The 112,633-nt window shown below is 39.9% G+C and overlaps 5 protein-coding genes and 2 long non-coding RNA genes across 12 annotated transcripts; 4 read left to right on the plus strand and 3 right to left on the minus strand.

Annotated features, from left to right (window-relative positions):
* Positions 1-4,292: 4,292 nt before the first annotated feature.
* On the minus strand, positions 4,293-43,106 carry LOC114146704 (potassium/sodium hyperpolarization-activated cyclic nucleotide-gated channel 2). The gene is made up of 8 exons (XM_028020993.1): positions 41,888-43,106; positions 38,194-38,617; positions 34,415-34,576; positions 23,015-23,233; positions 12,856-13,002; positions 12,376-12,616; positions 12,122-12,286; positions 4,293-11,622 (listed from the first exon to the last, which is right to left on the minus strand). Exons 1-8 carry the CDS (start codon positions 43,054-43,056, stop codon positions 10,670-10,672), a joined length of 3,480 nt encoding a protein of 1,159 aa, XP_027876794.1. The 5' UTR covers positions 43,057-43,106; the 3' UTR covers positions 4,293-10,669.
* A 3,901-nt stretch (positions 43,107-47,007) lies between these two features.
* On the minus strand, positions 47,008-57,008 carry rnf126 (ring finger protein 126). Of its 2 annotated transcripts, none has more exons than XM_028020995.1 (9): positions 56,853-57,008; positions 51,216-51,274; positions 51,074-51,134; positions 50,756-50,994; positions 49,578-49,646; positions 49,407-49,476; positions 49,061-49,154; positions 48,746-48,861; positions 47,008-48,144 (listed from the first exon to the last, which is right to left on the minus strand). In XM_028020995.1, the coding sequence occupies exons 1-9, from the start codon at positions 56,925-56,927 to the stop codon at positions 47,989-47,991; spliced, it is 939 nt and encodes a 312-aa protein (XP_027876796.1). In that variant the 5' UTR covers positions 56,928-57,008; the 3' UTR covers positions 47,008-47,988. The 2 variants fall into 2 exon arrangements, with proteins under 2 accessions (XP_027876796.1, XP_027876795.1); XM_028020994.1 differs by having other exon boundaries at positions 51,074-51,137.
* Positions 51,763-52,245, plus strand: LOC114146707 (uncharacterized). Its single transcript, XR_003595947.1, has 2 exons — positions 51,763-51,939; positions 52,184-52,245. It is a non-coding gene; the product is annotated as an uncharacterized LOC114146707 (long non-coding RNA).
* LOC114146706 (uncharacterized) lies at positions 54,277-55,399 on the plus strand. The gene is made up of 2 exons (XR_003595946.1): positions 54,277-55,093; positions 55,338-55,399. It is a non-coding gene; the product is annotated as an uncharacterized LOC114146706 (long non-coding RNA).
* A 446-nt stretch (positions 57,009-57,454) lies between the features above and the next one.
* Positions 57,455-66,311, plus strand: sugp1 (SURP and G patch domain containing 1). 2 transcript variants are annotated; one of them, XM_028021301.1, is made up of 14 exons: positions 57,455-57,591; positions 58,772-58,940; positions 59,071-59,174; positions 59,389-59,637; positions 59,796-59,919; positions 60,018-60,118; positions 60,844-60,967; positions 61,081-61,406; positions 61,497-61,603; positions 62,389-62,566; positions 62,684-62,790; positions 64,421-64,566; positions 64,971-65,100; positions 65,797-66,311. In XM_028021301.1, the coding sequence occupies exons 1-14, from the start codon at positions 57,573-57,575 to the stop codon at positions 65,821-65,823; spliced, it is 1,911 nt and encodes a 636-aa protein (XP_027877102.1). In that variant the 5' UTR covers positions 57,455-57,572; the 3' UTR covers positions 65,824-66,311. The 2 variants fall into 2 exon arrangements, with proteins under 2 accessions (XP_027877102.1, XP_027877101.1); XM_028021300.1 differs by lacking the exon at positions 57,455-57,591 and having other exon boundaries at positions 58,723-58,940.
* A 1,470-nt stretch (positions 66,312-67,781) lies between these two features.
* stk11 (serine/threonine kinase 11) lies at positions 67,782-85,810 on the plus strand. The gene is made up of 11 exons (XM_028021391.1): positions 67,782-67,936; positions 69,531-70,481; positions 76,022-76,105; positions 76,278-76,367; positions 77,146-77,278; positions 78,176-78,312; positions 78,393-78,520; positions 80,508-80,565; positions 81,250-81,443; positions 84,224-84,470; positions 85,118-85,810. Exons 2-10 carry the CDS (start codon positions 70,198-70,200, stop codon positions 84,430-84,432), a joined length of 1,317 nt encoding a protein of 438 aa, XP_027877192.1. The 5' UTR covers positions 67,782-67,936; positions 69,531-70,197; the 3' UTR covers positions 84,433-84,470; positions 85,118-85,810.
* A 3,391-nt stretch (positions 85,811-89,201) lies between these two features.
* On the minus strand, positions 89,202-110,635 carry cbarpa (CACN subunit beta associated regulatory protein a). 4 transcript variants are annotated; one of them, XM_028021071.1, is made up of 11 exons: positions 110,119-110,635; positions 109,706-109,892; positions 103,923-103,994; positions 96,908-97,059; positions 96,726-96,787; positions 96,457-96,619; positions 96,198-96,378; positions 95,986-96,123; positions 94,013-94,211; positions 92,553-92,757; positions 89,202-92,481 (listed from the first exon to the last, which is right to left on the minus strand). In XM_028021071.1, exons 3-11 carry the CDS (start codon positions 103,968-103,970, stop codon positions 90,633-90,635), a joined length of 2,997 nt encoding a protein of 998 aa, XP_027876872.1. In that variant the 5' UTR covers positions 103,971-103,994; positions 109,706-109,892; positions 110,119-110,635; the 3' UTR covers positions 89,202-90,632. The 4 variants fall into 4 exon arrangements, with proteins under 4 accessions (XP_027876872.1, XP_027876873.1, XP_027876874.1 ...); XM_028021072.1 differs by having other exon boundaries at positions 109,647-109,892; XM_028021073.1 differs by lacking the exon at positions 109,706-109,892.
* Positions 110,636-112,633: the final 1,998 nt, after the last annotated feature.

Genomic DNA, 112,633 nt, shown 5'->3' on the forward strand with positions numbered 1-112,633 from the left:
CCAATCAGCTGGAGCTCATCTGTATGATTTTCAGCAACGGGTCCAGAGGAAACTGGTAACTCAAAAGAAAGAAATTAATTTGTTATATTTAACAAAATATACAAAGAACTGGCACATAAAGTTAACTAAATGGGTGCACAACAAATAGTTAACTAAAGAGTCAGACTAATGAAAACAAATTTAAAGATAAAAATCTAAACTACTCACTAATCAATATATAAAGTAATATTAAGGGAAAACAGAAAACCATTACCAATACTGTCTGTGTGTGACAGTTGGGACAGCTGTCACAGGCCACAACCCACATACAGTACCTATGTCTGCTGCTCAACTCCTACATGAATTTTTCTTACTAATGTGGCCCCCAATTAGATAGAAATAAAGTAGCTTTCCACCAATATGGCATCATTGAACAAATACAAATCACCTTACTTTTTCTGCTACTGTGGCTGACATAAAAGTTTAGTTAGTGAGTTTCAAACCAAATTTTTGAAAAGTTTTGGATAGGAATCCTTGATCAGAACACTTGCAATTTTGTTGGTGCAATATTTGATTCTTATTTGATTGTCATTTTCCGGAGTAATCAGCAATGTTTATATTCCAAACACTGCAATACAATGAAACCATGGTATTTTTGCTCAAGGACATCATAATTTTATACGGGCCCATACCTATTCAACAAAGAAAGATTCTACAGAGAATAGATTTGCACCAAAAATGTTCTTGCTGGTACTAGCAACTAAGCCGCATTGCTGTCCCTCCACCTTCCCTATGGACCTTATGTCAGCCTGAATATCCATGAATTACAGACGTAAAAAAAACTCAAACGTTTTACCCTGGCAAATGGATATTAATCTGCACCTGGTAGAGACTCACTAAAGCTGAAACAGCAGATTTTGCTACTTGGGACCAGAATAGAAGGCTGAGAGGCTGATGAAGAGTAAATGTGTCGGACAGCACGGGTAAAGCGTAAGGAGATGGATGCAAAGGGACGAGGATACTGGTAAGGAGCTAAATAAGCAAATTGCCCTCTGGAGGAACCCAGACTGGGAGGTAGCGCACTTGATGCTGATATGATTAATTGAAGTAGGACAGCCAGGGACAAAGTAGAGGACCAGCACTGCAGAGAAATTGAGGTAGAGGACAATCCTTGGCCCTATATAAAGGATGAAACTATATGCTCAGACTCGTATAGCTACACAACACAACCTGATGTAGTATCCGCCTGCAGCCACTATCAGTACATTGCTCGCTTCCTCATAGAATTACAATAAAAGAGAAAGAGAGAGAGTGTGTGTGTGGGCGCATGTGTGTGGCAATAGAGCTGTGGAAAGAGGACATTATGTCACATCAAGGTAAAACTACGGACACGCACTGCGGATGGCCTCACCCACATTTGTACAAACTGCGTGTAGACCTGAGGAGGCAACACAAATGGTGTAAAAGCTCAGTGTCAAAACCTCACCTTGCATGTAATTTTAATCTTTCTATCTCAGTGCACCATACATAATCAGTGAGGATCCAGACAGCTGTGTGTGTGTTTGTGTGGAGGGGTGTGTGTGTGTTTTAGTATTTCTCACCTTGTGGGCAGGCGTGTAGGGGTGTGTGTGTGTGCACGTTTAGAGGAACGGATGCAGACAGAGAGCAAATGGGTGGGTGTTGCTCCCAGGCTGCTACGGACTTTGTCCTTGGGCTGCCCTCATCTCTGATGCGTGCACAAACACACCAGTTCATGTACCCTCTCTGTTTCAGACTAATAGCAAAACTAGGACTTTCCATGTGCATGCAAACCCACTTAGGGACAAACAAGAAATGTTGCTTGCGTACTCCTGGGCGGTACTGTGAGTTGACGTGCACATGAACACAAAACGGGAAGCTGTTAGTCTGTGCTCAGACATCTCATCAGGGATGCAGCGGAGCCCCTGTCTGCAGAGCAACAGAGAAAAAGATCTCATCTGATGTGGGGTACAACGAGGGTGTAGCGGCTGGCCAGCTAGGAAGTGTGTGTGTGTGTTCACATGTTTGCAGTTATTACCTCCAGGAAGTATGTTGCCTTGCAAAAGTATTCAAATCCCTTTAACCATGTACAAAATGTTAAAAGTTAATTTGATTGGATGTATAAACCAACAGGGCTGCACAGTGGCGCAGTTGGTAGCACTGTTGCCTTGCAGCAAGAAGGTCCTGGGTTCGATTCCCGGCCGGGGTCTTTCTGCATGGAGTTTGCATGTTCTCCCTGTGCATGCGTGGGTTCTCTCCGGGTACTCCGGCTTCCTCCCACAGTCCAAAAACATGACTGTTAGGTTAATTGGTCTATCTAAATTCTCCCTAGGTGTGTGTTTGTGTGTGAATGGTTGTTTGTCCTGTATGTCTTTGTGTTGCCCTGCGACAGACTGGCGACCTGTCCAGGGTGTACCCCGCCTCCCGCCTGGAACGTAGCTGGAGATAGGCACCAGCAACCCTCCCGACCCCATTAGGGACAAGGGTGCACAGAAAATGGATGGATGGATGGTATAAACCAACACAACAAAGGGTAATTGTGAAGTGGGAGGAAATAATTCATGTTCTTTCAAAATAAATTTGTGAAATGTGTTGCATCGTACTCGCTCCTCCACTAGCTAATACTTTGCACAATAACATCTTACTCCAGTTACACCAGTAAGTTTTGAGGGTTGTAAAACACCTCAAGCTCATTTAAGCTGCATGTCAAGCTTCACCAGACAAGTTGGTAGCAGTGTTGCCTGGCAGCAAGAGGATCCTGGGTTCAAATCCCAACGTGGGTCTTTCTGCATGGAGTTTGCAGGTTCTACCCATGAATGTGGGGGTTCTCCATGTACTCTGACTTCCTCCTACTCTCCAGAAACATGACTGTTTGGTTTGGTATGAGAGTGTACATGACTGTTTGTCCTGCATGTCTCTGTGTTGCCTAGTGATGAAGTGTCGACCGGTCCAGGGTTTACGCTGTACAAGTCACTAGTTGACCCCCGAAGATAAACACCAGCCTGTCCGCAACCCAGCAAGAACAAGCTGGTAAAGACAGTGGAAGGACAAATGGACTGTGGATCCTCAGCTGTATTTAGGTCTGGACATTGATTACCTCACATCAATACTCCAGCTGTTCAATAGCACCTGGCTGAATGTCAAAATGATGTGAAGTGTTTTCTGGCACACATAGTATTTTGCAGTCAGGCCGGGAAATTCCGCTTAAGTGACCAGATCTGACCAGAGCTACACTTTTAATATTTGGACAGTATTGTCCAGTATTTGTGCCCTTACTGTACAGTACATACTGCAGTTCTGCTTTTGTATAGTTTCTATTTTTATCTTTGTGTGAATCTTCATGGTTACCAGTCACTTCGCTGCCGTCGCACTGGAATTTCCTTGCTGTGTGAGACAACACAGTAAAGGTTTTTGCTGTGTTGTCTAAATAGCTTATGGCAAACTGCAGACACAACTTCATTTGGCTTCCTTTCAACAAAGGCATTCATTTAGCTAATTCTCCTTAATGGCCTGGTTTTGAGAGCAAACAACTAATTGACGTACTTTCCACAGTTTCTACCACATCGCCTGTGAATTTCTGCAGCTCTACCAGAGGTACTATGGTACTCTTGGCAGCGCCCCTAATTAAGGCTTTCTCTTTAACTTCTCTTTATCCCTGACCTGTCCGCTGTATTCCTTTCTCTTAATGTTGCTATTTGTTTACTAAGGTTATCCAAGAAACCTCTGAGACCTACAGAGAACAACTGTATTTATATTCAGATTAAATTATACACAGGTGGACTTTATTAATTTAGATGATCTCTTAAATTAAACTAGATTATACATATACATATATGTAGGGATATCATGGGCTGAGTAAAAATGCATTCCAAACATTTCAGGTTTTGATTGGTTTCATTTTCCTTCCATTTCACAGCTTTATCCTGGGTGTTGAGCCATCATATAAAACAGAAATAAACAGTGCATTTGGTGGTTCTGCTGCAAGAAAATGTGGAAATGGTGCATTAATACTTTGGCAAGGTTCTCAATTACCCCGTTTCCACTGAGAGGCACGGGTCAGTGCAGTTCAGGCTCATCGTCCAGAGTATCCAGGAATGAGGCGGTGCGAGTCTGTTGTATGGGCCGCTTTAACAATAGAAACAGACATAATAGCATACCAAACGGCACTAACCCATGCCATACCGCTCAATGAAAATGAGGCATTAGTTAAATGTTCAACACTCACATGCTCAAACTACTGATTACTCAAAATACCAACAAATACAGGCTGACAAAAAAAGGTCAACACACAGGGATAAGTATGCCAATGCGCTCATTTTTTTATTGCACAACAAGGTATTTTATGTCTGTTTATGGATGCTGAAACAACATTGCCACTGACTGACAGACCAGCTTATTGAGATAAACCAGAGTGTGGTTCTGTGTTGTTGAACAACAAAGGTGGTGGACAAGACAGCCTTTTGGACACAGGAGCAAATCAGCCCCTCACCCCAGCCACCAGCTGTGTATCGCAGTCTGGAGAGACAAGACGACTCCAAAGATCACCCAAACCAGCCCCGTTTACCCACCACCATCATTTTAGACCAATTTGGTAAGAACTGCGTCTGGGGCTGGGAGCTGAGTTGTCACTGGAATATAAACATCAACTTAAGACAGAGTTGAAGTTGAGTAATACCTAAGCCTGTTTTTGTACGAGCAGAAGCCGAGCATAGCCTGAGATGTTTGCAGACTGGTTTTCATCGAGAGAAGAGACGTGTTTCAGAGATCTGTGCTGTCATCTTCATGGTGCTGGTAAAGTGTGTCTGGATGCCCACACTGAGCCGTTCGTGCAGGCTGTGGAATGCTACTAAGTCTAGGATGTGCTAGAGTCAATTCTAGAAAGCATTTCAATATTGTTTAGAAGTTTCAAAACAGCTGTGGTTGTGACCTTTTATAGGTGTTTTTTTATTATTATTTTATTTGTGCTGGCATCTCTCAGCTATGTGTGGGTTTCAACCCCCTAAATGGCATCATATTCTCAAGTGGGACCAACATTATAGAAGGAAAGGCACAGGAACACACACACACACACACAAACTCAAGCACACAGAGTCCTGAAGCAGAGAGAAGGCTTAGGTAAGTTAAGCAGGCTACAGTAGCTACGACACAAAAGTTAAACTGTAAGACTAAATAAAATCATTGTACAGTAGTTGGTACACAACAGTTTCTAGATTTGAAGGTCCCACAACAATCATACACAGAACTCTGCTTAAATGAGAAAAATACAAGCATGCACTCCTGCTTTATCTGTCAGCTAACTCATCTGGGAGTCATGTTTAAGACTTGCTGTGACTCAAGATTTGGATTCAGTCTTGGACAGAATTATTTTTCCCTTTAGTGGCCAACACCAGATCAGTGTGAAAAGCTGTGCAATAGCACAGACTGACGAAAATCCAGCATATGAACAGCCTTTTATTTATTTACTCTTTTTTTTATCATTTTGTATATGTATTTTGATTTTGTGCAAGCATTTCCACAGTTTTGCTAGTTAACTTCTGCTGTTTTTGGCTCAAGCAGCTTTCCTAAGCTAATGTCTAGACTGCTGATATCCACCAGGAGCTAGCCAGAGCTCACCCTCTCTTTGTAAAAATTATGCTTAAACACCCAGCTGTGGTGAAAACCCGAGAAGGTGCCCCACATCTCTGTGTATACCATATGTACAGAACATGAACGAACCGAGTACAGCGCGCATGGTGTTGGAAGGTTCAACCCAACATAAAATGTGCAATTTTGTGTTTCCCCTATCAGGGAAAATTGTATATACTGACATTGTCATTGTAATTTAGCAATACTAGTCATCTAATGGTTTGTACATATATTGCAAGTTGGAAATAAAAACACATATTTGCATTTTTACAGGCACATACATACCACAAAGGAGACTATGTGGAAACTAGATGTACTAGGCACAAGGTATATACAGTCCAAGTGCAGAGGGCACATTGTAAATATAAATCATAAATCTACAACCAAATAAAACTGACTGATAACTTAGAAAGAACAGACATACATAAGACCCTGATTTGCTAATAAATCAACACCAAGGCATTCAGTACCCTCAACATCTGGTACAGCAAGAGTGAGAGGCTTGAAACTTTGAGATTCTCAATCACTGTCAGTCAGTGCCAAACACATTTGAAGGAATTCGTTCCCACTTTACAGCAAAGTCCAGAAGAATAATTATTAAACAATCCCACTTTGAACCGGCCCACCATCAGGCCAATACAGCACACACGTCTCAATGGCAGCTAGAAGCCGACACACTGAGCAACCCGTGAGACAAACACAAAAACAGATAAACTGGCAGTGTGCGCTTGGCCGGGGCTGTATCGGGCCTGTGGCTGACGGTTCAAACGGAGCGGTGCCGATCAAAGTGCCTCAAATGCCATCCTTTGAATAGGAGGGAATCACACACTACATGTAGATGCAATGAAACAGAGACGGTGCCTGATATTGCCTGAAACATTAGCTCTTTAATTCTCCATTCATCTTGCTCTTGCCGACTGTGGACTCATTCAGAGACCTGCACAGTCTTGATAGCAGCTTAACAGGGCAAACTCTGGTATTAGCAAAAAGAACTCAGGAGAAGGACCAATTAATCAGACAGAACAGTACTGAAGCGCACAGAAAAACACAACTCAGACAAATTTCATTCAGAATGGTGTTGGTGTTTTGGTGTTCACTTTTCCCACAGGAAAAAAAAGAAAACAATTTATGATTCATGTATCACTGAAAGGTTGGGGAGGCGGTACTGTGACTCAGGAAAGACTAAAATAAGTTTTTTTACTCTTTTGTGAAACAGAAAATTGAATTTTGTTTCCTTCATTGTAGGAGTGTCTCAGTTAGTTAGAAATGTTTTGAAACGTAGATTTACTTCAGTAATTCAGCTTAAAAAGTAAAACTCGTATTATAGATTAATTACACAATTCAAACTTTTATTTCCATTAATTTTGTTGATTGTGGCATACAACTAATCAAAACCTATTTTCTCAGAAAATAATTTGACATGAGACCCATAAGTCAGAAAGCACTAAAACCCTCCACAAGGAGAACAAACCACAAAAAGCCGCTGCTAAAAAAGCTGGCTGTTTATAGCATAATATCCAAGCATATTAATTCATATTAATAAGAATCTGAATGGAAGAAAAAACTGTTGTAAAGAAAGGTGCACAGCAACAAAGATGAGAATTAAATTATTCAGAAAAAAAACTAAATTCAAGATTCTGGGGAGTTTCAACAAGTTGTGGACTGGGGCTGGACACAGTGATGATCAAAATGATGACGATAGATACTTCCCCAAAGGATCCATTTATGCATCCATTTCAGTGCTTTAAGAGCCACCACACAGAGATCTATCTAGGACAGACGTTGCATTATTTGTTTAAAGCCAGTCCTGAACCAGCGAGGTCAAAGAGGTCTTATTATGACTAAGGAGAAAAAGGACTGGACAATTGCCAAGTGGCCCAAAGTACTTTTTTTCAAGATGGAAGGAAATAAAAATAAAGATCCTAGGGTATGGAAGAAAAGTGGAGAGGCACATAATCCAAACTAATTGCCTTCCAGGCGGAGGTTTCCACAGTAAGTGGTGATTTGGGGAACAATTTCCACTGTGACTAAAATCACATACCAGGAAACTTCACGTGACAAGCTTTACAAAATTAATACTGATTTAATTTTCTAACATAAAACCTACACTAACAATGTCCATGTTGTCAATGAGTTATACAGAACAAAAAGCTAATTTGACCTGGCAGTGTTTTCAAGGGGCAGATGAAAGACACAAGACTCAACAATGAAGACAAGCTGAAGGCCACAGTTAAACTAATCTTGGGCTTCCTTGACATCTCAGCAGAACCTCGTGCCGAATACTTCCTTCTCGTGTTGCATTGATGCAGTAATTCATGCAAAAGGAGCCCAGTCAAATATTGAGTGCTTATAAAGTGCAGTACATGGACAGCCATAATCATCAAAACAAACAGAAATACATACGTGCTTAAAATATTAAACTGCATAAAAATTTCAGTTTTTAATTTGAATCACTAAAATAAATAAACATTTTAATCACCTTTGAATTTTAGTTCCAACTGTACAAAAATGACCAAAGGTTCACAAGCCATACAGTGAAGCCCTTGGATAAAGACTGTCACCTGTTTTTAAGATCTCACGAGAGATCAAGCACTAAAGCTGGCAACAATCTTAGGATTATTACTTCATGGGTTTTTTTTCTGTGCCAATTAGAATTACTCAAGACGATTAAGTAAACGAGCTCAAAATATGGGAATTAACATATCTACATAAATCAATGGAAAGCCACATTGTGGCAATCAATACATAGCTGTGAGAAGGTAGCAAACCTGAGTGAAATGTCCAGTGATTTTACAGTTTGGCTCCAAATCAATGTTCAGAGCTGAAAAAGTTGGCCACCATGTTTGTTTAACACAATGAACCAGCTGCCCCAGTTGACTTCCCTTTTACTCGTCTTTACAGTTTAACCATATATTGGGTCCAGAAGAAGTGTGACGACAGTTTTGAGAGAACAGAACATTGAAATTTTTTTTTCTTCCTTTTTTTCTTTTTGATTACAAGGTTGTAGTGCAACACAAGGTGCTTAAGTGGACGTCCTCACTTCTCACTTTGGACAGAGAGGTTCAAAGTAGTTCCAGCACGCTCTCATTCATGCCCTTTTCGGTACATTTTTTTAGACTTTCGTTAATATTCAGATCTGGGGTTATTGGGTTGTAGTATAAATGGTAAATACAGCAACCTTCAACCCAAATAAGCATCAACAGATTATAAAAAAAGATCACACAGACACTCAGCAACTCATACAGCAATGCTCAGTCCCCCCTTGCATCATAAAATCCTCTGTCCCTTTATTTACATGGCAGTTTAAAACTGATTAGCTGTCGTCCTCCTCGTATGGCATACATTCAGCAGGAGAAGGAGTTTTTAGATTCAACAGGATCAGAATGTTTCGAATAAAAATAATCAAAGCCTCGACCCACTCTCGCACTTCGAACCAAGGGATTTCTGTGCACCTAAAAGTGGAGACATTCACCAAAGTTCCAGGTGATTTTTTTTCCAACTGAGGCGTCTGTACCCCATATTGGCCACCCTATAAATTTAAACACTTGAAAATGCCTTTCGGGTGACATTTTTGAGGATCTGACTTGCTGAGCTCAAACGTGGATTCATCCTGTGTCTTTAAACCAGTTGTAAGCAGTTAGTCTAGTGTTTTGTTTTCTTCTTTTAACACAAAAATAACACAGCAACATACCCTTTCATTCCCTCACACATTTTTGGTTAAGGTAACAACATGGTCACTGGATTACAATACCTCAAGTGAAGCCACAATAGCTGCTGGATTCTTTAAAATTTCACATAATAAAAAACAAACCAAAAAAAATACATAAAGAAACAAGTCCACTTTCCTGTACAGCATAAGTATAGATATTCATATTTATATATATATATTTATATATATAGGCGGGGTAGAGTATTGCAGAATTATATTGCATGTGTTAATCGATGAACCTAGACAGAAACAAGCAAGTATACAGTATGGGTTGTTCACAAATGTTTCCTTTCAGTAAAGCTCAGATTATTAAACCATCTTTGCCTTTAGGGTTACAATCAGTATGTTGAGCAAACAGCTGACCTCTTTCCAGATGATTCATGAAAACAGGGCAGTGCCACCGTCAGCATTTCCAACCAGTCATACTTGACGATGCGTCGTAGAGTGCACGAGTCCCTTCTCTGAAAATGGAACCAAAACGTATAAACAAAAACTCTCTGACGCACGCGTACTCACACGCACGCACACACACAGCAACACTCACATATATGCATACACGCAAACCAAATATATGGCTTCTAACGTTGAATCAAGGCAGTTAAATAAATGGCATTTTCTTCTATGTTTCTTTTTTAGTTGATACAGACACAACCAGACTTGGTGTTCAAGCTCAACTTTGGTTTTGGGTAGATACAATGAATATAACGTCCTTCCTTACTTTTTTCATCGACTATTTACACATTGATGTAAGATCGACCAGCGGTCTAAAACACTAACTCCACTACTAGTTTGAACGGTATGAAGATGTGTGTTCTTTTGCTACGACAGCTTATACGGAGAGAAAAAAATTACATTTAAAACACTTTTGAACGCTTAAAATGTCATTGTCGTTTGACCTCAAGTCCCTGATTTTCATTTTTAAGTCCAGCTCCTGCTAGATTGCATTGCATGGATTCTACACAGTATGTAATTGGTACATTAATCATACTTTTCATCATATCTTTACAGTAAAGTCAGCGATATGCAGTAGGTGTTTGGAAGCAGAGTGAAAGGGGTGATACTAAGACTAAAGGTGCTGGCACAGTAGACCAGACCAGTTCAACCTTAATTTTATATACTAATATAATCGTATTGACTCCCTGTAGTCAAAGTACTTCAATACTTCGAGCAGCTCCTTTCTTCCTGCTGACACCAGCACACAGTGCACCAAAGTTGAAAGACTGGTGGCGCTGGCAGTAGCTGATTGGTCATTTAGCAAGCTGAATGATCAGCTGGACTGACCTTTACCGCACTGATTCTCCTACAAAAAAAAGGCCTCTCTACTGAGCTCCACTAGGGTCACAAGTTGGAAGACAGCCGGGATCTGGCAGAGTCTAGCTCCGGAAGGCTGACAATCGAATCTTTCTTGGGAACTCCAGAGTCTGGAGGTCCCGGTCCAGCATCTGCTGCTACTGCCCCCATTCCAGTAGGTCCACCTGGAGGAGGAGTGGAGGCAAAGGCCACCCTCTGCTGGGCTCCAGCCGGTCTCCCCACACCCGAGGGTCCCGGTAAGTTGTGGTGGGAAGGTTGTTGGGGGCCAATGGAGGAGTTGGAAGTGCGGGTGGAGGGTGGGGGGCTGGGGACTGCAGAGGAAGCCTGTGGTGTTCCTTCCTGGGGGAGTGAAGGCTGAGATGCAGACAAGGCCCGGGTGTCCTGGCTCAAACTACCCATATGGAGAGAGTGGGTGCTTTTGTGTGAGGCAGGCCTCTGCTGGGTGGTCTGTGTGGGGCTGGGTGCATGGTGCTGGACAAGGGACAACTGGGACCCCGACGGTCCCACACTCGCCATGTACTGAAAAGTCCGTCCTGTAGCTGTGAGCGGGCTTTGGACCGGGGGGCTAGAAATAGCAGATCCAAATGCCCCTCCAAGTGTTTGGGGAGGTTGAGACTGAAGGGGAGACATTGAGATCGGACTGGACAAGTTCTGCATCACCTGAAACCGTCGCACCATGCGCGGGGACTGCAAAGTCCCCGGACCCACCAAAGGGCTGGCCATTTGAGGGCAAAAGCTCATGGCCACAGCTTGCTGGAGGGTGGCAATTGCAGAGCCAGACTGAGGCTGACCCGGAGGGGCAAAGATCCCACCTATAGAGGGAGTCATAGACATGGCCCTCGGCCGCTGCAGATCCACTAGTTTCACCATCTCACGGTCATATTTGACGATCTCCTGGATCATTTCGTTCTCCCTGTTGTTGAAAACACCGGAGTTGAGATCATGCTGAACCTTGTGCATCAGGATAGAGTTCTTTTTACCTACAGGAAGGAGCAAAGAAAAAAAAGAGGCGACATTAGAGAATATAAAAAGCAAGGACAGTACAGAAGGAATAAAACAGCTGAACAATGCATAAAAAGAAGCAAATTAGAATTTGCACAAATAAAGCAACAGTAGCTTGATACAGGATGTGATGTCCTTCACACCAGGTACATCCTCTGTTCAAATAAGCCCTAGGGAAAGTAATGGAGTCACTTTGTACCTTCATATATTGTTACAGTGTCCTGTGTCATTTTCAGAGAATAAAGCATATAATTTTACTGCCCCATCTACATTTACTGCCTGAAAACATTAGATTTTTGTAAATCACGATGCAAGAATTCATTAATGGTGACAATATTAGACTTAGGACAACATATTTCATGCCTTGAATTTACCCTTAGCCTAGCCTAGAAAACCTTTACCAGATCTTTGTATAATCATCAAAATGATGCTGTGATGTGAATCTAGTTTCTTTGGATATTTTCTCATTTGTTGTACCTATACGATCTAGGCGATCAATGGCGACGGTTTCGAAGGCTCTTCTCATCATTGGATACTCTTCTAAAACCTCATTGAAGTTGTCGACAGACAAAGAGTAGAGCCGACAGTACGTCTCTGCTCGCACGCTGGCTGTTCGTCGACCCCTCGTCAATAAGCAAATCTCTGAAACAGCAAGGCAAAGCTTGAAAATAAATGTAAGAGCCACAGCACCTAGGAAAAGCATCATATCCAGGACAAAGACAATATCCCACCTCCAAAATAAGAGCCATCAGACAGTTTCATAGCAAGTGTGCCTTTGGTGATGACACTGCATACGCCGTGCTGGATGAAGTACATTTTTTTGCCAATGGTGCCCTCTCTTATAATATAGTCTTGAGGTTGGAACACCTCAAAACGTAGCTTAGTCAGCATTGCTGTAACAAAGTTTGGTTCTGCGTTGGCAAACAGCGGCATGGATGCCACCAGTTTTCGGCAGTTGAAGTTCACTATTTCCTAAAGAGAAATTAAGCACAATCAAGCACAAATATACATATAGATAGACTATGCGCTCTTTCTGCATAAAACCTGTCACAGGAGGAGTGTGTAAACACACCTTGTAAGCTAGACAAACACACATTAGCTAAGCAAAGTCTGCACTAAGAATGAAACCATCCATTTCAGTTTAACTAACAGATGAAAAATCAAAACTCTAACCTTATTTATGGAAAATAGGCCAAGTTGATAGATCTTACCTCTCTGAGAGGTTCACTGAGTTCCCCCAGGATGCTTTCCTCGTCAAACATCTTGCCCTGGTACCTGTGCTCATAATAGTCATGGATTTTCTGTCGGAAGTCGGCAGGCAGCTTGTGGAAGGACATATACTGCTCCACTTGTTTGTACTAAGAGAGAGTGGGAAACACAGACATGATGTGCTGTTAATGCACTGCGTAAAAACTGCTTTTATTGCTACCCTTTCAGCTACAGTATTAAAGAACATAATACGCAATAGAGGCTGCACATTAGCGAGGACAGAGACGTTGCATGCACACGGCCTCTCTCTCATTGTTTTTCAGTGCACCATGGTTTAATTTACTTATTTCTGTCCAAGGGTAAATGGAATGATAAAGTACACCGTCCTAGAAAAAGACCAAAGGAAGCGACAAATTGATTTGCACACAGTTAGAGAAGCAAAGAGTATTCACCCACAAAGAACAACCTTGGTTTAAGGACAACCCAAACTTGGACAAATGCCTTCCGACTCACCTTAAACCCAACTACATAAACTGAGAGATTATGCTCTAATCTTTGAAGTGTAGTAATTGTGCTGACTTGTGTTTGGAAGCCCAGTTCTGTTGCCATCCTGAGGGAGCCTGCCCCAAGCAGGCAGCTGGTCCAAGTAAAGATATGCAGACATAGCAGCGAAAAGCAAAGTAACAAAAATGAAGCACAAGGAAAAATATTAAGTTGATTCTGTCTCTGAATAATGTAGAGACGAATAGATTCTAACAAAGAAAAGCCACATTAATTAAAAAGATAGATGTGTTTGTTGAAATCTCTAGGTCTTAATAAGAAAAGTCAAGTATTGTTAATCAGAAAAACAAGATTGTATTTTATAGTTCAACTTATTTCAGAGGCTTACAGAGTGGACCAAAATATAAAAAAGTTAAACAAACACAATGCAAACAGAAACACCGGTACTTCTAGCCAAATTTTACTATTATTGAGCCTCAAACCTGATGAAAGTTTAAACATTAAGCTTACAAAGAAAACAGAACTACATGTATCAGTGATGAATCATTTGGGCCATCATGATATTCAGCGTCCAATTGGACCATAATAAAAAAGTGAAAAAACATAATCTGCTTATTTTTGTTTTTCATTTAATCATGCCCTCAGTCACAAGAACGTAGAAGGTCCAGACATGCATGGCAAGAACTAGAGAAGTTATTATTAATACAACAATGACCACATTCTCTAAATGTATCAAGAAAGGTCCTCTGATGTTTGCTTCAATAGGTTTACCTCACTGTAACAACACAAACCAAAAATGCACAGTTCCTTTCTGCAGCAGAATACACTATACATCCTGCCAGATGCCCGAAGCAAAACAAGTCCAACTGCTCAGACAGTTTTACAAGCTCAGAGTCCTCAAGAGCAACATATAAACTCCTCCAAGGCAAATTGTTTATTGTCAGAAACAGACAGCCTATCCCTTTGCTCCTAAAACCAAGAACATTTGGCAAACAAACATTTCTGTTGAAACAATGTGGACACAGAATAACGGCTTCAAAACTTTGCTGCTCAGGGCAACGAAATCTTCACCTTTCACGTTCCCTGGTTTTATGATAGAAACTCAGTGATCTGTAATACTGAATAGAAAATAATCCAAGCCACTCTATACATGATTGTGCATATATATTACATTTAAATGAAAAAAAAATAGTGATGAAAACCTTATCCCTTATAAGATGTCGAATGTCAAATTATTTTTTAAAAAGACTGGTTTTCAGCTTGCAATTTGTGTTAATTGTGTATTTCATGAGGTTTAAATGAGTCTTACTGTTAAAAGATTTTAAATGAGATTTGACGTGAACCAAAGAAGCTTAACGTTGTTTGGTTTTGCTCTGCATTGGGAGCTATCAGTATGAACATTCATGTGTGAGGCTTTCCTGCTTGTTTACTGAGAGGCCACTGCAAACTGCTGCCAAACCCAGCAGACTACAGGTGGTGCTTTAGGTGGAGCGTAAAAAAAAACCCTCCCCTGCTACTGAAATTGATCTTGTTAGTGTTTGTACTCTAGTGGTGAGGTGGATTGGTAGAACAGGCCTAATTGTTACTAGGAGACTTTGTCAGTGCAATACATTTCGCAGTCCTTGTAGTGCCTTTTTGTCTCTAATCATTACTCTTAGGGACAAGTATATCATGTGTGTTTTTAGGACTATCCTTGCCTGGAGACTTACAATATCTTATCATAACACTTTGCAGAGACATGCAATGTCTTCACTGAGACACCTCATGAGTCAAATCACTGGATCTAGCTTTTGTATGAACACATGCCTCACTCCCACTGTCAATAAAGCCCTTTACAAACTTCTAGTGCATTAATGTACACAGTGAAGAAAAATACACTGCTAACCTTTAAGAAGAGCCACCTTCGCTGCTAGATCAACACAAGGCGTTCAGCATGGCAGGAACACAAACAGTCAGCTTCTATTGTTGAAATATGCTAATAACAATCCAAGAGAAGCGGCTGACAAATTAAGAAAAAAAACAAACTAGGAGCCAAAACTGCAGAGGGGAGAGTGGCAGAACAGTTAGGTGCTGCTGGAGATTTCTCCTTGTACTTTGCTGTCAGACTGTGTACACTTCAGCCCAGCTCAAATGTAAAGCCTCACAAGACCACAGCTCAACCCAGAAGCTATAAAGCTGTCCAAAAATTTAGAGACGTTAACAGCCTGGGAGACACTGGGAGTACTCACAACTTTCAGGGACAAAGGAAAACACCATTAATACGCCGCCTATCACAGATGCACAACCTGAAGGTTTCAGCATCCTCTGACGTCACCTTGGGTAGGTTCAACTCACTACTGAAAAACAGACCAATAAATGCAAGGGCTTAGGTTCATTTCTTCTGCAGACAACTCTTATGTCCTGCCAGAGGCCCCAAGCAAAACAACGAGCTCTGAGTCCTCGAGAGCAACGTCTAAACTCCTGCAGAGGAAATTGTTTATTATCAGAAACAGGCGGCCTTGCCTCTCCGCTTCTAAAAGAAAGAACAATTGACAAACAAACATTTGAGCAGTGCTCTGCTGAATATAAGTGTACACAGACTGAATGTTTCAACTCCTCTCTGCTCAGGATAATAAAAACCTTCACCTTCCATATTCCCTTAGATCATGACAGGAACACAATAGAGCAGGCAACCATCCAAGTTGCTCTGTTTCAATATTTACTTGATATTTTCTACAGTGCTTTGTAATGGCTGAGCCACACTTTTCAGATATTTGCATGTAAATATTATTAAAATTCACAATTCCTTTTCCTTTCAGTTCACAATTATGGACTACTTTTTTCTTTGTCTGTTGCATAAAATCAACAAGTTGATGTAACACAAAAACATGACAAAAATCAAGAAACTTGATTAAAGAAAATGCTATTTTATCAAGCAGCAGTTAATACTTGCATAGAGAAAAAATGTATTCATAGTTCTTATTTCCATTCAGATGGTTTAAAAAGACCAATAATAAAACATTTCATTTGCAGAATAGCACAAAACATACTGATTTCACATATATAAAACCGGGAAAACCATGTTATACAGATTGGTTTGCATGATATGAGGGAAAATATGTCACCATGTTATAAAAAACAAATGTTTTTTTTACTGATACGTAAAAGATTGATTCCTCAATAAGCATTAAACATCCAGCTGTGGTTCACAGCCTTAAACTAAGCCCCTGTGTGAGGGAAACGTCTTCTTCACACAGCAGAGCGTGTTTGAGTTGCCCGACACAAACTCTCACCTGCATGAGTGACTCTGCATCCTGATATCTGCAGATGGATATCAGCCTGCAGAAACGACCCTGCGTCACAACTACCAGACATGCTGACACGGACTCTGAAGCCGGTGTTGCCCTGCAGTAAATACAAGCGCTGATTGTAAGGAAAAGTGTGTCTCTGGGTGAGCCTGTCATTGCGGGGAAATATCAAACAGGTAGAGCGACCGACCGCACAGCTGATTCTGCAGCTTCTGACTCAGCTAATTCTGGACTAATGAGGCAGATTAAAAACGAACCGCGGTAGATAGCGACACGCCGATGACTTGACTTTTCTTTTAGCCCAAAGTTTCGATCAGCATTAATGAAACAATCTGCATTTGCTGCTTCATTTTACCACAGTTTTTCTCAGTCTAATTTACTATTTAGGAATTTGTTGACATTCACAGGAAGCATTTATGGACAAATTTTACTGAATTGCACATTTTCTTCCTCTCAAGTATTATCCCCATTAACCCAATTAAGCCATCTGTTTTTACTCTCCTCTCTTTCGTTACGCAAATTCTACTATTCTGATTTAGGTTTACCCCGAACAGTCATTTGGGGCGCATAATTCATTCACTTAATTTGTTCCCAGCTAAATCGGCTCATTACAATATGAAGCTCATTCACCGAAAGACAGGAGGATCAGATAGCGGTAAGTCAGAGCTCGTCTTGTCTGCCTTTAGTTCGGAGATGCGCGCAGAGGCAGCGACAGCACACTGTGAGGCCTCACACATAACAAAGTCTCATTAAATGAAATGGAGCTTCTTAGAAAATGCTCAAAATCCCGACGTGCATTCAAAGGGACCAGAAGATTCCGCCTGATAAGGGACGGTTCATGAGCCGCTTTTATTTATTTATTTTTTTGTGTCTTCTTCTTCCTTTTAGCAACGATGTGAATATGATCCAATGCAACGGAAAAGGCCGTTTTTGTGGGCCGCTATCTGCAATGTCAGCCTGCTTCTGGGTAACTAGAGGGATCAATGACGAGCATACAGAGGGGAAAAGGCTTGTTGTTTAAGGTGCTGAGAGAACAAAAGCATCCTGCAGATCCTTACAGAGCGCTCCGACTTCCGTCTGTTCCTCTGCTTTGCTGACTGAGCTCGGTCTCCAACACCTGATCTTTAGAGAGCTGATTCAGTGTTAAACCTTTTAGAGGAGGTTATCGATGCAACAGATGGATCTGTGGGGTTACAACACGAATCCGTTTTGATCAGAGAAAGAAACGATCAAACTGTTACTGGGACGTCTCTCAGAAGGATTTGTCACCGGCGAAGGTTTCGGTGCTGAACCACACTGGTGCTCCAATCACTCCAGTTTGCAGGAAACCAGTGCTGTGGAGGTTGGACTCTTGTTTCCAATCATGTGAACCAGTTTCCTCTGACCTGATGGTGAGCTTCAGTCTCTTTCCAGACCCAGATAAAATGGCCACACTTGTAAAAAGTTGTTTTCATGTGCAGTTTTTTTTGTGTTTTGTTTTTTTTAACTGGCCATCTTTGAGTTTTTGGTTGCTTTAGACTCCAGAAAAGACATTTCTGTCTGAAGTCACTCTACCATCTGCTTTCTCACATCAGCACTGATCTCCCTGGACTTTTCTGCCAGCCTGCAGCCAATCCTAACACTGCTTTAAAGAAATAAGCAAGAGAAGAATCAGGTTGGCACACATATGATCCGAGGTGTAAGTCAATCAGCAACAGAAGTCTGAGAGGGAAATGGAACATGGACAAGTTTTAGGAGCGTTCCTTCAGGACCGAATTAAATTTTAATCCTTTTGTGTGATTTGTGTGTTGATTAAGTCAAATATCACAGCATTTTTAAAGCTTTCTAAATAAAATGATTATATCCCAGAAGAAGAGCAGAATACCTCATGTCTTCACAGATACAATGTTTTTGTTTTTTTCAGTTTCGAGTTTTTGTGGGTTTCTCTGATAGTACATTTTGACTCAGTAAATGAGTATCAACAACTGAAAAATACTGAAGTCATAATTAATTATTCCTACTTAATTACACAGTACTTTAAAATTACTATGTAATTAATTAATTATTTAATAATTTTTTCATTAATATGCATTTGCTCTTTGTAGAGGCTTCACATGGTTGTTTGGTTTAGTGTGACACCTTTTTGTAGGGAATTTGAATTACAAAAAACCTAAACCTTCTCCTCATAGGTAATGAACATAATCCTTTCTTTTAACCTTGTCTCTCTCTGTGAAGCTACTGGCTGATCATTTGCTGCGACTGACTGGATGTGATCTCTTTCCTCCTACAGACTTGTAATCTGGTTCAGAGTTTGGCTGCTCATCTGTTCACACTGAGTCAGGTTCTGCTGGAGGAATCATCCTGTCGACGGAGAGGTTTTTTTTCCACTGTCACCTCATGCTTGCTCGGTATGAGGGATTACTGCAAAGTCAACAACGCAAACAATTTCCTTCTGATGCTATGTTTTCACTCAGGAGAAGTGAATGCTGCAAGTTAGAGACTCAATGCAATCAGCCAGATTTCCTTAGAGGTAGCACAAACCTTTCTTTGCCTTTCTTCCCAGGTCTCAGATTCATTCATGTTTAAACAACTAATTAAGATACAGATTTATCTTTTTCAGATATTATGAGATATTTCCCTAAGTATAAAATACTTCTGCAGTATTATGATTATTCTATATCTTCATAACACTGTGCAGCCTTGTTTGGGCTGTCCCCACTTTGTTACGCTGCAATGTTCAAATAAGACATAATATCTTCACCAGAGCAACTGTAGCTAAATTCTCTATTAATACAGCCTGACATAACCTCTGGGTTGAAACTGAAACCTTCACACTATGGGATGTTACACACTGCCAGCAGTCTTATTTTGCTAACACCCTCAAAATGATTATAATGTCACTTTTAGTCCTGTCTGTCGGCACGGCAAATCCCCCCAGCAGCGTCAGAATCAGCCGCAGTGGCACAGCCTGCACTTCTCTGCATTTTTTATTTATTTATTTATTTATTTTCTGTAATACAAACATCTTCAGCTAAAATACTAATCCTCCCCAAAAGAAGAAAATCTGACAACTGGTCAGGGGAAAGAGCTCTAAGAAATGCACTTTTTTGCCCTCAGAAGGAGAAAAAAAAACAAATCTGTGATGGGAGGAAGCTATACAAGAAAAGGTTTAAAAGCATATGGATACATTTAAAAAGCACCTCTATGAGCCCAGTTCTGACTTAATTGCATGTGCAGAACAATGTGAAAGTTTCAAACCACCTTTTGTGTCTTTAAATAGAACTTTTCCAAAGAATCAAGAGTTTCTTGGCCTTTTAGAAAAGGTCTTCATCAGTAGTTTCAAAGCTGTCTGAAAGATTTTTTTTTTTTTTTTGGCATTTTCAGTCCAGTCTTTGTCGCTGACCATGACGGCATTTTGTTCAGGCTCTCTAAAGCCGAAGGGAAAGAAGAGGTGTCAACAGATAAACAGTTTCTGAGAGTAGTGTCTTAAAAAACGAGAAAAAAAAAACAAACCAGCCAAGACCTGAAATGAAATCTGAGAACCGTATTCTCAATTAGTTATAGAATGATAAGGGAAAAACTCTGTGGTTATAATCATGTTGATGCTAGCAATTATGCTCTGTTTCTTTATCTTTTGTATTTTTATAGAATCAGTGTGAAAATAAAGATAAACTATCTTTATGGCTTTAGACTGTTCTTAACAAAATGCCTGAAAATGCAGTTCAAACTTGGTTCTTTGCTAAACTGAAATTCAAGAGCCTTTTTATGGTTGAATGACTAATAGGTCATATCTGTGGGAATTAACTTATAGCAGCTAAAAAAAAACCAAAAGAAGTCATTAACAAGGTCATTACAGAATATCACACGAAGGCTTAGTGGTTTAAAAGCAAAATGGGAAGAAATGAGGGTTGATTCAGCAGTCTATCCTTTAAAAATTAATACAAATTCATGATATAAAGCTGATCCTCTATGTTGTGTCCCTGATCAGGCTTTAAAATCTCACAAATATTTTTACTAAAAGCTTAAAGTGTCGGACTAGCTGCAGGGAATTTAAAAGCAGGCCAAATAATAAAAGAAAATTTCAAGCTTTAAACATGTCAGGAAGCTCTGTTCCATCCATCACCTAAAATTCAGGGAGTTTAGCATAAGTACAAACCTACCAAGAAGGGACAGTCCACCTAATCTGACAGAGTTGACTCAAAGAGGGACGGACAGCAGCCCTGGAAGGAAACCTGGTACAGACTGCAAGATGGAGGCTCGTCTTCCAGCAGGACACTGATGCTAAACAATGAAATCGTTTTTAGAAAAATGCTGAATATTGTTGTGTTGGAGTGGCCTAGTCCAAGTCCAGATGGAGATACAATTGAGAATCTGTCAACCTGAAAGCTGCTGTTAACAGACATTTTACATCCAGCTTGAGAAGCCAAACCTTCCTAAACCTGGTAGAGACGTGCAAGAGCTGCAACTGCAATTGCAACAAAAGTTGGTTTTCAAAAGTAGTGACTCAGACGAGCCTCGCTACAAATACTTACTACATTTTACAGATTTATAATTGCAAAAAAATTAAAACAGTGTTTTATTTTCCTTCCACTTCACAATTACTCACCATCCTGAGTTGGTTTATTTCGTAATTTCTCTCTACAAACTAATTTATTGACCATTTTATTGTACCACAGTTGTCTCTAACAACAATAGCTGTATATAAAACAACCCCTCGACTAAAATGTAAAAGACACAGCCCTCAAATATCCAGTACTCCTTCTCCCACAGGTTTCCCCTCCCCCTTGCTTCACTCCCTGTAGCAGCCGTACAGCAGCAGCTCCGCACCTTTCAAGGACACCACCAGCAGAGAGGACAGAGGATGCAGAAGACGAGAAAACAGAGAGAAATTCAGATCAGGAGGTGAGGAGGGAGCGCGATGGAGGAAAGCGATAAAGCAGAAAACCAGGTGGAGACACCGAGGTGACGGAGATACGGACAGGAGGCGGATGATATCACATGAAGTAGAAAAGCTTAAGACAGTGTGTGGTGTGGGTTGGGAGTTATCAGGAAGAGACTAAAAGGAAGGCAGCCATGCTTGCTTACGTCACCTTCAGGATGACATTGGCAGGACACAAGGGCCTGCTGCCTCATCAGTTCTACAGCTGCCCAAGGGGACATCATAGAGTGGGCGCACCACACACACACACACCCATACTCACGCGCACGCACGCACACACTCACACGGCTTTTATATGCTCAGCCCCCTGGCAGCATGGCTCTACCTGGTCAAACACACCCGCAGCCTCTGATTGGCTGCTGACAGCCAGCAGCGTGGCCCCTGCTCACCAGCGAGCCAGACTCTGCTTGGAAACAGAGAGGCTGAGCTGCGAGCACCACAGGCCACTGCTGCAGCACCCAGCAGCATGGCTTGGTTTCAAAAGACAGAAACAGCTGTGCATGATAAATACTACCTCACAGCTAGAATGAGATAAATGTGGGGTTGGGGTCATAGCCTAACAAATTCCTCTGGTTAATCGGTGTTGCATTTTTCTGTTGAATTTAGAGTCTGGAATAACTATGGTGGGTTTCGCCTGTATTAGTGTTACTAATTATTCATTTGTAAAACTTAGACAACTTATATAACTTCGATCACCAATCAGAGAGAAGAGAATTAAATAAATGAAAGTAAATAACATAAAATTAAAACCTGTAATTTCATTCCTTCTCTCCAACATCAGAAAAGTTACATATTAAACTGGTAACGCAGCGATTGGACTGTGTTTTAGATAAATATTCAATTTGTATTATTCATGTTAAATTTAGTGACATTTTCATTTGTGAAATATCAAAACTTTTCTCTGTGCAACACAAAACCATAAAACCTGACACTGAAGCATAAAAATCAAACATTACCAGGCCACAGTGTTTCCTTCCTGAGAAATTATTGTTATTATACTTAACTTTCTGTGCACATCAAGCAAAAAAAAGATATCTGGTGTACATATAGGAACTGGTTATGTGTTTCAAACAACTGTTCACTTCCCTCTCTTCCCAGAGTTTCTCTTATCGGAAAACTAATAACTTACTAAGCCAAAGGCAATAAATCCATGAAAAATCTGAGTAATACTGATGACTGCTGTCCATTTGACAAAAAGGAAAATAAAACAACTTTTTTTCTGTTATTCTGTGGAAAGGTGAGAGGTTTTCAGGTAGTCTGATGTTCATCATATTTAATCAATTTCATTTGTCCTTTGATGCTTGGCAAAGTGTGCGAATTTCGCAAATCTCATCTTCTTTTTTTGAGAAAATAGAAGCGATGTAAACAGGTTTTGAAGTGGTTTTTTTTATACATTAATAAAAAAAAAAAAAGTAAATGTAGTGTTGAGGACATGGGGCGCGGTTGCTCCCTCACCTTTTCTTGATACTGTCGTCTGGATGAGTCCAGGGACTGGATCAAAGCTGTTGCATGGCCAATAAAGACGGCATAGCAGGTCGCTCCCACAATCATACTCAGCATCGTCAGCCAGATATCTGACAGGCTCTCCGGGGCCTGCCGGCCGTAACCGATGCACAGCATGTGGCTCATTGCCTTGAAAACTGCAAAGGAGTAGAGTTCTGACCAAGTGTCATTCTGTGGAAAGAGAAGAAAAATAGGACAAACAAGTAGTTCAATAAAGTGAAATGACATGCTTGAAGAGAAAGTGGCTGAGGAGAGAGGACGGCTTAACTAACTCTTTGGGGACAGTCGGGTCGTGGAAGAGCATTCACACAAATGAGAACTTGCGGGACTGTGTTGCAATAGAAGGGAAGACGGAGGAAGTGGAAACAACATCAACGAAATCCTCCGAGGCCTAATCAGTGAAGTAGAGGCGGTTTGGAAACGATTTCCTCAGAGAGATGATAATGAGAGGTCATTAAATATGCCCTTTCATAGCTTTGTGAGAAGCAATCTACTGCAGGCACAGACAGGCGTGCGGCGGCCACCGGGCCGCGCTGCACGGAGAGTCGGGGCTCGGAAAGCAAACTTCCGATTGTGATTTACAAAGAGGCGTTAACAAGGTTGTTCGGTGAGAACAATGATGAACACAACATCTATTACAACAACACAAATAAAACTTCTTCTGCCTTGTTTTTCCCAACAACACTATTGCTTTAACACAACGCTAAACACATTCAACGTAAATCAGATTGCATTTTATTTATTACTGTTTTTTTCGTTGTTTTTGTTTTGTTCACTTATCTTCACAAAAAACAGTTTATGTGACAAATGCTGGCACACATGAAAACCAAACCAAATACAAAGCTGTGAAAAAGCTTTCATTTGGCTTTATGTTCTTTCTGATCAGCAGTTTTAAGAAGTACACAGAAACTGACCTTTGACCTTGTCAATATGCACTTGAAAGTCATTTTAGTCGGTTCCCTACCCCTGGGAACGCTGACCATTTTCACTGGAGCCATGATGTTTGTTTTTCAAGATCCACTACTTTGTGTCAGACATGTTTCATTTAGGGGATGTTTTTAATTGAAGAGGTCTGGCTGTAATTAGGCCTTGGTGGGTGTTAAGATTAAAGACGGGATGAATAATTACAAAGGGGGGATTTATCATTAATATATACATTTTAGTGAATTTTGAGGTAATTAAACCTGAAATAAAAACCCAACTGTGTGTGTCAGTCGTGCTGCTCCTGAGACAGGTATTAATCTTCCCCGTAACTTTTCCCAGTCTACCAGTAATAGATGAATTAAAAATTTCAACTTTTCCCAGAGATCAGTGAAGAAAAAAAAACCTCACAAGTTTTAAGTGAGGATCATGTTCCACATAAAGGTTTCAGTCAAAGCAACGCCAAAGGCCCACCGAGTGATAAGGGGCCACTACATACCAGTAAAGGAGACTGGGAACTCCAACAATACGTACAGCTCCACCAAGTGGGCTGGGAGTAAATGGTGAGTTTGAGAACAGTAAGAGAAACAGTGGAGTGAACCATGTTGAATAATATATGAATGGTGAGCACTTTGATTCTGAAATAGCACAGCATTGAGAGCAGGAGAGACTCCATATCCACCTAAGTCTCAACAGTTCTCCTCTGGGATCTCAGTTTGGGAGCTATCCTTTGCTTTGCCGGTAACCAACATCTCCATTAGCGGCACAGAGGCTGTTTGAACCTGCCAGATAACAGAGAGGGCTTTGCATTCATCTCGCCGAGCTCTAAAGAGTGTCTTTGTGTGGGCTGCAACATCACTGTAGTGCATGCGGCCTCGCAAAAATGCTTTCATTTTTGAGACTTCATTTGTAACATCAGTGTTTGTTTTGGACTCGATATGCTGAATATTATAGAAGTATAGAGGAGAAGGATTTGGATTCAACTCCTAAAAGTTTATCTATTGCCAATAAAATATTGTTTTGTGGATTTCAGTCTGTAGAAAGTATTTTCATCAAGTTTTAACCTTGTTGAAATGTGTTGCTCTATGCCTTTAAATTTTATATGCATGACTCAATTAATATGCACATTTAACTTAGACTCTGCACGAGCTGCTCATCTTCAATTTCACTGTGATATTGTAAAATTCACCATTACCCATATCCCGTCAAATCAGATAATAACCGGATTTTATACAACATGCTGCCAATGCTAATATTTTTCCAGATTTTATTTTGTTTTGGATATTTAAGAATGTCCAGCATGCTTCTTGCAACAATATAGCAACAGCAGAAAAAGCAAAATTTTACAAATCGACAAATTTAAAAGCCTTTAGCCTGCTAGACATTTAGGGACAATCAGTAAAATAGACTGACGTGGTAAACAGTCAAGATTGTTTTGTTTCTGGTCTCATCAGCTCTCACTCTAAGACTCTTGGTGGACATGGACGTAAGATAAATCAGAAAGAAACTGGAGCAACAGAGAAACTTTAAATCTCAAAGTGGACAGTCTGGTTTTACACATCCATAAATCATTTTAAAAAGTTGTATTTTAACAGTAAATGTCTGCAGAGGATTTTTATTGCCCTCAATAATTTTCACAATTAATTGCACCGCAGAAACAGTATTAATCTAATCTACAGTAATTTCAGTACTTATAGAAAAGCAAGCAATACACAAAGATTGTCTATTTATGGCTTTATTCACTGCAGAAAAAAAAAAGTATTCAAGCTTTTTTCCACAAAGATTTTAAAAAGTCATGGTTGGTTGGCCTATTTGCTGACTCAACAATCTTTAACCTCAGTTAGATGCTTTTAAATTTACATCTTCTAACATTTCTACTAGGAAAGTAGGTACTGCCATCTTTTCTATGGCTTCTCAGCAGGGAACCTTTCACATCTTGACAATGTTGTTCTCTGTGCAGAAACCAAAAATTGACTTTTGTTGTTAAAGATGAAAAGAAATGAAACATTCTGATGCTATTTTGTTTCACTTATCTTTTAAATTGAATACAGGGTTGTTGCTTAAAATTGTCCAAGCATTACCTGCTTGTGATAAGTCAGCACCTGTAATGTATGCAGGAGACAGCGCTCATTGTCTAGTCAAAAATCAATAGACATCTCTGGAAAAGATGCTTGTTGTGCTAAAACTTTGTTCTGAGCTGCATAAATTCAAAGAGGAGTTAGTTACTTTTATCAAGGTCATTGATACAACATCGCAGCATCTCTGAGGATATCTTCTGAACTTGATGACCTCTTCAACTTTGGTCTCAGTCTGATCAAATGAAGGGTTTAAACCCTGAGATCCCACCTAAAGATGGAATTAACATGACATTTGTGTTTTTTAAATCCAGCATGTTGCTCTGTTATCTATTGATTAGAAAACCTTTATTGAATTAATCGTTGTTCTCTGCAGGTTCAGAATGACATCAGGTGAGTCCAACTTCAGCTTGCAGCTTTAGTATTTAGACATTAATGTTTTAACGGTGATTTTAAATGTGAAAGGAAAAAAATGCAAATAGAATCTCAAACACTTAGATTTTTCTCACAATGTTTTTTAAACTGGAGTTTTTCTGCATCTTTTTGAGATGTGGACTTCTTGGCACCTGCTCTGATAAAGACGACTTGAATAGTTCTAAAACTTTTTGTGTGAAACTATGCCCTCTCTGTTTCCTCTTCAAATCAAACTTGGATGGATACTGCTTTTACCAAATCCATCATCCACTATTTTTACCTCCTTGCCACAAATCTCCTTTACCCTAAACTGTTGCAAGCCCACAATGCTTAACTATATTTTCATATTCTTTTCTATGTCAAAAAACAGATGAAATTATGCATAATTATGCCAGAGCTTGGAGGCTGATAAGCTGAACAGATACCTACACATGTAACAAAGCCTCTCATGAGGCCATAAGCCAATAATTTAGTTTACTAAATTATTGGCTTATCTGAGTTTATTATCTGAGTTTATTGAAAAGTTATCTGAGTTTATTGAAAAGTCAGCGCTGTCTCCAGACTCTTTTTCACTCGCCTGTCTCGGTGTGTGTGGGATCTTTATAGTGTGGGCTGAGAAATGTTCTTATATTAAATCTGGAAGGAAGAGCATCCTTGTGGTGAAAGTTCAGTATTTGTGCATCCTCTGCAGCAGTTTATTCTGAAACAGGTATTTTCCTATGATTGATGGGAAACACAAACACATCAGGAGAGGATAGAGAGGACACACTGTGTTATCTGTAAAAGGAAACAGCAGGTTGACACCACAGTAATGCCCAATGTTTAAAAACTTAACACTTACTAAATCGTCTGGTCCTGATGTGTTTTTAAAAAACAGGATAATTTTAATGTTATATAAAAAATTCCAGCAATACCACCATGCTCAAAGTTTTGAGAAAATGTCAAACTTCAGAAAAAAAGACTGAAAACAAAGTATGGCCCTGCAGTTTCCATACAAAGTGGCAGCAAAGCTGTCAGCAGCCACTTGACCTACTGTTCTAGTAAGAAGTTGGCAAACAGTAATCTTGGGCAGGAATGTCAGGTCAGTTTGGGGCTTTTAATAATTTATTAGAATCATTCCTTTCCCAGGGTGGAATGGTTTTAGAGCAATAAAGGTAACTGTATTTTCTTTTTTTAAAGGTTCAAATATAGACACTACATACAAACTTCAGAATAATACTGAGAAGGAAAGAAACTCCCACTAATGTTTGACAAGTTGTAACTTAGACCACACACTTCTTGTAGCTAATGTAGTCCCTGCATAATTCAGACTGAATATTTAACCACTCTTCTTAGCAGAAATGGTAGAGATAATTTAAACTGGCAGGTTTCCAGTTTTAAGCATTGTCTATAAATGCTCAATAAAGTTCAGTAAGGTCAGCGACACCCAACAGTGTCCAGTTCACTATGTGTTTGGCTGTCTAGTTATCCTTCATCCCAGTTTCAACCTTCTTTGATTAATGCTTGTAGAAACATAGAAGAACCTCAGCATAATGCAGCCACTACCAGGCTTTTGGCAGCTCAATCATGTGTCCTCCAACCATAACGCGCTCCAGTAGCACGCATTAGATAAGTCAGAGCCACTTTGAGCCATGCTTGAAGGCACTGGTGCCCAGTATCTCCCAGTTTATTTTGGCCTTGATCCATTTGTGGCTGCTGGGTTGTTACTAAGTATCATGAACAATTTCCCACTCACCTGAGACAAACAATCGTGTCAGATGAAGGAAACTTAATTTGCCCACAACTACAAGATTGGATATTTTTTCAAAGGCACATTTGTGACAAGAGACAAACCAAACTGAATCTGAAATCTATCATTTCTTATAAGACAATCAGTCAAATGTCCACCGATAATCCTTCAAGAAGCTTGTTGATTTCTACAAAAGAACGTGGCTGGGGTTTAACTTGCTACGGATATACACTTTGTTGACATTCATTTTTAACACTTTGCAGTGCACACACGAGCAAGATTAGATTTAAGTGGCTTCAAAAAATTAGAAGCACTGCAGTAAATATAAAACATTGGATGTAAAAGTGTTAAAACAAGAAAATATTTTAGAGGCATAAAAATCTGTACAAATGAACGAAATAGCACAAGAAAAACAAGAAAAAGAGTCACTGACAGTTAAGCAGCATGAAGCTTGATGGCTGAGGAATAAGCTGTTTAAAAGTCTAAATCTTGTGATCTGTGTTTATCCTTTTAGAAATAAACCCACAATAAATTCAAATTTCTGCACCTAATTCTGTTTTTTAAAATGAATTGAAGTGGTGCTCGGTACAATCACTGAATCACTTACCAGGAAGTGCATCATTAAAAGCCCCTGACTGATGGCTTTTATGCTAATTCTTGTGCTAACTTCTGACCTGTGCTGCAAACGATGGCGTGGCAACGCTTCTTTTAGACATGAAGAGCTTCTTCAGAGAAATAACTAATATTATCATTTTTAAAAATCCCAGAGGGAAGAAACCAGGGTTCTTTGTTTATCGGTTTTTATACAAGCAAACAGCTGAGATTCGACAATTAAAATCCTAGCTAACAGGTTTTTTTTTCCTCCAACCAGGAAGCAAATAGGCTCCCTTGCCTCTTGTTTGTTTGTTTAGGTCAAACACCAACTTGCATTTCTCATGTCTACACTTTGTTACTGACACCAGTGAGTGTGTTAAATCAGATCTGCAATGCACAGCAGAACTGTAGTGCTGCTGTCTAGTCCAAAATATTAGCTGCACATAAATAAAGTGATTTACCGACATACGTAGTGATTGTTTCTTGATCTGGAGACCACCCTGTGTTGAAGCCCCTCCTGCTGATGGCAGAGAGAATAATGGGGACGAGATGTCTCTGTGATGAAGATACATCGGAGGATGGGTGCACATAGAGTTGTAATTACACAGCTGAAACTCGACGCTCTGTCAGTGTCTGTCAGTTAGCGCTGCTGTCAAAATTATTTCTGTGTTGTCTCTGTGGGGAAGTAAAACTCACTACCTCACTTTATCATGGCAATGATATTTAAGGATAGTACAATCTTAGATATGCTGTGGAAAAGTATTTCAAATTTATAGATTTCTTCTGTTTTTGCCGTAACCCTGTAATGTTTCAAATCCATCCTTTCATCGTTTATACTCACTTATTTTTGCAGGGCTTGAAGGTGAGTTGTTTATTTCCTGTTGCCATTGAACCCTGAACAGGTTGGGTAACAGAAACACAAGACCAGCAACCATGCACTCAACCCCACAGGCAATTTGGAGAGACCAATTAACCTAGTATTCTTGTTTCTACTCTATGAAAGAAATGTTCATATCATAAGAAAATCTGAGTATATGCAAAATTTTATTCTCAAATGATAATTTTAGTAAAATATATCCAAACTACTTTTATCTTATGTGAGAATGTATTGTCTGAGCTCGCTAAATCATGAATTAACTATAACTCCCCAAGAAATAATTTAAACATAACATGTCTGACAAAAAAAAACAGGTACCTCACAAGAGCAACACCAGGCTCCAATTTAAACCAATTCAAGAACAGAAGAAGAACAAAGTTACTGGCATGTTTTCAATTTTAAGGACATTTTTTAAAGATTTTGGGCGTGCAGCAAATTACAGTGAGAGCCATTAACTAAAAAAAAGGAGAAAATCTGGAATATTGGTGAACTGTTCAAAAACTGGCTTTCCAACCAATTTTACCCCAAAGGTGCATTGATGAATCATCCAGGAGTTCACAAAGGAACCCAGAACAACATCTAACATACTGCAGGTTGCACTTTCCTCACTCAAAATCACTGTTTATGATTCAACAATAAGAAAGAAACTACAAGGTTCCTAGTAGTTTTAAATGTTATCAGTGGACATTGCTGTAATGCAGTGCTGAAGGGGGAGTATCAGAAAAGGTAGGATGTTCTTAAAGAGACAGGGGCCAATTTCAACATGTTACACAACTATGCTGTGAAGTCCAATGTTTTTTAAGTTGTTTTTGATATATACCGTATTTTCTTTAAAACTGATGGCAGCTGTAGTTACCTGTCTATGGTATAAAATGGTACCAGGAGTCTTGAAAATACATAATAGCCTCCTCTTTAAAGTAATAAAGAAGAGTGAGTCTAAGTTCCTGGTGTAAAAGATTTCTTGCCAGTTATGCTTGAAGTTTTGCACAACACCAAGAGTTACACGACAAATTATTAAGTTTAGGGGCAATTACTTTTTCACATAGTGCCAAGCTGGTTAGGAAAGATTTGTTCCTCAATAACTAAAATCAGAATTTGAAAATTGCGTGTTGTATTTATTCAGGTTATCTTTGCATGCTGAGGCAGCCACTCTTTCATGGCACTGCTTTTAGGGTGCAGGTTGGAAACAACCTTTACTGCCTGAGCCAGGAGAAGCTTGACAGATTTCATTAACTGGTTGGTGGACGTCACTTGAGGACAGGTTGTTCTAAAAGTCCTCCATGGCTCCTGCGTCTGAGCTTGACACTTCCCTAGTCGCTGGGGGCAGTGGGGCTGGATGGAGGGCCGGCTCCAGCACAATAGCGACTGTCACAAGTTGTCAGGCACTCAATAGGAGGGTGGTCTCTGGTGGCTCTATGCAGCCTGCACCGTGCCATGGCGTCTCTTTCGTTTGAGAGCGATGGCTCTCTGGAGACTCTCTCTGATTATGAAGCGAAGAGAGCACTAAAGGAGTCAGTGACCTGTCCACCTCAAACTTCAGCATCCACTTCTTTAAACTCTCACAGCACAAGGTTATATCCAGAACGATGGCAAATAGACTCAGATGTACAAGTCAAGCATGAGAAATTAGTACAGGGGACGCTTTGATTTGATGTGTAATTGAAGTAAAATAAAAATGGTATGAAGGTGTGACACAGCTGCTCTTCACCTGATCAGTTTCTCTTTCAAATTACAAATTGTTTACAGTTAGATTCTATATATTTTTTCATATGTGAGAAGTGAAAAAATATGTTCAAAGAAACTGTGTGCAAAGAAAAATGTCCAAATAATACAAGCCTGGAAAAAATTAAGAGACCACTCCATTGAAACTCCACTGAAAACCTTGTGGTTATTCCACCAAGAATTTATCTCTGAACTCTTCCCAAGTTAAAACATTTGTATTTTTTCTAGATGCATATGAACTTGTTTTCTTTGCATTATTTGAGGTCTGAAAGCATTGTATCTTCTTTGTTATTTTGAAGATTTCTCGTTTTCTGCAAATAGATACTAAAGTTTTGCTTGGCAATTCAGACATGTTGTCAGTAGTTCATAGAACAAAAGTTTCATTTTACTCAAACATGTACCTTTAAAATGTTAAATCAGAGAAACTGATCATTTTAAGTGGTCTCTTATTTTTTTCCAAAGCTGCATATAAGAAAAATATAAACAGTGTGGCGTGCATTTCCATGTAGAATCCTTTATTACTGATACCCATGCAAAAGAAAAACAAGGTTCATCAACTTGCCTTCAGAAATCCCTTATTTAGTAAATGTTTTAATTTCAGTATAAATCCAGGTGTTCTGCAAAAGCCTTTGAGCTGCAGGAATGTTTTTTGTTGTTTGTCAGTAGATGAGATGAGACGATGAAAGGAGCTAAATACGGGGCAATCCTACAAGAAAGCCTGTTAGAGGTTGGAAAAAAACTTCAAACAGTGTGATAAAGGACCACAACCCTAAACATGCAGTCAAAACTGCAACTGGAGGCCTTAAATCAAAGCCTGTATCAAAATGGACCAGTCAAAGTCCAGATGTATTTCCATTTGAGAAATTTCAGCATTGATCCTTTATGTATAGATGTGCTCTCTATCCAGTCTAACTGAGCTTCCACTATTGCTCTAATTACAGTCAAAGGCTGTTCCTGAAAGTATTAACTAGGTGTAGGATTGAATTCAAATGTGAGACACATGTTTAAGACATGTTTTGCAAATAAAAAAGAAAACAAATATGTATTTTTTTGATCCACTTGACAATTATGTCAAGGTTTGTGGATGTGAAGAGATGAAGTGTGCAAAAGGCACCAGCTGGGATTTGCACCGAGGAACTCCTTATTGTAACCTCTCAATTTATAATCTTATTCACTAAAAATGACCCTACATTTCAATTCTCCTAAATAATCAAAGAAAAACTACAAATCATGACATCTTTCCACCGTCTGAGTCCTTTGTCAGTGCAGTTTTTGTGCAGATCAAACAAGACAAATCAAACAACTCATGAATGAAAACATCATACTAAATCAATTTCAGTGAAAATATAATATCTACATATCAGTATTGCATACATTACAAACAGTTATGCAGGATCTGCTATCAGATTACGTCTCCTCCAGGAGTTACATCTGTAGACCCTAAAACAGAGAGTCAGAAGTCTCAGCCAGAAAAACCTCAACACGGAAATTTACGAGGAGTCTTGCCCGACTCAGAGTGGTCTTGAAGCGGGACTCAATCTGTTTACAAAACAATTTGGACAACCGCCTCGTGTCCGGGTCGGTGTGGTCTTTCCTTGCACAGTAAAAGGCAGCCATGACAGACAGGCCTATAAACAACCGGCTTTTATCTCCAAGAGAGAGACATGGCAACAAAGAGCCCAGCTGCCGGGCCATATTCCCCACATCCCTCTGTTCCCCCCTTTTATCTTTCCTGTCATCACCCCACGGCACTGAAGTGGAGGCGCAGGGGGGACCGAGAGGTGCGCTTAAATCTCTAGCTTCCTTTTCTGTGCTTCTTCACTGGCAAACTTTGACTGTTCTCTGTCACACGGGCTAAACGGCACCGCAAAACATGGTGTTATGAGGGATTTTCTCCGTTAGAGAAGTGGGAGCATATGAGCAGCAAACATCAGCCAGACTAATAATGTATGCTACCAAGCAATGTAATGCTAAGCAGGTGCATATGGCAGAGATTTCTGTCTCTTTTAATGATGTTCATTATACTATTCATTTTTAATAATTAAGATCCTGAATTTTCAGGCAGTGAAACCAGGTTAAATGTACATCAGGGGTCGTACTGAATGCATCATATTGCTCTCTGTATAAGAAATTTGTACTGAAAAATGCAGAGTACTCCTACTTCCAGTTTCAAGCAGACACAGTTTAATCTGTAATCTGAGGTCGTACATCCAGTTCTGCACTTTTTGTCTCAATTTGAAGAAATTGAATATCAGTCTTTATTACATAGAGGTCCATTAAGCTGATTTTTAAATTGACAAGGCTCTACCTTTAAAGTTTTACTATCATTGACATGAATGTCATATTAATTCTGGGCTTTTATTGATGCATTTGAACCCATATTTCTCCAGGATGTGCAAATAGAAAAATGTACTTCAATTAAATATGAATTTATTGTGAGTTTTCTCTCATCTATGCAGGTTCAGAAATACATGTAGGCTTAAATATGTACATAATGTTTCTCTCACGCCTTCGCAGAAGTGAGACACCTTTTTTAAACATCTGAAAAAAATTATGTTGTTTGTACACTAATGTTTAATAAGAATAATGAAATGACAAGTTGCATAAATGTAAATTATTTGATAATATTTTGACTTCTACAGGTCATTGGTTTTTGTAATTAAGGTTTTATTTGGGGGCGACTCTGTCATACTAAAGTAAAAACAAGCCACGTCTTCTACATTTTTTGTGTAAAAGGTTTTGAAAACCATCTAATTCCCCTCACTGCCCAATGACAAACTGCTTTATGTTGGTTCATCACAAAAATAAAACTTCAATAAAACCTTGAAAGAGTTCAAGAGGTGTGGCCCCTTTTGCATAATAGAAGATGTTTTTTCACCCTTCAGCAGATGTAGAAAAATCAGACATCCTGGTTTTGTGCAGTTTTCCCCTCTCATCGTTTAAATGAGTTATTCCGCTTATTGTTAGGAAAATAACTTTGACACTTTTCACACAGACCTGATTCTCTCTCTCACACATACCTCCATCTTGTTAAGGGAAACCCAGCAGTCTGAAGGGAAGTCCTGCAGCATGGGGACCAGGAACTGTAGGCAGCCGTCCCAGTGGCACAACAGCAGCATCATGCCGATCAGGTTGATGATCCGCATCACCGCGCTGGCCAGGTCGTAGGTCATATGGAAGATCTGGAGTGTGACCATAAAACGCGAATAGGAGTGAAAGCATATTTGAAGTATAAGGAAAAGAAAGGCAGAGTAAATCAAACCGAGAGCCTTCAATCGCTGTTTTGCAAACTGGCATCACATTCAACTATTCTGGATCAAGCCAGGTTTGATTAATGATCAGAGGGAGTGATGGACCATCAGTCCTAGCTCAAACGCAGCAGGAGCGGGCAAGACACTTTTCACACAGAGATACATTACATCAGTCAGAGTCTCCATCACGCACAGGCTCCAGTCACAGCCATGCTGCACTCACGCAAGCCTGCCAGCACAACGATCCAACTAACGGCAGAGACAGATATGTCAGCACATAGACTTGCACTCATCCACAGAGTGATGGACAGGGACCATCGTGATCCTGAAGAACTGATAGTCTGGGTCGTCTCAAGCATCAATCACCCTCAGCCTCTGAGCAGCCCGTTAGGTCAATCATCCCCCAAATGACCCGGAGAAACCTCGCCGTGACGCTGCTTAGTTTGCCTGGATGCAAAAATAATTTAGCGAGAGGTGTAAACGTGTGATGCTGACGGCCCCCGTTCGCAGGAAAACACGTGTGACTGTCTGACGGAGTCGACTCCGAAGGAAGTGGGTCACTTCTTACTCAGTGCCGCACAGAGAAGTGATACTTGGTGATAGGAGTGAAGGAGAACAAAACTGGACATGAATCACATGCACTGATCTTTCTAAATGCAGCTTTAACCTTTATGAGGTTTTCACTGTCAGCTTCTATCTGTCAGGAACTGAAAAAATGGAGAGCGTGGTCGTGTTTCATCAGGACACACGAGGTGACACTGTGCTGCACGCAGCTGTGTTGTCTTACTTGCTGAAGACGTTCAGTGCCATGGACAGCTCTAAAATGCTTGAAAGACTAAAAATTGCTTCAAGCCCAATTTCCCAAATCCTCCATATAGCACAGAAAAGATGAGTTCAAAAACCAGAAATATGAACTGACCGTTTCCTGCACCATCTCAGCAACTGACTCGACATCCAATCTTCCCTCATTTCCCATGCATGCCTTGTATCAGTTCCCGTCATGCAACACTATGTGTGTATCAGTGTGCGTGCTATCACATCACATCTTCAGAAATCCAATTATCCAAAGGTCAAGTGAGCAGCCGAGCCCCACTGTGCCGTTCACTGCTGCAAAATGCCAACGCCGGCCTGCCGACGGTGCCACAGACGAAGAGTGGAGTGATCTCATGACTCCACCGGACCGCTTGTGTCCCAGACTGAGGCTCTCCTTCAAAGAAGGATGTACTCCAAGGAGGAACACCATTCTGCCCATAACTCGTAGTACAACATAAAATTTAATGACTTTTCATGTCTTCTTTTGAAATATCTGCCTGTGGAGCTTCCTGATGAAGACAATTTCCTTAATGTAAGGTCAAGAAAGAAAATAAATCAGCTGTGTTGACAATTTTAGAAGTTGCACTACTTTGTGTTCTTGCAGTATTAAAACTTGAGATTCTGAATTCATGAGGAAATACAGTCGAACCTCTCCTTCATGGAAGAATGCCTTTTTAAAATCTCATTTGAGAGACAAGGGAATAAGCTACCGACCTGCAAGTTTACTGAGCTTTATGCACTGTTTGATGAGTAGGATCAATTAGAATGTTTGTGTGACTAAATTGAAATAACTTGTGCCTTGAAAGGACATTTGCTTCTTTAAAAAAATAAACTGAATTGTATTGAAATGAATTAAATTGATATTTTAATTGGTTTGCATCCACCAGACCTGCTGACAGTGCTGGAGAATATGTTTAAGAGCAATTACCAGTGGGAACACATTGCTATTTATATTTTATAAAGTTTGATTTTTATCATTGCCACTCAGCAGAATTTGCCTCATGTTTTTTACTAGAACTAACAAATATTCATTTGCTAATGCAATATTACAGGTAAAACACTAAATCTAAATATCCTCATCTCAAAACTCAAAATGTAATCTGTGTGAGAAGTCATTATTGCTTGAATCCTCCCTAAGCAATTCTTAACAGTCTGTTGTAGTCATTAATGCTTATCTATATTAAACAGGAATCTCACAAGTAATAGTTTAAAGCCGCCTCTTTCTTTAGTTTGTTCTTTATTAATCTTCCAGGTGTGTGTCATGATCCTGGCCCTCCTCTGTACGTTGATTATCTATGAAGTGGATAAAATCTGTGACGCAACTACTAATGAACTAAACTTAGCAAGTTTAATAAATTAGATTTATCTCTAAACAGTAGGACAACAGTCATAATTTCCTTTTTTTTTTGTCTCTTAAAAAGTGTAATAATAATAATAAGCTCATAATTTAGACTGAAGTTATTGAATGAATACAAAAATAAATATTTTTGGAATATTAGATTCTTCCATAAGTTGTAAAAGTGTTTTAAATGTGTTTTTTTTTATAAAGATAATAGATAAATGCATTATGATGCTAAAAAAAAATGACATTTGAAATATTAATTTTAAATTTAATGTCATTTTTCATATTTGATCTGAGTAACCATCCAGCCACCCAATAATCTATGTTTAGGGCCTATTAATATAAATAATATAAATATAAATCTGTGGAGTCTCTTTATATTCGAACATTCTAGACCCTTGTAGGTGAGGGTCCATTACAAATACACAGTGAGAGTTTGTAAAAGACCACCACCTCCCTGAAATCATGTCAGGACAAAAACAAAACAGTTTTTGTAGAAAACTCCTTTGAGCACTTTGTGTATTCCTAGAAGTAGAAATTCTTCTAATTGTGATTTTTAAATTCTGTTCAGTAAAATCTTCCAAACAGCTTTCTTTGTTAAGCACTTTTCAGAAATCTACATCAGGTTACAGAAAGATTTTTTTAAAGAAAATAATTTCTAAGTGTATAGATGAGTCATATTTTTAGTTGTGTTGCTTTTGTATTGTAAGCACGTTACAAATATTTAACAGAAAACTCCAACAAGGAATTTGTTCTGCAAAACAACTGCTAGCTAGAGTAGCCCTGTGTATGTCACACTCGTTCCCTTACAGCATTTGTTTTTTTATTTACATATGGTCCCATAATGTAGTTTTCCGTATTTGGGTCTATAAATTGCCCGGTCATTTGATCGGTGGTGCAGTTTGTAATTAATTTGTGACATGTCTAATCACAGCCAATGGCCCCTGCAGTGCTGAATATTATCATTATCCTCCACCTCTGCTGCTCCACCTGTGGTGCCTTAATTGATTAACTATGTTTGCCCTGATAATAGGCTGCTTATTAGACTGCCTGTTGCCACGGGCAGGACTGCAAGGTCACCGAGGCAGATGTGCCATGGACCCTGTTTTTTGTTTTTTTTGTCAGTGCTCCAAATTCGTTTTATTCTTGTATTTGTCAGGAACCTGTTTTTCTCAAGTTGGCAAGTGACAGCATCAATAAAGCCGCCTTCAGGTGAAGGAGAGCAGGCTACTTGGAGCAGATTAAGAGGCAGATTGTCCACTTGGTCGTGAGCCAGGACCAGCATATTGGAGACAAATCAGAGCCCTCTTATCCTAAACTACAAGGGACACGCTGTCCTCTGTGTCTGTCAGCATTATAATCAATAAGTGCAACTCTACAAACATGTTCTTACCTCTTCCCACTGGTGAATGTAGCGTATTAATCTGGAGAGCCTCAGCAGCCTCAGAAGACTTAGGATCTTGGTAAAGCGGACAATCCTCAGGGCCCGAGCCGTCTTGTACACCTCCGAGTCAATCCCTTTCTCCACTATGAGGAATATGTAATCCACCGGGATGGAGGAGATAAAGTCTACAATAAACCAAGTTTTTAGGTACTTCTTCTTTATAGTTTCAGGGTCCAAAATGATGTCTGAGTTGTCCTCGATGATGATTCCAGTGCGAAAGTTGAGCACCAGGTCCATGAGGAAGAAGGTGTCGGAGACAACGTTGAAGATGATCCAGGGCGTTGTGGTTTCATCTTTGAAAAAAGTGATGCCCACGGGGATGATGATCAGGTTGCCCACCATGAACAGCAACATTGTAAAATCCCAATAGAACCTGAGTCGTTTGGAGTGGTGAGCAACGCCGGGCGTGCCGCAGTGAGGGGAAGAAGAGCGAGACAAACACAGAGTCAGATCAGGCAAGAAAAGAAAAGTTATAAACTCAGGATGGAAAACCAGGAGCAAAGTGCAATATTTAATCATTCCCTGCCTAGAAATGCAAATATTTATGATTAGTAAAGCTAACTTAGTAGCTACTCTCACCAAGCATAACATTATGACCACTTAAATGGACCAAATAACAATGATTTTCTACTTGTCGTCGCACTTGTGAGTGGTAGGATAAATTATTTAGGATGTTATCCTCAAAGATGTTGAAAAGTATAATCATTTGAGCAGGATCCATAATGACCAAACTGTGACGGCTACACAGCTGGGTCAGTGAGAACATCTACAAAACTGCAGCTCCTGCACAGTGTTCCCAATCTACTGCTATCAATATCTAATAACTTTGGTCAACGTAAGGAAGAGTGGTGAGTCCGTCACAGGTTCACTGATGCACTTGGGAAGCAAAAACTGACTTTTGTGGTCCAATGCAACAGATGAGCTACTGTAGCTAATAATGCTCAGGAAGTTAATCCTGCTTCTGACAGAAAGAATGTACATTGTGTTGCAGTCAATGTGCCTGTATTGGTCATAATGCCATGCTTGATGTATGTATTTTATTATGCATAGTAGTTAAGTAATGAAATAACTTTAAATGGGGAAAATTTAGTTTTTTTCAGTCTTTATCTGATTTTTCCAATGATTTTAAAGTAAGTACATTCTGCTTCACCTAACCTTGATTGAGTTGTTTGTTTATTTTTTTACATTGTCATCGTTCACCTTCTCTGCTGCCAGAAAATTGCACAAGTTTTTATTTTTATTCTTATGTTTGTAAAATGCAGCACAGGAGGGAGAGACTTTATTGTTCTTTTCTTGGTTAATAACAATTTCTAAGTTTTTCTGTCTGAGGACTGACCTGCTGGTTACAATTTCGACCAGTTGCATTTCACTAATGTCTAACACACAAATAAAGACAAAAAGAAAGGCTCCGGCTCAATTGATAGAGATAGTCCTTTTGATTCCAACTCAAAAGGAAGAAATTGCAAGTTTATCTCCATTTAAGCAACAAAAGCACAACTCACACCTTCAGCTGATTTTCACCAAGTAGTAAAATGTCCTTCAAAGCACATCTGCATGTGTTTAAAGACTGAATCCTGTACTGTCTGACATTTTGATGCGTTTAATGGAATGATTGTCTGGATTTGACCTGCCAGTTAACAGGCAAAAAAGTTAATTAAGTGAAAACTGTCCCGTTTCAATGATTAGCCAATGGATTGGTGCATCTCTGGAGTCATCTTCATTGCATGTGTTTTATTGTTTTTTATTTTCGGAACTCAATTGATAAAATAGGTAGAATAAATTTTAAACAGGCATAAACTAAGTAGGTTTTCTTAGGGAAATGGACAGAATAGAAAGCCCTACTGGTAGCAATCAAAGATATAAACCAGACTGATTGTTCTTCTTTTGTTGTTTTTGAAGTAGGCCAAACTTTTTTTTTTTTTTTTTTTCCCAGTAAATTAGTGTCTTAGCGTTGCCAATGTTTCCTTTAAAAAAATCACATGTAACTCTATTGCTTTTGTTGCAATTATATAGAACAGACGTAAACACTTAAATGAAAAGTTTGGTGAAAAAACGGCAAGAAAAAGGGAAAAGCAGTCAGAAAAACGCAGATAAAAACGTTAAAAAAAACTATTATTAGTTGCCCAATGTCTGATGTCAATAGAGCCATGTGATTTACAACATTTTACCATAATTAAACATCAATTTAGAACAAAGCAGCACAACTAATAGGGGGGAAAACTGGTAATCAAGTGTTGCCAGAATGAGTTTAGTTTATTTTATCAGGCAAATCGCGTAAATAGTGGTGATGTAAGGGTCTGGAGATGGGGATGGAGGAGAAAAGGCGTGAGGTTTCAGCCCGTCAGAGGAAGCTCTGCAGGACAGGTGCAGCGCTGAGTCATTACACTGCGACTAAGCTCTGCTTCCTGCAAAATAAATACACGCCACGAAGATAATATTTGATGCAACTTTGCTGCTGAGCCTTAATGAGAATAAGAAACGGCGTGAGAGGCGGGGAGAAGGGGGCGAGCAGCCGAAACGTCTAATTGTGTGGGTGTGAGGGATCTCTTAAGTGACTCGTCATCGAATTATATCCGGACAGTTGTTTTCAAGTTTGGCTTTTAGTGCTCATCTGACTCGGCGTTATGTGATACAAGTGGGCCAAACATGAATGGTGCCGAGAAAGAAGGAGGGGAGCTGTCCACTCCCTGTGGTGCTGATCCTCAGCCGGGTTTCAGCCCACATTAATAAAACCCGCCGCTTTTCTAAGCCCCAATACCTTTCATCAAATAAAACGCTTTCACGGGAGGACGTTAATCACACAGAGCGCTCTTTCTATCCAAAATATATATATATATATATATATATATATATATATATATATATATATATATATATATATATATATATATATATATATATATATATTTGAATAACGAAATAGCCGCTGGATCTCCAGACGGGGTTCTCCGCAAGTCAAACAGGGCGCATCCATCGATAAACGGCAGGATCCCGGAGTCATTCGGGCGGATCTGTCTCCAGCGAGCACGCTTGGGTTTTTTTTTTTTTTTTTTTCGCACTCTTGGCTCAAGGTGACATTCCGTTACTGAGTGCATCGCGTAGACACATGCATGCACTCCCATCTACCCTACATCCTGTCAGCACGGCTCCTGTCGCAGAGCCGATGTTACCGCGATCATTAGCCGCCTTCTTATTGCAATAAAGACATTTTTTTTTTTTTTTTTTTTTTTGCGTGATGAGCAATAAATCTCGTCGGAGCGCTGCCTTCTTTGATGAATGTGTGTGAGCGTCGGGCTGTGAAAAGTCGAGATGTAATAGCAGGCCTGGCTTGCGAAAACACCCCAGACAAGCTATTGTTCCGACTGCAACAGGATTTGTTTACAACCTTGAGAGGACACTCTTCGCTAAAGTGCCTGACAACAGGTTGTTTCGTGGGGTGGTGGGGGGTATGTGCTGTTGCGGCGTCTCTTTGGTAAATTGTATGCAGATACGTTTGAAATGCCAAATCAGCCGCAGGTAGCGCTGGACGGTAACAATGCATGTGTTTCCTGCGCTTCCACTGCACTCAGGTGTAAAGTAAGTTGTAGATGAGGACCTTTGCGGGCCTCTCATCGCTTCAACCAATGGCAGCCCCGTCTCTTACCTGAAATCGCTATAAGGGTGTATAATCCAGTTTCCAGCTGATTTTACCCTCTCCTGCTCCTTCTCGACTGCTTTCTGACTGCCATACATGCGCAGGGAGAATTTGTTAACTCCAGGCTGCAGCATGCTACTGAACTGCCGCTGCATGAAGCTGGCTTGGCTGCCCCGAGGTTCTGCATCCTCGGCGGCCACAATCGGCGGTCCATCCTCCTGTTTCTGGAAAGTTACAGAGTTCCTCGGCTGCTGGGTCTGAGTCTGGGTCGGGCCGTGCAGCGAGGAGGAGGCTTTCCGGCTCGGCGCGTTGGAGAAGGACACCTTGGAGTCCTTTTTCTCGGGCACACCGCTGGACACGGGGGTGGCGCCCGGGTTGGCGCTCTCCCCTCCTTGCCCTCCGGTTAGAGACCCGCCTGGCGTGATCGAGCCGTCCATACTGGCGGTGGTCGAGTTACAGGCTCCCCGCTTGGCAGCGCCTCCGTCCTCGGCTCTCCCGGATCCCGCTGTCTGCTTCTCCTGCTTGGGGATTATTGAGCGCAGGCTCCCGGTACCCGAGTCCCTTCTGCATTCTCCGTTTTTGTTGCATTTCATGCTGGATGCTGGAGCGACTCCGCTGCGACCATCACCCGCTGTCGCGTTGGAAACCTCTACCCCGACCGCAGATTCCGACGCCTCCGCCCCAGACGCTCCGCAGGTCTCGCCGCGTTGGGCAGCATCGCCCGGACAGGGTGTCTCGGTCGCTCTGGAGGCAGCAGTGGGCCGTGAGGCGGAGGGAATGTCCTCTGTGTGCGTAAGGCAGAGCTCCTTGTTGGAGTTTCTTCTGAAAGCCGAGGACGCGGCTCCCCCTCCTGGCATAAAGTTCTTCATCCTGATACTGCCGCCTCCTCCTCCTCCACCACCTCCGCTGCTGCCGCTCCCCCCGGCTCGGCGCAGCCGCGGATGCTGAAACCTGGACTCCTCTTCTCCTTCCTCCGTCTCATCCATCACGACGTCGCTGGTCAATCCGGGCTGGCTACCGCTGGCTGCGCCGGGGTTCAAGCAATTCTGTCCGCCGGGGCTTCTGGAGCATTTGGATGGGGCTGCCTTGGGTGCGCTGATGCGGCTGCACCCGCTGCCGCCCACCGCCTTCTTTTTCACGGTGGCAGCAGACGCCGGTGAGACCTCATTCCTGTCCATGACATTGAGCGTATCGAGTTTTGCCTCCAATTATCTTTGAGAAAGGCCAGCCAGCGGGGGGGGGGGGGTTGCAGAAGAAAAGGGACAGTGGGAGAAAGGAGGGACTAAGAGAGGGAGGGATGGACGTGACTTCTTTCTTCTTTTTTTTTTTCAAACTATTGCACTTCTCCCCTCGGTCACCTGTCCACAAAGCACCATTCTAAACGAGCCGTTTACCGAAATCTAGACTAATTAGAACTACAGGTAGATCCTGCACAGATCACCGAACTTTAAAGGAGGTTTCCAGCTCACTTAAAGATTGAATGCGAACCTGAAAGAATGACCTGAATACATTCCAACATATAACCAGCTAACAAAAAACCGCTGAATCAAAACGTGTTAATAAACGTTCACATTAACTCGTTTTTTTACCCCCGTTTTTGACTATAGCAATTTCCTTTGGTCGATGGTACCCCAGGCATGTGTTTAGCGCCCTCTAGGGGCTACATCTCTCTATTCTGACCCAAAGCAGATGGTCACAAGCAGAAGCGTAAGGAGAAGGTCAAATCATTGAGGGTTTGGCGGCCTGAAAAATCCGATAAATTAAAGCAAAACTTGCATCTGTATTTGTAAATTGTTTCTGCAGTTCATTACTGAAGTTCACTCAGGATACAGATCAAGCCATTGAACTTAATGCTGGGCTTTTGTCATCCATATTAGGCTTTTCTTTTTTTTTTTTTTTTTGTTGGGAGATATTGCAGTGGCATTGCTGATCACCAGAATGTTCATTAACTACTGAAAATTGTGCTTACAAGATTTGTCCCTATCAACTACAGTATATAGCCCTGCAAAGGCTTTTCCCCATTTGATCCTGTTACAACAACAAACTCCAATATTTGTTTTATGAAATTTCATGAAGTATTGGAAGGAAAAACATTCTATTTTTTTCCCCTAAAGTAATTCTGCAAAGTGTTATATGCATTCATGTCATCCTCACTTTACTCTTTTCCCCTCAAAATATAATCTAGTGAAACAAAAAGCAACCTAATGCATAAATAGAGTCCATCTGATTTCATCTCAATTTAAATCCAGCGGTTCTGGCGACGTCTCGGAGGTTTGTTGGAGAACATCATCAAACAGGCACCATCATCAAGACGGGGAGAAAACAAACACAGAGATAACAAGCTAAGTTAAAGTAGAATTGAATGGTAAACATCCAAACAAAGGTGGAACAGAGAAGCAGTTAAGAGGCCCATGGCAACTCAGGAGAAGAACAACAGGAAAACTCCTATTTATACGCTGCAGAATCTGACCTTATGGAAGAATGATGAGAAGGAATCGGATGCAGAAAGCAACCGCAATAGACCCAAACTGCAGTTTGTCACGACATGTTGGGTTAGAGCAACACCTGCTTGCAAGACACTTTAAATGACAGAACAATAACACGGCAATGTTCCTAAACATGATGATTTGTTAATTCCAAAGGGGAATTAAATGATTTTGCAAGTCAAACTACAAAGAGTCGTTTTAGATTGTGATGGCTGAGGTTGGGACTGGTCTGTTGGAGTCTGTGTTGCAGCAGATCTGTAAGCATCCTTTTACTGAAGACACTCTGTTGTTGCATCACAGCATTGTGAAGAAGATGTCCAGGGTTGCCTGTTATAATAATAATAATACTTTATTCATCCCAGCAGGGAAATTATTTCGCAGTTACAGCACACAACAGGAGCTGTGTCTGCAGGCAGCCAGCTGAGCCGGCGCCATTTTTTGAAGGAGGACATGCGGCAGAGGTCGTCAGGACCAGGAGTCGAACCCGCAACGTCCGCAGGTCTAAGGCCTCCAAACGTGGGGCGTGCTAACCCGCTGCGCCACCACAGCATTATGTTCTTCATTTTATGAAGTGTCCTACATTGATCTTCAGAGGTTCTGGAGCAGTCCTCACAACAGACCCGACTCCCTTTATCAGCTTTTTGGAAGTCACTGGCTCTGATGCCGCCACCTTTCACTTCGCAGTTATGAACTACTTTATGCTGGACAGTCACATAAAGTCTCATTACATAACATCTGGTGAGTTTATTGTGACAACTGCGAAATATTCTAGTTATTTATGAATACTTTATAAATATATTTCCATTTCAGTTCAGCCCATCCAAAAGCAGAGCAGTTTCCAAACACACAAATGTTGAATCTCCTCGTTGTCAGATGCATATGATCTACCTGAAAACAGATTTACCTCGTGACAGGTGAGTTATAAATTAGAAAAGCTGTAGTTGAGTGAACCTTTCCTTCCCTCACTATAAGAAGTTATCAAGCTGGTTTTAAACAGTACAGTAGACTGAGCGGGATCTCCTCTCCCACATTTTGAAAGCACATGTGTCGAAAGCCAAAGCCGGAGGAACCGCAGCACACCGTTCTTACACATCTAGGCCATGATAATCGAGTGGTCTCATAGAGCGGAGATAAAGTGTTTAGCCTGTTTTCTCTGATCTAGTTTTGATCTACTCTAATTTTGGACCCAGATTTAATTTTAGAGACTTTAGAAAAACTGTTGTGATCGCCAACACCGGCACTTAACATTTATAAAGAAAAAATATCGCCAAAGCCAGTAAACAGATTTGCAAAACAGCATTCTCTGCTTCATATTTCAGTTCACCTTTATTTTTTATTTTAAATCGGCCCTGGGAAGTCCTGAGCTTCATCTCTGTTCTTCTTTTTTTTGGTTTATTTGTTTCTACCCACCTGTTCTTCCCGCTTCTCTTTGCCTAATTAGTCAGTAGCATGTTGCTGCACTGGGATTTGTTGTATTGCCTAGTTACCTAAAGTCACACTAACTCTCATAGTTAACAACAAATGACTGAAAGATAGCCAAAGACCGATGGCAGAATAAAGCAAGCAGGTGGAGCTGCTGGCCTAGAAACATGTTGCTTTGATACACAGGTGGAGACACATCCTAATAAGGTTCATTCATTGATCATAGTGAAGTATGTTCACCTAAATAAGGAAGATGAAGTGATGACCTTGTTGGTCCCAAAATGTCCCAAAAACAAAGAAGGGAATAGACTTCTACATTAAACTTTTTAACCACAGTCATAAAACTCACTGAACTTCCCTTTAACTACTCAATACTTCCTAATACTTCTCTCCGTCATGGCCGTGGAAACAAGTCACCAAATCCAACCACACAGCTTTTTGCAACTGAAGAATGTGCCAACACCTCATCTAGTGGCACTTTGAAAGCTTCGGCAATAAAATGCAATTAGTTGTACCTGGTCATTTAAAACATGAAAGCCCTCACAGGTTGATCCGGTGACTCATCCTCCACCTGGATGTTAATCAACCCTAAATTCTCAGCCTTAGTCTGAGCGTCTAATGAATACATGATGTTTTTTCAAATAGACGATCTTCATCAAGCAGTTCACTAATGTTCTCCAACCATCCTTGGTGGAGTGCTTTTTATTAAGATGTTTTGAACTCACGTGTCATTTTCATTCCACTTTAGTCACTTAAATTCAATTCAAATTAAAAAAAAAAATACTTTGATCCCAAAGGGAAATTAAATGTTGTTGGAACTCAATTAATTCAAAGTTATTGAAAGAGTTACATTAGATAGTGATGGCTGAAGGCGGGAAATATCTCCTACAGAGGTCTGTATTAATGCATGGCTTTGTTAGTCTATTATATGCAATTCCTACTAAATTTATTGATGCTTGTGGTTATGCAAATACAAGGAGGGAAAGATATGAATGCCTTAGGGATGACGTGCTAATGTAATTCTGGATGAGTAAGCCAGAGAAAAAAAGAAATATATATATATATATATATACTTTTTTCATATATATAAATGAATTTGAAGTTTGTTAAACATCTCTCTAAATGAGGCAACATTTTTTGAACATCAAAATTTGAGTAATTTAATCTTCTCTGATGTCAGTAACATTATTTATTTATGCATCAACAATGGGGAGTCTGGAATTGGTTGTTTTTAGCACTTTATTGTGACTGTACAAAAATTTAGCAAATAAAATAACACTTATGTGAAATTCATTTGGCCAGTTCCATAGAGGTAAAATAATCCCATGCCATTTGCTTTTCTTTTTAATAACTAACATTGCGTACGTTGTGTTTCAGTGAATGCACAAGTTTGTAATTTTTTTTTCCACTACAAAAATAAAAGTTGTGTCCACTGCTAAGCTGCAACCATCCCTACCGTCAAGATATAGCAAACACATGAGTGAGCTCTTCTCAAATGGACCATAATAAAAGAAAATGGGGGGGAACCATCCTGCATAATTAACGTTATGGGACTTCTTTTTTTGCCTTTTCTGTACAGTAACTTGATCCAGATTCACATTCTCACCCTCAGACAAAATCCTGTGCAAAATAAAGAAGCAAATAAATTAAAATCAGACACACGGCCTCATTTTTCCCCAAGAGGCTTGGGTTGCTTAATCAATTAGATGCAAGTGGTTGACATATTATTTTTTTTAGAGGATTTTCAATCTGAGCATCTAAAGAGTCAGTCCACCACCACTGGCAATGTTTTGTTTTAAAAAGAGCATTTTGTTGATGGTTTTTTCTTTCTTTTTTTTCTTTTTTTTTTATCTAAAATGTGTACCCGCCGTATGACGAGGACATTTCCCACCAAAAAAATAAAATAAAATAAAATAAAACCCAGTCCACTCTGGTTCTATACTGCTTCTGATCAGGTCACAAACCCACCTCTAATTTATTTCACATTCCTCTTTCACTCCTCATACACTAAGTAACAATAGCAGCAGGGGTTGGACCCAGCGTCTGTTCGGCACAGAGGGGTGGAATGAAGACTAAAAGTCAAAGTTCTTGTCCCCGAGAATTGAGACATAAAACTGTTGTGGTCTCAGCTGCAGAGAGGAGCTGGTGGGTCTCAGCGGGGTGCCATCAGATGTGAAGGAGGACATGGGGGCAGGGGGAAGCCTATGAGTTGCTCCCTGCATTTTCATTGCTAGGTGAGCTTGGAGAGGAAGAGGATGAGGAGGAAGGTGGAGAGAAGTTGATTCCTGATAACACCGGTGGGTCTGTGGCCGTGTTCTGACCGCTAAGACTCTTCCTGCACACGGGACATGTGTCATGCTGGAAGAGAAAAGAATCAAAAATGTCACTCAGTCATCACCATTAATACTTTACATATCTATGCATAGTGCTGTGAAAAGGCATTTGCCTCCTTCTGTTTTTGGTCCTTTTGATTAAATGTTTTAGGCCATCAAATAAATACCAAACCAAGATTACCAGAGTAAATGCTTAAATCATGGCTTATTTATTAAAAGAGCTAAAAAGATCTGAACCAATTTGGCATAATGAGAAAAAGTATTTACCCACTTAATCTAAAAAATTGTTTTGCCAGCCTATGCAGCATCAACTGGAATCAAGCATTGGTGATAATATGGAACTATTCTTTAACTTTCCATTTTGGACCATTTTTCACTGCAGAATTGTTTCAATTCATCCACAGCGGGAGGTTTTGAGTTTTGTTTGGAATTCGATCAAAACCAGATGCATCACTAATATTTTCTTTAAATACATATAAGCCATATATTAACTTGTCACTGCACGGGCTCTTTAATAAATAACTTCAGCCTAAATAGACACAGATACGCCGACTGTTGTAACTAATGATATCAGCAACAGTATGATTTGAAATTAAGTTAAAAGCAGCGCTATTAAATATCCATACCTGCTCCAGCCATGGAACTATACAATCATTGTGAAACAAATGATTGCACGGTAGCTGCCTAACACTCTCGTCAACACTGTAGTCTTCTTTGCAGACAGGACACTCCAACCCAGCACCTGGACAAACACAAAGCCACATACCATCTGTCTGTGTATATTTGCAATGCAGAGTCACAGAAAAAAGCTGCAAAGAGAAAAAGCTGTCAGACCGATTCTGTGCATTCAGGCTAACAGTGTATTGAGCTTTGCTACACATCACTAAACTAAAGCTTCTCTTGAGTTCAAACAACAACACCAGGGTGTAAAAGGAACTTACCAACGTGTTCTTGTGTAATGGAAATGGTCGGTAAACTCTTTATTCTTTCTTTGTCAGCTGGCGGAGGACCGGTGTTTTCAAACTGGTTTAATAACTGCAAAGCAAAAAACAGAAACATTTTCATAGTTACAGACCGAGGAGAAATTTGCATGAAAACATGTTTTGCTTTCGTACATGACAAATGCATGGGTGAAATTTTTAACAAATGCTATAAATAAATAAACTGCTTCTTTTGTGGGTGCTTTTAGTGGCTCGGGTTAATCTGCACTGTGAAATTGTTCACTGAATATTTGAAATCTAAAATATTTTTATCTGCAGTCAGAAGAATGAGTAGATAATATTAAACCTGTGTAATGATAGCATCCAGTCCATTAGCCCCCCAGGCATAGTCCATTGGATTGGAATGTAGCATACCCCTGCAAAACAACAATACAGTCCTGTAAAAATGTTCAATCACTCACACTGTACAATAACACATTTTTATTAACAATCTCACAAGTGACTTCTTGAACCCTACCATGGTCCCATCCCGGTATTTGGCATGGCTGCAGGTGCTATGATTCCATTAACGAGCTGCTGGATGATTCTAATCAAAGAAAAGACAAAAAGCATTAATTTATTTATCATCACACTCTTGATAACATGTAATGGCAGAGTGAGTGTCCAGAGTTACTTCATTTTGAACCATTTACTGGCAATTCACAACATACAAAGAATAAAAAATGTACACCAGTCTGTGTGTTCCTTAAAGCTATGGTCGATCTTAAAGCCAGCAGAAAATGTCATCTTATTCTATGCAGCGTTTTGCTAAATATTCATATCGCTGAAGTTCTGCAGAGACTGTTACATTAAGACCATAAATTTCAATGTACTTTAAGTGATAGACCAACAGAAAGTAATGCAAAATTGTGAAGAGGAAGGCTATTCAAAATATTTCACAAATCAAAATCTGGAAAGTGTGGCAAACATCTATACTCAACCCCTTTTACCCAAATATCCCTACTTAAAATTTATGCAACTCACTGCCTTTAGTTGTTTAAAACAATGTAACCTATTTCTTATTTCTTATTGTGTGGGTCTATCATATATACTCCTTATTACATATACTGATGTTTGTAGTAGTGACAAGAAAAAAATTTACTACAAGGTACTGTGTACAATAAAAAAATGTTTTGTACAAGAATATACAGTTTTGTTTCCAAGTTTTAATCTAGACTGCTGTTTTCAAACACAAATGGGACTGTTTTATTTTCTAAAAGGGTAATTTCTGAAATAACCATAGCAGCCAGATGAACCAAAATCATCAAGTCAAAAGAATGTTGTTGTTTGTCATTTGCTTTGTCAGTTCAACAATAAACTACAGATGCAATATTTTAGTGAAACAAGTTACGCTGTAATTTCTAGGGGGAAAGAGATCTGCAAAATGCTGTAGATCCAAGACATATAAAGAGTCTGCTCTCAGAAACAAGAACAAGAGTGCATTACTTACAATGTAGAAATGTTTGCTACATTATGTTAAATTTACTAAACTGATTAAAAGCAGATTTTGGGTGCACCCAGGTCTGCTTCTGAATAAAAGTCGCTTGGGAATTGTGATCTGGTTTATTACTAGAATGAAAGCAAAAAAAAATGAATATCAAAGATGAATACTTGTGTTGAAAATTTTAAGAAAAATTTCAATTTAAGATGTCTCACCCCTCCAATGTGGGCACTCCTTCGTGCCGCGAACCCTGCCGGCGTGGCACGTGACGACCCCGCGGCTGCCTCGCACTGTATCGCTGCCGTGAAGCCATTTCCCTTTCTCGCCTGTTCTCTGCCTCCCGGTTGTCCTCTGTGGATAATCTCGATCGAAGGTCAAAGTTTTCGTCGAAAATCCCAAGGGCGAATGGGCCGTACCCCGATGGAAATGTGAATAAATGATGTTGATCCATGTTCTATTATCACACAATTAAAAGAGTAAAGTCAGTGTGCAACAACGTGTTCTCCTTGTACTGGGTTTACTGTCGTACTGACCTCAAAGCTGGAGCGATTCTGATCACTGGCAGAGGACGTGGACGCACACCCATTTTCAGAACTGCTAGAAAACACAGAAAATAAGACTCAGACATTTAGAGATCAAACTGACACAGTTCGTAAGATAAATACAAATCCTTGCCTTGGTTCTTCGGGTAGTTCCTCAATGAAACCAGATTCACAGCGTGGGCATGTGTAGTCCTACGAATAAGAATCAGAAAAACTGAATTTATTGCCAAGCATTCTTCCACAAGCTAGTAACGTTTCTAGACAGGAAAGGACAACATAATAAAACCGTCAAGATCATATTGAAAAGCTGACATGATGGTGATTTTTGCCTGTTAATAAACACCTACAAATAAAAATCTAAATATCTTTCGTGGTACGTTTCTACCTGCCTTGCACATGTTCTGTGCAAAATAAAATAAAGCATGGAGAGACTGGATGGAGAGCATCAATGTACATCATTTTCTGGTCTTGCAGAGATTCTCAATTAGATTTTGACCTGGATTTGACTAGACCATTCGAACACCTAAATATGCCTGGATCTGAACCATCTGGATTTAGCTCATTCGAGCTCCTCCAACTCTACTGAATACAAGAATTCCCACAACATGATGCTGCCAATGTAACAGAGTTACAAATGTGTTTCTTTGTAAATTATTATTTGTTATTCATTTTATATTGTGAATTTGTGAATTTTATCTTATTCAGTTATTTTTATTTATTTTGTTGTTTTTGCCTGCGGGGGTCGCCCTTCTGCTCTCCGCCTCGTTTGTGTTTCCTGGGCTTCCGTAGTCTATCCCAGCCCTCGTAGCTCCTCTGCCCCCCCTTTTCCCTCAGAGCGTTGTTCTGCGCTGCTGTGGGTAAGTCAGAGGAAAGTTAGCTGCTGAGATATGTTTATTTTTCTGTATGGATGTTGTTCATGTTGAGGTCTTTACCATATGCTGTTTATTATTGTTTGTTAGTGTGTTATTTTGCAGTTTTGACCGTCATTGTGGTTTTTTTCATAAACAGTTTTATTATAATTTCCTTTTTATTTTGGCGCGAACGACCGGTGCTAGTCCAGCACAGCTCGGTTGAACATTGTTTTTATTTCCACATTTTTAGAGTCGGAGTGCAGGGAGAAGGAGTTGAGGAGGTTGTTCACTTGTTTTCCCTTCTTCCCCCAGGTATGTTTTTTTTATTTTTAATTTATACTCTTTATCTCTGTTTATTTAACTCTGTCCCACTGTATTGTGTTGTTGTGGCCACCAGGTGGCGGTTTTCTCCTCTTGTTTTTAGTTTACTATTTTTGTGAGAAGATTTCTTTTTTTGTTAACTTTTGTTAAGTCTGAGAGAAAAAAATGTTAGCAGAGCGTTGTTCTGCGCTGTTGTGGAGTCGGAGTGCAGGGAGAAGGAGTTGAGGAGGTTGTTCATTTGTTTTCCCTTCTTCCCCCAGAAAAAAAATAAAATAAAATATCTGGTTGAGACCCACCTGAACGACTTCTGAGACTCATTGATGCCACCTGTTACACTGGTGCCGTGACCCTTTGGATCTACAGATCAGCTCGACGCTCTTCGCCGTGGTTGCTGTGCACCTGTCCTGATCTGCAGTTCGGGATCCTTTTGTGGTCAGGTAACTGGTGTATCAGAGATGGATCAGTTTACTACTCCTAAATTACCTAAAGGTCGGGGTGTGTGGTTCAGCCGTACTGCTGACAGTGGAGATGTAGGACATTCAAAACTCACATATGATGCTAGTGCAGAATCAGGGCTAGGTCAGAGCCAAAGTTGTACTGCTATTGATGGGTTCATGAGGGAGAATCCCCCTACTTCCACACCCTGCAGTGATGTTGATGCCCTTCATCACCTTACAGACATGGTTGGCCAGTTAGGTGCACAAATTGGTGAATCAATTGTTTCTAAACTAATGTCAGCTGGTGTTGTAAATATGAACAGTGAACCTCAGCCTTCTTGTGTCACTCAGAACTCACGTGGTGACAGTGACAGACATGACCCATCTCATTTGACAGTCCATGTTAGACCTGATAGGGTACTTCAGACATACAGAGGTGACCACACTGACAAATGTTCAATCCGTGACTGGATTGACTTGACTAGAATGCACCTCAGAAAACAAGACATACCTACCTGTGGTCAAGGAGAGGAGATCATGTGCCACTTAATGGGCAAGGCAAAGGATGTGGTGCAGATTGCATTGCGCAGTGATCCTTCACTTGATGTTACAAAGAATCCTGAACTGATATATGATGTTCTTCTCCATTACTTCAGTGAAACCCCATCATGCCTCCCCCTCGCCGATTTCTATGCTACTCTGCCCAGACACAGGGAGAACCCGGTTGATTATTGGATAAGACTAAACAAGGCAGCAGACTTAGCTCTTGAGGGTCAGCGTAAGCGTGGGAAACAGACGGAAAGCATGAATGATGAAGTGGCTCTCATGTTCGTCAAACACTGCCCTGACCCGGAGTTATCCTGCATTTTGAAGTGCAAGCCAGCTCGTGAGTGGACTTCACGTGATGTTCAGTTAAGGATTGATGACTACCAGAGAGAGTTGAGGGCAGCTAGCAGAGCATCTGGTGTTCCACAGCTAAGAAGCCAGGTTGCTGCCATCAGCCCAGAGCTGCCTACCCCGGTGTCACCTGGTCTGGCAGCTTATGGGCCTTGTTACTCTCCTCCTAGCTCATTACTTTCACCCTCCTTTCTCCAATCTCAGCATCATTCTTCGTGCCAGTCTCCAGCAGCTTCCTATCAGGGTGGTCTCCAGGATACTAGAAACAAAGACTCAGTGCCAGTTGTTACACAACATATTCAGCAATCAGAGGAGAGGCTTCTCACTCTCTGCTAATGCATCCTCAGTCCCAGAAGCAGATGACTTTGGAGGAGAGGAGGAAATGTTGCATGAGAGCTACAACAACACCATGCATGAGACAAGTGCTGGCTTTGATTGTGGCAGTGTTGGGGACTTACCTGGTGTTCTGGAAGGGGTGGTGAACCCTTCGCCTGATCCGACGCCTATGGATTCCGAGAGGAGAACCATTGAATGGATAACACAGCTGTCTGAGCCGAATTCATCAGTGGGGGAGGTAGCTGACTTACAGAGTATGACCTCCAGTCCCAAACACTGCTCAGTTTTGCCCGTGAGCTACACGACAGGTCAATCTGTGGGAGGTGACTCTGCTGCCTTGACTGCTGTCCCGGTGGATGTAAGGGACCCAGATCCCAGCGTTCGTATTGTGGGCCATACAGATGGTGCTTCTGACATTCTGCATACTGTTGACCAGACCTCAACTGTGCACTGTGATGACTATACTGCACAGACGGAAGTTAGGTCCAGATTTGGTCGCCTAGTCAAACCTGTGAACAGGCTCATACAGACTATGTCCAGGCAGGATGTCGTTCAGAACAAGTTCGATGTTACAGCTGTTTGCAAATCAATGTTCCAGGCCTTTCCTGATTGATTTCTTCGCCAGCTAAACTATAATCTTCTTGGGTCTGACGTTTTTTTGTTTTGTCTGGACATGATATTTTCATTTTGTATTGTGTGATGAGCCTGTACTACACTGTGTGTTGGGGTTTTGTGGGGTGTACAAGGCACCCTGTGGGCAGTTGATGGATTGGGGGATAAGCGCTACCCTCATACCACTTCATCCTTATGGGATACGTTAGTTGTCTGTGTTCTTAATGCTGACCCCAGGTGATCTGTGATTTATGTTATTTCCGATGATGTATACTGTGTGGTTGATGCTCGTGTTCGATAAAATTCAGTGGGGGTGAGTGTAACAGAGTTACAAATGTGTTTCTTTGTAAATTATTATTTGTTATTCATTTTATATTGTGAATTTGTGAATTTTATCTTATTCAGTTATTTTTATTTATTTCGTTGTTTTTGCCTGCGGGGGTCGCCCTTCTGCTCTCCGCCTCGTTTGTGTTTCCTGGGCTTCCGTAGTCTATCCCAGCCCTCGTAGCTCCTCTGCCCCCCCTTTTCCCTCAGAGCGTTGTTCTGCGCTGCTGTGGGTAAGTCAGAGGAAAGTTAGCTGCTGAGATATGTTTATTTTTCTGTATGGATGTTGTTCATGTTGAGGTCTTTACCATATGCTGTTTATTATTGTTTGTTAGTGTGTTATTTTGCAGTTTTGACCGTCATTGTGGTTTTTTTCATAAACAGTTTTATTATAATTTCCTTTTTATTTTGGCGCGAACGACCGGTGCTAGTCCAGCACAGCCCGGTTGAACATTGTTTTTATTTCCACATTTTTAGAGTCGGAGTGCAGGGAGAAGGAGTTGAGGAGGTTGTTCATTTGTTTTCCCTTCTTCCCCCAGGTATGTTTTTTTATTTTTTATTTATACTCTTTATCTCTGTTTATTTAACTCTGTCCCACTGTATTGTGTTGTTGTGGCCACCAGGTGGCGGTTTTCTCCTCTTGTTTTTAGTTTACTATTTTTGTGAGAAGATTTCTTTTTTTGTTAACTTTTGTTAAGTCTGAGAGAAAAAAATGTTAGCAGAGCGTTGTTCTGCGCTGTTGTGGAGTCGGAGTGCAGGGAGAAGGAGTTGAGGAGGTTGTTCATTTGTTTTCCCTTCTTCCCCCAGAAAAAAAATAAAATAAAATATCTGGTTGAGACCCACCTGAACGACTTCTGAGACTCATTGATGCCACCTGTTACACCAACACTGTTTCACTATAGACATGTTGTGCTCAGGGTGATAAGCCATGCTCTTTTTTGTGTTATTATTTTAACAAGTGCTCCACAAGATGCCTAAAGCTAGTAATATTATTTTACAACTTAATCCTAATTTAAACATCATAATAACTTTATTACTGACCGATCTGATGTCGTCATTACACTGTTTAAAGTCAATAATATTCTCTAACCAATCTTTGAGGCCTTTCCTGAACAGTTACATTTAAACTGAGCTTAGATTGCACAAAGGTGAGCTCTAGTCAGCAATTAAATTACTTATGAAACCAATTCCCTCCACTGTAATTGAAGCTGCACACATATGACAATAAACTATTCATATTTTTATTTGTAAAATAAAGAAAGAGAAAAAAGAAGGAAAGAAAGAAAATCCATTTCTTTCCACTTGACAATTGTCCATTACTTTGTGTTGGCCCATCACTTAAAATTCCAATAAAATACACTTAAATATTTAGTTGTGATGTGGAAAAAAAATTATAATAAAAAAAAAACATGAAAAAAGAGACATTTTTAAGGATGTGAATACTTTTGTAAGACAAATCTAAACGGTTTGATTTCCTAACAAAGAGCCGAACGGCAGACTGATTAGAAAGTAAATGTTACTGTAACATTCAAGAAGCTTCCAATGAATAGCCTGACAACAAACAGCTGGGGCAAGCTGCTGGAACAACAGCAATAATGACTGAATAATAATACTATATATATATATATATATATATATATGTATGGGATAACTTATTTTATCCAAACAAGTTGACCTCAGTTAGCCTGATGGTGTTCTACCATTATTAAATCCGTCGGGCAGTAACGGTTTCTTCTTTTTAGCTGAGTCTTCATTTGACAGTACCGCTGAAAATACACCTCCAAAACGCTCGGTTGTAACCGGAGTTTATCCTTAAAGTTTGTTACTGACACTGACACTCCACTGCTGCCCTGAAGGGTTAGCTGAACCGACGGGGCTTTAACCGCAGCAGATACTCAACGAGGCTCTGTGAGAGCTACACCTGTATCCAGACCAGTTCAAACATGATTGACCACCCTTCTCAAAGGCTAAATATGTGTCAGTGATTCTTACCGGTAGACGGGGCGAGATCTCTGCTGAACACCGGTGACAAAAAAACCGGCTGGGCCGTGGAGGGGCTTCGGCCATTTCTAGTATTGGGTGAGTGCTACTGTACGGACGGATAGCAGCAAGGGACACTAGAGCCTGGCGTTTGCTTTAGCGACAGGAAAAGGAAACAGCAGCACTAGAGAATGTAATGTAAAGTGTGTAAATATTACCAAAAAACTTCCGGTTTCGTGTTGACCAAAGAAAATAAAAAACGCTCCATACAAATATTCCTTTCAAATTTTCCAACTATACAATTGCTTTTCAATTTGACAAGAACATTTTTAAATTTTTTTGTTTCAGTCTGAAGGAACTGAGTCTTTCTGTCCTCATGACTCTTAGCTAATAGGTTTTCCCCTGCATCATACACAATGACATATTAAGATCTGTAGTGCGCTTTCTCACAGTTTGTGGGGTTTTCCTACCAATCTCAATCTCATATTATTATTATTATTATTAGCAATAATAATAAAGTGTATGTACAAATACTATTTTGTCATAAAGTTTTGTGTTGAACAGCGCTTGAGCAGACTCGGCTGTGCTTTTAATTTGAAAAACACAGACCGGAAGTGGCGTTTTAATTGACGTTAGCGTCAGTCCGTTAGCTGCTACTGTGGAGAGCTGGAGGCCTCGTTCTCTGCAATTTTTTTCCCGTTTTCTTTGTATATTTATCCTCTAGCTACGACCATGGAGTCTGGCGATGGAGGTAATGATTCAGTGTATCTGCAATATAAAAATAAATATGCTAGTTGCGCTGCCCGACGAAACAAATTGGTCGGCTAGTTTTGCAATTACCTAGCTTATGTCGTATTTGAGACAGTGGTCAGCCAGTGTTAACTAGCTGACAGGTGAACTAACTAGCTATTACATTACACCAATTAAGTCAACGAAGATTTCTTTATAAATGAAATGCATATCAGTTGCTATTTCTATCGGCAAATAATTATCTTAAGATCCTTGGTTTCAGCACTCTAGTCTATTTGTATGCACCGTGTCACTTCAGAGTATACAAAGCTACTGTATACCATATTCACAATTATGTAAACGTATATATTGGCTTCCGCATTTAACAACTCTAGATACGTATTAATAGAGAATATATTAACATTAAATACTCTTAACCTCATGTTCCCCAAGAGATACTAATATAACTAAGTAAACAGAATGCTTTACAATCTGATATTTTTCAAAATATGGATATGACTGGGTTTTGAGTCCTTAAAAAGGCTAAATATTAGACTTCCTTTAATGTTCTTATTCACAGTAGCACTTAGCCATTTTTAACCCCTTTTTTACATGTGGGGATTTTGAGTGCCAGATCGACACAAAGTAGTGTGTACTTGTTAAGAGGCAGAAAAAATGTTGATAATTTTCACATTTTTATTCATAAATGTATGAAAAATGTAGTGTGCATTTTATTTTTGACATCCCGGCCACCATGCCAATGCTTTAAATAGCGGCATTTCGCTCCATTAATAGCTGCAAGTCTTCCAACTTAGCACATGTAGAGACTGACATTTTTGTAGATTCGTCATTGCAAAGTAGCCCAAATAATAGCGTATGCGAATAGCAATTTTCTAATCTTGTCACAGACTTTTAAAGATAACCTTCTGTGGTTTCAGCAGGGAGATGGTGTGTTCAATGTGATGTGCGATGAGGAGTTTGTGCTCTGAATTAATGAGTAATAAAGGGAAACAAACAGTTTTATCTTGTTGAAATATCCCTATGTAGCAATTTTTCGGGTTCCTTTGAGTTACCCGAATTGTATTATCAATGACCAATAAATGGATTAGGTAATTTGTAAACTTCATAGTAATTAGTCCTGATCAGAAAATCAACTGATCAACTTTTTATGGTTGGATGTTGTGCTTTCAAATGTGTCTTAGGACGAGGAGGGTGGATGTCCAAACCAGGTCAGCAGCAAAAAAACAAAATGAACATGAATATTCTTCGCCAAGAGAAACTGATCGCTCAGAAGAAAAAGGAGATTGAAGAAAGAATGGCAGAGCAAGCAAAACTGAATGCTCAGACAGCAAGCAAGTCCCTGCCTCCAAGGTAGTCAAACATCTGCAAAGCTGGGATTGACATTAAATATTTTTAAATATATTAGTGTGTTTTCTGGGGAAATTGTTTTATTCTCGTGATCTTTGAGTAAATTAAGAGATTTGTTTTCTTATTCCTGTAGTTTACCCATCCCTCAGGGACCTTCTTCAAATAAATTTGCAAATGATGGAAGCTTCTTACAGCAGTTCATGAAGATGCAAAAAGAAAAAACAAACAATACTTCAGGTAAGTTTTTTCATTTGCATTGTTTCCTTATTGAAATTACACATTCTTTCACTTCTGCTTGGTGGTCTAATGTTGTTACATTAGATAGTAGCCAAGTATGAGAAATGCTTTATATGGTTGTTTTAACTTATTCATGAGAGTCATTAAAAAATAACAATTATTGGATATGTGATAGATGCCAGAATAAATTAAGTTTTCATTTTACACTTTCTAGATTCCACCAGCGACTCCAAGGCTCCTTTAAGTTCAGGTCCATCTTCATCGGGAAACACTTTGCAGAAAAAAAGCGCTTTGGTCGGCCAGCGGCCCGGGGTTAAAGTTAGCAAAATGCTCAGTCAGTTCAAGAGCTACGCCCAGCCCAAGAAGAACCCAGTTCTCAGCCAAAGGCCTAGCGTGTTTTCCTCTCCTGATGATGACGATGAGGAAGAGGAGACTGATTACTCCAGGTTCTTAGAGATGAAAGGTAATTCAAGGCCTGTATCTTATAAATCTGACTGTGGACCACTCCGTGCCTTGGACAGTTCAATGGTTGCTTTGCGTACTCCAGTGGAACAGTTGCCTTGTGTCTGGCATATTGTCATATGTGCCTTTTGAGTAAATATACTCATAGCCTGCTTAAAGTTTCTCCCCCAGTGGATTCAGACACCAGACTCATTATCAACAAGATGGCCTCTTTCGTGGCAGAAGGAGGACCTGAGCTGGAGAAGAAGGCAATGGAGGACTACAAAGATGATCCTATGTTCTCGTAGGTTTTAATATCTCGGTCAGATTCATTTAACACAGATTGCATTTCCATTTGTTTTTTTATACTCATAAGAATTCATTATTCTTCTTGCCTTCCAGGTTCTTATTTGATAAAAGCAGCTTGGAGTATCTCTACTTCAAACACAAAGTTGCAGTTTTGAAGAACAATTTGCAGAAACTTGAGAATAAATCAGAAAATGGTAAAAGTTCAATTTATTTTTCACCTTCTATTTACTTTTATCTGTTTTATATAAATTTTTTCAAACAGACATTTAGGGCACACAGACTGTGCTATTATTAGATTATTAGATAGAACATTAAATAATTCTCAAGCAGCTTTAGAAGAGATGCCATTTCTTAAAAGCTGAGTCGGCTGTAAAATGTCAAAGTCTGTTCTCCGTTGTTAGCAGTTATCAACAGTCTTGTAGCAGATTCAAATCATTTAATTGAATCTTTATTGTGCTAGCCACATTCACTGGTACACTTTGTAAAGATGCTTGAAAAATCTTGAAATAAATTAATGTTTTCTTGTTAAAATGTCACTTACGGTGGTCTCAGTTATTTGAAATTAAATATATTTTCTAATTGTACTTGAATCTAGAAATACATAATCTCTTGTCAGTACAAATACCGTGCAAACGGTATTTGTACAAAACGTTTGTCTTCTATAGCTAACTTTGCAAAACATTATACATATAAATAGAATATTAGAGTAGTCTCATTTGGGTTAATTTGTTTATTTATTGTGCTAAAAGCCTCACATCCAAAGATTTCCCCATTCACCAGCCCTGTCCATCCTTGCTCCTCCTCCCTTTTCCTCTTCTTATTCCCTATTAGCTCTAGACTGGTGCTGAGTGAGGGCCAGTTGAGTACGGTACAGTAGTAGAGTGTGAATTGAGTCCCAGTACTAATAGGCTGCTTAAAGTCTCCCCCCCAGTGGACGTGGAAACCCAGGAAATCATTGAAAATCTGGCCCGGTTTGTGGCGGAGGGTGGCCCCGAGGTTGAAGCCATCGCCATTGAACGCAACAGAGAAAATCCCGCATTCAGGTTCGTTTGTGTTTCTATTACTTGTTTTCAAATTCATTTTCTGTCTTTTTTTTTTTGTACTATTTCTTCCTTTCAGATCTAACAAGAATGTTTTTCTCATCTCCATTCTCCAGCTTTTTATTCCACCAGCAAAGTCCAGCCTACTTTCTCTACAGAAAGAAACTACAAGAGTACCATTCTGCATCTCAGCGCTCTTCACCGTCACCAGCAGACTCCAGGACAGAAGTCCAGCGTCCAGTTGTGTCTTCATTACCTGTACGCTCTCCACAGCTGACCAGCACATCAGTGGCTCAACATGAGGAGTCAGAAATGCCTCCTGTCAAACGAAAGAGGAAGAGCAGATGGGGGTCTGAAGAAGACAAAGTGCAGTTGCCAGTTCCACCAATTGTTATTCCCCAAGATATTAATGTCCCAGATCCCAACACACCCTCCTTATCTGGTAAACTGTTTGCTTAATTCAGTTGCATTGTTTTTAATGCTGTATATGTACATTATATTTTGTGAATATTTGCTGTATGGTCTCTTTCAGCTCAAGAGCTGAGTGGACTTGGTTATAAGAAGGGAAAACCCCTTGGTTTGGTTGGAGTGACTGAGCTGTCTGAGGACCAGAAGAGGCAAATCAAGGAACAACAAGAGGTAGACGGTTGCATATGTCATTGTGATATTTTTTAGCATGTTTTTTATATTTATAATTTTGTATAATAAAAAAAGTAAATTGTGAAACAAGGGTAAAATTATAGTGGAGTTTAAACTGACCTTAGAAAATTAAAAAAATTAAATTATGAGAATAAAATCATATGAAAATAAAACAAGAAAAAAGTTCTACTATTACCAGAATTAAGTCACAATGTTACAATTTTATTCTGGTAATATTTTGACTTAATTTTCCTAAGAGTTTACTCTTGTAATTTCATTTTTTATTGTTTTTAAGTATGGCCGTATTGCTCTATTGTACTGTAGCGTCTTACATTATTGATTATTACAGCTAGGATTACTAAAACAACAGTATTTATCTATTTTCTCTATAGAATATTGATTTTAATGCTGAGATTCCCAAAAGGCTGCCATCATTTCAAAAGCCAGCATGTTGCATTATAGACAATAGTTGAATAAAGACTCTATTGGTTTCTTGAGGGCAGCAGACATATTGTGGAAATTAAATACTCATGACTTTATGTCTCCTTAATTTTAAAACCTTCTGACACTGAATATTGCTAACTTTGACTAAATGTCTTTGTATTCCCTTATTGGAAAAGATTGAGCTGAAAGTCTTGGTGTGTCTGTTCAAACAGCGCTACATAAATCTTACCCTATGTTATTGTTTTATTTTTTACTAATAGAGAAGCATTTAGCAGCCATAACCATTTAGAGCTCATCATTTTAGTTTTTACTAAACCCTCATCCCCCTCTTTACCACACAGATGCAAGAGATGTATGAAATGATCATGAAGCACAAACGTGCAATGGCAGACATGCAGAAGTTGTGGGAGAAAGCCATTAGAGATCACCAACATGAGTATGACAGTGATGAAGAACTGGACCAGGATGACGGTACCTGGGAGCATCAGCTGAGAAAGATGGAGATGGAGAAGACGCGTGGTAAGCCAGAGAAATCCAATAAAATGTTGCTGTGCATTGTAATCTCGGCGATCACTTATGAAGATTTCATTACCATTTTTATATGACTAATTTCTTTTTTTTTTTCTTCAATTCCAGAGTGGGCGGAGTCTCTGACAGAAATGGGGAAAGGGAAACATTTCATTGGAGACTTCCTTCCCCCTGAGGAGCTGGAAAAATTCATGGAGACCTTCAAGGCTCTCAAGGTTTGTTCTACTTTCTTTTCATTTGTTTTTAGTATTATGAGAAAGATCTATAAAGAGTAATCAAATTCATAAACCTTAGTATGTCATTTGTTGGGATTTACCAGATGACAGTGATGACTCTTTGAAATTATTTCATGTTAAATGTCTGGTCACAGTGATATCAGTTGATTATCAATCATTATCATCTTGCTCTTTTTGAGGAAGTCTCACAGGTTTAAGCTTGCATCATTTTCAACTAACCTGAAAAGTGATATTTTGAAATAGAATAGTCAACACAATGGATAAAAATGATATCTAAAAGTATCAAGTAAAGAGAAGAAACCCTACAAATAAAAATTTCAATATCCAGTTATTTTTGCTCCAGGGCCTTAAAATATGTTTGAAATCTTCCACCTTCTGGCTTAATAGTAGATTTTTTCAAGTGGAAATGGAAAGAAAAGTGTTTTTTTCTTTTGTGTGTATTGGAGAAACAGTTTGTGTGAACAATGAAGGCCAGTTATCCAAAGAGTACAGAGTACAGCACTGGGCAAGAGGCTTGTCCTGTAATAAACTTTAGTGCGCCATAATGTACTACAACTACTACAGGACCAACAGGAACATTTGTACAAATAATATCAGCTTGAAAGAGCGGTAGGAAGGATGTTGCAACAAGTACATTTCTTTGAAAGCAGAATTAACTTAATTAATTTCTAACAAAGAACAATTGTTTCCTGGGTTTGAAACTGCAAGGAGTATATATTATTTTATATTATTTGAAAACATATACTTGGTTTTTTTTATACATTTGGTAAAAATTTGAAGTGGGAAGAATATGACTGTATGTATGAAATGGAACCTGAATAAGACCAACCTTCAGCACATCTTTGTCATTCTACATTTCTGTCAACAGCATAAATATAGATATGAACAAAATTAACTAATATTAATTACCGGTATATAAAAACATTTGGCCCTAATGCAGGTCTAAAGGGGCATTTTTGGGACTTTCTAGTAACAATAAATAAATCCAATTAGAAAGATTATTGAAAACCTGTCAATGGATCCGTTTGAAATGGCTGTATCTTAAAGTTTTTGGTAACCCTAGCAACTGATGTTTGTTGTTTTCTATCAATCAATCAATCAAATTTTATTTGTATAGCACATTTCAGCAACAAGGCATTTCAAAGTGCTTTACATCATATCAAACACAGAAACACAATGCAACATAGAATCAACAATCAAAATATGACATTAAGTAAAGTTCCATCATTAAATTGGTAATTGATTGCGTTTCAAATACAATCCTAAACAGGTGGGTGCTTAGTCGAGATTTAAAGGAAGTCAGTGTTTCAGCTGTTTTACAGTTTTCTGGAAGTTTGTTCCAAATTTGTGGTGCATAGATGCTGAATGCTGCTTCTCCTCGTTTGGATTGGGTTTGGGTTAAGTGTAATGTCTGCATCCATGTGAGATTTAAACACCTGCTGCTGTGGAAGTAAATCCAGTTATCATTTAAAAAATCAAGATGCGTGAGACAAGGTGGACATGCATAATCTCCTGGGCAGACAATAAAAACATCAGGATCAAATTTTAACTGTGTCGGATATACAGTATGTCTCGGATACTTAAACAACTTTGTAATATTGACTTGCAGGAAGGCCGGGACCCCGACTACTCAGAATATAAAGAGTTTAAGTTGACGGTGGAGAATCTTGGTTTCCGAATGCTCATGAAAATGGGCTGGAAGGAGGGAGAAGGCCTTGGCAGTGAAGGACAAGGAATCAAAGCTCCTGTTAACAAGTGAGTCGTTCTGACTCTTTAAGTTTTGCTCTTATAGTAACAAAAAAGAAGAAAATTTCCTTCTATGTACATTATGTCCATACATTCATTTAATGTAGTGCTTATATTGCAGGAGTGGAATATGAATATAAAAATAATTTTTATCTGGGTTTCAGAACTTGAAAGATAACACACAACACAAATCAAACTTATATTTTAAAATATTTATTTCACAGTTTTAAAACTGCAATGCAGCAATTCTCATCAGTTAAGGCACAGGTTAAACTAGATATTATTAATTATTAATTCAGTTATTATTATTATTTACATACATTTTTACATTCACTTTCTAGATAAAACACCAGTATTTTGCTCAGTCATGAACCACAAAGTGATTTTGTGTTTTTCTCTCCGTCCCGCTCCAGAGGAACTACCGCCATGAACGGTGCAGGGTTTGGAGTCGATCGTCCAGCTGAGCTATCGAAAGGTGATGATGAGTATGACGCTTTCAGAAAGAGGATGATGCTTGCCTACCGCTTCAGGCCCAATCCCCTGGTAATAAGTTTTTCACATTTTAACGAAGTTGAATTGTGCAAACAGTGTTTGTTTAATTCTACTAATTTATTTGTGCTACTATTGATACACTTTGAACTTCTCCACATTTTGTCATGTTGTAAACACAAACTTTTAACGCATTTTATTGGATTTCATGCAATGGATCGACAAAAAGTAGCACATAAGAAGATGCTTCTGGTCAGTTAAGATCATAAGTAGTTAACTTTCTGACATCTAAATGCTATGTGTGACTGAACTAATATAGTTGTGTAAAGATGGTGGAAGCAAATCCCAAAACACTGGTTCTATGACGTAATGAGTCAGAGAGGCTGAATACAGAATGCATGACATATTTTTTCAAAATTATTTGTATAAAACATTTCATACTACAACAGCAGAATAGTAAAAAACTCTACTGGAGCTTTCTACTAAATATAAATTTACAAAACACTTTTTTTATTATTTTTGAAATAAATAGAATATCATGTGTGCTTTAGCTTCTACTTTATACCTAATGCAGTAGTTTATTTCATTCTGTCATTAAAATCCTAAAAACTATACTGAAGTTTCTGGTTTAATGTTAGAACCAGAACTTTTACAAGGTTCTGTGTGTATATAGTCACTTTTGTAGTTATAGTTTGTACATTGTATTTCTGCTGTGATATCCTAATGTGATCTACTGTCTTTTATTTGCAGAATAATCCACGGAGGCCATATTACTGATATAGAGGACTGTTTCTGTTTATGCGAGTCATTTTATTGTAACGAAAGGATAGTTTGTGCATCCGCTGCTCATACGGTTGGTTGCAAAATGAAAAGTGTTTGACAGTAGAAATTTTTGCGTACTTGTCTGTCAAAGAAAAAAAAAGAGAACATCTCAAATGTTGAAAAAGATTGTTAGGAAATGTTGTGTATTACACTAAACTATCAGGTTTCTATAAACATTTGCTAATTTGTCTGTTACTTCGCGATGAATTTGTGTAACATGATAAAATATATGAAGAAGTTCATCTGGTTTTCATCAGTATTTCAATCCTGTATTTTCTGGCTTTCTTCTGGATCTGTGCGCCCTCAGCTAAATAAAAATTTTGTATAAGTTCACGGTCTTCTGTATAAGTTCTCACATTGAGTGAGGTTGTGCCGCAATCATTACAATGTATCATAACTTCCATTGTTCACAATAATAAAAATAAAAAAAACCTTACCTGAAATATAAAGCTCTGGAAAATACTTTTTGATTTCCAATTGCTGTATGTGTTTGTCTAGAAACAAATTTGACGTACTCATTTTTTATGTTTGGGGGAAAACAATTTGTTCTGTGCACTGGTGTTCAAGTGCCTGTGTAACTCTTTATTTCTGGTACTGGATGACTGCGTCAGTAAGCGGTGTTGACTGGAGAAACCAGCGGTAGGGACAGTGACAGATCAGTGAAATCAGACCTTCAGTTTGCCATTCCCTAGAGAGGTTTACATGGGATAAATATAACTCAAGAGGTCCCAGCTAAGCAAGAGCTACTTTTTGGCCACATCATCAATCAGACACAGGAGAGATCATAAAATTGCTCAAACTGATGGCATGCAGCTAGTATTTTAATTTGTCACTCATAAATCAAAATGGCTGAATACATTTTAAAATGGTTATTTTCATTTAATCAGCAGGTTTGTCTCTGATTAGATATGAAACATCTCATAAAAGATAGGACAGCGTTCAAGGGGTGTTACCTAAAACAATAAAATTCTGGTTTCATTCTTGATTTAGCAAAAGAAAAAATGTCACGTTGAACATTATTTATACCTATTTAAAAGAATGTGTGAAACATTTGTCATTACAACCCTTGTGGTTTCTAATCAGCTTTGTGCATGTTTCACTGGTATTTTTGATCATTTATCTTTTGCCATGAGTTCCAAGTTTTTAAGGTTGAAAGGTTCTCAGCTCCCAAATATTAGTACAACTTCCAACCAGAGGTAACATCCTGGTAAAGTCAAGATTGCATTAAATCTAAAACTGCTAGGGGTGTAAATAATTTAGGCTTACCTGATTTTTATTTTTTTAAGATGCTGGCTCAAACTATTAAGACAGCAATTGACCTTATGGGCATAAATGTTGAATGTGAGTACAGCCATATTCCCAATAAACTGTAGCTTTTGTTCCTTACTAATATGTATAGTACTAAAATTACAAACCCAGCCACTTGTATTAAAATTTCCAACAGATGTCTGGCCCAAAGCGTGACCCAAATAACATTTTGAAATATTAATAGTAATTATTAGTAATCACACTGGAGATAGTTTTTATAGTTTATGTCAAGACTCATAATTGAGAAAAGTTTTTATTGCTTAATATGTTTCTTTAAATAACTTACATTTTTTATGTATTTTTTTTCCTCTAAGCAAAACTAATTGCATGAAAACATCGAAACTTACAGAATTTAAAATAATTGAATTAATAGGTTTTTTATACTAAACTGCACTGGGCTCCATCTACTCAATTCAGGATGTTCATACCGAAAACAAGTGAAAAATAGAAAATTTTGAAAAAAAATATAAAATGTGGTCATTTAAATATACAATTCCATAAAACCTCTCCGCAGTAATCATTCATGTTTATGTAAATAAATAATTGAAGTGAATGACTAAGTGAACAAAAGGTAGCAGAGGTCGTTTCCTCGCTGAAAACTTTGATTTGACGCAGTAACGTGTGGGGCGAGTTCAGGGGGGAGGTAAACAAGATGGCGACAACCTGAGAGGCAAGAGTAGCACGAATAGTCAGAAAATTTTATTAGTATTGTGTCAGACGAGAGGAGCAATAGTTTTTGTCGAGGACGGCCACGCAGTGGGTGAGTAAAGCTCATAGCTAAGACATGCTTGTAGATTTAGGCGAAATTCTGCAGCAGCAGCTAGTTAGCTTGTTAAATGGCTAGTTAGCAGTTTACATTGGAATCTGAGCGTCTTGCTAGCTGTCGGTTAGCTTGCATTAGCTTGCTTCACCTGCAGTATTTTGTGTATATGCATTTCTAGGAGTGTGCAGGTTGTTAAAGCCAGTGTCCGTTCAGCTGTGGGATGAACATAATGCAGCAAAGTCAAATAACATTGTTTTCATAACCCAGTATGCCGCCGATTCACCCGGCAAATGAAGTTGGATAGCAGCCGCCGCTGCTGTACATGCAGCCCTTAGCTGCACTTGTGTGACGACGTTTCGCTCGTCCCCCTCTTGATTTTCTACTGTCAGCCCTCGGTGAACACAAACGCGTTTCTGTTGGTTTCGGTACAAAACAAGCTTGAGTTTTTTTGGCGCTTTATGAACCCACGAAGCGAACATTTCTATTAGAATTTTTTTTTTTTTATTCAACTAGAGTTGCTAAACAAACTTAGCCTACAGCCTTCAGATGTTTACATTTCTCCTAGTTCAGCTGTTTAGTAATACAGTTGTTACAAAAGTTGGCATCAGGACAACACCGTGCCTTGTGAAACATAAAATTATATTTGAATTTAAAAAAATTTTTACATGTGCATTTCTGCCATTGTTATTTTTAAATGTAGCCACAGAAGTGGAATAAATGTAGCTTAATTGTTGTTGAAGCTTTTGTGTACATACTTTGCAAAAGTACTAATTCCCCGTGATCCCATTTGTATTTTGTACATTGTAACTTCAAACTTAATTTTATACAGTTAACCAACACAAATACTTAATATTTGTATAACTGAGAAAATAATACATCTTTTTCACAATGTATCCAAATTTAAGTAGAAAAAGTTTAGTGCATTTGCATAAAGTCCCTTTTGCTCTGGTGTCTAATTGTCTTATTGGTATTTACTTGGGTGTAATTTGATGTCGATACGAATCCAGTTGTTCTGTGAAGGCCTCAGTAGTGTGAGAACAACCAGCATCATCAAGAGCAAGAATCAAGTTTTGGAGAAGTTAAAAACGGAAACAAATCTCTAGCTTTGGACATCTCAGAGCGGCGATGCAATGAAAATATTTTAGACCAAAGCAAGTTATCTTTCAACGTGAAAATGTGTTATGGTTTTGTTGTGGGTTTATTGTATGAATAACTTGCAAAAACAAAGAGACTGAGTGTATTATCCACATTAGAGGGATTCTGCATGTTAGGGACTGTAATTTATAAACTCTTCCTCAAGTTAGGATGTAAATACAACTGAATTTAAGCTTTAAACACATGCTTTGGTTGAATATGTTGTGGCAGACTATTGAAAGAAAAAGGTAAAAAATTAATGCATGTTTTAGACCCAAATGTTTCAGTAAAAAGCTCAAATGGTGGCATCACATTGAACAGTTGCAGTCTTACCTCTGTTTAATGGTAGCTATGAAGTGAATAAGATTGACATGCTTAACTAAAATTGCTTATGTTTTTATTTTAAAGCAACTTATAACTGAATTAAACTGAATCTGTTATTGTGGCCATTCTTCAGATGCCATGCTGGGGAAACTGTGGTGACATGGAGGACACCTAAGAACGGTTCAGCATATTGGATGGTCCAGTCAACCTTCTGGAGTCGACTACAGCTTCGGTTGCTGATCTATACTGAATCCAGTCCAGCCATATGCACACTTTAAGTCCTTTAGTATGGACCTCTGATAGAAATGCGTTGCTGTAAAGCCTTAAAGAAAGACTGGTGGCCTTTACCTAAAGTCGTGGGGTATTAGAATCCTAAACAGATTATTGAGACTGACTGATCAGAATTAAATTGTGAAATCATAGCCTTTTCCATGATTTCCGTTCAGCATTAATCATAACAGACCTAGCTCACAATGAATAGTATTGAACACTAACTCAGCACTGGAGCCAGTTTGTTCTGCACCCTATTTTTTTAAACCCTATTGAGTAAAAAAAAAAAGATCCTAATGTTTACAGGTTTCAGGTTGTTCACCCAGCTGTTTCCTCAGCCCTCAGGCTCCATTTCACTTTCACCTGTTTTCACTGTTTTTTTCTTATCTGGTTTTCGTTCGTTTATCTCCACTCATGGATCTACTTAGTCTAGTTTTAAAGGGTTAACAGCAGATTACGCTTCAGCAGCAGTCCGTTTGCAAACCTTTTGCCGTGCACCCAAGGATTAAGCTGTTGTAAATCTCGTCATCATGAGTGACGGCGACCTGCCTCGTCTCGAGTATCTCAATGAAAATGAACTCATGGAGATGGATACGTTCATTCACCGCATTGACTCTACCGAGGTGATCTATCAGCCACGGAGGAAGAGGGCCAAGCTGATAGGGAAGTACCTGATGGGGGACCTGCTAGGGGAAGGCTCTTATGGCAAAGTAAAAGAAATGCTGGACTCAGAGACACTTTGTCGCAGGGCTGTCAAGATACTGAAGAAGAAGAAGCTTAGACGGATTCCCAATGGAGAAGCCAATGTTAAAAAGTAAGTTCTGCTTCTCTTGTTTTCATTTTTGCTTTTTCTCTGGAAGCTTTAAAGATTTCTCACTGATGATTTAATGATATTAGTTTATGCTGTGTCTTACAAAAGTTTTCATCGCTATTAAAGATTTTCACATTTCAGTCTTTCGAAGGGGTGGACTTGTCTGTGAAAGATGCAAATTAACATGTATTTTTTTTAAAGAAAAAATTGTTTTAAAACATTTTTTATATGAACATTTAAACATTTGGGTATGAATTTATATTAAACCCCTCCAAGTCAATATCTTTTATTACGTTTTGGTGATATTTTCAGCTGGGAGTCTTGGTATATGGCTCTTCCAGCTTTGTACTGAATTTGTTGCCATTATTGAAAGTAGCTCAAACTCTGTTAGCTTGGAGTGAGAGGATCTTAGATTTCCAAATTATCAAAATACAAGCTGGAGTTTTTAAGCTTACTTTTAACATTGACTTTCCTGTTGTCACTCTTTCATAACTTTACGAAGTGTGCAACTTGTAGTCGTCATCGCAGCACATTCTTATCCTTGAGCTGTGGTTCTCTGCAGCTCTATTGGCTTATGTAAAAACCTAACAAAATGCAATGTTTTTAGTCGTAACAAAATGTCTAAGGGGATATGCTACTTTCGCAAGGCACTGTGCTTCATAGGTTTCTTATGTCCTGTTAAGGCGCGCTCATGTTTCTCACATTGTCTTGTCGTGCTTGTCTCATCATTTATTCACCATGTTTTAAACAACAATTAAGAATTCAATTAGCACACCGTTTATTGATTCTTTTTTTGTGCCTGAACATTTTCTGACGGAAGGTTTGGTATCTCACCTCATAAAAGAATCACTGAAATTCATCGCTTTTTACTATATCTGTGAAGTGAATGCGTAGGATTATAGATTACAAACACAAAGTTTGTTTTTCTTATTTATTGAGCATTCACTTAATATAGTTTCAGACTCTAATCTATTGGATGCAGTCCTAATGGGTTGGTTAAAGGAAACTGAAGTTAATGCCAAATATTTTTTTAACACTGAGTTCTTGTTTTGTATTATTTGTATCGTCTCTTTAAATGGTGTGAACAAGGGTTAAGAGAAGATGACAGAAAATGTTTTGTATAAAATCTTAACCATGATCTTCGTAGCAACTGTCTGATATTAGTTTTTGTTTATTTAGTCTCTTTACCAGTCGTACTGTCGCTCATGTGTGGTCATCCTGCATATCTACCCAAATGCTTTCTGCTTCACCCATTTTCTAACGAGCAGCCGGGGTTTTAATCACATCAGTCTTATTAAATATTACTTCAGTCTTTCACTGTGGGGCTGTACTAATATTAGACTTACTCTTAGAAAACTGTCAGAATGAGTTCACTCTGAGCCTAGGAAGCGCTGAATGTTTTTAGGCCACATTTAAAACGGAGATCAGGCTGTATTCACTGTGAATGACAGTTTTTGTGGATGATGCGGTTTCTGGTTTTATCCGATTCCCTTGACTTTGGTTGAAGTTTACCATTTTTATACTAACAACTTGTAGTCAAACTACAATTTGCTGTTGGTTAATGACCGATCTGTCCAGGCTGCAGCTGTAGTTCTCCATCACTACCACTGCTTTTTCAGTGCTACTTTGTCTTTCTAAAACTACTGGGATTAGAATACAGTGCAGCATATCCCACCAAACTGTGCCATGCTGTATATTTAGTTTTATCTGCATTAATTAGTGGTGTTTTATTTGAAATGGATTGCTCACGTTTTCACGGAATGAAATCAGCTGTCGCCTTGCCGCACACTTCAGTTCATACTTCAAGCATTGCTGTCAGAATGTGGCTTCAAGGCAGAAAATTCTCTCTGGTTGCTTCTGGGCAGAACGCACTCGAGGCGTGACATGAGGCAAAAGGGTTGACAAATTGCAGTGCTTTGTCGCCTACCCATAGTGGATGAGGCACCTTCATACTTGGTGATGTTTTCTGTTGATGTTTGTGTCAACACTGCATATTGTTATAATGTACCGTAAACATAAAATACTGGATGGAAAGAAACACGCAGGAGAGCAAGGAGAAGAAAGCTACAGCAGTTATTGATCGGTATGCAGACTGGGTTGATCGTCGCGTTCCTGCTGGTTGGAGAGCTGTTCTATAAACTGAGACTAACAGCTTAATTGGAAGAGTTTCGTTATTTTGAAGGTGTCTTTTTTTCAATATATAGTTTTGCTACATCACCACGGTAACACTAACTAAAAACAAGTTTTGGAGATTGATTTCAGAGTTTGTTTGTTGAGCAAAGCTTTTCCTCCATATCCCAAACAGTCACCAGTCATCTAGCTCTCAGGCTACAGAAATGTGTTGGATAGAAAACTCTTGGCTCTCTGACACTTTCTTTGGCGTCTCATCTGAACAGTGTCATTGAAAATGCAGTGCTGCGGAAAGAATAACTTTTTGTACCTTGATGCCAGTATTTGACTCATGCTTTTACATGATACAGTAAATATTGACCTAAATATTTAAAAGTTAGGTTTACTGAGCAACCTAAATAGTAGGCCACTAACATGACTTGCAGAAAAAAAAATCTGTTTTTTTGCAGCACCCCACACTTTTCCTAATTATAGCAACAGTAACAGTTTCTCATTTATCAACTTTTCCACGAATGCATACTGCTGCTTTCTTTGAAAATTAGTCACATAACTTATTATCTCCTCTTTTATAACTTTATTTATGTAAAATATGTATTGTAGGCAGACATGTCAAATGAAGTATGAACTTTTCAAGTGGTTCATGTATTTTAATTATTACTTATGATTGGTTTTAGGTGACAACTTTTGTGTTTGCCTTTAGATTTGCCGATAGCATAGAAATTACCTCTGCATTCAGCAGCTTCACAGTGTCCTTGTTAATGAAATGGTTTCTCTTTCTAGCGTGTTGCTGTTGGGATGGGCGTGCTCACGCTGCTACTGATTGAGCAATGCCACTTCTGTTTCTATGGCAACAGTCTGTGAATGCCTGTCTGGAATGACAGGAACGCAGAATGAACACAAACACACCTCTGGAGCCCAGCGCAGCATAGATTGAGGTTCGGATAATCTGTTTGTGCCGCCGCTGCACCGCAGCCACCTCAGTATCGCTGAGTGTTGCAATCCTGTCAGCGCCGCAGCCTGCGGGCCAGTAGTGCACAAGGTCTTTCGGTACAAATTTGAGCTGCAGATGGACTGCAGCAGTGACTGATCCTCCGGTGTCAGCACAGATTCTGTTATGTTACTCTGATGGAAATGAGTATCTGTGGGGATGCGGTGCCAAACACACAAGCGGTGCATGTGGGATGTCGTCTGAGCTTGTTCAGCTGGAGAGGAAAGACACTTTACGTCTTTGAATCGGGGTAGATAATTACTGGTTAGTTACCGTCATCATGTTTTTCTTTTGACTGCACGGAGAAACTACTTCAGCTGGTGCAGTGATGCAGCAACAACTGCTGGTGTGTTTGTGTGAAACGAAGACTCACAATATCCATTGTCAAAGATGAAGATTGAATTGAATCAAAGCCACAGTTTATGAAGCTACAGAAACCAGAGAGGTCGAAAGCACTACTGACTTCAGGACTTAAAAGCTGCTGCTGCCGCTGTCAACTCTGGGCTTTTCTATAGTGTACAAGCTGCAGCCTGCAGTGATTTTAATTTAACAACCCTTTCTGCTGTGAAACACTTATAGTTTTCTCTGCTCATAATTATATCACATGTTTACGTATGAAACAAAGAGAAGTTGTGTCACACAGATCAGTAAAGTAGCAGATTATAAAATAAGAACAACTTCTACTCAGAAATGGAACCACTTTAGTAGGTGTATTTCATGTGTTTTTCTACATAGTAAATATTAGGGCTGTTTAATATCTTGTCTGCTAAGATGCAGTACTTTCTACTATATAAGGTCTGAAGTGCCTTGCTTGCAAATTCTGCATCCTAATGTATTTTTGGCCTGTTGGGTAGATTGTCACTGCCCTTTATGCTCACACTTGGTGTTTATTTTTAGTGGCAGAGATACTAAAGTTTACACACTGGGTGTGTGTCAGTTTGAGGAGAGACACTGTAACGAATGAAAAGAAAGGAGAGGGAGTTAAAAGAATACGGGTTAGTCATTAATCACAATTTCAGCCATTATGTTGTTACATGTTTTCCTGGAAAAAGAAGATTCTCCTTGTAAAACTCTCCAGCTGCCTGCCAACATTTACAAATCTGACTTATTTAATGGTAGAAAAAACGAGTCAAAAAAATGAACAGCAGCTGAAAATCTCCATTTCACTAAACACCAGTGTGAGCATGGCCAGGATCTAAACTTCTTTAACATCATTTTCAGCTTAGAGAAAAACTTATTTCACCGTAGAGTTGGTATTCTCAAACTAGTGTTCATCAGACGTGCGTCGGTACCTATGATGGCGCACTCTTTATCATTAACCTACCGTACAAAAGTATGCCAATAAAAATCTGTTTGGCTTTTTGGTGATTGTTAAACCACTTTAGATTTGAGTTGTTTTACGTGGTTGTATTGGCTTTTAATTGGACTTCGGAACCATCAGCAGCTCAAAATAAGGGTTGGTAAAATGGGTTAGTTAACAAAACACCTGGGGTTTAGATTTTTGTGGTATATTTTGCATCGATACGCAAGAATGAAGCTAACAGCTTCTCAGCTTTCAACAAGCCTGAAATGTCACTTAAAACTTTGCTTGTGTCACTGCTAATGGTGGAATAAGGAAAATATTAATATTTCTTAATATATTATAAATACCACTAGTTATGAATAAAATTTTGATGTATAATCAAGTCAGAAGAATCCCGTCTCTTTACTGTTTGGTACAAAACGTGTATCTAACACATTTGGATGTGGGGGGCCTTTGTCTTTTTGAGTCTATAGTTTTTATTTTGTGCCGTTTACATTAAGATCTAGTATTTTAAGTCACAGGTGTCAAACTCCAGGTCTGGAGGGTTACTGCCCTGCAACCTTTAGATGTGCCTCTGCTGCACCACACCTGAATAGAATAATTAGGTCATTAAGGCTCTGGAGAACTGACCTACACAAGGAGGAGGTAATTAAGTCATTTCATTCCACTGTTTTGTACCTGTGGCACATCTAAAAACTGCAGGACAGCTGCCCTTGAGGACTGGAGTTTGACACCCCTGTTTTAAGTGTTAAATCCCAGGAGATTTTCATTGCTGCATCTCCTCAAATATTGATTTGTACCCATATTAGACGGGCTATACTGATAGAAATTACTGCAATATATGAACGTGTGAGCTAATGGCATAGCAAGCTTCAAATACAAGAAAGATTCATGTTTGGATCGCAGTGGAAAATATTCTCACATCTCCTGGCAGCAGTTATTAAAATAGGCTATGACCATGTTCTTTATAGCGGCACTTTTCAACTGGAGTCCTGATGTATATCTGCCATTTCGCCTGCATTCAAGCAGAAATTTGCCACCATTAAATCGTACAGCAAAGCTCTAATGTTGTAGTTCGTTTTTTTTTCAATGTCTTTTTTTTTTTCTTGTTTTCATTTATAGGGAAATTCAGCTGCTAAGAAGACTTCAACATAAGAATGTGATCCAGTTAGTCGACGTACTCTACAATGAAGAGAAGCAGAAAATATATCCTCTCGCCTCGAATTCAATGAGATTTTATTAACATTTATTGTTATGAATTTAGGCTCATTTTCTTATCCCTATTTTTTTTTTTTGCTTGTTTTAAACCCTAATTATTGGCTCTTTTTTAATCAAATTATCAGTTTGTGTGGCAAATTCTCCTCAACTCCTACCTCACGTATATGGTGATGGAGTATTGTGTTTGTGGAATGCAAGAAATGCTGGACAGCGTCCCAGAGAAAAGGTTTCCAGTATTTCAAGCTCACGGGTAAGCCTCTCATTCTTTCCTCCCCTCTGCCCTTTCCTCTTCTTCTTCCTCCTCAAGTCGCTCTTTCTCTGAGCTTCTCGGCTATATTTAGTCTGAGTCCTGCTGCTGCTGCTGCTTCTCCAGGCCTAAGTTTAGATCGGCGTCTGCAGGGTCAATAATGTTAAAATAACCAACCAGAGACTCGACGCCTCATCACCGCCAGAATGCTTCTAATGATTGATGAAGATCTTTCTAATCACACCGCTGTTTGTTGAAATTGGTAATTGTTTATGCGCTTTGCCATTAAAAAGAATAAAACTACTATGTTGGTTTCATATTTTGACAATGCTCTCTATAAATTGGAGGGCTGCAACTGATTATTTTAGTATCGATTTATCTATCTCTTATTTTCACAATTAATCAATTAATTGGTAAAAAAATTTGGCATTTTGGAAGATTGTTAATTTAACCACTTTTCACAGAATATTAGAAATGCATTAAAAGGTGCAAATAAATAATTAATTAAATTTTTTTAAAGAAATAATGATTAAGTTTTGACTTAATTACTGCTCTGTGTTCTTTCAGCAAGTTTTTTTTTTGAGTCTTTGTACTCCAGTTAGCGTTTAATCAATTACTGAATTAGTAAACGATTACATCATTTAATTCATCATTATGAATCTGATTGTTTCAGCAATAATCAAATGTGGCTTTTCTCTGAACAGCTGCTGTATTTCTGCTTCTCTTTGAAGCACATGCATGAATCCCTGTGATTTTTTTTTTAATTGCTGCTTCTCTGCAGGTACTTTTGCCAACTCATAAATGGCCTTGAATATTTGCACAGCCAGGGAATAGTTCATAAAGACATTAAACCAGGAAATCTGCTGCTGACCACAGATGGGTCTCTTAAAATCTCCGACCTTGGAGTAGCAGAGGTAAGCTGAAGTCCATCACGATTAGTTTTCATCACTTCAACCATCTGTCATTCGCAGTTAGCTGGAGGTTTTAATCATCTCTGTAAAAGCACAGATTATTCAATTACTATGAGTTATATGGTCAGTTCTTTTCTTTTGTTTACAGTTCCCTGCAAAAGCATTAATGCTTTATATTAACAGTATATTAATATAGTTTTAACTTTATCACCTTTTGTCAAGTTCAAGATGAGAGCATCTACTATCATTTCCACAGATTCCCATTTGTCTAGACTTTAAGTGTTCATTAATATGCGTTGATTCAAGCCATTTAGTTTTGGCTCTGGCTGATGGATTGGTGTCATCCTGTCGGAAGATGAAACTTTTCCCTGCAGCCTCTTGCAGGTTTCCTCCCAGGATTTATTTAGCTGTATTTTTATCTTCAACTATGATCAGTGCTCTGTAAAACACTGAAATGTTTGCATATTGTTTTAGAACCAAATCACAGAACGACTTCATTTATCCTTAGGTCACATTTCAGACTGCGTAGGCTTGCATAGTGATCTCTATAAATAATATGTTGCCCTGGATTTTAGTTGCAGGTGTTAAGAGTAAAATTCTTCTTCCTGTCATGATTGTGCTCTGCTTTGTTGTTCTGTCATTTAAAATCCCAAGTGGATACACTGAAGTTTGCATGTGTTTTTATACATTAGAAAAATGCTTTATAAAAAAAGAAACTATACACAAAAGCTTGAAGATTTCTCTTGTTGATAAAATTCCAGCTGTAGTTTCTCACCTGTATAATTTGCCTTTATGAATACAGTCACAATAAACTACAATATGACTTAATTACTCTTTCAGATGAAGAAATACTCAAGCAAAAATTCAGCACAATTGCATCTCCTCTCCCATCGTTTTCAGGCCCTTCACCCATTTGCAGAAGATGACACGTGTCGTACGAGTCAGGGCTCGCCGGCCTTCCAGCCCCCAGAGATCGCCAACGGACTGGACACCTTTTCAGGGTTTAAAGTGGACATTTGGTCTGCGGGAGTAACACTGTGAGTCACTCTTACCAAGATGCTTACATCACTCTCAGTCACTAAACTCTGACTCCTGACTTGTGCTTCTTTGTGCTCAGATATAACATTACAACAGGTCTTTATCCGTTTGAGGGAGACAATATCTATAAGCTATTTGAAAACATCGGTAAAGGAGACTACACTATTCCTGAGGAGTGTGGGCCTCTCCTGTCGGACCTGCTGCGAGGTGAGCACGGCTCTGAACCGAGCCAGAACAAACAGGATTATCAAAAAAACACAATTCAGGCAACAGTCACATATATATGATGAGGCAGCAACATCTCATAGGGGTTTCTGAACCTTTTTAATTTTTTCTTTTTTTACTCTGTAACCTTAATAAAAAAAATTATTAGATATTATTAATACCTAATTTAAATTTATACCCCTTGAATTTTTCCATGTTTCACTTTCTTTCAAACGTCAGTGTAGCTTTTTATGCTATATATCAGGAGTTTCAATCTGTGGCTCTCTGGACCGTCCACAGTGCGGCTTCATAATCTTTGGCTAAAAATAATAACTGTGACCAAAACTTTAGAAATAATGGTGTAATAAGCAAGGGCAGACTGAAGCAGATTTTCTTTTTTATTGCATTTCCATAACAGAATGCAACTAATAAGTTATTTTGTGATATATCCATGTTTGTTTCCTCTTTCTAAACCTAAAAATAGAAATAAAATGCTGGTTCTGAACAAATAACAAATTTCCTACTCTAGATGAAAAATTACAAGTCGTCTTTTCCCTAAAGATGATGTGACATTAGCAGCTCTAAATGAGTTTTATTTTACTGAACCAGGGACAAAAATAGCTTTTTGATTTTTGAAAGTGATGCATCCCTGTAATGGACTAACACAAAGTACCATGCTATTGTGAAGTAGATAGAAAATGATGGTTAATTTTCACTTTTTTACAGAGAAAAACCTGCAGTTTGTCTGTTTCACTAAGCAAGTAACTTCTGAAGGCTCCTAGTCACAGTTTGTGACAAAAATATAAAAAGTGCAAGGGGTGTGAATACTTTTATAGATCATTTCTCTGCATGTAATTTCAGAGCGGTCTTATAAGGAGGGTTGGTTGTGCAAAATTAAGCAATTGTATGAAAAAGATTTTTCATCATTTTGTTGTTTTTGGATGGAAAACAAAATCCAAGTTCTCCTCTTTTGTGAATAAAATGTTCGATACTGGTCTTTCCAGTATACACCCAGTAGGTGGCGCTGTGACTTTGACAGTAAGAGCATCTGCTGTACATGCTTGGCTTCCTCCTAACAGTAGAAATCCCTTCAGCTGCTGACGTGGTTTCCATTGATCTGAAGCAGAATAATAAACACTCTATAGTCGGGCTTTGCTTTTACCCAGATGAACACTGCATTATTTTTTTCCCCCTCCTTAAAACTAGAAACAACTCGAGAGTCTCTGGTTTTTATTTTCTGCAGAAGAAATTCTTTGTCGTGCATGCTTATAAGTCAAGAAGAATGTTGGGAAGATTATGTTTGCAGCAGCTAAGGTAAAACCCGTTAGTAGAAGCTAAATGCTTTAAGAGGAAATCCAGCCTCATGTGCAGATTCTTCAAACTGAAATCCACCTGCGCTCCATTTGAACGGCCTCGTTCGCATCGAGCGTTGGATTCATAACAATGGAGGAAGGAGAAAAAAAAAAGGCAATCTGTGCTGTTTGAAAACAGACTTGGCCCCCATTTTGTGAGTGTGACATCTGTCTTTGATGACGCAGCACCTGAGAGATAGTCAGTCCATAATTGCATGGTCTAAAATAAGCCCAGCGCCACAAAAGGTGTCCTTCAGCACTACTATCAGCTCTTCGCATTCTGCCCTTTTCTGCTTAGCGGCTGACGGCTGCATTATTAGTAAAAAAGGCGCCGCATCACTTCTGCATTATCACCCTGAGACTCAGCTTTACAACAATTAAGGCACAAAAACACACTTGAAGGGCTACTTGTGTTCATGTTTCCTTACTATGACTAAAATTAAACAGAGTGCATTAAAATATTTGTCGTTTCAAAGAATGTTAATTAATGCACAAAAAATTAAAGAGCTTCTGAGTATTTCAGTATCTTTCCCCCCACATTTCTGGTTTCCAACCAGCTTATCAAAATTCGGTGAGAAGAGAGAAGTGAAGAATTGTTTGGTAAAGTGATTTAATCCACTGTTTAATGTGTTTTCCAGGAATGCTTGAGTATGATCCTGCAAAGAGGTTTTCCATACAGAATATAAGGCAACACAAGTAAGTGTGTTTTTGTTTTTCTTCCTTTTGAACAGAGAATACGGTTGGCATAAAAGTATCAGCTGCAGTAAAAAGTACACCCAGAGAAAGACTTTATGTGTCACAACATATTGAAAAAATAATATTTTAAAGTGAAGACATTAGATTAAGAACAAAAGAACTAAAACATAGGAAGCATACATTAGAGCATTGTGGCAAAAAATGAATCCCATTCTTTATATTTGCTAACATATCACTTTGTTTTAGATCTGGAACCTTATTGAACTTTTAAAATGCTTTATTTTTATTCTTAACACACTTCTGGATTTGTTGCCATGTCTTGCTTAGTTGTAGCTGTTGCACCAATTGCCTAACATAAGAGCTGTTAATATTTTGGTTTTAGATGTATTAAAACCAAAATGTGAACCATGCTTTTAACGTTTTTGTAATTGTTTCGTTTTTAACTTCAGCACTATATATTGAAACCAGGGACCTTGTAGTCGGAGAGCCAGCCCATTTTCTCCGATAGTTTTTAATAATGACTTTCTAGGTTTTTCACGTTGTTGTTCATCCGAGCTTAAGAGGGTGTAGTTTCTGGCCCCAAATTTCGATGCACATTAAACCAAACCCAAAGGTATAAAATGCTGTAAACCAGCGGTTCCTGTGTTCTTGATCACACCTTCATCCGCGTCAATCTCTCGTCAGCTGGGTGCGAAAGAAACATCCTCCGTCGGAGCGCCCGGTGCCCATCCCTGCCAGTGCAGAGAGCAGGGACCAGTGGCGCAGTATGACGGTGGTTCCCTACCTAGAGGATCTGCACGGCTACACGGAGGATGACGACGACGAGCTCTATGATGGAGAGGATGAGATCATCTACACTCAGGACTTCACAGTGCCAGGTGAGTCAGAGTCTCTGCTATCGGCACCTCTGAGCTGTCGGAGAAAATCTAAATTAGACAAACTAGCAAAACAAAACGAAAGGTTTTAATACATTTAATGGCACTGGGTTGATGAATTCTAGTTGTCTCCTCGAAAACAGATAAAATCCAAGCTTCCTAATCTTAATTTTGCTGTTTAGATTACCTTAGTTGAGGCTTCAGCATAATTAATGTCGGATGGTTTCTAGTTGTTTTTAGCAGCGAGTTAATAAGTTCATCATCTAGTAGCATGTTGTAGAGTTTAGATTTAAACCCACAGTGTGTAAAGTTGGATTTCTGAGACATAAACCTAAGTGGGATTTCACCAGACTAGATTTCTAAATCTAAATTAAGATTCCTGTAGATTCCTTCAACTCGTCCTATAAGAGTGCGATGAAGTGACGATTCAGTGGTTGTTTCTTATTATTTATTTCTCCTTCAAAACACTCATATTTCGATTTCTCTTTCAACCAGAACCAAACTAATTGACATTTTTGTTAAGGAAACTTATAACAAATCTCTCTCATTTCCCTTTTTATGAATCAGTTTTGTCTTTGAAGCTTTACACTCTCTTGGGTTCCAGCTGAAACATTTTGGTTTACAAATCCAGCAGTAAAGTGTTGCTCTGGCTTTAATCTTGAAACTTAAATGTTTCCTACTTTTTTAAATTCATTCTCTGTCTGGTTTTGGTCTGAGGATTCAGTGCTGTGAGTGATCCGTCCATCTCACATCATCATTTCCACTTTACAGGACATACAGGACAGATACTCGGTTACCAAATTGAGCAACTTGAATGATTCTTTGAAATCTTTTGAGTTTCTTTGCAGATTTGGTGATTTTTATTTTAAAGGTCAATGTTTTTATTTACATAGGTGGCGATTTGGGTAGGATATGTCTTTATTTTTAAAGATCTCCAACATCACCTGACTGGATATTTTATTACATCTGTTGTAAAATGTTGGACGCATGTAGCCACTAAGTGTTACTGAAAATGAATTGAAACAACCTGCTGTGAATAAGGTCCATCACCAAATCAAGCGAGTGTGTGGGCAAAATCCAAGCTGCATTTGTGTAATCTCTTTTTAATGTCCTTAACATGCAGGAAAGGTTTCTATTAATTAGCCGTGTTTACAAACTGTAGCCACAGTTGACAGATGTTTGGGAGAAGAGACATTAACAGAATGCTTTAACTCGTTTCCTAACTCTGTTTTCATCATACCTCCCCTCTAGACTTGAGATCTTCCATCTGTTGCTAGGTAACAGCCTGTAATATAAATGCAGCAGTCAGTGTTGGGTATCTAGAAGTGGTGCCCCACATAAAAACCCAACAGAGCTGCAGAATGTGAATGAAGCCAGCTATAAATAGTTGAAAGGGTTTCGGTTTGGGACTATGAATGGTTTCCCAAGGTTTACTCCCACACATGCTGGGCATTGTCCCTCATAGGAAGCTGTATTTGAATGAAACTGGAGCTTGAATAATAAAACGAAGGACTTTGTGTTTTTGCTGTAGCAGAAACTAAAACACCTCCAGGGACCAGGGAGGGGGGGAAAAAATTTTTTTAAAAGATTTTATAGGTGATTTCCGACCCGTATTTTGCTGTGATTTTTACCTGAGTGTTGCAGTTTTTGTGTGTGGGGGTTTTCTCAGAGGCCCAGCAGCCACACATGCTGACTGATGCATCTGCATGAAAAAACAAAAGGTGACATTAAGGTTGGAACCAGTTTTTCACTTGATGGATTTCCTGTTAGTGTTTTTTTTTTAATCGTGTGGGTATTTGACCTTGTTTCACTGTAAGTCTGTGAGATTCAGATTTTCTAGTTCTTTTGTAGAAAGATAATAAATTCCGATGTTCAGATGCTTTTTATGTGTTTCTGCTTCAACACATGCGATTATCAAGCATTAAGGTCAACAGATTCACTCTGTATAGGTTGAATGCTTGGTGATGAGGTAATTCAGCCGTCTGAGTCAGGTGTGTAGGATTAGGAATGTGTCTAAAAGATGCAACACATCGACCCTCGAAGACTGGACTTTGAGATTCCTGTTGAAGTAATCGTTAGAGATTATAATAAATTGACTCTTACTGTCAATAGAAAACTCTCTTGACATCTTCTTATAGTGTAAATCCAGATTAGTTGGTCATGGAGGCTAACCTGCACAACGGATGGAAATTCACTGGTTGTGAAGACATTAACTGTGTTTCCAATTGGCCTTAAAATTTAGCAAATTCGAATTAGGAAAATAAATTTGCTGAACGGAACCTCACCAATTTCAGGGGGGGAAAAAAGGTTTTTGCACTAGGATGAGGTTGTTTTCCCAGCTTTGTTGAAATTAGTGTATTTTGCAAAACTCCAGTGGAAACCTTTTTCATATTACACTAATCATGTGCTTAACTACTGGATGTTACTACTAGGGGGGAAGAGAAAGAAGACAACAGGAAGTGGTAGAAGGATGACAGTGTGGCATGTTTTTTAATGACTTATGGCATCAACAAACTGATTCACACGTGATTTTAATTGCATTTCTTATTTAATGGAAACACCGCAAAGGCTAATTTGTGAGGTTTTTGCAACATTAGGGGAATATTGACAATGTTTTGCACACATTTGTAAAGGAAACACAGCTTTAGACTGTTCTTAACCTCTTAGCAGCACCTGATCTGGGGAAACAAAATTATCCGTGCAATGGTGCTTTTTATTTTTCAAAGGACGTCAGCTGTTGGGATTTTGGTTGCCATTGTTTTAAGGCTTTATGTTGCCTGCAGGGCAAGTGGCTGAGGAACACCAGGATCAGGGGAACGCAGACCACAGCCCAGCTGTCGCCAAGCCAGTTTGTGTGAACGGGACAGACGCCGGGTCTCTAAACAGCAAGACCAAAGCCGAGCGCAGGTCCTCCTCCTCGTCCAACCCCTCACGTAAAGGAGTTTCCACAGCCAGCAAAATCCGCAAGCTCTCCACCTGCAAACAGCAATGACAGCCCTCCGTTCCTCTCCCACGACAGCAGCCCATCTGGTAAGTGATCACCGCTGAGTTTGTAGAAAAGTAAAAACTAACCTCCAATATTCCAATATGCTACAGATCCAGTAAACTGTAGTGAGGAACGTGTTTCAGAGTGGAGTGTAGAAGGGAAACGGACTGAGAGACAGAGTTGGTATTCAGCTTACAGCTCTCTGACTCATCACCACTTCCCTGACAAATACAAGAGCGATCTCTCTCGCTCTTTTCCTTTTTCTATGCCACAAAAACACCTGTGGACTAGGCTGTCAAATATCTTTTCAACTGCTTGTCAGGGCTCCTTGTTCAAATCAACTAGGACATGTTTTCGCTTCAAGCATTTTGCCAAATTTCGAACAGGTTGTCTTCTTTTTCCAGCTACCACCCACAGCTGCTCTCTCCGTCTTGCACACATCCGAAGCTCTCGCAGAGCGAGGCCGTTTGTCACGGGCGCAGTGCAGAAGAGATGCGGTGTATTAATTTGTTCAGGCAATGACTCATCCTGAATGAGATAAAGTGGGTTGTGGGATGTTTGTGTCTTTCTCACCCTGAGGGTTGACTCTTTCCGTTTTAACGCTACAAATTAGTTTTCGCCTTGTAAAAATCCAGTCGTCTGAGAACGTCTGTCGCGTTCTCATCCGAGCCCCTCTTTCTCTCTCTTTCAGGTCATTCTGTCTTCGTCCCTTATTGTCTGGAGTCCCGATGGCTGGGAGTGAAGCCTGCTGACATTAACGTCCCCGCGCCTCCTCGGACCGCCAGCCTGCATCGCCTCTCTAGAGGAGGGGAGGGAGGCTCGACCGGGAGGAGAAGGATGGCATGAAAAGTTCTGTTTGCTCTGAGACTGAGGCACTTGCTGTGAAGATGTTTATTTTCTCCCAATATTTTGCCTCCTTTTAACTTGTGTCATCCGGTTCTGGTTATTCAGCCCCCTCTCTCCTGCCCCCAGTTCTGTCATCCTCATTGGATGGCCAAGTATTGCACCGGACGATTCAGACGCCCCTCTAGCTCCGATCCCCGTCCTTCCCTCCCCCGACTTCTGTTTCTTCAACTACCTTTGTTTTTACTGAACCCTGATGGCCGTTTTTAATACACATTGTGATGTGTAAAATATTAAAGTGGGGAGAGAAAAAAAAAAAGCAAAGCTATGGATAATTCTGTATTTAAATCTACTTTGTGAGTAATCATTATAGCAAGACCACCAACATAAACTGCATGCAGTACAGAGCTGAATGAAAAGGGAAGGCGATTGGTTCGCGAAGCCCCGACTTAAATCTTAATTTAGGTTTAAATTTTATTTTTCCAGTGATTTTATTTTTTTTTTATTATTATTATTTATAAAGAATGTGTCCCAAACAGTCTGTTTTGCTCAAGTTTTTTTTTTTGCTAGCTGGGAATATATTTTGCACATTGCACCTCACTTAATGCCAGTCAATAACTTTTATTATTGTATTTCTTTGTTACATTCTAATACAAATAGGCTTAGAGAAACGTACTGATACAGAGGAATACCCAGATTTAAAATACATATGGTTTCAAAACCAAACAATTGACTATTACACTAACTAAAACTACAGTAGGTAACCTGCGAGAGGCATGTCTGTTAGGAAATCAGGTGCAGATTACTCAAGCAAATAGGTTCATTAATAGCGATGCACCAATCAGGCAATACATTTTTAGTCATTCATGTCTGTCCTGCTGATTTTAAGGTTTTTTGGAAAAGAATATAACAGGAGTAGCGTTTGCTGCAGTAGGTATTCATTTAGAGTCCAACACAAATGGAGGAATTATATTATCACTGCTTTGTAAAGGGTCTATGTTTCGAGCAGCGGTCTGCAACCTGTGACTCTGGAGCCACATTTTCATTTTTAGCTCCTCTATAGAGGCTCTCTGGCTTTAATCAAACAATGATTTCATCATAATGGCTCAAAGAGAGGTTGGCTTTAGCAGCTCTGCAAAGTTGTCAATGAATTTCTATGGCAGAACTACTAATGCTTCTTTTCAAACTTTTAAATGCTGTTTTTTTTAGGTGAGCTGCACATTTTCCCTCATTAGTTTCTGTTTATATAGTTTGCGCTAAAGTAGCCTGGTTGCACAAGTGACTCTTGAACACTTTATTATAAAGGTTTTATGCTGTTTTGTATTCTAATATACAAATATTTTACTTTTACAATTGAAGGATATCTTCTTGGCTTTATGGACTGAAAAGGTTGCTGACTCCTGCTCTAAACTTATTGGAAAACTGGCAAAGCATCAAAAGCACAACATTTGAAGTTTCTACAGACAGTTAAGGATATTTCTTTTTTGTAAGAAAACTAATCAAGAGAAAATCTCTGGTTAGTGCGTCTCTATCAAACCAGCTGCTAACAGCTTAGACTGAAAACCAAAAACATTTAGTTGAGGTTTATTGCATATCTTGGCTGAAGTCGTATCAATCAAATAACTGCAAATATTAGAGATGCAATAACTAGTAAAACACTTTAATCTTGCAATGGCAAGGAAAACATCAGCTCTCCAGGTTTTAATTAAAAGCAAATTGGTCTTAAATGATCAATTTTAGTTTTGTAAATCAAACCTTTTTTTTTTTTTTGCTCTGAATCAAATCTGTAGTTGTTTCAATTGATAGTCTTTGCAGATGCTGCTCAGTTGAAGGCAGTCGGTGCCAAAAACTGCCCAGTAAACTTTTTTGGTTTTTTGGGGGAGGGGGGATGTTTTGCACCAATCACATCTGTGGGAGCTCTGCCCCTCTCTTGTGCATCATGAGCTCCTGACTGGGAACAGATCAGCAGGTGAGTCACGACTGTGAGGGGAGGAGGGAGAGCAGCGCTTTCCACGTCAGCAAGGTCAGCCCTGAGCCTCCAGCCAGAGACAGGAAGGGTGCAGCGAGGATGGAGAGGCACTGTGAACGCTTCAGTCCAGTGGTTGGTACGACGGGACACACTTCATGTGTTTGGTTTAATTGTGAAGCTTCGACACCCAGCTCTCTCTCACACACACACACACACACAAGCTTGAATGAGTCATCATGGGGCGGGGGGAGGCTAAAATGTATATTTTGCTTTAGTTTGTGCCACAAAGGCTTCATTTTTGTCGATGCTGCAGAAACTGACTTATGTTTATAATAACACATGAAGCAGTGTGGATGGAAAAAGCCACTGTTTCTATCTGGAAGTTACACAGGAACTCAATCAGTGAGTTTTATTTTTTTTAGTTTTTGAGGAACGTGCTGGGGTTGTTGTGCATTATGTTTGGTAATGATGCAGATAAAAGCAGCAGCTAATCATTAAAATCACACTTTCAGTTGAGGTTGCACTGTTTAATAGTTTCAAAATATTTTCTTAATGTTGGAAACTAAAGGGACAATTAGTGGACCTGCTTGAGTTCAGCGGATAGAAATGTTTTATAACTGTAAAGCCTTACCTGAATGTAAACATTTTACTCACCCCGGTTTAATATGCCATGCTTCTGTGATGTTCAAAGTCATTTAAGAAGTTTGTCTATAAGGTGTGAAATCCAGGAATAATGCAAAAGATAAAGAAGCAATCAGACTGTAAGTGTGAAGGCATCCCTCGTCGGCAGCCATTTCTAATTACTCGCTAATGTTTCCTGTCAGATTTTATTCTGGTCTTCTAAAATTTGTAACATTCTCCTGGTGAAGTAAGTAAAACTTTATCAACGTAGCACCTTGTAAGATTTAAAGATCACAAAGTGATGCCACTTTTAGTAGGTTTGGGAATTAATAAGGATTTTTTTTTTTTTTTTTTTTTTTTAAAGAAACCCTTTAGAAACTTCACTTTTCAAGCAGAAACATAAAGGTTTAAACTTGTCCGATATTTGTTACGGGGGAAAAAAAACATCAAAACAATATGTTTTAGAAGAAAGTATTTTTTAAGTCAACTAACCAGCCTTCTCCATTTCATTGCTACTCGTTAATGCAGACATGGAGAACGCAGCATCGTTCTCTCACCTGTATAAACCCGAACCCAAACCATCCTTTTATCCATCCATTTTCTGTACACCCTTGTCCATTAGAGGGGTCGGGCGGGGTGCTGGTGTCTATCTCCAGTGAACGTTTCGGGCGAGAGGCGGGGTCACCCTGGACAGGTCGCCAGTCTGTCGCACTAACCCAAACCACAGCTTTGAAATCCATTTTCTTCTTCATCTTAGTGAGAAACTCAAATGTAACTAGGAGAGCTTTTCACCTTCAGTGCTGCCACCTGTGCCCCAATATACCAAGGATGAGAACAAGAAGGTGAAAATATGTGGATATGTTAATGCATATAAATGTTTATGCCCCACCAACTGCATCCACTCACTGATTGTAGCTAAAGCTAAATCGGGTAACATTTAGCTGGATGTATTCGTTCCTTCAAATGTTTCTTAAAAAACGACATTTCTGTCATGTATGTTGAGGATTTAGTTTTTTATTTCCTTTTTTACTGATTCAGTTTTAAAGAATGAAACAAATTTAAGCCATAAAATGGCTATAAAATAATTCTTTCATCTTAAATTTATTTTTGAGATGGAAAAAATACATTTGCTCATCTGCCAGAGTGAATTGAGAGAATTAATTATTAATTCTCGCCTTTTATCCATCTTGAATAATAATGACATTTGGTTTGCACTATTACTTAATAAATATCACTGCGAACTTTCCAATAATATCAACTTCTAGTCGCTTTCGCGCCATAAACACACATCTTATGTTCCACATTTCTTCAGCAAAACATTTCTGATTATGTTTTTTATTTATTTTTTGGCATTTCTTGGGAGATTTTGCAGGGTTATGTACCATCGTACTCAAAAGAAACAAACCATCAGACTCTGCAGATTTGTTTTCGGGAGAAAAAAAAGGATTATTCCCACGTTTTTATTTGGACGTACACAGTGTGTTAATCGTTTCGTTTTCTCCTGGGCACAGGGCAAGCCCACCTCTGATTATTCAGCATGACAGCCTGAAATCCTCCGTGAGCAATCTGTTTAAAAGCCTCGGAGGCTTCTGTGTCACTCACTTCAAGCATCATCCGTCAGTCTTCCCTCTGAAGAGTCCCAGATACACTAAAGCCCACGCCTGAATGCCGTCTCCTCAGCCGTGCTACATAACAAGAACTGATGACTAACACATATAAACACAACTTAAATATAAGGAGCAAATACAAAACCGCTCACATGTTTTTTTTTTAAGTTTATTGAAGTGCATCTTCTGCTTTCCATCTGATTTTATAGTGATACCTTGAGGCCGGCTGATAAAGTGTAAGTGAAAGAGAGGGTAGCTGTAAACATGTTTGGTATCGTTCTTCATACAGTACCTTGCAAATCTATTCACACCGCTTTTTGTTTTTTTTACTTTACAACCACAAAATTATATTTTATTGAAATTTTATGCAATAGACGGACACAAAATGCTGCCTAATTGTTAAATGAAATGAATAAATGATCTAAAACTGAACCATTTGGCCTACATGTAAAATGTTGCACACCACTCACCTTAGCTGTCAGAGGACCCTAATCATAGAGCAAGAACTTCATGGCCCAGTCAAAGTCCATACCTAAATCCAATTGAGATTCCGTGGCAGGACTTGAAAATGTCTATTCTCATTTGTTCTCTCTGGTTCTACAGCGTTTTCATTCATTTCAAAAAAAAGAGAAAATCCAATTTCGCACTACTGCATGTGTGTCTGTCGTAAAATTCCACCTAAACACATTTTTGTGGTTGTGAGTATAAAAGCCAAGGGGCTGTGAGGACATTTGCGGTTCACCGTATCATTATTCATGGAATCGACCGCTCTCACACGACCATTAAACCTGATGACGGCGGAGACAAACATGAGGTTGTCCTCCTTGAGGAGGAAAGGGACATGAGAGAAATGGCTAACAAACACCAGCGGTAGCTTTCATCCCATCAAAGTGCTCGTAGAGGTTGAAACTGTACATTATTCACAGACACATAGCTTGGACTTGTAGTAGCATGCTGAAAAGTCACAGGTAGGTCAGAAAATAACGTTTTCTAAAGATGCATCTACATCTTTGAAGGTCGGCTATGAGTTCTCTGGTTACTGACGGAGGGACGTCACAGTGGCAGTTCGGATATGGCTGGACGAGTTGGAAGTTAATGCTGCTAGAGATGCCTGACACATGATGTTTGACTTATTGTGGTTTTATAATAAATACAACGGCAGGGAATTATGTGGGATTGGACCCCGGTGAGGCAGTTTGCGTCACGATGACCTCTGACCCTGCTTGTCGGGCCTTCTCTGCACGGCGCAGCCCACTGTAGAGTCTCTCGTCCACCGACGCCACCAGCTTGTCTGCTAGGCTGCTCTGGGCCTGCAGGGAAACCTCTGACAGGATGGCCTGGCTGCTGTTGTTGTTCCTGTTGTCCACTCTGGGGTCCATGTGGCTCATTTGCGCGGACAGAGAGCTGCTCGCGCTTCCCGCCTCCTTGCTTGTGAACACTTGGCAGCCATCAGTCTCACCAGCCAACTCTGGGGAGACGCTTCTTGTTGGGTCTGTTCCATCGGACGTTCTGTCGGTCGTGCTCCCTGCAGCTCCTTCTCCTACCGGATCTTCTGCTCTCTCCGTTGCCACCTCCTCAGAAGCCGCGACCTCGCTGGCTTCTTCATCGGCAGCGCTCGCTATTCTCGACAGGGTGCTGTGGTACCTGGTGTCCAGTGGGTACCCTGCGCTGTCCCCCCTCCTGAGCGGGATGAACCTCTGTCTCTCTAGAGACGGCGAGTACCTTCCCCCTGAGGCCGAACCCGGGTCGCTGTATTGCTTGTGTCTCTGCCACTGCTTCCGGAGGTGAACCCTGGACCTGTGCCTGGAGCGCAGCGGGGAGTCCTGCTGGTCGAAGCGCGGATCATGACGAAGGAATTCGTTGAAGAGTGCGTCTGTCTTCTCGTCAATGCTGTAGTCACGGCGACGGAGACGGGATCGATGAGGACTCGGGGGCTGTGGGGTCGGGCTCACCAGCGGAGAAATAAGCTGAGTTTGTGTTTCTGGAGGCTTCTGAAGATGGAGGGACTTCAGCAGCTGATATGGCTCTTGAAGGGTGTGAGAAAGACTGTCACCCTGAGATTTCTGCTTTAGTCTGTCCTCTGTGTCTGCGCTGAGGGTCATCTGGTCCTCCAGCTCCTCCTGAAACAACTTGGTCTCCACGCTCTCACACACTGAGCCTTTCCTCCCAGAGCTGGTAAAAAACAGTCTCCTCTCAGAAGCAGTCTTCCCCCGAGGGGCCCCAGGAGTCCCAAACAGCCTCATATCTTCAGGGGCTCTGGATGGCGCTTCAATGGAGGCATAACCACTGTCCATTTGAAGCAACTTCCTGTTTCCTCCCTCCACCTCTCCTCCAGCTCCATTCCCCATCTCCCCGTCTCCCCCTGACGCCCCTCTGGTTCCGCCCTCTGCCTCACCATCTCCTTCAGGCTCATCGTCCAGGTCTTGTGACAGGCAGGTGTCCAGGCCCGAGCGAGCTCCTGCGCCACCAAAGGACGAGACGCTGTCTGCGTCACTGCGGACCGACTCACGATCGGTGCTGCTCTGATCTGAAGAGGCATATTGCTCCAGAGAGGCTCTCAGGCTCCAGATGTCTCTGTAGAGGGACGGGGGTACGTCTGAGCTCTCTTGGCGGATCATGAAAGACAGAGACGAGCCTGAGTCTGTCCTTCTTCTGGTCACGGCTCCCAACGGCGCATCGTCTCCCTCATCTGTCCCTGCATCGTTCTTTTTTCTCACACCAGCCGTGCCAGCATCTGTTTTTGCATCATCGGTTTGTCTCAACAGCTCTTCAAACCGGTCCCGCCTGGTCGGTCCTTGCTCTGCACCAAACAGGTCGTCATCTTCGGCAGACTCCGACTCATTTCTTGTTGCTTTGGTTCTTATCGCTGCTCCAAACACCGTTTCTTGTTCCGCTCGGGTTCCATTGACGGCAGGCTCAACCTGACCCAGAGCGGGATCAGATGGGAAACAAAGTTCGGCTCTCCTGCTGCTGCTGGTGCTGCCGCCTACCTCCACCATGGCCTCCAGCTTTAGCCTGCATAGGAGAGGAACATGCAGTTAGAACCTGATTTTGTTGAAATCATTGTTATGTAAGGAGAGAATTACCTCCTGAGGAAGACAGAGGATGTAGGAGCTGTCTCAGGATGAGGCAGAGTCTCAGCGGAGAGGGACTGGAGGCCGCTGGTCTGGATGGGAATATGTGGGAAAGACTCAAAGGCGTCATCGCGGAGCGGAGAGGAGTCTTCATCGGTGTGGTCAGTGGTTTCACTTGCTGCTCTCTGTCTCTGAAAAGGCTTTCTCTTTGGGGAGCCTGGAAGCAAATCAGACACATCTTCACATTTCCATCTAGTGCCAAATGTGTCACAATCCAGAGAAACCCTTAATAGTTAATCATTTCTTATTCTTACGAAACATGGGGAACCAATATGTAGCTCTATACTTTTACCTTTCTATAAACTTTTTATACTTTCTCTTGCTTTTCTTTTGTTGTTTTGATTATATTTCCACTCATGTAAAGCTTTGAATTGCCTTGTTGCTGAAAATGTGCCATATAAATAAAATTTCCTTCTCTGCCTTACCTTACGATAACATTAAAGTTATCACTTACACTTGTCATAACTGAAATGAAACTGGAAATGGAGTAAGAACATTAAAAAATAAATGTATTAATACATAAAAAATTATGACATACATAAATGAGTTAAGTAAACAAATCAATTGTAGGTATCAAGGTAAATATGTAAAGAAATGAAGTACGAGGTTCTAAAGTAGCACAGTTAAATAAGAAATTTTACCTTAAATGTCTACATATCAAATAAATTTGATTCTTTTTTTTAACAAAAGGCAGCTGTTTCACAATTTATGGATTTAATGTGCGTATGCATTTGTTTATCTATTCTTCTTAGAGCCATTTCTGGCATATTTACTAACTTTCTGAAGACCAATGGGCTTTATAGGGAGCAAAACGCAGTTCTAATACGGTGGACTCTGTTGTTTAGGGTTAGAGGTCAGGTTTAGAGGTAAAGTGTTTTTATTGGGCATAAATTCACTCACTACAATGAACGAAAGTCAATGCAAAGTCCTAATATGGGTAGAAATAGAAATCTGTGTGTGATATATTACATAGTGGAGCTGGATGATGCTGTAATTTCCTGTGCAGATTAACCAATCAGAGGTCAGACAGATCTGATGAGCCACAGCGGCAAATAAATCATTTTATGGTTCAGTGTTACACAGGAACCATGAAATCACTTAATGCTGTTATAATTACATATGCTCATGATATTTAATGAATTTTTAATGAATGAATTTCACATATTTATCGGCTCATATATTTGATTATTAACATAATGATAATAAATGCATTTATTTATTAATTTAACAATTTGTATTTGTATTTATTTTCATTGAGACCAGCATAAACAATATTTTGTGGTACTATAGTTCTGAATACGTCTCATCTTTCCTTTCAAACCAGTTGAAACCAATTTAAAGTGTAGTTCTTAAAAACAAAATACATATTTATTTCCTGAAAACTTGTAGCTTTTCCATGAATCTGCACGAACCTTTGGCGTCCAGACTGGCGGCCCGATGGCTGGTGTCAAACTTCCACCTCCTGAAGTACGGCCCGGCCCCCTCCAGGCTGGCATGTCGCCGCAGTTTGGAGAGGAAGTGCAGAACAGACGCCGGACCCGGGGCCTGAGCCGACTCTTCCCTCGGCCCCCACTCGCTCTCGGCCTCGCCCCTGTCTCCGATGGCCTCCATCTGACAGAAGAGATGAAGGCAGAGGAGGATGGAGGGGAGGTGGAGACGCATTAAAGAAGGACATGCGGCTGAGATGGATGGTGACGATGAGAGCCAGAGTCCTCAGGAGACGGCATTTGTCATGTTGTCACTCAGCTGCAGCGGTGACTGATGCAGCAGCAGCTCTGAGCCTCTAGCAGGCGACTGAGTTTCACTTTGTGTTGGAAATCAGTGGATTTGTTTGCACTGTAGAAATAAACCAAGTTCAGTACAGACCAGCTTGGCTTTGAGTTTGAAAACAAAAGTTACACATTAGCAGATAAATAGCAGCTAATGACCTGGTACAAATAAAATAAATGAAGCAAGATCAAGTTTGGTAAAGTACAGCTGTGGTTTATGTCTCATTATGTAACAAAGAATGTTCCCTGTGTTCTCGCAGCTTAATTAGATCATATTTCATAAGAGAAAAATGATCCAAATGAGAATTGGAACCACAATTGATAGAAATTGGATGTAATGCAACATCTTCAAAGAGATATGATGTGCAGATTAACCCTCTTAATTTTTTTTTTTACTTTTGGAGTTCAGGGGATAAAATCACAAGAAGGTTTGTGAACCTATCAACTGTGCCAATAAGGCTTGAGAATTGTTAATATTTTTGTTTGTAATCTCCACAAATCATAAAGAACGTTTCCCTTGCATGCTTTAGTGATGAGTGATGGCTTCACAGTCTCTCTTTGTAGATTTCACAGTAAACGTGATGTTGATTTTGACCTTCATCAGCCGTACACAGAGGTATGACAAAAGGCCCATCTTTCACTTTTAGCTGATAGATATTTGGGGGGTTTCATGCATGTTAACCCAATATTAAGTCACATCACAGCATCTAAAATCTTATAATAAAAATTTTGATGGAGAAAATCTTAAAACAATCTTTAGCTTTTTTGAGATTAAGAATGAAAGGGTTCTCTGTGTGCTTTCGGAGTTCTGCTGTTCACTTTTTCTTTTCTGTCTTGCATTATAAATATTGATATACAACAGAAAGGTTAGCTTAGATTTTGACTTTATTGAATGTAGTGTAATAAAGAGTATTCCTCTGATGGAAAACTGCATCGGAGGCTGAAATGTGCCAGCAAAACCTGAGTGAAGTTGGTCGCCCCACCTTCTCCAAATCAGACAAAATTGGTGTCAAAGGTTTGTGCAACATTTGTGCTGGTATGTGCAGAAAAAATTTTCATTTGTGCTGCTGTCATTTTAAAGATATTGGGAAATGTTTCCAGAGGTCATGAAATTTCAACCCCCCCCCCCCCCCTTCTTCAAATCAGACAAAATTGGTGTCAATCAAATTTGGCATTAAAGTTATTAATGAAAGTTTAAAGGTCATTTTGATTTAGTAAAAGTGGGAGGCTGGTTAACCGTTTGATCATTGAACTTTTAAAGTCAAAGCAGCACAAACAAAAACATTTGCTGCACAAACCAGCACAAATGTGGTCGAGTGGATTTGCACCAATTTTGTCTGATTTGAAGAAGGTGGGGGGGAGGGGCTGGTTGACCTTTCATGACCTCTAGAAACATTTGCTAATATCTTTAAAATGATAGCGGCACAAACAAAAAAATTTGCTGCACAAACGTTCCACAAAAATGTTGCCTGATTTGAGGAAGGTGGGTGGGGGGCAACTTCACTCAGGTGTAAACAAAGTTACATACAAACAACAAAAGCAAACAAAAGATGAACAGTAGCAAAGTATGCTTACACATTCAAAGGAAACAAGGTTAATTAAAGTTAAAGACTCACTGTCTGAGAGCGCTGGGACTTGAGGACAGAGGAGGACTGCCTGTCTCTGTGGTCCAGGACGGTGGAGTGGTGTGGATCTCCAGGCAGCCCCCCACTCAGGCTCTGTCCCAGCCAGTCAGGGACTCTTCTCTCAGCAGGCTGGAAAAAGGAGACAGAAAACTGCATCAGAGGCTGAAATGTGGCAGCTTACCGATCTGATGTTGTTCCGCTACCTGGTAGATGCTGAGGAGCATCTTGGGAGCTGAAGTCTCACTGATGTTGATGGTGCTGCTCTCCGTGGAGTCACACTCCATGATGGTGAGTATCTTCAGGTCACACGGAGCAGGAGGCAGGTGCAGGTGGGTCAGCCGGGCCTTTTTCAGGTGATGGAAGTCTCCTTCGGTGAGAGTGTACCTGAGGTGAAAGCATAAGCATCTGATCTCTGTCCACCAAAGAGAGAAGAATAACCAAGTTTGCTCAAGTGGATGTTACCTGCGTCCTTTTTCCTGAGTGTTTTTTTCCTGCTCATACAGCGCAGATTCATTGAAGGACACTCTGCGGCCAGTGGAGGCGGTGGAAACAAATCGGTCCGACTCTCCATTGTGACAACTCGACGCTGAGAGAGCATCTGATTCATCCAGACGAATTGTGATCTCTGAGCAACAAGGACGCGCCGATGAAGAGGAACAAAAGAGGTCTGTGACGACACCGAACCAGAAAGTATGCGTGAAACTGGAAAACAAAAACAGCGCAGCTCTGACCTTGCGTGGGCTGAGAATCCTCAGCATAAGTCGTGTTTGTCTTCTCAGGGTCATCGCTCGCTCTGCGGGGAGGAAATTACTTTTTACTCTCTGTGTTTTTAAACACAGAAGGACTAGTGCTCTGTCACGTTATGGATGTCTAAAGTTGCAGTCCACATCGACCTGGTTCTGGCAGGACCCACCTGGAGTAGCGTCGTCCACCCAAGCAGCAGCGGTGACAGAAGAGCAGCAGCAGGGACAGCAGGACCAGCGTCCCGCCGGCGAAGACGCTCAGCAGCACCAGCAGCAGCACGTAGTGCTCCGCCTGTCCGGTCGACACGGGCACATCCTGTTGCTGAGCGATTATTGAAGAAAGGGGGGAAAAAATATGTTGCAATTGCAGACTCAGTTGCTTTCGGCTGTTTTACATTTCATTTCAGAAACATTGGCTGCAACAGCAAATGACACAATGCGTATTGATATGCATCGTGGTTTCCTGTTCCAGTCTGAAGAACAAAACATAGAGGACATTTTGGTGAGGATTCTCCAGTAGAGAGCTTTGAACATTGGACTGGACTTTGACTAGGACGTTACATCTACTTTACTCCGGTACCTGTCACTTTATGTTTAGGGTTGCTGCCCTATTATTTTTGTTTTTTCAAGATTGTCCTGTATTTATCTTCTCTTCTACTCTGACCAGCTTCCATGCCCATGCTGAAGAAAATCATCCCAAAGCATGATGGTCATGCTTTGGGATGATTTTCTTCAGCATGGGCATGTATCGCAGTGGGAATTGGATTGGGAAGCGACTTCCAGTCCAACCAGTCAGTCTGGATGGACGTACATGTCTTGGTACGTTTGCTGTTGTGGATATTATTTTCTAACCGCAAGGTGCTTTAAACTTCTCCTCAACTTTCTCCCTGAACTTGCTGCTGTTCTTCCTTGTTCTTCATGATGTTGCTGCTTCCCTAATGCTCTCTAACAAACCGTCTTCATAGAAAAATCAGGCGACTTCTGGTTGCTGGGGATTCTACTTGGGGCATCACAGTAAAAAAGGTTGAATACCTTAAAATTAAAATGCATACCACCTTTTTTGAAATTTGAAACTTTGCAAGTACAGTATGCAGAGCATTGTGTAGGTCTAAAGCAATAAAATACGTAGAAGTTTGTCTTTTTAACGTGACAAAATGCCAAAATGGTTGTGGATATTCTTTTTGAATTCACTCACAAGCGTACTTCATATTCGGAAAAAAAAGAAGAAAACATTATCGGCGATTCAGTGCTATAAAGTCAAAAGGACATAATTAAATCCTGTTTAAATGTGAGCTGCACAGAACGCTGGAGTCGCTGGCCTCCCACGAGAGGGTGAGTGAGATACATTTGTTTCCATCGGGGCAGAAATTTTACCAAATTACACAGTGTAATCCTATTACCAGCTGTGCGTGGGTTGGGACAGATCCCTGGTTTTCCTTTTTTCCCTTTTCTGGACACTTTCCTTTTTCTGTGCATTCAAATGAAATGCAAAGGACTCCTAACCAACAACATCCAGGCTGAAGGATGAAGATAAAATACCCAGAGACAGTACAACACATTGAAGCTCATGACTCTCATTTGAATATCTGATCTTTTATCTATAAATATCCCTCTAAACATCAATGTAATCACTTAAACTTTGATCTTCTCTGTGGCGGTATTGCTTGAGTTGCGGCGCATGAATTTAATTTCCTCTCCTTGCATTTGCCCGTCATCTCCAAAGGCTCAGACTCATTCATTGACCAGCAAAGCCAGGCAGAGGCCTGGCAGAGTGGGTAATTTCCACTGCTGAGTTTTGTTAAGGGAACATGGTGGCAGAATTCACTCTGCCTGGACTGTAATTGATTGTCTTTCTTTTTTTTTTCTAAAGAGCAAGTGAGGACTCTCTTTGTGGTGTTACGCTGTCAGCTGTAAGCACCATAATATTTAATGAGTGGAATCAGCACTGGAAGACTCTTAAGTCCTTGCCTCCTCGCTGCAAACACACACCCAGATACACACCGCCTGTTCGCTCACCCCCACACGCACGCACTCACGCCGACAACCAACTGCTCTCTTTTGATTAATACACTCAGTCTCGGCTGAGCAGGGCTGGGATGCTAATCGAAACGTCAGCAAGACCCTTAATTCAATTTCCCAACTCTTCTCAATGAGAGGGAAATGAGGCCTTTGCAGGCTAAAAATGGAAATCGGAGGAGGAAGAAGAGGAGGAGGAGGAAGAGGATGCCGACGCACATGAGCAATCCCCACTGAAGACTTTCCTGGCTCTTCTCCGAATGTCAGTTTCAATGGAAAGAGGAGAATAATTGGACTCTTTCTGCCCGCACAAAAAGAATATTAATCAATTGAAATGTTTGATCTTGGCTAATGGATGAAGATGTATAAAGAGAATTATCCAGAGAGGCTCAAGAGGGGAGAGAAGAGCCCAGGAGTTCCTCATGGAGTGCAAAACGACTTCAGGATAATAATAGTGTTAACAGCTGCATTTCAAACATCTTTCAAAGAGAGAAAATGTCTGTGTCTCCGCAGACAGTTGAAACCAAAAATGTACAAACTATTGGTGAAAAGACACATGATGCCATGTATTTTGTGAAATGTACCAGTCAGTAATTCGTGAACGTTTTCATGCTTGCAGGTGTCTGTCTCTCTTTTCCCTCCAACAGAAACAATTACGGCCAAACACTTCAGTTGGACTTTCATCAAACCAGAGGACAAGTCTCCAAATATTAAGCTTCTTGTTTACGACGTTCATCCGTAAATTGAAAAAACTTTAGTTTTTATGCTTCATTTGAAATGGCCTCTTCCTCACTACGTGGCTCTGCAGGCCATGACTGTTCATTATTCTGGCTCAACACATAAAAAACTTGAACGACGACAGTTCAAGTTTAGTTTGATTCAGACAGTTAGAAATAATGTGTCTTCTGATACAGTGTATACATCTTGTTTCTGGTGCATATCATCATGACTCCAACATAAAGCAGGACCGGCGATAGATCCATCTGAATTCAGCCAAGGGTAATTTCAGACAATAAAATATGGGTGGGAAAGAGAAAGTCTGCCTTCAGTCCTGAGCGTTGTGGTTCTTCTGATAGAACCACCAATCAGACACCCAGAAGATCCGTCTAACAGCATCAAGTCACTGGAAATAAGACAGGGTGAAAAAAAACACTTTCCTTTTTATCCTTCAGAAAGCAGACCTGGCTGGCAGTAAGTGTGGACACACATAAACAAAATTTTTTTTGTTCAATATGCCCCTAAACAAGTAGCCTCAGGTGAGAACATGTTAACTTAAACCAAGTCAAAGATGAAACAAAGTGTTTTACATTCAGCAGCCCTCATCCATGAGGCAAGAGAAGAAGCTGGAAGCTGGAAATGGTTTGATAAGTGGCTTAAAGATTCGAACCAATTTCACTTCTTTACACAAAAAAACCAAAGTGAAACTTTGGTTTCAGTTTATATATATCAGTTGTTCCTTAACTGATATAAGGATAAACTGGATAGATCTAACGATGACTGATTTCTAGTTAATTGGTAAGTTCATCTTGTTTTAATGTCTTGTTATAGGAAAGAGTCCCTGATGTCATGCTCTTTAATAAGATTCTCAGGGCATTTGAAAGAAAACACAAGCCCACAGCATCACAGATCTTCCACTATGCCTCACAGTGAGCATTAATTTTGCTTTATCATTTATCCTTAATCCAATCCAACCTGGACTGTTTGCTGAAACTTACTCTAATCTGACCAAACCACTCCATTAAAATCCAGAGTAGAGTTTAGCAATCCCAGTATGTTTATGTTAGTGACAGTAGGACATTCACTCCGACATAACAATGTGGAACGCATCAAATGATTGTTATGGAGACTTGGTCTAACTTAAACCCCAATTAGTCATTTTTACTGAAGCTTTCAAACAGTGAGCATTGTCAAGAGAAGTGGAGTTTTGATGACTACACCGAGCCCTCTGTGAAAACTGAGGATGAAGAATCTGCATCTTCACATCCCAGACGAACTTCTTCTCTTTCTAGGGGATGAGGACGGCGAACTGCAGGAGGGTGATGGACTCCCAGCATGTGAAAGGTCTGACCTCGTGGAGGGGGTGTCAAGAAAATCCGAGCTCATCCCACTTCCCCATGCTGGAGATTTTAGTTTAACAGTAATAATAAATAAAGTTATCTTTAAAATGAATCACTCAAGTGACATCAAGGCCCAACAGTAGACTTAAGTGTCAATAAAATAAATCTAGTTGTGTGTGTTGTTTTTGTCTCATGCAAACTTTGCTTTAATTCTACTTTTTTCTATCTAATCATAAGAAATCATAGTCAGTCAGAGAGATTCATGAAACAGGAAAAGCAGGTTTCCTGGAAAAAGAGGAAGTTTCCAGCCTGCAGATTTATAAAAATAGTTGAGACTATTTCTTAGTTTAAAGCATGAAAGTTTTAAAAAATTAAATCTAAACATTATTAGTAATTGGATAAGATTCAAAGTAAAATACTTATATGAATATTGGTTTACTTGTAATAATACTTACACTTATATTTGTGGGAACTACAAGAAAAACAAGTAACTGTAACTTTAGTAGTAAATAATTAGAATCATGTATTATTCTTGGTTTCTTTTCAGAAAAACATCTGTAATAACTCACATTAAGATTATAATAAGAATAATTAATAAGTTATGGTTATAAAATCATAAATGAATGATAGATCAGAGAAGCTGAAGAAAATAAATGTGATATAAGTTATGGTTATAAAATTATAAATGAATGCTAAATCAGAGAAGCTAAAGAAAATAAATGTGATATAAATGTGATTTTGACATTGAACTTGAAATGGTGTAAAAGGTTGTAAAACTGCAATTAAACATCACTGATATGTTGGAGGTAGATGGTAGGTGAAAGGTGACAGGAAGGGAAAAAGGGGAACTAACAGGAGAGCAGAGATGATCAGCACCTTATATGGAAACAGGAGGTTGAGCAGCCCTGAGACATTGGCACAGACATCATGACATGATGTCTCTTAAGACAGTGACGGATATGAGATCATCTGTCTAAGCAGACAGATAAACCCTATATAAGGTAGGTGCAAAAGAGGAACCGTTCGTTGGATCCTCCGGGCAGCTTCGAGCCAAGAGATGGACAAAGAACTCTGCAGCTGAAGAAGAGCCGGGGCCACGGAGCCGGAGACTGTCCTGCACATGGAGACCAACCCGTCAGGCCCACAATCTGTGGCTTCGAATCGCACTTCTCTCATCGGCTGGGTTCTGACCCCAAAGACAAAGATGAAGACAAAGACAAGGAAGAAGAACTGGTGCCTTTTTTCCTGCCAGCACCAAGTCCTGTGTGACCTCAGCATCCATGCGGAGAGGAGGCTCATCAGACCTGCGGAGATCCTGGCCTTCGCCGATCAACTTCCTCCTCCTGCTGCCGCACCTTCTTCGTCGTCGTGCCAGGTCTGGGGTTCGAGGCGCCAAACTCCGTCCGTCTCGCTCTAAGGTTCCTTTTTTAGTTCTCAGTGTCAGCAGTAGGGAAAGATAGACTAGATGATTGATTTTACTTATTTGATTATTTCTGCTACTGAATTAAGCTGTACTGACCCTTGCAAAAATGCCTTACTAATAAAATATTTAGCATAAAGAAAATCTAAAAGATGTTGTGGACATTCAGTTAATGAGTCACCTTAAAGTTCTTTGATGGTTGTAAAATAGCTGTGATGTTTGATTCTGGAGAGGAAAAAGTGGAAAATGTTTTTAGGTTGCTGGTAGCCCATATTTAAAACATCATCCTTGGGACTCGACCGAGTCACTAAAACCTACCTGGTTCAATAACAAATGCAAGTTGCAAAATAGAGAACGAGCGACCGTTAACAGGTGTGCTCTGTGAAACTAGTTGGCTGTAGGCTGCTCAGTCTGGCTAATTCACAGGGGGAAGAAGGGTGGGACACCTGGATGTAGGCCGTCAGATAACCAGGCGAATCGTTTCTCGAAACCAGCTTAAACAGAGTTTACTTCGGTTCTGGACAGGGTAAATCCCAGCAGATTTAGGAAACTCAACGGACCCGTTAGACGGAGAGCTGGTAGCACATCTCCCCTCTCAGAAGAGGAAGTACGAGAGTGAGAGAGTAGAGACAGAAAGGAGGGGGGGGGGGTGTTGCGCAACAACAGCATTGGACTTTTTTTTTTTTTACCTCTTTTATAATCCTAGTTTATCACACTTTATATTGTTTTAACTTTTTTATCATTGCTGTGACTCTATGGGAAAGTGGGAGTTTTGAAGATTATCGCACATTAGTTCACAAGAAAAACAGAAAAAGGTGAACACTAGGATTTATTTAAGAAAAATGCAAAGTATTCATTAACGAAATGGTTAATTTAGATTATTTGTGTTAAATGATGAGAATAGCTATGTCATAAAAGAAATCTTTCTCATACTTTTATTTAAATGTTTGACTGACTTTTGTTAGATGGTTTAACAAATTGAAAAAACACAAAACATTGAATGTACTGGATTCATGATGGGTTTGGGGCTCAGTAGTCTCTGGCAGAAGCTCAAGGAAAATGTAAAGAAACTAGGAATGAGGCATATTTGAGTTTGAAACAACCATGATTACATTTGTGGGTGTGCGTGCGTGTGTGGGGGCATGTGCGTGCATGCATGTGTCTGTGTGTGGGTGTGTGTGCGTGTGTGTGTGTGTGTGTGTGTGTGTGTGTGTGTGTGTGTGTGTGCATGTATCGGAGCAGCCGTGACTTAATGAAACCTGCTGTTTCTACAAACTCAGCCAAACGTGAAGCAAAGCTCCATCAACCAGGCGGAGCAGCGAAGCCATCTTTCTGACTCACTGTGCAGAGCAACATGGAAGTCGATTCTCCGTCTCCACTGAGAACTCAAACTGACCAGCAATCAGAGCAACCAGCTCAGACTCCTCCTCTCTCTCTCTCATCCACCCAGACCCATATTCAGTTCTGGTTCTCCATCAGCTCCCCATCTGCACGTCACCCCCGCAGCACCAGCAGATTGAAGCCGACACCTGGAACACTGTTTCCCCAACATGCCTTTCTCCGTGGTTCCCACCCTGATTGAAACCCAGCAGAGATTCAGAAAACATCGTGAGAGTTTCTTCAAGCGTAACATCAAGATCCAGCACCATCTGAAGGTGCGGACAGCATGTGTTGCTGGAGCAGCATACTCACAGTGGAGTTCTCTGTCAGACTTGTCAGGACAGGCAGATCATTGCTCATGGTCCAGGTCAGAGTGAGTGAGCCCTGTGGAGGAAGCGGAGAAAGACAGAGCCGCAGATCAACTTTAAAACATCCAGTTCAGATTATATAAATGTTATACCATCCTTTACAGAATACAGACTGTGCAACTGGACTTCTAAATACACTGAGATAAAGTTTGATTAAGCTGTGGAGCTACAAAGCTGGTCAGAAGTTTACATAGGTTTGGATAAATGTCACTTAAACTGCAAATACCGCAAGCTTTTTGTGTCTACCAAGGAGTTTGTGGAGTCATTTAGGATTTACTTTTGACCATTAATGGCAGAAATTCTTCTGATAATTTAGAACAACTGGCTTCCTGTCAAACTTGGCCTTTAAAGCTGCAGTACAAAAATAAAAATAAAAAATTTCCTCAAACCACCAACCAGCTAAGGTTGTGTGTGTACAGCAAGGATGGAATTGTAGAGGTCAGAGCTGAGAGGTCAGCCTAATTTTGCTAATATGCATACTAAAAACTGGGCTGTGCAAAGTTAACACTGCCCAGCTTATTACATGGCACTATGTTGACATGTGGATCCAAAACTCAAGCTTGGCGCTCGACTGTTACACCCTTACAGGCTTCAATTTGTTAAAAACATGTGTTGATGATGGTGACATCTCTTGTCCTTTTTAATCTGAAACCCCTGAAGTAGTTTCTGTCACTTTTAGGCGACCTCTCCTGAAAAAGTCACTGTGTTGTGTATGCAAATACAACATACAAAACAGCTGCTTCTTCCTCTTTGGACATTTGTTTGGAGTGCCGGACTCGCTGGTTGTTTGTTTAATCGATTTTTTAACATGAAATTGACACACAGAACGATGAAGGTTACTACACATCAGCATGACAGAGACATGCTTGTACTCTTCAATTATCTCTTCCTAAAACATGCATCCATGTTTTATTGCCTGCTTTCAAGCCTTTGGGCATACTTTCTGCCAGATGTCATAGAGAACTGCACAATAACACTAGAACTGCTTCCAATTTCTTCCACTTCACTGTAAATCACATTCAGAATTAATCAAACAGATTGGGCTTAATTGACTGCTGCCTCAGCTTTACTTGATGTCAAGTTATAGTTACAGCGAGGAATAAAAAGTCACATGTAAAGTCATGGACTAGCACAAATATCATACAAATTCCTTACAAATATTTCTAAATTAGCACCACAAAATCTGTGATTTTGATTACAAAAAACCCCAACAAAAACAGTCGTAAAATTCTGGAGGGACATCTATTTATTAATATTTTAACAGTTTTATGGGTTTTATAGACACATTCTTTGCTCAACCGGCCCTTTAAGAACATTCAGCTTTTTGATACGGCCCAAAATGAAACTGAGTTTGACACCCCTGCATTAAATCAACAATTTAATGGTTCAATCATGAGTTCCAACAGAACAATTATCCAAAAATACAACTGGTTCTAGAAGAGAGGAACCAGGCTGAAATTAAGCGTCTGGAATGCATTTCCCAAAGCCCATGACTCAACCTCTGTAAAAATGACAGATCTGAGGTCTGCTTTGTACCAGGAAACCATTGAATTTATAATTGTACAAATTCAGCCAAGAATAGAGGTCATGTCAGCAGGTCAGGTAGTGAATGGTCATAGTGAAACTTGATAAGAGACATAAAAAAATAAATAGTTGTTGGAATTTATGCATATATTAGTGCCTATGTGTATTATTCTGATTTTGTGGTGATTTGAGAAAATTCACAATTTTTTTTTTTCTTTATTTAATCAGGTAAACCCCATTGAGATCTAGATCTCATTTTCAAGAGGGACCTAAAACAAACTTCACTCCCTGTCGGGGAATCGAACCCCGGTCTCCCGCGTGACAGGTGGGGACACTCACCACTGTACTAACGAGGAGATCTTTTTATAAAGTTGGTGCCAAATTGTTTAGCTTTTTCCCAAATTCACTGCAGTTGAATGATGCAAAAAGAAAACAAACAAAAAAAAACATGGCTCCAATGAATCATTTGAAGCCCAAAATTAATCTGACAGTCATGCGCATGATGAGTGTAGGTAACCTTGGTACTGTGCTTCCCACAAGCATTGCAGAGAGCAGGAGCTGGCTTTGCAAAGTGTTGTCTCCTGAGGGAGAGAATCGCTTCCTTTGGTGTTGATTCAAACTTGCACCAAGAAAGTGAATATAACACATCAAAGAAAAATGAAAAGATTCAAACTCATCAACTCTGTCCTTTTTAGCGCTTTTTAGCTGAAGTTTCTATTGAAGGATCTTTTCTGCAGCAGCTATGATATTCAGTCTTGCATCCTTTAAGTAGTGATATGTGTGTGCGTGTGTGGATATTAACAAGGAGGGGTGTGTGTGTGTGTGTGTGTGTGTGTGTGTGTGTGTGTGTGTGTGTGTGTGTGTGTGTGCGTGTGTGTGTGTGTGTGCGTGTGTAGGCGTGTGTGTGGGCGTGTGCGTGAGGAGGGGGTGTGGGCAGGCATGGCAGGTGTGTTAAGGCTGAAGGTTAAATGAAAACTACTAAAAAAAACAACATCAAAAAAGCGTAAAAAGATAAATTATACACAAATGAAACTGCATAGAAGTGAAGTTTTTGATTGAGTTTTTCTGTAATTGGATCTGAGTGTTAAATCGATGCCTTCTCAGACTCCAACGAATTCTTTGCCAAAGTTGCAGAAATGATTTTCTAATTGTTCCCATCCCAGGCTGTACTTTATCATTCAGAGACATCAGCTGCCCAATTTATCTCTGTTTGAAGATTTTGCATTTAATGTCAGCTCAAATTTTTTTTAAATGTTCCACACAGTTCACATTTTTGTCCCAAACGTCTGTGTTTATGTTGGACTTTCTGAAAACACACAACACAAAGTACTGCACTTCTGTGAAGTGGAATGAAAATGTTTGTCAAAATGTTGCACGGACACAGTTTAAAACTTGTCATGTGCCGGTGTATTCAACTTTTTAGTTATTGTAACTTCTCTAAGTATAACCCACTACAACAAACTACCTCCAGAAATAACTTAATGAATTGAAAGGGCTTGTTGGTTTGTCATTTAGTCTCAGGATAAATAAAGCTGTTCTGTGAAGGCCACAGTGGAACAAACAGACCAAAATTTAATGGAGAATCTGTGGCAAGACTTGAAAATTGATGTTTAGTGATTCTCGATATGCAAACTTCTACAATTTGAGCCTTTTTGCAAGGACTCATGGGTAAAAGAAATTCTGGATACGCAAAGCCTAAATCCGTAGGCTTTGAGTACAGAATGTTACAGACTTTCTGTAATTGCAACAAAAGATGGTGGTGCTAAGTATTGACTCAAGATATGGGTGTCACATTTTCAAACTTCTGTTTCTGACATATTTTTTAAACCATGTTTAATTTGCCTAACATTTCACAATTATGTACTTTGTGGAAGTCTGTCCTGTAAATTTACTATAAAACAAAGAAGATGGACCAAACGGTGGAAAAATGAGCATTTATTTTCTAAGAGGACTGGTGGTGAGTGCAGAGGATGTTCAGAGACAGAACGGATCACTCTTAACCGTTCAAATCACGTAAATCTTTCTAAAATCCATTACGGGCTGCGTGTGAAGTCAATGAGAGGAATCTTGAACTAGAGTAATGTCTCCATTTTGTGTGATTGGCCTTATGATCATCCGGCTCCATCTCTAAGGTTAAAAGGACTTTTTTGCAGTAAGGCGTCTATGCACCTTGCGTAACGTCAGTCCAGGACTGCATTTCTCACACATGCTGATAACCCGGCTGCACATTCCCTCGTCGTGAGGGAGACTCATATTTTATGTAATATCTCAGCTCGAGGTAACTACGACGAGGCCGCAGCTCTGAACAACACACCATCGCTTCACACGCTGCACATGGCCGCGAATCCTTGTTCTGATAAATAATCTCCCCCGGTGATTTACTCATAATCACAGCCCGTTTGTTATTCTTGTCCTGACATTTGTGAGTGTCTTTTGAGAGTTTTCTCTCATTCACACCTAACAGAAATAGAGCCGCCTGATATTCAGATGTTTTTCAAATGCAATGGTTGAAATCTGAAGTGGATTTTCAGAAGAACTGCATTGAATTTGTGATCACACTAAAAGGTCGGATGGAGTGGAGAAGTAAAGGGAATTTAACATAAATGTGATGACCTCATAATTTAATTGGTTAAATTAAATTAGGACATATTAAAGTATATATTAAACTACATGTTTTTATAAATTTGATTTAAGGGTGTAACAGTAAAGGGAGCAGAATACAAATGCATGCCGCACTTCTCAGATAATTTCCCTGCAGGGATGAATAAAAGTAATTCTATAAATAAAGTACCACCAGTTATACATTATTTTGTTTCAGTGTGTCAAATATAATTCCAAGAAATACATTGAGGCTTGTGTCCTGAGACAAAATGTGAAAAGTGAATTCTGAATTTAGCAATTCACACACAGGTTATACATATTAAAACAACATATATGTTTTGGGTTTTTTTATGGCCAGAGTTGCAATGTGGCAAGAAGAAAGCCCCTGTATGAAGAAAGCAATAAAAAAAGCCTTTATGGACACAGCAGACATTTGCAAGAAGGTGGTTTGCTGAAGTAAAACCAAGTTTTTTTTTATCTGAGGTATAAAACTAAAAGAAAAAACCCACTGAACCATGGTAACCTTACTATTTGACCCAGGTGTTGAAGCAAAAACACATCTTAAAGTTGCAGGACACCAGTCCTCTGGGACTAGAGTTGAAGTCCCCTGCAGTATGTGAAGGTCCTAGTGAAAGTTCAGGCCTAAATCCAATCTAGAAGACTTGAAAAAATGATATTCACAGATGCTCCCCATCCAGGCTGGACGAGCCTGAGCTATTTTGCTTGATGTGCAACCTTGAAACACACTTAAAAAGCTTTTCAATGCAGCAAAAGGTGGTTCTTGAAATCCATGCTGCACTTTTCAGGTTTTTATTTGTCAAATAATTTCCAATTTGTAGTTTTGCACTACTTTGGGTTGGTTTGACACAGAAAATTCCAAGCAAACATGGTGAAGCAGCAAATAGCAAGATAATTTAACAAAACAAGATTTATTCCCTATGGATATGAACTCCCCCTCTAACATGGCGAGTCATAGGACACACCTTATTAAAGCAAATTCACTTAAAATTTGCTTTAAATGATTTGACCCCAAAACATCAAACTGTTAATCATCGGACTTTTGTTGCAACTGAAATGTGTTTTGCACTAGTAAGATTTAGTCAAATTCATCTTTAACTTGTTAGCCCTTTCTTAGGGCTAACAACATGTAAATAACATATATAATTATTGATTATTACTATAGCAACATTCTCAAAAATACAACAATGCTTGTATTTCTAGACTTTACAGTTTTGCATCCTATCTGCCAGCACTTGTTTTGAAGTAAGCTAAAAAAATTTAAATAAAACTATATCAACACCGACTCTATGTTTGTGAAAAATGATAATCTGGGATTTGAGAACATGTTAGATTGTCACTTCATCTCCGGTTTATCATCCAGGCAGATGGGCGTTTGGAGCTCAGACACACACTTTCTAGCTCCCAGCGCTTCAATCACACTGATGGTGTTTGTGTCTTTATAAATACCATCAGCGGGAGGAAAGCAGGAGGAGGGGGAGGGTGGGCGTGTGCGTGTGTGTGTGCGTGGGGGGGAAGACTTTACTGCATAAAACCCTCAGGTGAGAGTGGGTGTTGAGGGGCTCCAGATGTGTTGTGTCTTACGGTCTATAACGGGAGGTGTCACAGGAGCTTCCCTCCGCTGTCTGCGTGCAGCTGCTGGACTACAGGGACGCGCTGCAGCCGGTGGTCAGCATCAGCACCATCAGCAGCAGAAGCATCTTCCCTTCTCCGCCGAAAACCCCCCGATCAGCAGGGCTGTCCCATGTCAATGCACCGCCCGCCCTCAGCCCTGTGGGGAGGTGGGATACATCACGACGTGGACCCGGGCTCATGCAGGGAAATTCCGCCGTCTGACACCGCTCACATAAACACGGGTCAGCTGTGTCGCCCGAGTCTTACATAATTTGAAACAGAACCACGTTGAGACCGCGAAAGAAAAAAAAAAAGCCAGAGCCAGAGCCGGTCCGGGTAAAGTAAGAGGGAGGGGTAAAAAAAAAACAAACACAGGGACTCACCTCGTTGTAGACTCGGAGTGAAGCGGTCCACAGCCAGTCTGCCCCGTCTGCATACTTTATTCTGGGCTTCAAATAACGACTGTAGTTATGAATGAAACCACACGCGATTAGACACACCCACCCCCCGCTCCCGAAGCGCCACGTGACCAGCACTGATGATGATGATGATGATGATGATGGTGATGATGGTGATGGTGGCGGTCATGATGGCAGAGGAAAGCCGTCCTCATTGAGCAGCCTCGTGAATGGCGTCTCTCATCCCATTTTCACCATTAATGAAGCTCAGACTGCCACATTCAAGCTGCAGGATTTTTATTTTTTACTTTGCTGTGCTTCACTCAGCCTCCGCGTTGGGAGATAAGATGCTCCGACAGACGGACGGGTGCGGTAAAGCTTTGTGTAATTTTACACTTGGCCACTTGGTGGCAGCATTGCACTTTTGCCTCTTCGGTGGAAAGGAGTCTAAAATTCGGTTTGTTTTCTGAGTTAGATCCAGTCCACCTCATAGTAGATCAACACAATGTGTTTTAATTTATGCTGCTCCCTCTAATAAAGGTCTGTTTGTAGGATGATTTACATTTTCTTCAATGTTCGTGTTAAACTAGTTTGGCCAAAATGACACTTTGTGTTGCAATTTCACTTTCACATTCACATGTATGCCTTGGAAAAATATTAAAAATCTTTGACATTTTGTCACACAGCAGTCACAAACGTCTGTGTATTTCACAAGGATTTCCTTTCACAGAACTACAACACATTACAAAGAGTTGTGAAGTGGAGGTAATGAATATTACTGTTTTTAAATAATCTTTGACAAAAAAAAACCCCAAACAAAATAAATAATTTATGCTTTTACTAATCATCCACTTGAAATCCTGAGCAACTATTTGAGTTAATTTTTTGTAACACCACATTTTCTTGAAGTTAAAAATCTCTTCAAGGTCTGTACATTTTAAGAACTGAAATGTTTTGCACTGCATTCACTGGAGTGCAGATGTGAACATCAGTTTCTAGGTCTTGCTAAAGCTATCTTCTGTTCCTTGACTGAAATGCTAGCACCTGAAAAAGCTATCCTGCATAACATCTCGATGTGTCGGTGTCCTGCTGGACAAAATCATTTTTACTCCATTAGTCAGCATCCCCATAGCATGACGCTGCCACTTTTTTTGCCGTAGGAATGATGTGTTCAGAGAGACGTGCAGTGCTAGGTTTTCTCTATTTGTAGCATTTTCCATAACATATTCAGTCCAGTGTTGAACATAGCTCTCTGTGAGATGTTCAAAGCTTGCAATATAAGGCTTTGCTGAATGTTTTTACTTATGCTACATCTTTTATCGTCTGCAAGGTAGAATACTCAGCTGTGTTTTCAGACAGTATCTAATAGAAAAAAGACGTGTTTCCATTTCAGCATCTGCAGTGTGCGCCCTCTGAGTCTGCTACATAAAACAGACAGAGCATCAGTGCTGGCATGGCAGGAGGCCTAATTTGAGACTTCATGATATCAAGAGAAGGAAAGATATCACATCTGAAGAACTAATTTTCTCTTTTGGCACAAAAAGCGTAAACAAAACAAAACTTTGGAAATCTGCTTCATAGTCAAGGTCCGGTTTGTTTATTGGCAATCATTTTTCTGCTTGCCTGCGAGAAACTGATAAACAACTAACCTCTCAAAGCATCTGATTCAAGGTGCTTTCAGAAAGATTCTGCCACAATGGTATATGTAGCTCTCCCTTTGACTTTACGGTTCACTGTGACAGCTATCAGTGATCTCCTAGATCAGCTTTCTAACTAGGACAGCAAATAAAATACTTCTGACTTATACATATATATATACAGTATATATATTTTCTATTTGTTAGACTTTTTCAAGTTGTCATATTTCAAGGAGTGATACTCTCAGAAAGAAACTTCTGATTTACTGATCTGAGTTTTGTGGGATCATGATGACTTTGACCAATCTTTGGAGACAGGAGTGGGGAAGTGGCAGGAGAGCAAAGCAAGCAGTGTTCATCTCTTCAATTAAAAGATGATTCATTTCACTTAAAAGGCTGTGGAAACCATTCCTCCTTACAAAAAGAAATTTGCCTCTGAAAAAAATTACACAAACCAAAAGCGAATAAAGTGCTTTCAAACTGAGCTCAAAATGCCTCTTTTGTGTTAAATTTGTAATATAACATCTTTTGAAAACGCTCAGTTACGTCTTTGTTTCTGTTGATGATGAGGCTGCTTGAGTTGGTGCATGTTATTTTCACAAAAAGGCAAATCAAACCTCCATACCTATATGCCCTGCTTGCACATAAAATCTTTAATTATTGCAAAATGCAATAGTGGTGCAAGATGTGTTACTTTTTGAGATTGCTTAGCCTGCTTCATGTTGACATGCAGTTTCTGTTTAATTGAATTCTTGACTGGTTAGTAATTAAGCTTTGAGCATGGCAAGTGACATTTAACACAATTGAAAATTCAATTGTGAGAAAAATAACAGCTAATTTATAACCTTACATGCAGCCTGAGT

The sequence above is a fragment of the Xiphophorus couchianus genome, chromosome 6 (genome assembly GCF_001444195.1).
Source record: "Xiphophorus couchianus chromosome 6, X_couchianus-1.0, whole genome shotgun sequence".
Lineage (NCBI taxonomy): Eukaryota > Metazoa > Chordata > Actinopteri > Cyprinodontiformes > Poeciliidae > Xiphophorus > Xiphophorus couchianus.

Bases quoted from the DNA above. Each gene is read 5' to 3' on its own strand.
- LOC114146704 (XM_028020993.1), bottom strand. From the start codon at position 43,056: ATGGACAGGAATGAGGTCTCACCGGCGTCTGCTGCCACCGTGAAAAAG. The intron at 13,003-23,014 runs GTGAGGGAGCAA...ACTCTCTCTTAG, and splicing joins GACGACAGTATCAAGAAAAG to TACAAACAAGTGGAGCAGTA. The intron at 12,617-12,855 runs GTAAGATCTATC...ATTTCTCTTTAG, and splicing joins TCAGTGAACCTCTCAGAGAG to GAAATAGTGAACTTCAACTG.
- rnf126 (XM_028020994.1), bottom strand. From the start codon at position 56,927: ATGGCCGAAGCCCCTCCACGGCCCAGCCGGTTTTTTTGTCACCGGTGT. The intron at 49,477-49,577 runs GTAGGGTTCAAG...GTTGTTTTGCAG, and splicing joins AATACCGGGATGGGACCATG to GGGTATGCTACATTCCAATC. The intron at 48,145-48,745 runs GTATGGATATTT...TTTCTCTTCCAG, and splicing joins TAGTTCCATGGCTGGAGCAG to CATGACACATGTCCCGTGTG.
- sugp1 (XM_028021300.1), top strand. From the start codon at position 58,738: ATGGTTGGATGTTGTGCTTTCAAATGTGTCTTAGGACGAGGAGGGTGG. The intron at 59,920-60,017 runs GTAGGTTTTAAT...CTTGCCTTCCAG, and splicing joins AAAGATGATCCTATGTTCTC to GTTCTTATTTGATAAAAGCA. The intron at 60,119-60,843 runs GTAAAAGTTCAA...GGCTGCTTAAAG, and splicing joins TGAGAATAAATCAGAAAATG to TCTCCCCCCCAGTGGACGTG.
- stk11 (XM_028021391.1), top strand. From the start codon at position 70,198: ATGAGTGACGGCGACCTGCCTCGTCTCGAGTATCTCAATGAAAATGAA. The intron at 70,482-76,021 runs GTAAGTTCTGCT...TTTCATTTATAG, and splicing joins GGAGAAGCCAATGTTAAAAA to GGAAATTCAGCTGCTAAGAA. The intron at 76,106-76,277 runs ATATCCTCTCGC...CTCCTACCTCAC, and splicing joins AATGAAGAGAAGCAGAAAAT to GTATATGGTGATGGAGTATT.
- cbarpa (XM_028021073.1), bottom strand. From the start codon at position 103,970: ATGAGCAATGATCTGCCTGTCCTGACAAGTCTGACAGAGAACTCCACT. The intron at 96,124-96,197 runs GTAGCGGAACAA...TCCTTTTTCCAG, and splicing joins TGCTCCTCAGCATCTACCAG to CCTGCTGAGAGAAGAGTCCC. The intron at 94,212-95,985 runs GTGAGTCTTTAA...CTCTTCTGTCAG, and splicing joins AGTCCCAGCGCTCTCAGACA to ATGGAGGCCATCGGAGACAG.